We start from the raw sequence: 144,179 nt of genomic DNA on the forward strand, positions 1-144,179 counted from the left end.
GAGAGAGAGAGAGAGAGAGAGAGAGAGGAGACTTTAATCATTACTGAGTAGGTATAAGCAAGAGTCTAAGACCTGGGAAAAGGCTTGTCCATTGTCCCCCATGGATTGGCATATGCTTGAGGATCAGGTGGAGCAGAAGAAGACTTGGGGGGTCATATCACTATCGAGGGAGCTGTGAACAAAATGCTTCAGCAGTTTTATGGAACTTGACATGGGGGAGCGAGCTGTAGACTGCAGATGGAGAGTGGTACATTGGAGGAGGGCTAGGAATGCAAAATACAGCATACGATGTCAGAGTGAGGAAAAATATCTTCAGTGTCTCCCCTTGTTCCCCTTTTGGATGGCTCAGCATAGGTACCTGATGAAGACTTCTGTCCTACACCTCAGATAAAGAAAGGTTCTGGGGCTATCACTGTAAATGTGTGAAACAGAATGGCCAGCCTGAGGGTGAGGTCTGAGTGCTGCTCCCTCCAGAGGCTGCAGTGCATTAAGCTGTGCTCCAAGATTGTGGTGGTGCGGGAAGAGACAGCTTTCCCCACGAGGCCTGGCAAGTAGAGGCTTTGTAATTGTCTGAGGTCAGGCCTGAAAAATCACACAGGTGTTTAACCAGGAGACAGACTCCTCCATACTGAGCGACTTTATGCCAATATATTATTGGAAGATATAGGCAAATTTCTAGAAAACATAATTTATAAAATTGATACAAATACAAATAATATATTTATTCAGTTCTATATCTATAAAGGTTACTGCATCCATGTTTTAAAATATTCGCCCAAAGAAATGGTTAGGCCCAGGTTGGGCTTTACTAGCCACTTCTTCCAAATAGTTAAAGAAATACATATGATAAGAAATGATAAGAAATGCAGAAAAAAACATTTGATAAGTTACAACATCCATTTGTGACTAAAACACACACTAAAATGGGTATAGAAGCAAAGTACCTCAACATAATAAAGGCCGTATAGGACAAACCCTCAGCCAATATCATACTGAATGGTGAAAAACTGAAAGCTTTTCCTCTAGAATCAGGAACAAGACAAGGATGCCCATTCTCACCACTCTTATTCAACATAGTTCTGGAAGTCATAGCCAGAATTATCAGGTAAGAGAAAGAAATAAAAGGCATCCAAATTAGTAATGAAGAAGTAAAAATGTCACTTTTTGCAGATGACATGATTCTATATATAAAAAACCCCAATGACTCTACTCAAAACTATTAGAAACAATAAAAAAATACAGTAAAGTTGCAGGATACAAAAAATCAATGTACAAAAATATACTGCTTTCCTATATACTTACAATGAAACTTCAGAAAAATACCTTAAAAATGATTCATTTGGCACACTCTTTTTAAATCTTTTTAAATTATTTTGAGTGTCATTTTTTCTTAATTGGCTACATATTGCACGGCCTTCTTGAAAATTATACTGTATAAATTTCAACCCTTACTTCATATTAAAGTTTCTACATCTCTAGGATATAGAGGTAGCAAACAAAATCTGGCTATTTTGTAGCAAGTTATGCTATAATTTAAAACTATTGTCTTTATCCCTTTTATGTTTATTCAATAGTAGAATCCTATGATGAGGATTTTTTTTTGTTTTGTTAACAGATAAATTGGGACACAGTATTTCTTAGAGTTTGAGAAGACATTGATTCTCATCAGGCAGAGCCAAACCAATAATGGTTAGGAGCACTCCCTGGCAGACACTAAGGAAGAGTATCCTATCTAATAAAAGAGTAATATGCAAATTGACCATCACTCCAACACACAATATAGCTGCCCCCATGTGGTCAAAGATGGCTGCCCCCATGTGGACACAAGATGGCCGCAACAAGATCGCCATCAGGGGAGGGCAGTCGGGAGGGACCAGGTCTGCAAGGGGGGGCAGTTGTGGGTGATTAGGCCAGCAGGGGAGAGTTGTTAGGGGTGACCAGGCCGGCAGAGGAGGGAAGTTGGGGTGACCAGGCCTGCAGGGAAGGGCAGTTGTGGGGGACCCAGGCCTGCAGGGGAGAGCAGTTGGGGGAGACCAGGCCTTCAGGGGAGGGCAGTTAGGGGTGACCAGGCCTGCAATCAGGCTGGCAGGGGAGCAGTTAGGCATCAGTCAGGCTGTCAGGGGAGTGGTTAGGGGGTGATCAGGCTGGCAGGCAGAAGCAGTTAGGGGCAATCTGGAAGGCAAGCAGGCAAGCAGTTGGGAGCCAGCAGTCCTGGATTGTGAGAGGGATGTCCGATTCCCCTTTTAGGCCCGATCCTACCTGGATTGGGCCTAAACGGGCAGTCGGACATTCCTTGAGGGGTCCAAGATTGGAGAGGGTGCAGGTTGGGCTGAGGGACACACACCCCTGTGCATGAATTTCGTGCACCGGGCCTCTAGTCTATACTATAAAATGCCAGTGACCGTAACACCATAACGCCGGAACGACCAAACGACCAGTCACCAGATGGTGCATTGATGGGTCCCGCGGCAGCAATGGGAGGGACTCTGAGTCTTGCACAATTTCAGGTGCTGGGCCTCTGATATTATAGAAAAGACTATAAGGCAAAGCAAGGAAATTATTTGATTGGATATAGTTTAAGCAGTTGTATTGTTTGGGGAAGCCTAGTTGGTTGTTTGTGATTGGTTGTTCTTAAGTTTCATTTTCTCAGATTTGGGTTAATTGAATTTGGCCTAGGTATAGGTTTGCTTATGCAAGCTGCCAAGGCAATAGGGCCACCCTAGTCTAATGGCTTCCTCCTTTAATTATTTTAGCTACATCAATATAGCTTGTCCCCACCTCCCAGGTATTACTATACAGAAAATCTATTCCAAATGGATTATATTATTAAATGTAAAAGAAAAATCCTGACTATTTCTAGAAAATGATAAGAGAATACATTCCTTGTGATATAGAAAGTTTCATTAAAAGGATGCATAAAAAACACTACCCATAAAGGAAAGGGATTTATATATTGAATTGCCTTTAAGGTAAAAACTTATCCTCCAAATAAAGCATTAAAAAGGAGTATACATGAAAGCTATAAATTGGGAAAAGGTATTTGCAATGTATGGAAACAAAAATAACTTAATCAAATAAATAAAACCATTCTGGTTCTAAAACATATTTATACCTGAGTTCAAACTGTATACATTTTCAAAGTTTTGGAAGAACTCTTACTTAACTTAGCTACTTCAGTTTCCTAAAAGTAGATCAGAAGCAAGAGTGCAGATTAAATTGTATAATGAGCTAGCTGTTAATAACTTTTAATGACCCCAAAAAGAACGAATATATCCAGGACTGAAGCACTTTCTCATCTGGGGTCATAAAAGTCTATTTTATGTGCTATAAATCTCATGAGAGCTGTGAAGTATGTGTCCCCTCTCTCAGTCTAAAGCCTTGTGGCTTGTTTGATTGCCCTTTACGATGAGTGAGGTTAATATATCTTGCCTATAAAGTCCCTTGCCTATTTTATAAGAAATGCAGATAAAGATTGTGACCCAAATAATCACATTTGCTAATATACAGATATTTACTCAATTCCTTTTACTTAAAAATATCATTTAATTAAAAATGATCTTTTTGAAATTCTTTCTCTTCTTACAAAACAATCAACTTTAGGTTTCATGGTACATTTCACATCAAAAATTCAAGTTTAATCTCATGTGTAGTTAGTATAATTAAATGTTACTCACATTGGGGAATGACAAATTCACATAACTGTCTGGAAATTATTTTTAAAAAGCATTAACACTTCTGTACATAAACAATCTAGTCAATTAAGGGAGAAAAAACAGGATTTGTTTTGCTCTAGGTAACATCTTTGTTTCTTTATCTCTGTTTACTTGTGTGGGCACTGCTTATGAAATTAAGCTAGCAAAAATACATGAACATCTGACACCAAAATCATACTGACAATTCTTTTTCATTTTGTTTGTTAAGTACAAACATTCCATTAACTATAGGAGAAGGACAACTCTCTAACAGTTTTAAAGTACATATCCTAGATGGTGAGAGAAAGCTCTTTTTTGGCTATTATGTCCCATAAAATCTTTTTAACTGTTGTTTATTATAGCTACCATTTATGATAATGCTGTGGTATGCATTATTACAACCCTGTATTTTTAGTAAAATGTCCAATAAATGTATTTTTAAAATTTATTCTTTTCTAACTGCGTGAGATAAAATGGTGCTGTCATTTTACTGAACTGCACAAGCACATAAACATGGCAATAATAAATGTTTTAAAGTTTCTGGAGCACTCAGTGGTAGAAAATTAATCTGCATCATCACAGCCTCTTTCATAACAACATTTTTTTTAATGAGTCAGATTCATCTACTCCATTTTGATGGCAAAAGTGGATCATTCCTTGAAGAGATATGTCAGCACAAGGAGCAATATGAATTTTCCCTGTACTTAAAAGGTCTGGAAATATAAAACTTTTCAATTTAGTACAGAATATAACTCTTTATCTACCTTGGTTGCTTCCAAGATCACAGATTCATCATTTAACCTAGAGCTAGATGTTCTAAATGAGAAAAGGGAAGCATTCTAAAATTAATGTTATAAAATGGTATTCGTTCCAGTGAATTTAAAACAATTCCCTTAATCAGCATATGTCCTGATTTTGCTGCTGCAAAGATGAAATGGAACAACCAAGGTCCTAAGAAATAATACTATTTATCACATTACACAGAGATTTCAAGTCCAGAAATATAGTCCTGACTAAAACCTTCCAATATACTTCAAATATAATCACGTTATATAAGTGCTACATAGTATTTTTTTGTACTTTGCCTATTTGAAAATATTCCTTTATTTTCCTGGTACATGCTTTTATGATGAAAGAATTCCTATTTACATAGCATATAAAACCTGAAGTCGTTTATCACAGGGGATATAGGCAGCATTTTAATGAACAATATATTTACTAATGACATTTAGGTATTTGTATGTAATTATGTATTGAAAATAAAATCTATATAGCAAAGCTGGAATGTTAATTTGAATGGGAATAAAAGCTGATATACCTTGTACATAAGTGAAATTCAGCTTGGGCATTTTATTTGGTTTTGACAAATTCAGAGTTTCTATATGTAGTATTTATGGAGGATGCATTATATAGCAAGAAATAGTCTGTGTATTTTAAGTACCAAGTAATTTAATTCTAATAACAAAATATTGCTGCATATTACTTTTATCTTCATTTTGCACCCTGAGAAAAATGAATTACAGATAAATTAAGTAATATGCCCAAGGTAAAAGAGGAGTAAATAGTAGAGGTAGGATTGAAACTCAGAAATAATAATACCATATTCCGTACTCTTAGCCAGTAGGCTGTACAGCCTTGAAATATATTTGTGTGTGCGTGTGCATGTCTCTGTGTGTATCTGTATGTGTCTGTGTTTAATATATGAATTACAAGGTTTTTTTTTTGTATAGTTCTTGCTACTAAAACATAACTGCAATACAGTAGTAAAAACAGTAGTTATGGTAACAGAGATATGTGATGGACAGAGAGATATAATAGTGTGTGTACTGCAAAATGTATCTTTAAAAATAGGAGATATCTTCAAATATACTAACACAAAATAATTATCTAAACAAGTGTTATTTTATGTTGTGAGCTAATTCTACCATCTACATCTCTTAATCTACCTTCAGAAGATCAAAGAGGAAGTAAGTCCAAAATTAATCTAAGGTCTATCGATCTATTGTGTAAATCTTTATGACTGTGGAAAGTGGGATAGATATTAAGTGAGTTGCCAAGCATCTCCTCATGAGTATAGACAAAGGTTATTCAGTGCTAAACAGATAGCAATGAGCACGCTGCTTGTGACAGAGCACTTATATCCCAGTAACTAGAGAGACCGCAGTCATGTATCTGTAGAGATCACACTCCACTAGCACTCCTGTTGAGTAGGTTTTAGTGAAAAGAATAAAGATGTTGGCAATTTGAATTGATCATGCAAAGTAATATGTTGAGAGATTGTTGTGCTCAACTAAAGTGCTTTTTTGGCCTGAGGAGAACATATAAGTAGAGAATCAGGCATATAGTAGCTAGTGAAGATGAGAAGTCGTTAAGTTCTTTCTACAGTATCTTAGGTTACATATAAGAAACCAAGTTGACAGGAAGCTCCAGGCTTTTATTTCCAAACAGAAACATTGCAAACACAACCACAGACTGACTAAAATAACTTTACAGGAGCTCTGGAAGCAAGTCAGAAATCCACAGCAACTCAGCAAATGCCCAAACAAGAAAAAGTCACATTCAAAATGGTAGGAAATTTCATGGCATTTTTTATCATACTTGCTTCCCCACTTCCCCAGCACTGCACAATTGGGAAGTGGCTCAATTCTGCATTCCCTCAGACCAGAAAAAGTAGAGTAAAAAATGTTTATAATATTCTGTTTGTAATATTCTGTCTGTGGGCTGCCCGAGAGCCTGTTACCTATCTCACCTGACTTGGAAATTAGATAGGAATAGCAGCATTGTTAGGATCTCTGACTGGAAGCCCTAGAGGCATGGCAGGTGGTGCAGTGCATGAAAATTGAAGGAGGCATGCAGTCCAACAGATCCTGGTGCAAGAGAAGATGAACAGAAGAATACAACAGCTCATTCGAAATCCCGAGAAGTTTTTGGTGTTACTCTTTGAGAAATTAATTCCTTTAAAAGCAACCGGGAAAAATTGGGAAAAAAGGCCCATGTGCGTGCACAAGTGCACACACTCACAGATCCAGATAATACATATACCCAAAATATACAGTAAACCCTCAATTTTGTGAACATTGATTTAATGGACTTTGGATTTAATGGACAAAATTGCTAGGCTGTATGTCACATATGAAAATTAATACCCTGTTAATTTTAAAATGATTTAAACCAAGATATGCCTACATTAAATTAACAGGTTTTTTTTATTAATTTACTGTTATTTTTAATAAATTTTAGTGAATATATCATATAATGGAAAAAAACAATGTAGCAATTTTACTGACATAAATATTACATATCTACAACTGTAGTCTACATATTTAAATCTAAGAGCCACCACACATAAACAATGTAAGGTAAATGATTAGCACATGATCACACTGCATTGTTCATGGTAATTGGTTTTGTTGTCACATTTCATGACTTTATACAGCAATTTTAATGACTGCTGGCTGAAGTTCTGACCTCCACTAAGCCATACCCCTCCACTAAGCCACATCCCAGCCATTTGCATTTGTTTACTCATGGTGACTGATGAATGCATACATTTATTAGATCTATTTAGTATAAATTTAAAATTATAGTAATACATGTAGAAAACTTTTCTGTGAAAGTAAACTTTTTATACAAAATTAATTTTAATTATACAATGTGTCCACAGGTATTTACAATGTGTCCATAAGTAAAAACAGGTAAACTGACTAATTTGTGGATTTTTAACATGCATTTGGAAAACCTAATTTATTACATAATGGACTTTTGGCTTTAACAGACACCCGCTCACCCAAATTAGTCTGTTACATCAAAGTTTTACTGTATCTGAGAAGACTTAAACCTTTACAACAGGATAATTTCAAGGCTTAGGAGCCTCCTAATTATTAAATGTCTTCCACACCAGACTGCAAAGACTGAGATAGTTTTTTCTTTTACTTCAAATGCCTAATTTTCAACAAAAGATTATAAGGCATAACAAACAAATAAAACAGGGAGACATTGTCCATTTAAATGAACAAAGCAAATCTTCAGAAACAGTCTCTAAGGAAACATACACTGGACATACCAGACAATGACTTTAAAACAATTGCCTTAAGTATGCTTAAAAAGCTTAAGGAAAACATGGGCAAATAACTAAAGGAAATAAAACTATGAACAAAATGAGGTTATAAAAGAAGAGACACTATAAACATAAACAAAAAAGAGAAAAATTGAAAAATGTAATAACTGAATTAAAAAATTTACAATCCAACAGAAGACTCAAACATGAAGAATCAGCAAATTTTAAAATACGTCATTTGGAAAAAAAAAAAAAAAGAAAAGTAAACAGTCTAGGAACTTATGCAACATCCTAAGGTCAATAAACACATTATGGGAGTACCAGAAGGTGAAGCAAGAGAGAAAGAGACAAAGATTTTGAAGAAATAATAACTAACAACTTCACAATTTGATAAAATACATGAATAAAAACATCCAAGAAGCTTTACATACTCCACATTGACTAAATCTACAGACATATATTGAGACACATTATAAAACAATTATCTGAGAGTCATATCTTTTGCAAAACTGTCCAAAAATGAGGAATAATTTGACATTCCCAGTCAAAAACTGAAGAAGTTTACTACCACTAGGTCTTTTCTATAAGAAATGCTAATGTGAGTCCATCAAATTGAAATAAAGGGGCACTAGACAGTAATTTTAAACAAAGGGTAAGTACATGGATATAAATAAAAACAGTATTATTATAATTTTGGTTTGCAACGCCACATTTTATTTTCTACAGCATTTGAAAGTCAAATATATAAAGAAAACTACAAATGTATGTAAATAATTGCACAGTATATAAAGTTGTATTTGGTGAAATCAATACCATAAAATGAGGTAATGAGGCTGTAGTATTTCTGCATGCAATTGAAGTTATATGTATATCAATTCAGCACATTATATGAATTTCCCCTGGCAACCACAAAGATAATGTATGGGATATACACAAAAATAAATTATAAGGGCATCAAAACATGTCCCCCACCCCCCAAAAATCAACTAAATACAAAAGAAAACAATAATGAGAAAAAAGAGTGAACAAAAATGTATAAGGCATATAGAAAATAACAACATCATAAAAGTAAGTGCTTACCCATCAGTTATTACTTTAAATGTAATTGAATTTAACTCTCCTATCAAAGGTTATAGTTTGGCAAAATGTACTAATTTAAGAATGCTGGATTCAAAATTATGTTATCACAAGACAAACTGTAGGTCTAAGGTCACACATAGGTGAAGGTGAAATAATGAAAAAATATTCCATGTAAATAGTAACCAAAATTGAATGGGGGTGGCATTACTATTATCAAGCAAAATATGCTTTGGGTCAAAAATTTTAAGGGACAAAAAATAATAGTATATAATGATAAAAGAGTCAATTTACAAAGAAGAGTTTAATCATCTATTCACTAAAAATTGTAATCATTTTTGGAGTGTTTGACAGACCTGTCATAAATTGATAAGAGTCCTAAACTAAATAATAATGTATATTAAATAAATAATACTTTTTTTAGGCTCATAAAGATAGTATTTCACTGAATTTGCAATTAACTTAAAATTATGAACAAATTTCTCATTGCATATTTACCTTTATGCATTTTTCATGATATCTTTTAATAGGTGTTAATTAAAAGAAATGTGATACATGCATTTATACAAAAGTAAATCAAAGAAAAGCTATAGACTATATAAAAAGAAAAAAGCTAAAAATGAAATCAAATAGCACTATTAAAATTATTTATGCTTGTCTAATTAGGATAGAAATAAATCAGGACACATCAAATAGCATGCACAAAATGAATATCAAAAGGTATTTTTTATATCAATAAGTGCCTGCAGAACATTGAAAATAATTCTATGAATCCAAAAAGGAACAATAAGCAGAATACCATTTGTTCCTTTTTGGATTCATGAAATTATTGAATACTGTCTTATAGTTGTTTAGCATCTCTTTTTAAAGCAATTTATCTACATTAAAAAATCATATTCACCAATAAATGATACAAGCTCCATAAATAAAATATTAAAAATAACATTAAAATCGATGTCTTGGATATTTGTTCATCTAATGTTGTTTTCTCCTCTAATATAAACACCCCCCCCCAAAAAAAAAAAAATCACACATTAAAGAGCACCTGAAATAAGTGTAAATATCTTTGGGGGGAGAGTTGTTCTATGATTCATAACATGCAGATATTTGAGCTGCTTGAAATTTAGATTAAAATTTCCAAGATATTTTCTTCAGTGCTAAGAAAACCCCCTCACATTGCTTGTCAGCTAAATTTAAGTGAAAAGTGATTTTTTTTAAGCTTCCATTTTGTGTCATCTGACCCTGCTAGAATATCTGTATTTCGTGCTGTGAAATAGGACCTTTTTTGTACTATTTTCCTCAACATTTTCTACATTAGCCCTAACTGGAATCCTAGCAACAGGCCACTTTGCTATGTGCTATTTCTCTTTTTGAGCAAATAGCTTTTAATTGTCAGATAGCAGAGATTCAGAAATGAATGTTACTGAAGGTTTGACACCAAAACATTTAGCGACCAGGATCATCTTTTTCTCTCTCCAGAACCTTAATGGAAACCTTCTTATTAAGTCATTGAAACATATATTTAAACAATTCAATATAATTTCTATATTTAAAAAATGTATGCAACTAATATGTAAATTTATTCTGGAAAAAAATCAAGCAATACTAAGCAAAACTATGTGAATGCCCAACCTCAGCTGATACATTCCCTGTTTCCATATTCGACCACAGATCATTAGCAATCAGTTTTTGTTAACTTGGTCCTTTCCCTATGGACTTAATAAATGTAATTATGCACATATATCTCTTCAAATACACATTTTTATCTATAAAATATTTTATCATTCTATATTCTAATTTGACATATTTTCTTTTAATATTCCTTTGAGATATTTTCATATCAGTAGGACTTGACATAAATACATATTTAATAATTGTTACCTATAATTTTGTTACTATGTAATTTTAAAAATGGGGTACACTTACAAAATTATTTGTTTCTCTATCATAGGTTTTTCTAGAATATAATTGTGTGGATGAAAACTGCATTTGCAATAGTGATATGATATTTAAGATAATTATTAATGTGTTTACTCATTGTCATTTTTGACTACATAATATTTACTTTAGTTGGTCTGAGTATAATTTTTTTTTTTGAGGAGTAGGATATATTTTGTTCATAGAAGATTAGCAATTTCCTAGAAAATTTGTAGAAAAAGCCTAACCTTCAAAAGCAGAATTTAGCAGTAAGTACATTAATATTGCAAGCAGGGTATTTTCTTGAGAGAAGATTTTCCAAGTTATTTTAATACCCATGTAACAATCTCAGGGTAAAGGGAGTAGGACCACACTTGTACATTTCCCTTGTAAAATAGATAAGATGACCCAGTCATCTTCATCCATAATGCCTTGAAGGTGTGGTGTTCTACAATAAAAAGATGCAATTCAGAAGATGTACAAGGAAAACCAAACATCTTTCAAGATCTAGGAGTTGCAGAGCCATGGAGCTGACCAGATTACTGCAAGTCGGATTGGGAGTAGAGCTGCTGGGGGAGGATTATGTGATGCAAATAAATCAAAGAAAATTTGCCAGCAAATGTTCAGGCAATAGGAAGTACTAAATGTTAGTGTTTTGGTGTTTCTTACACCTTTAGTTCCATTGAGGAATGGAACTGAACCAGAAAGCTAAACATGGATCTTGGAACTTGTCAAAGGAGGGCACGCAGACAGGGTCTGGCTTGCTTTGCACCTCCCTGTCTGGGACCAAATGTCATAGCCAGATCTTGCTGAAGTGTACAGTACTGCAAGGGGCTGGGATGCCACTGAGTCATCTGGGAACTCCCCCACCAGGCTCTGACCAAAAAAGAGCATGTTACATCCTTTGCAGATTTCAGTGTTAAATGCAACAGTGCAAGTAGAGGGAATACAAGAGATTTTGCCCCTAGAACACAGGTAGAATTAGATAGTAAAAGACTGTTAGGTTTTGGGATATTCCCCCTAAATAGTATTTATTCATTTTTAATTTTAAGTGTTTCCTCAAAAACAAAGAAAAATAAGAAGAAACGGAGACTGAGCACGTTTTAATCTAAAAGTGACTACCAGGGTAGCAGGGCTGGGTGAAAAATGTTAAGCAATGAAGCAAAAACAACAACAAAAAAACCTCATAGACACAGACAACAGAATGGTGATTACCAGAGGGGAAGGGGGGAAGGGAAATAGAAGAGGGTAAAGAGAGGATGAATGGTGATGGAAGGAGACTTGACTTGGGGTGATGAACACAAATACAATATACAGATGATATATTATAGAATTGTACACCTGAAACCTATATAATTTTATCAACCAATGTCACCCCAATAAATTCCATAAAGAAGTAAAAAATAGCCCAGCTGGCGTGGCTCAGTGGTTGAGCATCAACCTAAGATTCCAGGAGGTCATGGTTTAATTCCCAGTCAGGGCACATGCATAGGTTGCAGGCTCAATCCCCATTGTGGGGCATGCAGGAAGCAGCCGATCAATGATTCTCTCTCATCATTGATGTTTCTATCTCTCTTCCTCTCCTTTCCTCTCTGAATTCAATAAAAAAATTAAAATATATACATATATACATATATATATACACATATATATTTATATATATTTTTAAGTAAAAAAACAAAAATAACTGTATAGGTTAAAAGTTTCCTTTTAATTGTTTAAAATAATATAATAGGAATATATATTATGTTAATTATAAAATCAGTTATTAATTCATTGTAATTATTATAATACTAGAGGCCTGGTGTAGGGATTCATGCACCCCTGGGGTTCCTCAGCCTGGCTTGCACCCTCTCACAATCCAGGACCCCTTGAAGGATGTCGGAGAGCTGGTTTTGGCCCAATTCCCACAGGCCATGCTGAGTCTCTAGGATGCATATAAGATCTTTGGTTAATCTCTTCCCACCCTCCCCCCTGTCCCTTTCCCTCTGAGATTTATCAGTCTGTTCCATGTTTCCATGCCTGTGTGTTGAGCATTTGCCCCTTGGTGGTCATTACACATCATAGCTACTGGCCTATTGGCCAGTTGCTTAGGCTTTTATATATATAGATAGTGCTATAATAATTATAATGAAATAAATATTAATGTTTTATTTTAATAATTGGTCTGAAGATAGTTTTAGCTGGATGGATATTTAGTTAACTTTTCCTATTAGCCAGTAAGGTGATGGGTAAAGAGAAATTATTGGAAGAAAAAATAGGATTTTAAATTTTCCTTGCACATCCTAATAGTAGCATGAGGGAGTCTAGGCAAGAATCTTTTTCCTTTTTTAAGCTTGCTGTTTCATTGTTGTTCTTCTTATTATTATTCCTGTTTATTGTTTTCTTTTTATTCAGGAAAGAGTTTAGGGTTTTGCAAATGCTTTTGTTTTAGAATTATTTGTGATATAATAGACTTTGTTTCTACTAACCACCTTATATTTGTTCAACATTTCTTTAAATGTGCTTCCCTAACTACAATTCAGGAATATATAAATTCAGTGCTCCATGGAGGAAAGGTTCCAGGGAGAGATACACTAGCTAAAAGGATGGTAAATAAGAAAGATACCTTTGAAGGATAATTGATTTTCCTTGATGATTCAGACTTCTTATGACTTTGGTTCATTCAGAACTTACTGTATGGAGTAGAAAAGTGTGACTATTCTATCAATAGGCATTGCTATTCTCTATCTTCTCAATCCTACCTCTGAGAGCTTTTAAAGTAGTCTTTGTTTAATGGAAATGTGTGGCTTAACAACAATCACAGTAATCCTTCCTACTCTATATACATTAGTAATAATACATTATAGGTTATAAGTATGTTGTGTGTGTGTGTGTGTGTGTGTGTGTGTGTGTACACAGGGTGTCCCAAAAGGTTTATAAACATTGAATAATTATCAATTCCAATGGGTGAAATATGAAAAGAAAGAAACAAGGAGCTATCAGCTATTAAGTGTGTATACATTTTTTGGGATGCCATATATATGTGTGTATATATAGAGGTAGGCAAAATAGGTTTACAGTTGTGAGTATGCAAAATAGTTTATTCTTTTTTAATTTAAATTCTTTATTGTTTAATGTATTACATAAGTCTCCTTTTTCCCCATTCACCTCTCCCCAGCCCCCCATAACCCCCAGCACATGTCAATCTGTGTCCATTGATTATGCTCATGTGCATGTATACAAGTCCTTTGGTTGATCTCTTACCCCCTCACCTCCCACCTTCCCTCATAGGTTCGACAGTCTATTCGATGTTTGTATGACTCTGGTTATATTTTTTTTCATCAGTTTATGATGTTCATTATATCCCACAAATGAGTGAGATCATGTGATAATTTTCTTTCTCTGACTGGCTTATTTCGCTTAGCATAATGCAGTTTATTCTTATACTAGTGGCCCAGTGCATGAAATTCGTGCACTCGGGAGTGTGGGGGGGTGTCCCCGAGCCTGGCCTGTGCCCTGTCACAGTGTGGGAGCCCTGTGATTCATTGCCCCAAAGAGCTAGGCCCTGCTCACCCATCCAGGGCTCCTTGATGGCTTGCCCCAAAGAGGTAGGCTGGAGCCGGGGGTCCCGCTTCTATGCCACATGGAGCCGAGGGACCCCCAGCCCCAGGCCTCCTAGTGAGGATTGTGACAGCATGATGCAAGTCCCTGATGCTACATGTCCCTGCCCACACACGCCTGCTGCACACACAGCCTGATGATTGGTCGTTACACATGAGGGCATCCCAACCATTTGCATATTACCCTTTTATTAGTTTAGATATTCCCCATGTATATAATACCAGTTTCATATTCTGTATTGTTTTATAAACATAGTCTCCCAAATTTTAAAAAATATGTAACCCTATAGTATTAAACTGAACAGGATGTTTCTAACTTTAACAAAGTCTATAATAATACTGTTATCAAAATTGAGTAAGAAAAACAACAGGGGAAATATTATTTCATTTCATTTGGGATTCTGGGTTTAATAAAATACTCTCTATAATTCTTTCTTGGCATATCAACCTGATTTTCTTAAAAAATATTTTAAAATAATAATTAAAGTTTATTGAGTCTACCAGGCTGGATATATTTTTACATGCATTATCTAATTTTTCCACAACCCTATAAGGCAAATATTATTATTAGCTCACTTTACAGGCATGGAGACACAAATGCCCTAAGCTTTAGTTCTTAGAAATAAATACTACATATTTAAATTAAGCAAACAATACAAACAAAAAAATTACAAATATTTTCTTTCAAAATTCTTTTAATTTCATATGGTTTATATTTTTAGAGAGGGGTTAATCTTCAAAATTGTTTTTTCTGTATTGATTTAGTTATTACATATGTGTCCTTATCCCCCCCATACCCCCCACCCCACCCCATTCATGCCCTCACACCCCTGTAGGCAGCACATTTATGGGTCTTGTTTTTTTTATTCATTCAGCCACATTATGTCTTTTGATTAGGGCATTTAGTCCATTTACAGTAAAGTTAAAGTAATTAGTGATCAGCATGTACTTATTACCACTTTATTCATTGTTTTCTGATTGTCTTTATAGTTCTCTGTTTCTTTCTAATATTCTTAATCTATTCTCTTGTATGTTGATGACTTTCTATAGAGTATATCTGGTTTCCCTTTTCTTTATATCTTGTATAACTCTTAGAGATTTTTGGTTTGTAGTTACCATGTACTTTATATATACCAAGCTATGTTTACAATAGTGTATTTTAAATTGATGTTCACGTAAGTTTGACCCCATTCTAAAATCACTACAATTTTACTCAGTTCCTCCACATTTATGTTTGTGTCATTCTTTTCTACTTCTTTTGTGTGTGTCTTTATGTGTATCCCTTATTTTATTGTAACTAACAGTATACATGATTTTCCTACTTTTGTCTTTTAGCTATTGTACTAGCTTTATAGTTGGTTGATCCACTGATTTTACTGTTTGCCTTTGTCAGTGAGAATTATTTACTTTCTTATATTTTCTTATTCTTATTTTTTACATTTTCTCTTTAAAGAAACCCCTGTAAATTTTTTTTTAATACTGGTCTGGTGGTGATGAACTCCTTTAGCTTCGTCTCTGGAAAGTTCTTTATCTGTCCTTTGATTCTAAATGATAGCTTTCCTGATAGAGTAATCTTAGTAATTGGCCCTTGCTTTTCATCACTTTGAAAATTTTGTGCCAATCCCTCTAGCCTGCAAAGTTTCTGTTGAGAAATCAGCTGACAGCCTCATGGGAGCTATCTGGTAGGTAATCAACTGCTTTTCTCTTGCTGCTTTTAAGATTCTCTTTTTGTCTTCAACCTTTTTCGTATGGCGTATCCTGGAGTGGACCTCTTTGGGTTCATTTTGTTTGGGCCTCTGCACTTCCTAAACGTGTATGCCTATTTCCTTTGCTCAGTTAGGGAAGTTTTCAGTCATTATTTCTTCAAATACATTTTCAAGTCCCTTTTCTCTCTCTTTTCCTTCTGATAGTCCTATGATGCAAATAAATGTTGGTACCCTTGATATTGTCCCAGAGGTCACTTAACCTATATTAATTTTTTAATCTTTTTGCTATTCTGATTGTGTTTTCTGCTATCTTGTCTTCCTAATTGCTCATTCTATTCTCTGCTTCATTCAATTGAAATTTACTCCCTCTAGTATAGTCTTTACTTCAGCTGTCATATTCTTCATTTCTGACTTGTTCTTTTCACTGTTTTCTATGTACTTTTTTATGTTTTCTATCTCTTGGTGAAATTATGACTGAGTTGATTTACTTTTCCTATAAGTTCATTGAGCATCAACCAGTGTTTTGTACTTTGTATCTGGTTGATAGCTTATCTCCATTTCATTTAGTTCTTTCTATGGAGTGTTGTCCTGTTCTTTCATTTGAGACATGTTTCTTTGTCTCCTCATTTTGTCTTAGTCCCTGTGTTTGTTTCTATGTTTTAGCATATGTGCTACATCTCCCAGTCTTGAGAGTGCCCTTATGTAGAAGGTGTCCTGTGGGGTCCATTGGAGCCATCTCCCTGGTCACCTGTGCCAGGTGCTCCAAGGATTATTTTCCATGTGCCGTGTGTGCACCCCCCTGTTGTAGTTGGGCCTTGATTACTATTGGCACATCGGTGGGTGGGGTTGACTGTCTGTGAGGGCTGACCTCACAGAGTGGCAGTCACGTTTAGCCGGGCTCAGGTGCCAGCTGAGGCCACTTTCTGTGTGTGTCAGTTGTGGAGCTGGTTAGTCAGTGCTCTGGTATTGTCTGATGCCAGTCCCTGGGTGTGTTATGTCTGGAACTTCCTGGGAGGGACTCCAGTGCAGGCCAATGTTAGCTGCTACTTGTGCTGGGCTTAGTGCCATTTGGTAGGGACTATAAACTTATCTGTGGTTGATTGCCACTTGCACTGAGTTGGAAGTATTTGGGAGTCGACACAGTGAAACGATGCCACCTGTCTCTTTTCTGGGCTTGGGGCTCTTTGCTGGGCACCACAATGCAAGTTGAGGACAACCACCACTTGTGCCAAGTTTGTAGCTGTTTATTTGAAACTGTGTTCCAGGCTGAGACTAGACACCACTTATGCCAGCCCTGGGGCCACCAGTTTCTACATGGATTTTTCTTTATATCCTCAGTCATAGTAATTCTGTTCAGCTAATTTTCAGTTGGTTCTAGATGATAGTTGTTCTATAATAAAGTAGTAATTTTGGTGTAATTGTGAGAGGAGGTGAGCACAGAGTTTACCTACTCTGCCATTTTGACCAAAAGTTCTAAGTGTGCTTTGTATATTTCACGAAGTCCTTTACTAGATGTGTTTTTACAAATATTTTCCCCATCTGTGGCTTCATCTTTTCATTCTTCAACAGTGTCTCTTACAGAGCAGAAGTGTTTTCCTTTTCTTTTTTTATTTCAATGAAGACCATCATATCAAATTTTTCTTTCATGGATAATGATTTTGGTATTGTATCTAAAATATCATGCCATGCTGAAGGTCATTATGATTTTCTTCTATGTTACCTTCTACGAGTTTTACTGTTTTTTATTTTACATGCAGGTCAATAGTACAGTTAGAGTTAATTTTTCTGAAGGATGTGATGTCTGTGTCTAGATTCATACTGAAAGGAGTTTTTCAGGGTAAAATAGGCAGGTTTAGGAGTTCTAGAAATAAAGAAGGTCCACGGGGGAGGGCTGTAAAGCTGGGGGGCTGGGAGCTGGCAAAACTCATACATTCACAAAGAAATAAAGGTGCCACACCCTAAAGGGAGATGAAGATAAGGGGAAAGTCACAGGAAGTAGAAAAACAAAAGGGAGAAAGAGGAAAACAGATTTCACAGGGAATAGAGGATTCCACCACAGGAGGGGGAGAACAAAAGGAGGACCCCACGTGGGGTTTGAGCTTTAAAGCTACTATAGTGACTAATCAGAGGAGAATATCAGGACACAAGGAACTGCAGCCTTTATAAACCTTAGAAAAGAGGGACTTAATGGGCTATCCCTTCGGAACCCCCTCCCCTATGTGAGAGTCTGTGCCTATTTCCCAATAAATGTCCACCTTTTCCTATACCACCTTTTGTCCGTGGCTTCATTCTTCGAATCCACCTGGACAAGGACCCAGGAAGGAAGCCACCTTTGCATCCTACTCAGAAGAGAACCATGCATTTCAGTTTAGTTTCTGCGGTTCAGTATTTTTGTGTGTGGATATCCAGTTGTTCTGGTACCTTTTATTGAAGACAGTCTTTTCTCCATTGCATTATCTTTGCTTCTTTGTCAAAGGTTAGTTGACTATATATATGTGGGTTGATTTCCAGTATCTCTATATTGTTTCACTGACAGATTTCCCCCAATGGGAGCTGCTTCTGTCCCGAGCACCGAATTCCCTAAGGGGGAGCGCGTCCCTGCGCAAAGCTCTGCAGCTTGGGCGAGGGGCGGGTCTATCAGTTACTATGGCGCTATCCACGCGCCTGCGGGGAGGGGGTAGGCTCTTTGACTCATGGAAATCTGCCGGGAAGTCTGGATTCTTGTTGTTTGTTGGTCTGAAGCTGTGATAGCAGTTCTCTGTCCCCAGTGGCTGCAGGGTCCTGGTTTGTGTCAGAAGCCAGGATCCGAGTCTCAGGCAGCTGTTTCTCAAGATGGCGTGGTTTCCGCGTCCGCACCAGCCGCCGAGATGTGTCCGCTTTGTGCGCGGGGCTCCGCCGTCTAGGACTGCCCGGTTAGGCAGCCCCTTGGAAGACCTGCAGAATCTAACTGACCCTAGCTCACACACACACACACCACACACGTCTACACTCTCCTCTATGGGTTCCTCACTCACACTCTCTCTCTCCCTACCTTCCTGCCGGTCGCCATCTTTTTTCCATCATCCCCATAAACACTTTAAATATTTCATTCTCTTCTTGTTCACATGGTTTCTGAGAAGTTGATGTAATTCTTTTCTTTGCTCTTCTAGAAGTAAGGTGCTCTCTTCCCCTCCTTCCAGCTTATTTCAAAATTATTTTCATTAACATATGTCTCTTGCACTTTGAATATAATATGCGTTGATGGGTGTATTTTTTTTGGGGGGGGGTGGTTTTATCCTTCTTGGTATTATCTGAGCTTCCTGTATCTATAGTTTACTGTCTAACATCAATTTGGGAAGTTCTCAGTCATTATTTCTTCTGTTTACTTCTCTCTTTCTTCTATTTCTAGTATCGCCATTATGCATATGTTTTACCTTTATTATTGGTCCCACAATTTTTGGATTTTCTGTTATGAATTTTCAGTCTTTTTTCTCTTTGCTTTTCAGTTTTGGATGTTTCTATAAAGATTTCGCAAGTTTGGTGATTCTTTCCTCAGGCATTTCTAGTCTAATGAACACATTAAAGGTATTCTTCATTTATGTTAAAGTGTTTTTGACATTTCTTTTTTATTCTTTGTTAGAATTTTTACCTCTCTGCTTTCATTGCCCATCCATTATTGCATGCTATCTATTTTAGCATATTAATCATAGCTGTTTTTTTTAAATTTATCTTTATTGTTGAAAGTATTATAGATATCCTTCCTTTACCTTCATTGACCCCCATCATCCCACACCCACATCCACCCTAGGCCTTCACTGCACTATTGTCTGTGTCCATGGGTTATGTATATATGCATATAAGTTCTTTGGCCAATCATAGCTGTTTTAAATTCCTGGTCTGATAATCCCCACATCCCTGCCATATCTGACCCTGGTTCTAATGTTTGATCTATCTCTTCAAATTGTGTTTTGTGCATTTTGTATGCCTTGTAATTTTTTCTTGATAGTCAGACATGGTATTCTTGGTAAAGATAGCTATGGTAAGTAGGCTTTTGGTAATGTGGTGGTAATATGTGGATGAAGAGGAAACATTCTATAGTCCTATGATTAGGTCTCAGTCTTTTAATGAGCCTGTGCCTCTGAATTGTGAACTTCATGGTTGTTTCTCAGTCTTTCCCCATTAGGTGTTACAGAATGTCTAGAGTAGACTAAAGTTGAGTGTTTCACACACACCCCCACCCTGGTTGACTTTGAAAAATCTCCAATAATTTAGACTCTGATAAAATTGTTTCTCTTGAGTGTAGGTCCTGATAAGGAAAAAAAATAATGCTCTTGCATATTTCAAAATGGTATCTTTTAGCCTTCCTCTGTCTGAAACACAAGGGAATTTTCTCCAATGTTGAACCTGGTCAAACTCATGGAGGTTAAACTCACAGTAGTATGGGGGCCTCTGATGACTGAGTTCCTCCCACTGGAATTTTTAACTTTCAGGCTTGTTCACAATCAACCTCCAGCAATTTGTCAATTATAGCTTCGGTTTTTCTATTCCAGCACTGGTCCCCATAGATGCTCTTTGCTTGTGGGTGTCTGCTCTGGTGAGGTTTAATTTCTTGTATTCACTTAAATGTCTCTCTATTTTGTCACAGCAGATTGCCTGTGAGATTGATTCTCTGAAGGATCTAAGAAGCATTGTTGATTTTTTTTTTTTAGTTTGTTCAGCTTTTTACTTCTTGTTAGAATAATATGCTTCTGTTGAGGTTTCTTTAGCTGATCCTAGTCACATTGGCAAATCTTGCTGCAAGGGAAAGTGGCAATAATATTTTTCATTAGATTCATTTCTTCCTGGGTAGGGAAATGACCTCTGTTAGTAAGGAAGAATAGAATGCATATAATGCAGACAGCTATACCTGCCAAACCAAAACTGTGTGATATCATTAAAACTATGATAAGAACATATTGTCTGAGCCAGTAATGGATTAATTGTATGGAATGATATATGCCATCTCCTAATGAATTTGATTAATTATGCATTGAATATCTTGTTTTTATTCCTCACCCAAGGAGAGAGGATATTTTTCTATTAAATTGATTGGGGTGAAATTGGTCAACATGAACGTATAGGTTTCAGGTGTGAGTTTCTATGTTACAAGATCTGTATATTGCACCAGGTGCCCACCACCCAAAGTCAAGTCTTCTCCTGTCACCAAATATTAGGACCCTCCTCTCCCCGCAACCCTCTTTCCTTTCTTTTTTCTTTTTTTTTTTTTTTTTTTTTAGAAGGAGTGGAAGGGAGGGAGGAAGGGGGAGAAAGGGAGAGAGAGGAGAGAGAAACATCTATGTGGCAGAGACACATTGATTGGTTGCCAAGGTGGGGCAGGGATCGGACCTACACTCCAAGTAGATGCTCCTGACTGGGAATAGAACCAATCAATAGCTTCTAGTGCTTAGACCAACACTCTAACCACTGAGCAATGCTGGCCAGGTCACATTTGAATGTCTTGAAATATCATTACCTTGAAACTTGTTTATGATTCAATTTTTAATCCTACCAATTGGTTGTTCCTCTGCTAGTTTGACAAGTGACATGTCGGTGTTAGTGACAGTTTTTTATTTATTTTATAGACTGTTGAGGGATAACCGTCAATGGCAAAAGCTAAGGTGATACATATATGGGCATTTAAGCACCAAATCATTTTTTCATGAAAAAGTTTTCTAACATGCACAGTGATCCTATAAATTCATATGGTTGAAGTACTTTACTTCATTTTAAAAATGCTTGGATTTTATTATTTGAATTAATGTACAGATATATAGACAGCATTCAAGGTTAAAATGGCAATGAAAGTGTCTCAAAACAGATAACATACAAGAATAGGTTTCAGATTTATTCTTCCATATCATCTGCCAGTCTGGCAGCATAATTCCCAATCCTCTCGACAGAAAATTTTTCATTTGGAGCCAGCTTCTGTTATGTGATCTTTTCCCACTGGCAGCCGATGTGTTAAAAATGTACTCTCTGGGAGATGGACCAGAGGCAGGTGCACAGGTTTTGATGTGGAAGGCTGGGCAGGTGTTACCCAGAATGGCATGTATTCTCCTCAGAGGGACCCATTGAAATTAGATGTTGATCAGAAAGACAATGCTCAAATTATTATAACATGCATATAATTATTTCTTATTGTGACCTTGCTGTAATTTGCATACCAGAAAATACATTTAAGCCATGCTAACCATCTGAACTATGATGTTTCTGGATCTGTAAAAACATGAAATTGTATTTCTAATCTTTTGCTGTACTTAGCAGTTAGTGAAAGAGTAAATTAGCTGCCTCGATTTAAAGGAAAACACAATAGTAGCTAAAGTCACTTGTAATTTTCTGCCGAATAAAATACCATTGTCTAGGCATTTTGCAACATGGGTTCAGCTCTTCCTTTCATCATTTTCACAATATGTGATTTCCTTTTCCAAGCACATGTCCTCTGTGCAGAACTCACTCAGCTTATCCCAGATTCATACTTCATCTTTCTTAAGGTGATAAAGTTTTTCAACTTTTGGCATTCAATTGGACTTCTACTAAGTCTGCTGCTAGCATGTCGCATAGATTATGTGGTACACATTTTAAAATCAATAAAGGAATATATAAATGAAGAAAGACATTTGCCTTACTGTGAGGTAAATTAGCCATTTTTTGGTTTGCTTTCCTTCTTATATTCTCCAGAATATATCAGGCTTTGTTTAGAATTCAAACTAGGTTAAACCCTTTTAGCAAAAATTATTATGATTTTACATATGTTTTCATTAACATTTGCAAAAATAATTATAACAAACCCCAAATTATTTGGTATGTCATAATTAAAATTGTAGTCAAATTATTGACAACAAGTTTCAGTAGCTCTTCATGAACAAGTTATTGACAAAAGTCCTGGTTAGAATGCAAAGCACTTTGTCATTTTGATTTGTACATAAATTTTTAAAGGTCAGCAAATATTTGCATAAGCTATCAAAAGAATATTAATACATACTTTTTGTGTCTTTTCATTGTATAACTAAGTTTCTATTTGTTTAACCAAAAGGAAAAAATGGTGCCTGGCCGGTGTGGCTCATTGGTTGAGTGTCAACCTATGAACCAGGAGGTAATAGTTCGACTCCTAGTTAGGGCACATGCCGAGATTGTGGGCTCGATCCTCAGTATGTGGACTTGCAGGAGGCATCCAATCAATGATTCTGTCTCATCGTTGATTTTCTCTCTCTCTCTCCCTCTCCCTTCCTCTCTGAAATCAATAAAAATATATTTTAAAAAATAAATAAATAATAAAACAGGCAAATGTTTTCTGAAGACATTGAATAGATGCTTTAACAGTTAACTTCCATTGTGTAGATGTACCACAGTTTTTTAATCCACTCATTTGCTGATGGGCACTTAGGCTGTTTCCAAATCTTAGCTATGGTGAATTGTGCTGCTATGAACATAGGGGTGCATATGTCCTTTCTAATTGGTGTTTCTAGTTTCTTGGGATATATTCCTAGAAGTGGGATCATCTACACACTGGAAAACTATGCTGCTGTAAAAAGGAAGGGACTCCTACCATTTGCAACAGCATGGATGGAACTGGAGAGCATTATGGTAAGTGAAATAAGCCAGTCAGAGAAAGATAAATATTACATGATCTCACTCATTTATGGAATATAATGAATAACATAAACTGATGAACAAAAACAGACCCAGAGACAGAGAAACATCGATCAGACCATCAAACCTCAGAGGGAAGGTAGGGGAGGGTGGGGGTATGGGGGAGAGATCAACCAAAGCAAAGGAAAAAAAATAACTTGTAAACCCAGACAACAGTATGGAGATTACCAGAGGGAAAAGATGTGGGGAAAGTTAGAAGAGGTAAAGGGAGGATAAATGATAATGAAAGAATACTTGACTTGGAGTGGTGAACACACAATACAATATACTACAGATGTATTGTAGAATTGTACACCTGAAACCTGTATAATTTTATTAACCAGTGTCATCCCAATAAATTGAATAAAAATAAAAAAGAAACATTTGTTATAATATTTATTTTGGAAAATTGTGTTTATTTACTTAAATTTGTATAACATGGTTTTTTGTCATTAGAAGTTGAATTTTCTTACTTATTTTGTGATAATTAAATCACTCAGCTAATCATAACTTATTTAGTCAGTATATTAAAAACTGTGCATCCTCTTCTAAATTAAGGATGTTCTTGCTCAGCTGGTGTGGCTCAGTGGTTGAGTATCAACCCATGAATCAGGTCACTGTTTGATTCCTGGTAAGGGCACATGCTGGGTTGCAGGCTTGACCCCAGTAGGGGATGTGCAAGAGGCAGCTGATCAGTGATTCTCTCTCACCATTGATGTGTCTATCTTTCCCTCTCTCTTCCTCTCTGAAATCAATAAAAAAAATAAAATAAAATACATATTAAAAAAAGAATGTTCTCATAGAAAACTGTTTTTCATAAAGTTTATTCCAAGTCAAAATATAGCACCTGACTCTTAAAGATTAATTTTAAAAACACCAAAACTTTCACTTTTCCAAAGTATGGCATTTCTGGGGTTTTGTTGTAGTTGTCATTAACAAAATATTTTAATGTATTCAAAAAGGCAAATAAACATGTTCTTTTGGGAGGGACTTAAAATTTCATAAGGAAATGGATGGCTTGCATATTCAGCACTAGTCCTTAGCAGTTCTTCCTTTGGAAGCTTGTAGCCTCCTTTCCCATTTATAATCAATTTTAAAATATTATGCTATTCTCTTTTCCATATCATTTCCAGCACTTGCCAATTTGTCTCTTTTCTGAAGCCCAGAGTAGTGATTGAGGAGAAAGAACATTATCACTTATTTTTTTTCCATGTTTATTTCTGTTTTATTTGTTTTATATTTCCTTTGATCCTCATGTTTGTATCTCATATGTGTGGGTCTGATTAGATGTGCTTATTAATTATAGACTATGAGGAAAATATGACTTTCTTCATTAGTGTATTCTGATTGGTCAACAAAACTAGAAAACTTACAACTCTTTCAAATGGAATGTGTTTTAAAGGCCAGCAAGTGGCCAGTAGTGAGCATTGCTATGAATTGAAATTCATAATATTACTAATTTAAAAATAGGTGATCTATTACTTCATAGAACCCCCATGGTTTTACTTTCTGAGATTTCAGTTACCTGTGGTCAACTGTTGTCCAAAAATATTAATTGGAAATGGCCACATTAAACAATTCTTAAGTTGTAAATTGCATGCTGTTCTGAGTTGCATAATGAAATTGTATGCCATCTGCTCCATCCCACTGGGGACATGAATCATCCCTTTGTCCAGCGTATCCACGTTGTATATACTACCCACTTGTTAGTCACTTAATAGGCAACTTGGTTAGCAGATTGACTGTTGTGATATCACAGTATTGTGTTCAAGTAAACTTTATTTTACTTATTGGTGGCCCAAAACCATTTACATAACTTTTATTACAGTATATTGCTATAATTGTCCTATTGTATTATTAGTCACTAGAGGCCCAGTGCATGAAATTCTGCACAGGGCAGGGGAGGGTCCTTCAGCTTGGCCTGTGCCCTCTCACAGTCCGGGACCCCTCCGGGGATGTAGCAGTGTGCCAAGTGGGAGACGGCCAGGTAGGAGCCTGAATCGGGGCCAGGAGCTGCTTGCACTTATTCTGGCCTGCTGCGCCTGCTGCTGCAGTGTCAGGAGAGGCTCCAACTGTCGCAGTTGCACTTGCCGGCTGTGAACCCAGCTTCTGGCTGAGCAGCGCTCCCCCTGTGGGAGCACACTGACCACCAGGGGGCAGCTCCTGCATTGAGCATCTTCCCCCTGGTGGTCAGCATGCATCATAACGACTGGTTGTTCCAGTCATTCTGCCGTAACAGTCGCTTAGGCTTTTATTACATAGGCTAGAGGCCTGGTGCACGAATTTGTGCATCAGTGGGGTCCCTTAGGCTGGCCTGCGGGATCAGGCCAAAATCAGCTCTCTGACATCCCCTGAGGAGTCCCAGATTGTGAGGGCACAGGCCAGGCCCAGGGACCCCACCGGTGCACGATCGGGGCCGGGGAGGGACATGGGAGGTTGGCCAGCCAAGGAGGGACCACGGGAGGGTTCTAGGTCATGTCTGGCTCATCTTGCTCAGTCCAGATCGGCCAGACCCCAGCAGCAAGCTAACCTACTGGTCAGAGCGTCTACTCCCTGGTAGTCAGTGCATGTCATGGCAAGTGGTTGAGCGGCCTTAGCATATCATTAGTATATTACGCTTTGATTGGTTGAACAGCCGACCGGTCGACCAGACACTTAGCATTTTAAGCTTTTATTATATAGGATTGTTGTTAATCTCCTACTGTACCTAACTTAAAAATTAATCTTTATCATTGGTATCTATGTATGCATAGGAACAAATATTGTATGTATGTAGGGTATTGTAGTATCCGTGGTTTCAGGCACCCACTGGGGATCTTGGAATGTATCCCCAATGAATAAGGACTACTACTGTATAAGAAATCAAATAATAATTGTATCAAAAAGAATTAAAACTGGAAGTGGATTATACTAGTCAGCTTCTAAAACAGCTCCCAAATATCCCCATCTCCAGTAGTCATGCTTTTATGTCATCTCCCATTGAGTGTGCACTAGACCTAATGATTTGCTTCTGGTAAATAGAATGTGATAAAAGTGATTGGGATGTCATTTCTAAGATTAGGTTATTAAGACTCTGTTTTCTCTCCTGCTTCCTCCCATCTCTTGCTCTCTTGCTCTCTCTGATGATAGGCAGTTACCATGTTGTGAGTGTTCCTATGGAGAGGTCCAAATGGCAAGTACCAAATGGTCCTCATGCTAATGGCAATGAGGAATGAAAGCTCTCAGCAAGAGAAACTAATGCAGGCACATAGGACCCAACTCCATTGTTTGTAGACAAGAAAATAGTTTATTTTGGATTTTGACTTATTTTGTTTAATTGCCTTAGTCAATGTATGCAATTAACTTGTGTTTATTTCAAGTTTATATCAGTCTTTTGGTATATTATAGTATTTTAATAGATTTTAAAATTATTCTATATTTGACAACTTTTTCTTATTTTTGACTAATAAACAACTATAATACTAACAGCAGCATCAAAACCCTTTTAAGAATACTTTTTTAGCCTTTAGGTTTAATTGTGCAGACTACCCTTTTTTTGTATTTTATTTTATCTATCAGACTGAGTCCTCCTTTGTCTAGACTCTGGGGAGTTCTGACTGACACAAGACAGGGCCCAGGGGGCCCTGAAATCTGGAGCAAGATTTGAGAGAATATGGGAGATAAGATAGTGAATTGCTGGTAAAACATAGTAATTCCAGGAAATTCACTCAAAAGCTTTATATTTTATGGGTCCTCATGCCTTTACATATTTAATGTATGTGCCTTTAGCAGTCTTGTGAAGCTCTGAAATATATTCCCAGTGGGTGTATGAGCAGAGGAGAAAATGGTGCCAAATAAATGAGATTCCTGGGTGGACACTGGACTAGGTACCAACACCTCCCCAAGGAAATTGAGGATACAGATGAAAGCCAACTGACTGCTTTGATGAAGGAGCCAGCAGAGTGCTGCTCCACAACATCCGGAGTTGGGGGACAAGGGGTATATGATGGCTTAACATGGAGTATATACGTGTCCTGTGGGAGAGAGAGCCAGTGTGAAATTGCCTTGAGTCACTTCTAATAGAGCTACCAGATGGCCAAAGACCTTGGCAGAAAGTAGTAGGATTTGAGATTCCTGAACTAAAGGAATTGCTAGATGAGTTCAATAGGGACCTACACAAAGGAGGAAACATTTCCATAAGAATAAAGAAGGCTGCCTGGCTGGTGTGACTCGGTGGGCCAGCATTGACCTATGAACCAGGAAGTTACAGTTCAATTCCTGGTCAGGGCACATGCCCAGGTTGCAGGCTTGATCCCCAGTGTGAGGCGGTCAGGAGGCAGCCAATCAATGATTCTCTATCATCATTGATGTTTCCATCTCCCTCTCCCTCTCTGAAATTATTAAAACATATATATTTTTTTAAAAAAAGAAGGCTGTCTTTAAATACCTACTGAAAGACATGGTTTCTTCTGAGCAGGATGCAAAGGTGATTTCTTTCCCGGGTTCTTCTCTAGATGGATTAGAAGAATGAAACCAACGAACAAAAGGTGGTATATGAAAAGGTGGACATTTATTGGAACAAGTACAGATTCCCACGTGGGGAGGGGGTCCCAAAGGGGGTAGCCCACTAAAGTCATTTTTCCTAAGGTTTATAAAGGCTGAAGTTCTTTGTCACTTGATGCTCCCTTGTAATTGGTCACTGTAGCAGCTTCAAAGCTCAAAGGCCATGTGGGGTCCCCCACTTTTTCTCTCCCTTCAGTGGTGGAATTCTCTATCTCCTATGAAAATCTGTTTTCCTCTTTGTCCCTTTGATAGCATTTCTCTAACCCCTGTGGCGCTTTTCCCTATCTTCTGTGAATGGGTGTCTTCCTCTCCCTTTATCCTGTGGCACCTTTGTTCTCTCTGAATGTATGCCTTTTGGCAGCTCCATAGCCCTCACCATTGTTACCCCCCCCCCCCACCACCACCATGGAGCTCTTTATTTCTAAAACTCCTTAAACCTGTCTATTTTGCCCCTAAAAACTCCTTTCAGTACCACCATTAGGAAGGGTAGAACCAGCTTAGAAAAATTTGGCACAAGTGAGACTTTAACATCCCCTTTCCTTTCCCTGCCCTCCAAATGCCAGCGCCAGAAAGAGTTACAAGCTGGGAGAAACAAACAAGAAACAGAAAAAGCAAATTATATACCCCTGTCTCACAGCAGGCTTTCAGCCTGAAGCAGGACCAAGCAGGGGAAAAGAGACAATATAATATTTGGTCAAGTTTTGTGTTTCAATTATTTCATGGGGCTAAACATTCTAATTTTTTAACAGATTATTTCTGACCTAATGTGATAGTAGAACTGTCTATTACCTAAAAGTGAACAGAAAACTTGTGGGCTTGACAGAGTTGAAATCTAATGGCAGGGTAAGATTATTGCCACTGAACAAAATTTAATGGGATAACAAAAGAAAATCATGCCGAAACCGGTTTGGCTCAGTGGATAGAGCGTCGGCCTTCGGACTGTAAGGTCCCAGGTTTGATTCCGGTCAAGGGCATGTACCTTGGTTGTGGGCACATCCCCAGTGGTGGGGGGGTGTGCAGGAGGCATCTGATCGATGTTTCTAACTCTCTATCCCTCTCCCTTCCTCTCTGTAAAAAATCAATAAAATATATTTTTAAAAAAAAGAAAATCAAATTGCATTTTGATGACAATCCATGTGTCAGGTTTATTCAACATAAAAGTTTCACATGCTTTTCTTTCTTTTTTTTTTAAAGATATATTTTATTGATTTTTTTTTTTACAGAGAGGAAGGGAGAGGGATAGAGAGTTAGAAACATCAATGAGAGAGAAACATCGATCAGCTGCTTCCTACACACCTCCTACTGGGAATGTGCCCGCAACCAAGGTAAATGCCCATGACCAGAATCGAACCTGGAACCCTTCATTCCACAGGCTGACGCTCTATCCACTGAGCCAAACCAGTTAGGGCCACATGCTTTTCTACTGTCTTTCTATACTACCCAGTAGGAAAATTCATCATAACACTTATTACTGATTAACTTGTCTACCCAACTTAGAAAATGAATGATAAGATAAAAAATAAACAACAATAAAAACCCCAAAACATTCTAAAGAAAAGCCAGTAATAAGAAAATAGTTACGCTTCATAGAAAGTTTTCTATCAGGAATCAAGCTTGCTTGAAAACAGGAAAGAAACTATGATCTGCAGACATTTGTAGTTGAAAAAAACATACAAAAGAACACACAACATTTCTTGTATTTGCAAGAATACAACACAAAAGGAATTTTGAAACCATTGGCTAAAATATTTTTGTTTTTGTATAAACACTTCCTAATACACAGCCTTAGCCTTAAGCATTCCTCTAGCAATTGTTCTATACCCTTGTTTATGATGCTCAATTCAGCATGCATTCATCATTTGATATTGTATTTAAGTTGTAGGGATAGATATATCAGAGTGATTTTCTTGGAAAGTTTTATGATCCATATCAAACTTACTTTGAGTTTCAATACTACTGACAACAACAAGTAGGAAAATGGAAAAAATCAATGATGCAAAATCTTCAACATTGTAAATAAGTTATTACATGTTTAAATCATTCTGAATACTTGGAAATAGCACAATGTGTTACAAACAAACAAAAATGACTCTTCAGTGCTTTTAACCTACCTTATTTTGAGATGAATTACTTCATGCATTTATTTGTTGGTATACTTACAATAATGTTCTATTAAAGGAAATGATGACCTCGAGAGAAGAGTAATCTGTTGTAGGTTGAATTCTTCAGAATTAGACAGGCTGAGATGGGGTGGGGGAAGGTAGGATGAGGATTAATGTAAGAACGTACAAACCTGTAGAGAGTTTTTATGAGTTCATTTGAGCCAAACTGATGACAATTCCTGGGAAGCAAGATCTCAAATGCTCTGGAAATGACAGTTTTGTAGTTTCTTTTATGCATTTGAAATCAAGGAGGGAATATAAGGAAGATCATATGGAGGTGGGAAAAGCAAGTTAGGAATTGTATTAGGGGATGACTAACAAGATTATATGTGCTCTCTTGAAGGTGATCACTATGTCTATTTTAAAGGCAAAGATAAACCTTTTACTACAAATGATATATGACTGGATTGTTACTACCCACCATGACCTACCCAGTTAGCAATGTATGATTAGATTAACCTGTAAGGTTACTTTCCATAGAACCCCTTTATTTAACCACAGAAGGGAAGGGAAAAAGCAGGGTTAGGCAGAGGCTGAAATCAAATTGCAATACTGTCCTGACAGAGTCAACCCTGGAGGAAACTCTGGAGCATGTATTGACCATCAGATTGCCTCAAATTAGGCCAAATGGCAAACAGCTTATCTCCATTTTGCTTATTCAGCAAATAAGGGCTGCCTCGGGAGGGGTGTGACCTTTGTAGGCAGTTCTCTGCAGTTGTAACTGACTGACCCTAAAATAGCTGACAGCTAACAGGTTATTTGCTGACCACCGTCTTTGCAGCTGGTCAGCAAGTCCTTTCTTGATGAGGAGTGGGCAGTGCATCTACTGTATTATCTGCTGTAAATTTGGTATGTAGGAAACTTCACTAGCATAGACATGTGTTTATTGAATATATTTCTGTGTATTCAGCACTCAATAATTAGCATGTTCTATGAGAATAAAGTCTTATTACTTAAAACTAGTAGCCCTGCACACAAATCTGTGTGCCAGTAGCTCTCTGCGGGGCCTGGCCACTCCGAGCCCCCAGTGGCTCTCCAAAGCCCAGAGGCCCATCCGTGGCTGGGCACGGAATGCTTGCCTCATTGCCATGGCAACAAAACAAGCATTCCGCCAGGCCGCTCATGCTGCCTGCTCTCAGCAGCCACGCGCCCAGGACTGGGGGACTCAGGCGGGGCTGAGAGGACTGGGCACCTCCATCTTGTGGCTATGGGTGCTGCATCTTTGTGATGGAGTGATGGTTAATTTGCATATTATCCTTTTATTAGATAGGATGTTCATTTCGGGATTTATTTTAAAAATGCGTAGTTTAATCGATCTCCTCTAACTCCCTAAGATTAAGGTTTTCATAATTTCATGATATATTTGCTCAATGAAAAACTATTGTAAAGTTAAGAACATTTTGAAAAACATTTAATATGTAAAATATGGATTGTCACCACAGGCCATCATTATCATACAACATGACATGTACATTCTAAAAATTATTGTGCTATGCAAAATAGCACAATAAGAACTACATGTGTCATGGAAAAAATGGGGTTAGGGACACAACACTCAAAAAAACTTCATCAGTGACACATTAATATGGTCTTGAGTGTTTGTGTTCCTCCAAAGTTCACGTGTTATAATCCCCATCCAAAGTGATGGTATGGGAGGGATTAGTGCCTTTTAAAAGAGGTCTGAGAAAGCTTCCTCATCCTGTATCTTCCTCAGTGCAGTCTGCACCTGGAAGAAGACCTTCACAAGAACCTGACCATGCTGGTCCCCTGGTCTTAGGCTGCCAGCCTCCAGAACTGTGAGCAATTTCTGCTTTTAATAAGCTATCCAGTCCATGGCATTTTGTTATAGCAGCCTGAATAAACTAAGACACATACATACACACATGAAGGTGAACCATAGTAAAAACATTAATGTTATATATGTCACATGATTAGGAAATGTAAAAATATACTACAATGAATATAGCACTTTGCCTCAAAAGAGACCTGGTTTGCTGTGAATGTGGTCATATAAAGAGTGGCAGTTTGTGAGTTACAGATCAGTAGTAGAAGAGGTAATCAGAGATCAGACAGAAAGTCATAACACCAGCTGTGCCACACACACACACACACACACACACACACACACACACATGGTGTGTTTGGGATGGAAGATGTTATTCCTGTGTGACTAGGTTTAGTTTAGTACACTTTTATGCATTCACCTACTACTTCTCCTGAACTAAATTATGTATAAGCTAGTTCAAAATTTGTTTTATGCTCAAATTTTTCCCAAGTATTGGAATACATTTGCATTTCCAAAGCATGCATTATAGCAGAACAGACTGTACTTTTAAGGCATGTCATTTCCTCTGTTCTGTAATGGAAAAACAGCAAATAATGTGCTAGGTGTCTTCATTTAACACTCATTTAATCATCTCATTTTATTTTCTGGACAGCCTTAAGTGGTAAATGTTATTGTCTTCACTTTCATAGATGGAAATAAATTGAGAGAGGTTAAAGAAATTTCTGAAAGTATTATAATCCATCAGTGTGGGGGCAGAAATAAACTCACATCTGTCAAATTACAAAACCCAGGTTCATTTGTACAGATTATACAAAGTCTCCATTATTTAAACAAAGAGAATCGTGGGGCAAAAGTGGTAAGATTTTTTATTTTCTATTTGTATAGACTTACATTTTAGTGCAATAGGTAACTGTATTTTTATACACTATAAACATTAGCATATTGTTATAATTTTATGTTCCTTTATGTTAATTTGACTATTTCCAAAGAGGCTGCTATTTGCCCAGATAACATTAAATATTTTTCTGCTGAAAATGCTTTTCCTTACATACTCAATTTACATAACTCTTGAAAGCAAATGAAATTATAGGCGATTTATAGGATTGTAAAAACAAGGAGAGTCTTGAATCATATATAGACATTTTCCTCAATTTTGAGACATTATAAATAAGTTTTATGTTATACTGAAAAAACACTGAAAGAGGGCACTTTAAAAATCATTAGTACAGTTCAAATGACTTGCAAATTTCTTATTTGTTACTTCTCATAATCTAGTCAATGAAATATATAACACCACTATTTTATAGCTAGCATCATTTCTTATGTGCCTTATGTGCATGATTTTAAGAAATCCTAAAGCACTACTTTATATTTCACTTGATTCCATAAGCGATTGTTGAGGCCATAGTTGTATGCACTGTTTTGCTGCAGTGCCAGGTCACAACCTCAGAAACATTCTTTTCCTCCATATGTCAAAGTGCTTACATATGCTGCTTCCACAAGTGCCCTGCTCCTTCCCCAAAGGGCAGGCATATAATTGGACAAAGTTTGGGGTCATTTAGAGTATATATTACCAAGAATACAACTGAGACTTCTTGTTTCAAAAGTAATTTAAAATAACTAACAACTATACTACCCTAATTGATATGTTCATCTGAACAAATAAATGTATGTTTGTTTCATTAAAAAATTCTCTGTATAGGATTAATCTAGTAAGTGGCTATAAGAAATTAATATATTTATGTGTAAACTAGAGGCCGGGTGCACAAAATTCGTGCGGGGGTGGGGGGGGTGTTTGTCCCTCAGCCAAGCCTGCATCCTCTCCAATCTGGGATCCCTCGAGGGATTTCCGACTGCGGATCGGGCCTAAATGGGCAGTCGGACATCCTCCTCACAATCCAGGACTGCTGGCTCCCAACCGCTCACCTGTCTGCCTGCCTGATTGCTCCTAACCTCTTCTGCCTACCAGCCTGATAACCCCCTAACCACTCCCCTGCCAGCCTGATTGCCCCTAACTGCCCTCCCCTTCTGGCTTGGCCACCCCTAACTGTCCTCCCCTGCAGGCCAGGTCACCCCCAACTGCCCTCCCCTGCTGTCCTGGTAACCCCTAACTGCCCTCCCTTGCCAGCCTGGTCACCTCTAACTGCCCTCCCCTGCCAGCCTAGTCGTCCCCAACTGCCCTCCCCTATAGGCCTGGTCATCCCCAGCTGCCCTCCCTGCAGGCCTGGTTGCCCCAACTGCCCTCCCCTGCAGGCCATCTTGTGGCGGCCATCTTGTGTCCACATGGGGGCAGTCATCTTTGACCACATGGGGGAGGCCATCTTGTGTGTTGGAGTGATGGTCAATTTGAATATTACTCTTTTATTAGATAGGATACTTCAGACATCTCTCTCTTTGCCTCTTTTACTGTCAGTTTGTTTTTGCATTAAAGTCCATATGTATAATACATAACCATTACACATATGCACACTGTTTTGAAACTGCTTTTCATCTGCAGTACATTATGATAATCTTTTATGCCAATATATTTTCATGTTTAACATTGTTTCTATTGTTATTATATTGCTGAATATTATTCTACTACAGTTGTCCCTTGAAAAACATGAATTTAAACTATGCAGGCAGGTCCACTTATACATAGATATTTTTCTATAAATATATAATAGTATTATAAATATACTAGAGGCCTGGTGCAAGAATTCGTGCACAGGTGGGGACCCTCTGGGTGGCCTACAGGGATCAGGCCAAAACCTGCAGTCCAATGCCACCTGCATCTCCTGCCTGCCACTCCCACTCATCCCATCCCCACTGTGCTTGCTTCGGACTTGCGCCCAATCAGTCCCAATCAGGAGAGGCTTGTGCTGCTGCAGCAGCGCTTGCCAGCCATGAGCCCTGCATCTGGCGCCCTCCCAAGGGAAGTGGCCTGTGAGATGGATCTGAAATTGGCTCTCCGCCATCCCCCGAGGGGTCCCGCATTGCGATAGGGTGCAGGCCAGGCTGAGGGACCTCACTGGTGCACGATCAGGCCAGGGAGAGACTGTGGGAGGGCTCCAAGGCATGTCTGGCCCATCTCTCTCAGTCCTGATTGGCTGGACCCCAGCAGCAAGCTAATCTACCGATTGGAGCATATTAACCCCTTATCATATGTATCATTGGCAAATATGTTCTCCCATAAATTGAGTTCCTTTTTCATTCTGATGATGGTTTCTTTTGCTGTGCAGAAGCTTTTTATTTTGATAAAAGTTATACTTTCAGTTCAGAAAAGGATAACTTACATAATAAATTCATACAAATAAATTGCTATCCTCCTGCAAGAGAAGGACACAGTCCTTGGAATTTTTTAAAGTGAGTGATAAAGCAAACTCAAAAGCCAATAAGAGAACACTGAGGAAGAATAGCCCAGGAATTAAAATTCATTCAAATCATAATTCTTTCTTTGAAAATTATTTAGTTACTTGGGTGGTGAGCACACAATGCCATATACAGATGATGGATTATGGAAACTTAATTTTTGTAACTAAAGTAATATATTTCCTATCTGCTCTTTAAGTTCCATTTAAAAAAAGAAAAATTCTGTAACTCGTTCTTCTTTGTCATACATAATAAAAGAAATAAGAATAGAGAGTATATGGAATTAGATCACCATTCAGTTGCTATAAGACAGGGGTCTGGCCCAGAATAATTTTGGAAAATATTCTCTATATTTATCTATTTAGTCATGTATAGGAAATAGAAGATTCCAAACAGAAAAGTTAATGTGGAAACATTCTGAACACAATCCTAAAAGCATAATACAAATTTTCATTTCATATAGTGAAATTAAATGAAAATATTTGTCTCAAATTAGCCCAGTATCTAGTTTTTGAACTTAGAATTTCAGGCTTTCTTATTTATTCCTAGATCTTTATGTATCTTTTAAGTGTTTGTGCCATCTTTCATAGCCATACCATGTCTGCAGCAAGCCCATCCTTTGGGACCGCAAGTGTGCATCCTGTTATGCATTTAAACAATGGTCAAAGCGCAGGAAGGTAAAGCATAAACAAGCTTATAAGGCTCATCTTATCAGGGCTCTTACATCAAAATAATTTTTGAATGGAAAGAGTTCTTTAAAATAATTCTATTTTTTAATCAATGGAAAAATTTTCATTTACTGTACATTTTATGGGTATGAATTTTCAATCTGACTTTCACATTAAGGCTGCAGTATACAGATTATCTGTAAAGATGAACTTCGGTAATTCATTTTTTTTTTTTTTTGAACAGTCATAAAAACTCTATCAAACTTGACTAAACTCAAACTAACAGTCACTTGTCTGGTAATCTGTAATCAAAGTTATATGATGTTTAGGATTTTTAAAAACCGATGGGGGCTCATTTAATTCAAGAATCTGGCTTTTTATTTTAAATTAGGCATTTAAATTTAAATTTCATCAATATTTTCTATTATAATAGTTGTTAGTGTATGAATAAGGTCCCTTCATTTTTTCCATCTAGGACAACTAAGCAAAATAAATTCTTTTAAAAGCATAAATAAAGTCTTCAATTTTCTTCAAAGTATTTCTGAGTATTTTTAATTAAAGAATCATGATTCATTTAGAACTATTCAGTGATTAAATTACTGTAATTGAAAATGTTAATTTTCAGCAACTAGAAAACTGCTAATTTCAGACATAGAATATGCTAGGCAAATGTAATAAACCTTCACCCCATAAGTTAATAATTAATGATAACATCTTTAGTAGTAGCCCATATCTTTCGTGGTCTGGTCAAATTAAGGTCATAACTAAACTATTTTACAGGTCCAAAGACTGTCATGCTATCTACGTCAGTGTTTTTGCATATTCAGATCTTTCTGTCTTGATTGCCCAAGCAATGCTTTTTATTTCAATTTATTATCTTTTTCCTGTCTGGATCATATCCATTTTAAAGAAAAACATTATCATTCACTAAATATTTTAAAAATTGAAAGGGTGACCAGACATCCTGGTATGCCTTGTACAATCCCTTGTTGTCCAGTTATTAATTATTAATACCTCCTTTTCCTTTCAAAAGTGTTTCATTTACATGACAAGCTATATGGCAACATAATCATCTATGATTATTGCAGAGCTAATAATTATATATTGTCGATGTTATATTTAAAGTGTATCTGGAATCCAGGCTCTTCTCGCCATCTCTACTGCCATCATTCTAGATCAGCTACCAGATTCCTGAAACAGTTTCTATCTGCTCTTTCACCCTTCAAATTTCTTGTCTACAAAACAGACACAGCAATCTTCTCAAAGCAAAGCAAATACTTGTTTGTAGTTGTTTCCATTATTCTTACTATAAAATCTAAACTTCTTGTCTTACTCCAAGTCCCTAACTATGTGAAAGTTTATTCTTGAATTATTATTTATTTGTGTTACAACTGTAAATCTACTTTTGCCCACTCCTGTATTTAAATATTGAACAGTATTTATATACTGTCAAGTAGATCTGTTGGCATTACCTTGCTTATAATAAATGTAATAATGGTGATAGTTGATGACAGCCACTGGTTATTATTATCTAAAATTTTCTGTTTTTAAAAATATTTCAAGTTTTAGTTATAAATAGTCCATTAAAATATATATTTTTAAATATTTTAATTGATTTTTAGAGAGAGGGGAAAGGAGGGGGAAAGAAAAAGAGAAACATTGATGTGAGAGCAGAACATCCATTGGCTGCCTCCTGCACGCTTCCTACCGGGAATCCAACCAGCAACCTTTCAGTGCACAGGACAACACCCAACCAACTAAGCCACACTGGCTAGGGCAGTAATTCATTAGAATATTTTAATGTAAAATGTGTGACAACTAGAATATAAAACTGACTATATAAATAGCCACCTTTGAAGTCTGTGCTCCTTGTAACTTCAAGTGTGGTTTTTTTAATTTACTTTTTATTGAGGTAACATCCTAATAAAAGAGTAACATGCTAATTGACCGTACCTTCGCTATGCCCAAAGCCAATCAGGGCGCTATGCAAATTAACCAAGATGGCGGCCCCCACGTGCTGCCCCGCCCCCATCGCTGAGCAGCTGACGGAACCGGGCTAGCAGGAGGCGCCCAGATCGCTGCTGGCGGCGCCGCCCGGGGCCAAGCCCCGACCCTGAAAGAAGGCGGAAGACAGTGGCCAGAGCCAAGGCCTGGGTCCCCCTGGTGCCGACGGAAAACTGGTGTAGGCAGCCAGGTGAATGAATGTCTTGCACGAATCTTCGTGCAAACGGGCTTCTAGTTGGTTAATAAAATTACATACGTTTCAGGTGTACAATTCTGCAATACATCATATGTACTACACTGAGTGGCCAGATTATGATCTCTGAATGCATAATAATCTGGCCACTCAGTGTATATATACTGTGTGTGTATATATACTACCTATAAAATAGCAATATGCAAATTGACCCTAACTCTGCTACACCACAAGCCACGCCCACAAGCCACACCCACCAGCCAATCAGGAGCAGATATGCAAATAAACCCAATAAAGATGGCTACAGCCACAGAGAGCAAGGTTTCCCAGGCAACAGAGGAAGCCAAGCTTTCCACCTGCCCTTGCAGGCCTAAGCCTCCACTCAAGCTACAGAGTTTCAATTATAGAAGGTAAACAAATCCAAACAGAAATGGCGGCAGCCACGGAGCTGGAGAGAGCAGGCCAGGGTTGCCCCTGGCAACAGAGGAAGCCAAGCTTTCCACCTGCCCTGGCTGGCCTAGGCCTCCACTCCAGGTTACAAAGTTTTAATTATAGAAGGTGAATTAACACCAACAGAAATGGCTGCCAGCCACAGAGTGAGCAGGAGGCTCGGCTCTGCTCCAGGCTACAAAGTTTCAATTGTAGAAGGTAAATAAATTCCAGATACCAGGGCCACTGCTTGGGTCGCCAGGGGGTGTGGCTGGCCTGAAAACCACCACAGGCCCCTTGTCCAGGCTGCCCCATGACCCAAGGGAACCCCCATCCTGATCCGGGACAGCCTTCAGGGCAAACCAGCTGGCCCCCATCCATTCACCAGGCCTCTATCCTATCTAATAAAAGAGTAATATGCAGATTGACCATCACTCCAACACACAAGATGGCTGCCCCCATGTGGTCAAAGATGCTGCCCCCATCTGGACACAAGATGGCCACCACAAGATGGCCAGCAGGGGAGGGCAGTTGGGAGGCACCAGGCCTGCAAGGGAGGGCAGTTGGGGGCAATCAAGCCTTCAGGGGAGGGCAGTTAGGGGTGACCAGGTTGACAGAGGAGGGAAGTTGGGGGAAAACAGGCTGGCAGGGGAGCAGTTAGGCATCAATCAGGCTGGCAGGGCAGTGGTTAGGGGGTGATCAGGCTGGCAGGCAGAAGCGGTTAGGGGCAATCAGGAAGGCAGGCAGGTGAGCAGTTGGGAGTCAGCAGTCCTGGATTTTGAGAGGGATGTCCGACTGCCCATTTAGGCTTAGTGGGATCAGGCCTAAATGGGCAGTCGGACATCCCTCAAGGAGTCCCAGATTGGAGAGGGTACAGGCTGGGCTGAGGTACACCCCTCCTCCATGCACGAATTTCGTGCACGGGCCTCTAGTATATATACTAGAGGGTGTGAGCGAGGCTGGCGCCGTTATTAAGTGCGAGTGGTGGTTGCCAGCCCCAATCGCCCCTCAGAAGCAGGGACAGATGGAGAAACCCTGAGGGGCGATCAGGGCTGGCAGCTGCCGCTTGCACCCACTGACAGTGCTGAGCCATCACGGCTGGCGCCGGGTGCTGGCAGTGGGTGCAAGCACCCAGCGGGACCATGGCATGTGGAAGCAAATAATTTTCAGTAACCACCAGAGGCTCGCCTCGATGACAGCAACTGGCACCCCACCTAGGTCTGGTGCCCCTGCTCACCTGCTCCACCATCCCACTGTGGGCGATGTCTGCCATGTTCTGTGCTCTGCCACCTGCTGCTGATGCCCACCATGTTCCGTGCACTGCCCCTGCTGGTTAGCGCACGTCAGAGCATCAGGTTGTTTGGTTGTTCAGCCATTCGGTCTATTTGCATATTAGGGTTTTATATATATATATATATAGATGAAGCAAAAAAATGTTGAGTTGCCCTAACTGGTTTGGCTCTGTGGATAGAGAGTTGGCCTCTGGACCGAAGGGTCCTGGGTTTGATCCCAGTCAAGGGCACATACCTTGGTATTGGGCTTCTCCCCAGCCCAGGCCCTGGTCAGGGTTCATGTAGGAGGCAACCAATCAATGTGTTTCTCTCACATCAATATTCCTCTCTGTCTTCCCCTCTCTCTTCCACTCTCTCTGAAAATCAATAGAAAAATATCCTCAGGTGAGGATTTAAAAAATTTTGAGTTTATATGTGAATAAAGCTTTAGTGAATATGGAAGAAAAAAAGTCTCTATCTGACTTGGCTTCTGCCTCACTGTAGGCCCTTGTATTCTTACAGTTTCTCAAATACTTGCTCTTTTCTGTGTTGAGCCTTAACACCTATGGTTCCTTCTTCCTGTAGAGATCTTCTCCCCAGTTTTAATATGCCTGCTATATCATCCTTATGGTTTTTGTTGGTATTGCCACCTGAGAGGTCTCTGCTGATTAAAAAAAAACAAACAAACAAAACAAATAGATGCCTTTATTATTCTCTATTATTTTACCATATTCATTTCTTTCATAATTTTATAATTTTGGGAAAATGTTTGTTGTCTTTTTGCTCATTTTCTTTCCAACTGTCGCTTCCATGAGAGCAAATTGATCAACAGAGCATGTTCAGCAGTGAGCAAAGGGTTAAGCACATTGTGGTCTTTCAAGCAACCAGCCAGTATGTTTTGAAAACCTAATTTTCCTAACACTCTTTCAAGTAATGGAGTATGGTAAGGAAGACAGCTGTAATCTTTACCCTCAATGCACATATCCCAGTGTAGTAAAGATAGATGCTAAAAGGGACACACAGTGGAGTGCTGTATGAGAGAGAGGCCAGAAGAGAAGATTTGGCTTCCACTTCAGTGCTCAGGAAAGCCTCAGTGAGAAAGTGTTGGATGTGAGACAGACACAGTGAGTAGGAGAGGGAAAAACTTGTGCAAAGCCCCTAAAACCAGAAGTAGCTTGGCATAATAAAAACAGAAACTAGGTGAGTATGACTTCAGTGTGATAACCTAACAAATAATTCATTCAATCTTTCATATAATTCAATAGATATTTATAAAACACCTACTGTGTGCCACTGATGGCTCAAGGCATTGGAGATACATCAGTGAACACAATCTCTACCTCTGTGAACTTTAAAGTATTGAGGAAAGAAGAGTAAATTATGATATCTAATAGCAAAATCACTTGCATTTAAGAATACATATTTCTAGTGTCACTTCTGATACTCAAAAGTGAACTAAAAGTTAAATTATAACACATTGAACAGCCATGCCACTTAATGACGGTAAGCCTAGAATATGGATTGACTTGGTTCATTAGATTATCACCTTATTCTAAAGGAAAGAACAGGTTTTTACTGTATGCATTATAAGCATTTTCTGAATAGTCAAATCTAATTTTATGTCCCCTGGTTTGCTGAATTAAATTCTTTTTACTAGTTTATATATCTGTCATTTAAAGAAATTTAATGTAGTATAGCATGCTGATTTCTGTTTGATTATTCAAGAGCTAAGAAACTAAAGACAATTCTAAGTTCATCCTTTTCCACAGGAGTATAAAAATAATGGTGTTATCCAAAGAACAGATACCATACTGAAGGGGCCTCCAAAGAGCAGTGAGAGAATTTACCTTAGATCTCTTCTATTTATAGTACTGTTATTCTTTTCACTCGTGCCTTGTAGCTTTAACCAAAGATTATTTGAACATAACTGAAAACTCTATTTTTTCTATGAGAAAAATAAAACCTATTTTTTTTGTTTGTTTTTTGAAATGGGAAAATATCTGTAGCCAGTCCTGAAAAACTTTAGAGCAGAAGTTATGACCTGATGGTCACAGCAATTTTTAGCCTGTACAATGTAAATAATGCTTTGTTTTCTGTTGTTATGCTTTTTATTGTAGCCATCTGTATTTTCTATTTCAGTCAAAACAATTATCTTGCAGCAGGAAAAGCGGATGTTGTCCTATATTTTCATACAAAATGATATCTAAAATCACCTTTTTGATAAAAATCTAATCTGGATTAAAATCAACAAGAAGAATGAATCTACTCACCATTCATAATATTCTGATTTAGCCCTTTCTTTCTAAAACTATGAGAATAAGATTGTGAGTGACATGCTTACCAAATATCTGAAATTTATGGCCCTGAAAAGACATAATGCAGTATTAATGTGACTTCCAAAATTATAATTTGGGAGGAACAAAGATGGCAGTATAGGTAAAGACCTGAACTTGCTGCCTCACACAATTAAAAGGCAAAATGAATATCATCCAGAACCACAGGAAGGCTGGCTGAGTGGAATTTATACAACTAGAAGGAAAGAGAAAAGCACACTGGGACTGGGAGGAGATGCGGAGGTGTGGAAGTGAAGTGCAGAAATACAGAGGAACGCAGGAAAAGGCCTGGCAACTGGGTACACTGTTGTCTTTTTTAATCAGGAGGGAGATACAAGCTCCTGACTGCTCTGAACTCTAGTTCTGGGCGAGACTCTGGGGACCCAGACTCATACAGGGAGAAACTGGACTGTCTGGCATCAGGCTGGAACATGAGGGTAGCTTTCTCGCAGAGGTGCTTGCAGCGATCATTGTTCCTGCACAGTGCCTCGGAACACAGAGACCCGGGGACCTCTTTGGGGCAGGGCTGATGGTCAGCCATTGCTGTTTGCTCTGCCCTGGTGATTCTCTGAGACCCCACCCCACCCAATTTACAACCCCACCCAAGCTGTGCACAGAGGCTTTTGCATCTGAATGTCCTGGCCTTTTGCAATCTAAAACCTAACAAACTGCAGCTGGGTCAGAGAGCCCCAGAGCCTCCAAAAGAAGGCCTAAGGCTGGACAGCAGCTTGCATTGCTTCACAGCTGGGCCTCATCTAGGCATCTTCAAACCCCAAACAAAGAGGAGGAATCTGCAGATCTCTCTGTAGCTCCTGCTGGGTGGCCTTAGGCAGTGGCTGACTTTGCACCTCCTTGGAGATCCAAGAGCCAGTATATCCAGTGGTCAGAGTGAGACCATCCAGTTTACAAATCTTCACATCCATAAGAGACACACTCATGGGGCAGACTCAGTGAGCACCAAAGCCCCAATGAAGCAAGTCTTGTCCCATAAGGGTGTCTCCAGCACAGAAGTTCTCCCGTTGTAGACACAATAGAGACTCACAGCCAATTGGCCTGGAGGTCAATTCCTCCCAGTGATACAAATAGCAATCAAGGCTTAACTACAACAAGACTGTGCACACAGCCTACAAAGGGGTGCACCAAGAGTGTCTACCTCAGGTAATTAGGGAGGCTGAGCCACTGGGCCGTATAGGACACCTAGCACACAAAGGCACTCTATCAACACAGGGAAGTAGCCAAAATGTGGAGACAAAGAAAAATGTCACAAATGAAAGAAATGGAGGAAAGCAAACTACTGGATATAGAGTTCAAAACCACGATTTTAAGGTTACTCAAGAATCTTCTAGAAACCTCCGAGAAATTTAGTAAGACCCTCAAGGATATAAAAAAGGACCAACAAGAAATTAAGCACACACTGACTGAAATAAAGAATAATATACAGAGATCCATCAGCAGACTAGAGGATCACAAGAATCAAGTCAAAGATTTGAAATACAAAAAAGCAAAAAACACCCAACCGGAAAAGCAAAAAGAAAGAAGAATCAAAAAATATGAAGATAGTTTAAGGAGCCTCTGGGACAACTTCAAGCATACCAACAACTTCTAGGGGTGCGAGAAGAAGAGAGAGAGCAAGATATTGAAAACTTATTTGAAGAAATAATGACAGAAAACTTCCCCTTCCTGTGGAAAGAAATAGACTTACAAGTCCAGGAAGCGCAGAGAACCCCAAACAAGAGGAATCCAAAGAGGACCACACCAAGACACATCATAATTAAAATGCCAAGGGCAAAAGATAAAGAGAGAATATTAAATGCAGCAAGAGAAAAACAGTTAGTTCCTAAAAAGGAGTACTCATATGACTGTCAGCTGATTTCTCAACAGAAACTATGCAGGCCAGAAGGAAGGGAGTGGCAAAAAATATTCAAAGTGATGAATAGCAAGAACCTACAACCAAGATTACTCTACCCAGCAAAGCTATCATTTAGAATTGAAGGTCAGATAAAGAGCTTCACAGACAAGAAATAGCTAAAGGAGTTCATCACTGCCAAACCAGTATTATATGAAATGCTGAAGGGTATTCTTTAAGAAGAGGAAGAAGAAGAAAAAGGTAAAGATAAAAATTATGAACAACAAAGTGGCAACAAATACATATCTATCAACAAGTGAATCTAAAAATCAAGTGAATAAAAAAATCTGAGGAACAGAATAAACTGGTGAATATTATAGAATCAGGGACATAGAAAGTGAGTGGACTGACAATTCTTTGGGGGAAGGGGGTGTGGGCGGTGCGGAAAGAGACTGGACAAAAATCGTACACCTATGGCCGAGACCGGTTTGGCTCAGTGGATAGAGCATCGGCCTGCAGACTCAAGGGTCCCAGGTTCGATTCCGGTCAAGGGCATGTACCTTGGTTGCGGGCACATCCCCAGTGAGGGTTGTGCAGGAGGCAGCTGATCGATGTTTCTCTCTCATCCATGTTTCTAGCTCTCTATCACTCTCTCTTCCTCTCTGTAAAAAATCAATAAAATATATTTAAAAAAAAGAAAAAGAAAAATCGTACACCTATGGATGAAGACAGTGGGCGGGGGGAAGGGCATGGTGTGGGTTGGGAACCAGGTGGAAGGGAGCTATGGGGGAAAAAAGAGGAACAACTGTAATAATCTGAACAATAAAGATTTATTAAAAATTATAATTTGGATTTATATTTATTAGCAAAAATGCAATCTTTAGAGTAAAGAACGTAATAATCCTGCTCTACTGTTCACTAGCCAGGTTACCATTCTAGTATTATGTTCAGTTTTGGAGAAAACTCACTGTTTAATTTTTTATGTGTCGACTGGTGCCCAGATATTTGATTAAACATCATTCTGGGTGTGTCTGTGAGAGGGTTTCTGCATGAGATTAACATTTGAACTTGCAGACTGAGTAAAGCAGACTGCCCTCCCCAGGATGAATGGGCTTCAACTAATCCATAGATTTTCAACCACTGTGTAGCAAGAACTTTTAAAACATGCAATACCTGACTATTAAGTCAGGGGCACTGACCTCTTTTCCCTTCGATTGTCACATTAAAAAATGACAACAGCTAACACAATAGCCATTTAGTGTGAATGAATAAAAAATATACCTTTTTCCTGTCATACTGGCAAAAAAATATATTTTTTGTTGTGCCACAGAATTTTAGTAATTAGTTTCTGTGTGCCATGAGATGGAAATGGTTGATAGTTGCTGATCTAATTCATTGAAGTCCCGAACAAGACAACAAAACAGAGTAAGGGAGGATTTGATCTCTCTGCCTGATTGTCTTTAAACTGAGATAGCCTTCTGCTGTTAGACTTAAATTGATAGTATATTATTGGCTTTCCTGAGTCTCCAGCTTGATGACTGCTGATGACAGGACTTCTTTGAATTGCATGAACCAATTTCATGTAGTAAGTCTCTAGCTAGGTAGCAATTCTATTGACTTTTTTTTTTTCTGGAGGACACAAACTAATATACTCTCTAAGAATGGCATTGGTAAAGTGTAAGTTATGTATAGGCTATGTTGAATATGGTTATGAGATATACTTATTATGGGAGTCTAGGCTACAATAACATAGATCTAAATTGTGTAATTATTTTAACATGATATTTTATTTATAGCTCTCATAAGAATTCAAGTTGATTGTAGAGATTGGGTTTAGTCCTACACATTCATTTAGAGACCCAGTTTGACAGAGGCTGCTGTTCTCAGTTTGAGGGATTCCACAGTTAACCTGGGTATTGCCAGCTCAGGCAGCCAGAGGTGTAAAGTACGAAGGTGCAAACATAGATTCTCATGACCGTAGCAGTAGAGACATTTCAACTCCTATGAAATCTGAGCAGTGAGAGATTTCTCTATTTTGCAGTTGGAATAGCTCTAGGGATGAGATGATGTAGAAGTTGAGCCTGATAATGAAGTAAAATTTTGCTTGATTGAAAAGAGAAAAGTATTCACAAAAAGAGACAGATACAAGGCAGGAAATCTGAACTTTAAAATTTTGAAATTAAATTATGGTGGAATTAAAATAATATTGCTTTCCCTTATGGGACCCACTCAGGGCTATTTCATAACATTTAATATCAAAAACCATGTGAATCTTATGGATACTGATTTTCATCTCAACAATAATCTCTCTTTCTCTCTCTCTCTCTCTCTCTCTCTCTCTCTCACTTTTTCATTCTCTGATTCATTAAGATGCCAAATCATTGGGCATAGAACTTTTCATATTTTACATTCTGTTAAGTCTTCTGTTGCTAGTGCAATGCCTCTAACATAGATGTTGTGAAAAAAATATTTATCGAGAGTGTCCTGATGTCTCATTATCCCCCAACACATACACACAAAATTCTGTTCCAGTTGATGCCTGCTACTTGAAATATATTAATAGATAGATAGTACCTCAAATCCTTCTACTCATAGATGAAAAATTTTTAGCATAAATTAATGAAAGTCTAAATGATTTTTATCAACTCTTCCTTTAAGAAGGTTTTGATAAGGAGCTTATTTGGAGGGTTTTTGTATGAGGAGAAAGATGCAAAAGAATTAAATAATGGAAGTTGGGTCTTAGAAGCCTTTGCCTGCCTCTGTTCAAACTCTAAGTCTTGGCTTAAAGACTTTATGATATTAAATTGAATCAGTTCTTTGCCAGAATATAGAACTTAGCTCCCTCATTAGTAAATATGGAATAGAACTATCCAGCCATGTGTATGTTATAGTATCATATATCCTGCTAATCGTATGTCCTGTAGTATGTTATATTTATTAAGGGATGGCACTGGGATATATTATAAGTTTCCAATGGGATTTAGAAATATGCAATGAAACTCAGAGCACAGAGGAAATAGACAGTAGTAGCAAATAAAAAAAGTTCCCTTTATTAGGAAACATGCTACATGAGAGAATATCTTATTAGATAACTATCTGTTGATTCTGAGTTCAAAAAATTGCAAAGGCATACTAGGGCTATCAAGCTTCTATTTGACTAATTTTTAAAGAAAGGGACTGTGAGTTGATTCCAATTCACTTTTGAATAATGTTTGTAATTCCTTTTCTATTGGAAAATTTAGAGCTATGTTTTTCCAGAAGAAAACAACAGGTTATTAGTGAATTTTCTTGTACTATTGGCCTCAAGTTGTTCTCTGTCGGCTGCCTCAGAGACATGCTGTCCTTCATTTATGCAGATGGCACAGATGACCCACTATCGGTAGGATTTTGCATCAATTAATGGTACATAATTGAGGAATAACAGATTGGGGTTAGGGGTGCAGTCTGTGATAGAGAACAGAGTTTTCCCAGTCAGAAGTATACTGCCCATATGGAAATTAAATTTGTGACCTTGACTTCAAAACCACCAGGATTTATTTGAGTTAACTATCTCTGTCACACAATGTCCTATTAATAACTAATTTCTTGTCATTATCACCCCATGATATCTGTTAATGTCATAAATCTCTAAGTTTTACTACTCAAATAATACTGATTCTAGGATGACATTTCTGATGATACTTTTTTTTTTTTTCATGTGGTACAGATTTAGTATTTTCCTGGAATCACTTTAAACTTTTTAATGTTATAATTATTAAATGCTAGATGCCGGTGCACAGATTCATGCACCAGTGGGGTACCTCGGCTTGGCCTGCCGGGATCGGGCCAAAACCGGTTCTCTGACATCCCCCAAGGGGTCCCAGATTGTGAGAGGGCAGTTCTTGGGTGATGCACCCCGGAATCAGGCTCCCTTCTCTCTGGATCCGGGTGTGTCATTCAAGAACCTCAGCTGCCAAGTCACCACAGTTCGCCAGCTCCTGCATTGAGTGTCTGCCCCCTGGTGGTCAGTGCGCATCATAGCTACCAGTAGGATGGTCGAACAGTTGGACTGTTGCTTAGGCTTTTATAGATAGATAGATAGATAGATAGATAGATAGATAGATAGATAGATGATAGATAATTTTAAATTTATAATTTACACATATTCTTAAAAGACGATTACAGGAAGTATTTCTAAATTCTAATTCATAAGGGGTAATGCAAAATTGTTGTTTGTTATTAATAAAATAATAGCTATCACATTGTTGGGTTTTAAGGAGATATAACACACCCTCACTTTCCTCATTGAAGTTCAGGAACCAATTGAGAAATAAGACACAGGAGTCAATATTAATCTTTCCATATAGGGGTGATTAGGGCAGAATGCCATTTTATTCTATAGGGTAATACAAAAGAGAAAATCTAGGAAAGGCTAAGAAGCTGAGTTTCTTCATTCACCCATACTAAGTAGAGTGAGGGATGAGGAAAGAATTCAAATTTTCTCTAACTGAATTCCCTTCACAAAGAAACTCAGAAAATGGAGGGTCTCTGTCTCCAAACACCATAGTTACATTCTCATAGCAGACGTGCAGCATGTTTAATAATATGCTGCGCAGTTAACCCAGGTGGCCTCAATTCATCTTCCAGGTGTGTCATGAGTCAGGGCTTATTATCTCCAAGAACAGCACAGGGATCGAAGGCCTGAAGAAGTTAGTTAACTTTCTCAAATAGTAAGTGACACATCATGATTCTGAATTCAAGGCTCTCTGATTCCAAAAACTATATTCTTTGTTTCTATAATATTATGTAAATAAGTTATTTTTATAAGTAATAGCAGTAGCCAAATGCCAGGGAGATAGGGGGAAATCATCCTTTTTGAATGGTTGTGTAACTTCAGATGTGCAGAAATACGTTTTAAGCTGCTAATAAGTTATATAAATAAAATCTCCAGCTCCCTTTTCTTACCACCACTTCCTTTCAACCTATCTCATGTAAAAGATCCAGAGTCAGGTCTAGGAAGCTCATGTTAGAGAAAATAGGCTCTATTTCTTTCACCACTCAGTACTACTTATTCTACATGCATTGTACAGTCATGCACTGATTAACAACTGACACTATAAATGGTGGTAGCCCCTTAAAAGTATAATGGAGCTGAAAAATTCCTATTGCCTAGTATGTGGTAGCTGTTCTAAAGAAATAGTGCAATGCAATACTCACATGTTTGTGCTGATGCTGGTGTAAACAAAACTACTGCACTGTCAGTAATATAATAGTACTAGAGGCCCGGTGCATGAAATTCGTGCATGGGGGTCCCTCAGCCCAACTTGCACCCTCTACAATCCAGGAGCTCTCAGGGGATGTCCTACTGATGGCTTAGGCCCACTCCCTGTGGTTCTCTGCTCTCTGCGGGCCTGGAGGTTTCGCTGCAGCCATGGAGATGAAGCCCCCATGCCCTGCTCTCCGCTTTCTGCCAGCCTCCCCATGCGCCATGTGAAGGAAGCCCCAATGCCCTGAAGTGTGCTCTGTCTGCCAGGCCTGGGGGCTTTGAGGACACCGACACACTAAGGAAGCCCTATGCCCTGCTGTCCAGGCTCTGTTTTCAGGGCCTGGGGCTTCCCCGCTGCCACGGAAGCCTCCATGCCCTGCTGTCCAGGCACTGTTTGTAGGACCTGGGGCTTCCCTGCTGCCACAGAAGCCTCCAGGCCCTGCTGTTTGGGCACTGTCTGCAGGGCCTGGGGCTTCCCCACTGCCATGGAAGCCTCCATGCCCTGCTGTCCCGGCCCGGCTCTGTTTGCAGGGCCTGGGGCTTCCCCGCTGCCAGGGAAGCCTCCATGCTTGCTGTCCCTGCCCACCTCTGTTTGCAGGGCCTGGGGCTTCCCCACTGCCAGGGAAGCCTCCATGCCCTGCTGTCCCTGCCCACCTCTGTTTGCAGGGCCTGGGGCTTCCCCGCTGCCGTGGAAGCTCCATGCCCTGCTGTCCAGGCTCTGTCTGCAGGGCCTGGGGCTTCCCCGCTGTCACGGAAGCCTCCATGCCCTGCTGTTCCAGCCCAGCTCTGTTTTCAGGGCCTGGGGTTTTCCCGCTGCCGCCAAAGCCTCCATGCCCTGCTGTCCTGGCTCTGACTGCCGTGTCTGGGGGCGGATCAAAAACCCCTCTGGAGGTGGACCCAGCTTCACTGCTCCTGCCAACAGGCTGGACACTCCAGCAGCGGAGCTGAGTGGACTGGGCGCCGCCATCTTGTGGCTATGGGGGCCACCATTTTTGTCATGGAGGTATGGTTAATTTGCATATTACTCTATTATTAGATAGGATAGCACATACAATTATAATAGTAGGCTATACTGTCTAGGGGTTTGTGTAAGTACACTCTATGATGTTCATGCAATGACAAAATCTCCTAATGTTGTATTTCTAAGACCATATTCCCTGCCTATCTATCATCTATCTATCATCTATCTATCTATCTATCATCTATCTATCTATCTATCTATCATCATCATCATCTTTGTCATTGTTTATTATCTAGATTTAGCATTGAAACACATCTTGAGAAGAGCTTAATTCTTTGTTATTGTTGTTATTCTTCACCTGAGGATATTTATTCCATTGATTTTTAGAGAGAGTTGAAGGAAGAGGGGTGTGTGTGTGAGAGAGGAAAGCACTGATGTGTGAGAGAGAAAGACACATTGATCGGTTGCCTCCCACATGTGCCCCAAAGGGGCCTGGGATTGAACCTGCAACCCAGGTACATGCTCTTGACCAGGAATCGAACCGTGACCCTTTGGTGCACAGGCCGATGCTCTATCCATGGAGAACACTGGCCAGGGTGAGCTAAGTGTTTTGATCAATTAAGTCTGGTCAATACTTGTGATGTTATTGGTACTCATTTTGACTAATAGGAGCAATCTGGAGTTTCTTAGATAGCTTTGGTCTAACAAGTCTGTCTTTAGGTAATCCTGACATTGGTTTTTCAATTAAAATTGTGTATTTTTATAAGAAGCCCCTTATGGTCACTGATCTTAAGTTTCCTCATGGTAAAAATTAACTTGAACATACCATGCAACTCATAATTCCATTCTGAAAATGATGTTCACTTCACATCTCTCTGAAATTTCCCAGCTGTTCTCCAGTCTTAAATATTCTTCCCTTTTTGTGGGTCCATAAAACTCCTACTCTTTATTGAAGTCTCAAATATTAAGCTACTCATTAAAAATGTTTAACTTCTTTTTCCATTTCATATTGTATTTCTTCCATCATCAGTACTTCTATGTACTTTTCACTTCTATTTTTTATTGTGTACTAAAATGAAAAGATTACATCTCAATTATTTCTCTATTCTCCACACATATTTCTTCTGGTATATTTCTTGACATAAAGTAGACATAAAACATATTTATAGAATTGATACTATAATAAACTTATTCAAATCTACCATTCCTATAAACATGATTGCACTATTTAATATACCAAATATAATATTTACAAATAAAAATGTTACACACAAAAAATCATCTGATTTTGCTATAATAATTCACACCAGATGAATATATTTCTTAAATTATAATTGCTTTTTATTCTGTCACAGACACAATAATTATGTGTTCGAAGAAAGCTTCTGATTTTTAATAATTGTGTGTACTCTCTAATTTCACATCAGCTAAGTAATATTTGGTCAAGATTATTCAGTAGATGTGTACTCCACATCTGTACTGTTTTATTGTCATCTTTTTAGTCCCTCAGCATTAGTATTTTCTTCCTATGGAAAATGAACTAAGTCATGTAGGTGTCTTTCTATCTCAAGATTTGAACTAACACTACTCAACAAGCCACCCCATATTTTACTGTTTCCTCAATACTTTATTTTCACCTGCATAGCCATTTATTATTTTTCTCTATTGATTTTAATCCTCTTATAACCTACTTATTTCTAGATTTGGCATTCATTGCCTAAATATAATTTGTTTTCTTTTATCATTATCCCTGTAAATAATATTTCAATACATTTTATTATGCGTTATTTAAATATAGCCTATTAATCTTACATGCTATCAGAATCTGATAATCTAATTAGGAAAAATGCAGTACAATGTAGATACGATTAACTCATGTATTGTTATTGACTTCTAGGAAAACCTTGCAAAACATTGATCAGTATTTGAAAGGTGTAGTTTAGAGCAAATTATGGCTTACATTTCATTATTTAGAAAAATTCTTGCTGTATCTTAGTAGTTGATTTTACCCCAAAACAAGATGTTGTAAGTTTCTGTTGTCTAGTCAGAAACCATTCATGTTAAAAAGTTATTGTGAATTGAGTTCTTTCTATTCTTCATGTATAACCACATGGTAATTCTGTATAATCACAAACTCCAGAGGATTAAAATATATATCTGGGTTATTAAGGTGGAATTGTATTTTCCAAGACTCTTCAAAAGGTAATAGACCATTAAATAGGTAACAACTTGAAATATTTATTTGCCACTTGCAAGATATATTTGCATGCATGTGTGCCTATATGTGTGTATACATGTATATAATTTTACTACATATAACATATATGTGTACAGTACTACATCAGTAGTGCATAGTAGTTTTGAGTGGATTCTCTCATATCAGACTCCTTATATTTCTCTTTGTTCCATCACATATAAAATTTGTAAACTTGAGCAAATGATTTCATATTTCTCTATGCCATTTTCTTGATCCTTAAAATGCAGAAAATGTCTTCCATTTTTATAAATATTTTATGAGGTAATACAAGTAAAGCAAGTCTTCATACACTATTAGATAATGCTATAGGCAAAGGGGACATGAAGATTAAAGCATAAAATTTGTCTTTCATCACTTAAATCTATATCTCTTCGTATAAACTGAAAAGGAAGTGAGAGACAGATGTTGGAGAAAAAATAAATTGTATAATTGATATATGACAATATTTAAACCGCTTTTTATGTACTAGCTGCTATAATCTTCCTCCCAAAAACTTAATACTTTATTTCTTTCAAACATGCATTTTAACAAAGCAATATAAATTACTCAAGTACTCAAAAGTTAAAAGTTTGAAGACTATCAGCATCACTGGCTGAAGTGTAAGAAATGTTCACATCAAAGTTTTGTGTTGTTTACATGTTAGGTATTTTAGCTTTTAATATGTTATCATGCTTTATTTTAATATGGCACTTAATAAAGAAATTAGTTAATGTCAGTGGATTAAGGACCAAATCCCTGGCAAACTCCTCAAAGACAGAACTTGATAGAGAATGAGAGAGGCACAAGAATATGTGTTTTTTTTCTGTTGACTATCTCATTAAGCCAGATGTGGAAAGAGGAGGGGAAAAAATGAGAACATGATATTGTGCCCAAGTCTGGCCCACCCTGTCAGTGTCAAAATCTAGAAGAAGGAAAAAAATAATGAAATTAAGGTTGTTTTGAAAGAAGAGGATTGGTAATTCCCAGTACATTTTTCTGACAATTTCAACAAATACTGCTCTCCTCAGTATTTTTCAAAATATATTTTTATTGATTTCAGAGAGGAAGCGAGAAGGGAAAATAGAAAAATCAATGATGAGAGAAAGTAATTGATTGGCTGCCTCCTGCATGATCCCTATCCAGTCTGAAAAACAAGCAGGTGTCTTGACCAGGAATCGAACTGTGACCTCCTGGTTCATAGGTCGATGCTCAACCACTGAGCATCACCGGACAGGCAAGCTACTCAGTATTGAATGAATCCTTTACTAATAGGGTTAGGAAATTTGTATGCAGTTACCACTATTTTACTGCTAAAGAAATATAAAGAAAGCATGGCAACTTTCTGCCATTTTAACTCCCTATAAATTTTGTGCTTTTGAGCATGGATTTCTTCTCCTCAGAGGAATATGACATAGGACAGTTTCACAGTATTTCTCATTGGCTTCTGGCCTTTACTGCATGTCCCTTGTATGAAATTCGAAGGCCTCTGTGTTAAGGAGGTATTTATTGTTTAGTGGAACTTTGGTTAGTTGTAGAAAGTACTTTACCTATGGGTTTGTTTGTTTTTACCTACCATTCAAGATTTAGGTCTGTGCTTCTAATTATTTTGTTCAATGATAGTTAAAATTATTTGCTACTGACAAATTTAGGGTGAATAAGAAAGTCCAATTTTATTATATACTAGAGGCCCAGAGCACAAAATTTGTGCACTTGGGAGGGGGTCCCTCAACCCAGCCTGTGCGCTCTCGCAGTCCGGGAACCTCTCACAGTCCGGGACCCCTCACTCCTTACTGCCCACCTGCAGTGGAGTTAGAAGAGGCTCCCGCCACCTCTGCTGCGCTCGCCAGCCTTGAGCTGGGTTTCTGGCTGAGCAGTGCTCCCCCTGGGGGAGCACACTGGCCACCAGAGGGCAGCTCCTGCATTGAGCATCTGTCCCCTGGTGGTCAGTGTGTGTCATAGCAACCGGGTGTTCCACCAGTCGTTCGGCTATTCGATCAATTTGCATATTAGGGTTTTATTATATAGGATTTTATAATATATCACAGTGGAAAAGAACTCTTAGGTACCTAGAATAGTACACTAGAAGAGATGATTCTTTTCTTCTCAGTCCCATTGCTTGGTGATGGCAGTGAATTCCTTTGAGTTTAAGAATTTGAGCATCCTACCATCTTCTGCTTTCAAGTAAAGAGTTCTGATTATTTTTTAAGTAATGGTCTGATGATGTTAATATATAACTTCATGGATTCTGCAATGTATCTTGAGAAGTTAGTAATCTAGAGCCATTGTCAAATGAGCAATGAGAAGTCAGACACAAGACGACAATTTCCTAGATCATTGGGAGAAGATTTAATGATCAGCTGAAGATGTAAGCTCAAGGCATATTTCCAGGAAGCTCAATACAGAGTGTCCAAAAGGTATTCCATGTAAGCTTAGTTCAGGACCTTTCCAGTAAAGTTACATCCCTCTATTTAATAATCACAGACTCTCTATGGTCTCATGGTAACAGAAAGAAAATAAATCATGTCTTAAAAAATGCAGGAGTGTTGACATTAAAAGAAAAGTTGATGTCATATCTCAAATATTTTACAAAATATAATGTCTATGTCCTATAAAAAGGAAGCCAAAAAATAGATTTTCATTTTAAAGCAAAACAACTGCAAATATAAAAACTATATCAGTATGTGACAAAATGGTAGAGTTCTATTTCTTGTTCTAAAAGACAAATGTAAATGTGTTACTTATGTATCCCTCTTTTTAGGTCATACTAAGATGGATGATACTTAGTCTGAGGTACAAAGAATGCTGCTATAAAACATCTCTGTGGAATTATAAGGAGGACTTTAAGTGGATGGTATTATAAGAGGCAGATATGGAGAATATTGTGATGATTGTTCTCTAGTTTGTGCATATGCAAGTCATTGATATGGCCCCAATTCTAGGATAATGCTGGAGTAGTGAGCATATTAACAGAAATATAAAAGGGGTTGGGGGTTAGATAACAGACTTAATTGAAATATTGCAGAAGGCATGTGGGCACCAAACAGTTGTGACTGAGCAGCCTGGTCTTATTTTTAATGAGTATAATTCATTCTAAATTTGTGTAGATGCTGAGTAGAAACTGATGAACTTCTTCTGTGTTGGGTGCAGAAATTATTTTTGTAGGAAATTCTAAACTCCTGAGTTGGTTTCCTATTAGATTTGTTTGAGGGGAAATGACAAAATTCAAGATATTTGATTGAAACTAACATAATGAAAAGGTCATTTATAGATAGATTGTACAAATGTGACAAGTTCCAAATTATAATAAGCATTTCTACCTTTTCTCAGTGCTCACTCATTCAGTGTTATCTTTCTATTCATCATATGTTACCTCAGTTGCCAAGGGGAAGAGACGTTACTAATTGGCCTTGCTCTGCACATAATACAATATTACATTGTAGAAATACTTATTCTACCCTAGTTGAGAACTTTTAGCATGAACTAGCTATTAAATATGGTAGAAGATTAACTCTCTTTTGGTTTGCTTACTGGTACAAGTTTTAAGTTGGTTCCTGCTTGTTTATGTCAACTTTTCCACATCTTTTTGCAGAATCAAAACACAAAAACCTTTAGGTCAAAATCTCAAAGTTACAATTCCCTATTTTCAATAACTTGTTATATAAATTTGACAATTCATTTATTTCTGGCTCCCTTTCTCATCTTAGAAGAGGAAATAACTGTGACTCACCTCTATTCTTACTGACATTTTAAAGAATTAATGACTATAAAACACTTCCCAAATATAAAGCAATAGATGTTCTTTAGAAGTTTTAAAAATGTCTTTTTCATAATACAATTTACACTGCCTATTTGTATTTGTTAAGAATGTTTACTTATTTGTAATATATTTTAAAGAAAATGAAATTGTTTACAGGGCAAAAATAAATATCATCGTCAAAGAAATAGTTAAAAGCTTCCAGCTACAGTTTTAATTTTTATCCCTTTGTGTATAGACTGTATGCAATACTCCATACTTTTATTTATTAATTTTCATAACATTGACACATAAATGAAAGAAGTTAGAACTCATATTGTGTGCATATTTGACAAGGTCTAACAGAATTGTTTGCAAAATTTTATTGAAATCCCTGCTTTCATTTATCTTTGTTAGCACAAGCCTCAGAAATCAGTGGTATGGAATTCTTGTATAATTTAACTCAAAGAGAATTAAGTGTGCAGGTGTTCAGAGAATAGCCTATTTTTCTAAGTAAATAAAATCTTTTGGCAGAAAATATGTTATTTTTATTACCTTATGAAAGAATATTAAATTGGGTTGATTTATTTCTAAAAGAAAAAGCAAAAAACATATTGCAAAGAAGGAAATGAGAAACCAAGAAACAAAAAAATGCAATTATTTGCTAGTAATCTAATGAACTTGAATTAGTAAACAAGCTAAAATTGCTTGAACAGTTACAATAGGCGTTTTATAGCTTTCCAAGGTTGCTGTCTTAAACAATGGCAATTGCACCCTGAAGTTGATTTCAAAGATTTTAATCTCTGGTCATTCTTCTTGCTGTGCACAACAAATCCATAACACAACATTCACAATTTGGAGTGTGGAGGGAAACTTAGAAAAGATAGCCCTTGTAAAAACTTGAAGTTTTCCTTTGTCTCCACTTGTTAGGCTGGGCCTCATGTAAACTTTCCTAGACAAATGAGTTTCAAGTGCATTTTGAAAGGTCTATACAGAAAGAAATTTAGTACTTTCCATTTTCATGGCTTGCAGTCCTGATGGAATTTTTTTTTTTTTTTAGCCAACCTAAATGCCTTATACAACATTTCAAGCTCACTTATTCTTGTTCTGCCCTCTGTGGCATTAGAGTACCGATCAGCACCTTCTATGTAATAATCCTTCATGTAATTGAAAACCAACTTGTTTCCCCAGCCTATTTTCCAACTTAAATAATATTAGTTCCCTTAACCTTTCCTCTGAGATTCTATTTTCCAAGCTATTAATCATGTTTATTGCTTGTCCTTAAACCTTCTTTGAGTTTTCCAAGGTCTTTTTAACTTAGTGAGTCCAGGCCTGTGCATAGCACTGTTATTATGCTAGAATTACTTCTCACATTGTATGCATTGTTCTTCTGCTTCTATGTCCAGATAATTTGAATTTCTAATTCACTTTTAAAATGAGACTCTTACACTGTTGTAGTCATTATTGTTGTTGCCTTATTCCCCCAAATCCATTCTCTCCCATACAATGATCAAAGAGTTTACTTCTAAATAAACTACATTTGTTTAATCCTGAAACTTCCTGGTTTCGGAAAAAAAAACAAAAAAAAAAAAACACCTCACCTAACTTAGTATTTATTTTTCAAATTATAATGTGTTTGAGAGTTTAAAATATATATATGATTTTATATAAAAAGTACACTGGTATCAGATTCCCAGATGGCTGCAGAGTAGGTAGAAGTTATACTCTCCTGCTCCCAGTGCCAAACTGCATTTACAGCTAAATTATAGAGCAATCAACCTGAATAACCAACTGAAGGCTAGCTGAACTGAAATATAACCAAGGACTCACAGAAGAAGCCACATAGAGAATAGTTAAAAGTGAGGAGATGGGAAAATGGCTGGTGTCCCCACCCACCTGCAATGACTGAGAAGCCAGAGGGATATCTTTGCTGCAAAACTCCCTTTCCCCAGGAGCTTGGGGTCTCAACCCCATGCAGGTATTCCCTACTTCACAGCAATAGAGATGGGAAGAGGAGCTCACATAGCATCTGGTGGTGAAAATCAGTGGGGATTCAGTCCTCCTGGGAGAGAAGTGAGTCTGCTAGAGACGCAGAGGCCACCTTCCTAAGGTTGAGCATTTCTATTCTTATAGCATCAGCCTGGGGAGTGCACTGCCTAGTCCTCCAACTACTGGCAACACCACTCTGCTGTGCTCAGATCCTGCAGAAGGGTCTGCTGGCTGCACCCAGCAAGAACCTTGAAGCTCTTGGCGGAGACTCAGTCATTGAACTATAGCTTTGGAAAAGGGGTCATTATTCCCCACCTTGAGCTCACAGTCAGCTCCTCCCCCCTCCACCTGTCTAATCAGTTGTCCTCTCCTTCAACTCCCTGTGGTCCTACCCTGATGAGTTCAGTACTGCAGGGGGCTCAGAGTGCCCCTCAGAGCTGGGACTTTTGGAATGCTCCTCCTAGGGAGGCTTTTGTCCAGAAATCAGATAGAATGGGTGGGAGCTGGGTTGTATGGCTACATTTCAGGAGGCCACTCCTATTTCCCATTGCAAGCTCAGACTGACTATTCTCCCAATGGGAGACTCATTTGACCTGGCTTTCTGGCAGCTGGGAGCCCCACCTTGCTGAGCCTAATCCCATGGGGGAATTTGAGAGCTGTTCAGAGATGCAACCTTTCGTGCATGTCTGAGGCTTTTGCCTAGGAAGGGGAAGAGGTGCCTGCTCCCCTCCAACAGGCTTACTGGCTCCACTGCCAACAGGAGATTGTTTGGATCTGCCTCCCCAAGTTCGGGTGGCCCTGTCCTGCTGAGCTCAGCTCAGCTTGGCAGGGGGAAGGGAGTGCTGCTCAGAGATGGAAAACGTGGAAGGTGTCTACCTCAGAGGCCATTGTCTAGGGCCAGGATGAAGCTCTTATCCTCCTCCTGCAGGCTCAGCTGACACCACACAATGAGAAACTCTTTTGATCTGTCCTCCCAAGTCCTGTTGGTTTTTCCCTTCTGAGCTTACTCCTGCAGAGGGGATAGCTGGCTGCACCCAATCTCAACCAGCTGCACGTGCTTCTTGAGGGACCTAGGGTTGGAGACTCTAGCAGAGACTAAGTGGCATGGCTTGGAAGTAGGGGCCACATTCCCCTCATTGAGTGCCTGACCATGTGGCCTTCAAGTAGGGAACACATTAGCCCTGTCCTCCTGACCACAGTCATCCTGTCCTTCCCTACTGTGCTCATGATCTATGGACAGGTCTGGGGTGGCAGTCAGTCTGTGTACACCCTACAGTCTTTCTTTGGAAGGCTCTAAAGAAGATTAGGCAACCTCATGGGGAGCTGGAGTAGCTGACAGGTGTAGGTAAACATCAAGGAGTTTCAGACCTTGTACAGATCTTCCCCCAGCTCTAATCTGGAGGAAGTCAAATCTTGTACACAGATTGGCCCTTATATGCGCACCCAGTAGATGCAGCTACAAACAGTAAATAGTGTGGTAGCTCCAGCCCTTGCTGGTTTTGCTCAATGGATAAACCATAGGCCCACGGACTGAAGGGTCATAGGTTTGATTCTGGTCAAAAACCTGCAGGAGGCAACCAATCAATATGTCTCTCTCACATCAATGTTTCTCTCTCTGTCTCTCCCCATCCCTTCCATTCTCTCTAAAAAAATATAAATGGAAAAATATCCTTGGGTGAGGATTAACAACAACAATAATTAGTGTGGTAGCTCCAGACAGGTAGCTCATGACCTGTTACACAAGTCTGATATCAACATAACCCACAAGAAAAATTCCTGGAGCACTGAGCTTGGGTGATCTGGAAAATTGCATCACTAAGCCCAACATGACACCTACATCATAAAGTTGTCATAACAAGTTTGGGAGTCATAGAAAATCTATTGAATACACAGAGACAAAATGGGAAGACAAAGAAATATGTCCCAAGTGAAAGAACAAGATAGATCCCCAGAAAAAAATGAAATGAAATGGAAGCAAACAGGATACTAGATGCAGAGTTTAAAACAATGGTTATAAGGATGCTCAAGGTCCTTAAGGGAAGAATGAATGATCTCAGTGAGTACTTAAACAAAGAGATAATAAACATTAAAAAGGGCACAGAAACCATAAAAAAAACAGTCAGAAATAAAGACAACATTATCTGAAATGAATAATATACTAGAAGGAATCAACAATAAGATAAATGAAGCAGAGGACTGAATCAGTGAATTAGAGGACAAGATAACAGTGAGAACCCAAGCAGAGCATTAAAAAGAAAAGAGAACTTTAAAACATGAGAAAAGTCTCTGTGATAACAACAAGTCATAGGGGTACTAGAAGGAAGAGAAAGTAGGCAAAGGATTGAGAACCTGTTTGAAGAAATAATGGCTGAAAATTTTCCTGACCAGATGAAGGAAAAAAATTACACAAGTCCCGAAAGCCCAGAGAGTCCCAAAGAAGAAGAACCCAAAGAGACCCACACCAAGACACATCATAATTAAAATGGCAAAGCTTAAAGGCAGAGAGAATCTTATAAGTGGCAAGAGAGAGAAAGTTAGTTACATAAAGAGGAGGTCCCATATGACTATTAGCTGATTTCTCAATAGAAACAGTTTAGGCCCGGAAGGGTTGGCATGAAATATTCAAAGTGATGAAAAGAAAGGACATACAACCAAGACTACTCTATCCAGACTTTCATTTAAAATTAAAGGTGAAATCAATAGCTTCCCATATGGAAAAAAAGCTAAAGGAGTCTGTTACCACCAAACCAGTATTGCAAGAAATGTTAAAGGGCCTTCTTTTAGAAGAGAAAGGGGTGGGGGAAGGCATGGGTATAAAGAATAAAGTGGCAATAAAATAAGTAACTATCAATAATAACCTTACATGTAAATGGATTAAATGCTCCAATCAAAAACATAGGAGAGCTATATGGGTAAGGAAACAAGAGCCATATATATGTGTCTACCAGAGACCAACCTCAGAACAAAAGATACACACAGGATGATAGTGAAGGATTGGAAAAAAAAAATTCCATGCAAATGGAAATGAAAAAGGTAGGGGTAGCAATACTTATATAAGACAAAATGGACTTCAAAATAAAGGCCATAACAAGTGAAAACAATGTAACTATATAATCCTAAAGGGATTGATCCAAAAAGAAGATACAATCCTTGTTAAAATATTTGCAATCAACATAGGAGCACCTAAATATGTAAAGAAAATCTTGATGGACATTAAGGGAGAGATTGACAGCTATCCATACAGACCTTAGGGGATTTTAATACCCTACTGACATCAATGGATAGATCTTCCAGACAAAAATTCAGAAAGGCAACAGTGACTTTAAAAGACACTGGATCTGATGGTTTTAATTGATATTTATAGAATATTTTATTCCAAAGGAGCAGAACATACACTTTTCTCAAGTGCACATGGAACATTGTCAGGAAGGACCACATTTTAGACCACAAAACAATTCTCAATAACTTCAAGAATATTGAAATCATATCAAGCATTTGCTCTGACTGCAAGGTATGCAAATAGAAATCAATTACCAAAAAACAAACAAACAAACAAACAAACAAACAAAAAATGCAAAAACATTCAAACCTGTGGAGGCGAAATAACATGTTATTAACAATGAATGGGTTTCCAGATGATATTTGTCTTTCTCTGACTGGCTGACCTATTTTACTTAGGATAATCATCTCCAGGTCCCTCCATGTTGTGTCAAAGAGTAATAGATCCTTCCTTTTTACAGCTGCATAGGATTGCATTGTGTAACTGTACCACATCTTTTTTATCCATTTATCTACTATTGGTCATTTGGGCTGTTTCCAGATCTTAGGTAATATAAATAACACTGCTATGAACATTGGGATCCATATGTTCTTTCTGATTGGTGTTTTGGGGTTCTTAGGATATATTCCTACAAGTTCTTAGGATATATTCCTACTTTATAGGAGTTCCAATTTTAATTTTTTGAGGAAACGCCATACTGTTTTCCACAGTGGCTGCACCAGTCTGCATTCCCACCAGCAGTGTACAAGGGTTTCTTTTTCTCCACATCCTCGCCAACACTTGTCGTTTGTTGATTTATTGATGGTGGCCATTCTGACAGTTGTGAGGTTGTACTTCATTGTCATTTTAATTTTCATCTCTCTGGTGATTAGTGATGTTGAGCATTTTTTCATGTCTATTGGCCATTTGTATGTTCTCTTTGGAAAAATGTCTATTCAACTACTCTGCCCATTTTTTAATTGGGTTGTTTGTCTTTTGTTGAGTTGTATGAGTACTTTATATATTTTGGAAATTAACCTCTTATCAGGTATATCATTGGCAAATATGTTCTCCCATACAATGGGATTTCTTTCCATTTTGATGTTGGTTTCTTTAACTGCAATGAAGCTTTTTAGTTTAATATAGTCCCATTTGTTTATTGTTTCCTTTATTTCTCTTTCCTAGGCGATGTATCTGTGAAAATTCTGCTATGTGATATGTCTGATACTTTGCTGCCTACTTTTTTTCTAGGACTTTTATGGTTTCACAGCTAATATTTAAGTCTTTTATCCATTTAAGTTTATTCTTGTGTATTGAGTAATTTGGTGGTCTAGTTTCATTTTTTTTGCATGTACCTGTCCAATTTTTCCAACACCATTTATTGAAGAAACTATCTTTACTCTATTTTATGTTCTTGCCTCCTTTGTAAAATATTAGTTGAGCATAATGGTGTGGGTCCATTTCTGGGACAGACTGACAAACCTCAGAGGGAAGGGGGAAAGGGGAAGCAAGAAGAGATGAAACAAAGAGGTCATATGCACATATGCATTGCCCATGAACAAAAACCATAGGGTGATGAAGGGCGGACATCAGTAATACTCTCAACAGTAAAGATTAAAAAGCAACAACAACAAATATCTGACTATTTTAAGAAATTTGTGTGTTCTTATGAGCCAAAGTGCTCAAACAATGGAAATGCTTAGTTTCATGCAAGACGTGTGATTCACTATTATTTGCTTTTGGTTTATTTCTATAGTTTGCAAAATAAAATTTAATGGAAGTATACTTTAAAAATACAAAAAAAAATCCACTTGTTAACATATCTGGGAATTCAACCTTGAACAGGAAATAGGAGGAAAATAGCATTCTTCTTGAACTCTGTGTTCCCAGCCTGAGAGATGTCCCTGAGATTAAGCCATAGATGGTACCTGAGATCCAGGCTTAATGCTTGCAGAATGAACATGTGGTCTCTTTCAGATGACTATAGCATCATAAATAAAGCCTTTTAGAACTTGGGGAGAAAAAAGTATATTGATGTATTTTGAGAGACAGCAATTAAACAAATGTGGCAAAATGCTAATAATTTATGAAACTATGTTAAGATTATATTGAAATGCTGCAACTTTCCTGAAACATTTACTTTGAAAAACTTAAAAACTTTTATTAAAAATTAATCAGGGGAAAAACAATAATAAGATCAAAGAAGAAATCAAAAGTTACCTAGAGACAATTGAAAATGAAAACATACCCATAATCTATTAGACATGGCAAAAGCAGTCCTGACAGGGAAGTTCATAGCATTATAGGGCTACTTCAAGAAGCAAGAAAAATCTCACAAAATCTAACCCTGCACCTAAAAGAACTAGAAAAAAAAAGAACAAACTATAAAACCCAGAGTAAGTAGAAGGGAGGAAATAATAAAGATTAGAGAGGAAATAAATAATAGAGAGATGAAAAAGAACAATACAAAAGATCAGTGAAACCAGGAGCTGGTTCTTTTAAAAGATCAACAAGATTGATGAACCTTTAATCAGACTAATAAAGAAAAAATGATGACACAAGTAAGTAAAATCAGAAATGAAAGAGGAGAAGCAACAACTGACACCACAGAAATACAAAGTATTTAAAGAAAATACTATGAACAACTATATGCTAACAAATTGGTCAACCTGGGTGAAATGGATAAATTTCTAGAAACATACAATCTTCTATAACTGAATCAGGAAGAATCAGAGAATCTGAATAGTCCAATTACAGCTAATGAAATCAAAGCAGTAATAAACAAACAAAACAAAACAAACAAACAAAAAAACCTCCCAGCACACAAAAGTCTTGGACCAAATGGCTTCACAGGAGATTTTACCAAACATTCAAAGAACTAACACCTGTCCTTCCCAAACTATTCTAAAAAATTCAAGAGTAGGAAAGACTCCCAAGTTTTTAAGAGGACAGCATTACCTTAATTCCAAAACCAGATAAAGATACTACAAAGAATGTAAATTATAGGTCAATATCCCTAATAAATATAGATGTCATGATAATCCTCAACAAAACATTAGCTAACAGGATCCAGCAATATATTAAAAGGATCATACACCATGATTACATAGAATTTATTCCAGGGATGCAAGGTTAGTACAATATTCACAATTAATAAATGCGATACATCAAATAAATAAAACGAAGGATAAAAACTATACAATCATCTATCAATAGATGCTGAAAAAGCATTTGATAAAATCCAGCACCCATTTATAATAAAAACTCTGAGAACATTGGGAATAGAGAAATCATACTTCAACATAATAAAGGCCATATATGACAAACCCACACCCAACATCATATTCAATGGGCAAAAACTAAAAGCATTTCCTTTAGGATCAAGAACAAGAAAGGGATGTCTGCTTTCACCACTCTTATTCTACATAGTAGTGGAAGTACTAGCCACAGAAATCAGACAATTAGAAGAAATAAATGGCATCCAAATTGAAAAAGAGGAAGTAAAACTGGCATTCACAGCAGATGACATGATATTGTACATAGAATATCTAAAGACTCCACCAAAATCTACCAGATCTAATAAACTCAGCAACATAGCAGGATACAAAATTAATATTCAGAAATTGGTAGCATTTTTATACACCAATAATTAACTATCAGAAAAATAAACTAAGAAAATAATCCAATTTACTATTTAAACAATAAAAAATAAAGTAGCTAGGAGTAAATTTAACCAAGGAGATAAAAGACCTATACTCAGAAAATTATAAAATACTTTAAAAAAACATTGAGGAAGATACAAATAAGTGGAAGCATATACTATGTTTGTGGCTAGGAAAACATAGCATCATTAAAATGTTCATAGTACCCAAAGCAATCTACAGATTCAACATAATTCCTACTAAAATATAAATGACATATTTCACAGCTCTAGAAAAAAATTCCAAAATATTTGGAACTGCAAAGACCCTGAATATTTTCAGCAATCTTAAGAAAGAAGAAGTAAGTTAGATGTACTGGAAGTGCTAGCTATAGTGATCAGACAAGAAGAAGAAATAAAAGGCATCTAAATTGGAAAAGAAGTAAAATTGTCATTATTTGCAGATGACATGATATTATACATAGAAAACCCTAAAGATTCCATCAAAAAATAATAGACTTGATAAATAAAAGCCCACTGCATGGGAGTACATATTTGCCAATGTTACATCCTATAAGGGCCTAATCTCCAAAATTTACAGAGAACTCATATAACTTAGCAAAAGGAAGGTAAATAATCCAATCAAAAAATGGGCAAAAGACCTAAATAGACAGTTTTTGAAAGAGGCCATAAAGAAGGTTAAGAGGCATATGAAAAAATGCTCTGAGTCACTGATCATCTAAGAGATGCAAATCAAAACAACAATGAGATTCCATCTCACACTTGTCAGAATGGTTATCATCAACAAATCAACAAACAACAAGTGCTAGAGAGGATGTGGAGAAAAAGGAACACTTATGCACTGCTGGTGGGAATGCAGACTGGTGCAGCCACTGTAGAGAACAGTATGGAGATCCTTGAAAAAAATTAAAAATGGAACTCTCATTTGATCCAGTAATTCCACTTCTGGTAATATATCCCAGGAAACCAGAAATACCAATCAGAAAGGACATATGCTCCCCTATGTTCATAGCAGCACAATTTACTAGGTGTACCGATTAATAATGTGTATTTTTTTTCAATAGATGGAGTTACAAATATGTTGATATATATGTGATTTGATATTTTATTGTATTGACATCAAGCTTCAAAACTTCATGTGTCAAATTTGCTGAAGGTGTTAACATCATAGATATTTTTACACTTATAAATGTCGAATTTTGTGCCAAAAAAAAGAGCATTTGCGGGAAATTATAAGTCATTTATTTTGAAGAAAAGTGCTGCTGAATCCTTTGGGAAGCTTATGGTGAACATGCTCCATCTCAAGATGCTTGTGCACGCTGGTTTAAACACTTTAAAAGTGATGATTTTGATGTGAAAGACAACGTCCAGGTCAACCGAAAAGTTTGAAGACCAACAATTACAAGCATTATTGGATGAAGATGTGTGTCAAACTCAAAAACAACTTGCAGAAAGATTAAACGTTGCTCAGCAAACAATTTCCAATCATTTACAAGCAATGGGAAAGACTTTAAAGGAAAAAAAAATGGGTGCCACATCAACAAAAAACAAATGGAAAACCAAAAAGTCATCAGTAAAATGTTGCTTCAACGGCATGAAAGAAAGTCTTTTTGCATCGAATTGTGACTGGCAATGAAAAGTGGATTTATTTTGAGATTCCCAAATGCACAAAATCATGGGTTGATCCAGGTCAACCATCAACATTAACTGCAAGGCCAAATCGCTTCGGAAAGAAGACAGTGCTCTGCATTTGGTGGGATCAGGAAGGTGTGGTGTATTTATGAACTTCTAAACCCAGGTGAAACCATTAATACTGATCAACCCGACAATAAATAATCAATTTGAACCATACTTTGATCGTGAAATGACCAGAATGTTCCAGAAGACATGGCAAAGTAATTTTGCTTCATGATGACATACCATGACACACTTTAAAACCAGTTAAAGACACATTAAAAGATCTTGCCTGGGAAGTATTAACTCACCCACTGTATTCACCAGACCTTGCTCCTTCAGCTTACCACTTGTTCAGATCAATGGCACATGCACTTTCTGAGCAGCACTTCCAAACATATGAAGAAGTGGGAAATTGGGTCTCTGAATGGTTTACCTCAAAACAAGAAAAGTTCTATTGGGATGGTATCCACAAATTACCTGAAGGATGGGGGAAATATGTAGCTAGCAATGGACATTACTTTGAATAAGGCACTTTTGATGTTTCTCTTGAAATTATTGTGTTTTCTTTGATTACAAAATCTGCTATTATTAACCAGTACACCTAGTATAATAGCTAATATTTGGAAACAGCTTAAGTGCCCATCAACAGATGAGTGGATTAAAAAAAATGGTGGTACATCTACACAATGGAATACTACGCTGCTACAAAAAAGAAGGAACTTTTACCATTTGCAACAGCATGGATGGACCTGGAGAGCATTATGCTAAGTGAAATAAGCCAGTTGGAGAAAGATAAATATAACACGATCTCACTCATATGTGGGATATAATGAATAACATAAACTGATGAACAAAAATAGATCCAGAGACTAAGAAACACTGATCAGACCGTCTAACCTCAAGCAGAAGGCATGGGGGGGGGGGGTGAGACGGGTGGTGGGTAGGGGGGTAGGAGATCAACTAAAGGACTTGTATGCATGCATATTAGCATAACCAACAGACACTGGGGTGGTGGGAGCTTATCCTGGGGGGGGGCAGTCAGGGGTGGCAGGGGAGTCAATTAGGGAAAAAGGAGACATATGTAAAACTTTAATCAATTAAAAAGAGGAACAAAAAAAAGCTGTGGTACATTAACCCAGTGGAATACCACTCAGCCATTAAAAAGGGAAGGACATCTTACCTTTTGCAACAGCATGGATAGACCTAGAGATTATTATTCTAAGTGAAGTAAGACATTCAGAGAAAGGAAAATATATGATCTCACTTTAATATGGAAACTAATGAAAAAATAAGCTGATGAAATAGAAACAGGATGGGGAAAATGGGGGCCTGGATGAATGAAAGTGAAGGGATTAAGCAAACACATTATAACATAGACGCAGACAACAGTGTGGTATTATTCATAGGGAAAGGGGGTGGGGTAGGAGGTGGACAAAGTGGGGGGAATGTGGACAGAACGAAACTTTTCTTGGGGTGCTGGGTGCACAATGTGGTGTGCAGATGGTGTTTTGTTGAGTTGTACACTTGAGGCCTATATGATTTTGTGAACCAATGTCACCTTAATAAATTCAAGTAGAAAAAAAAAGGAACAGAACTTGCCACCTCTAATTATTTCAATGAACACAAGAGGATACAAAACACACCTACACATACACAAACACACACACAAACTGATTTTCTTGGAGGAAAAATAAATTATCAACTGGTAAAAACAGGTGTTAAAATGATGAGGTATAGCTCCTTCCTTATCTTGGACAAAAATATACTGAGACTCTGATTCCTTAATTTAAGATCTATTTTCCTAGAGAAAAATGTAGATTAATCAAAGGCCTGATTATGTATTCCTCACTTGTTTTACTTATTCTGAACAGTAAAAACATTTGGAATTCCTCTGAGTCTCTTTCCAATTCTGCTGAATCTTACAATTCTTGCTCTGGCTTTAGATTACAAATTGATCCCATCGTTATGTGCCTCTTGTTTAGAGTCTTTTGTCTTAACTTGCTTTCCAAGAATCCATAAGGTATATGAAATTCTTAAAGCCTAAATACAAATTTGTGAAATTGTATGCTAACTAATTCATGGCATAATTCTTATGTTTATTTAATCTTCACAATATTTTTATATGAAGCCCTTAGGTATAAAGTTCAAATATATAACCTCATGAATACTCACAACAAGCCACAATTAGTTACTGTTATTATCATGTCTGTTTTACTAAGCCATGAAGTGGTCTTGACTGTTTATAAAGGTAACAAACAAGTGGTGAAGCTGGAATTTCATTCCATGTACTAAGCCACCCAGCAGGACAGAAATGGTATTTAAAATGCAATTGATGTTAGAAGGCAAACCTAACTGATGCAAGATCAGCCATTCAATGCATTGCTTGTTAATTCTCTTTGGGAAAAAATAAATGAAAGTCTTCACCAGTGTTTTTCTGCTACAATAATTTGTTCATTTTTTAAAAAATTATATTTTATTGATTTTTTTTACAGAGAGGAAGGGAGAGGGAGAGAGAGCCAGAAACATCGATGAGAGAGAAACATCCATCAGCTGCCTCCTGCACGCCCCCACCTGGGGATATGCCCGCAACCAAGGTACATGCCCTTGATCGGGAATCGAACCCGGGACCCTTCAGTCCGCAGGCCAAGGCTCTAATCCACGGAGCCAACCCAGCCGGCTATTCATTTTTTTTTTTTAACAATTTATTGTATTATTAGTTTACAAAATGTGGTCACATTAAGTGTTTATACTCCTTTTTAATTCCTCTAAAATAATGATGTATTAGGTAGGTTTAACCTCTATTTAAAAATAATACGAATTGACACATTACATTTCTCAACTATATATCATAAATAAAATTGTAAAACAAATACTCATGATGCATTATAATTTTAGTCATTTGTCAAAAACTTTAAAATGAATTCTCTTAAGCTGAATTTTTAATAAAATAATTCTCTTATGCTGAATTTTTAATAAACCATTTTATAATTAAGAACTCCTGAGAATATTCTAATACTTAGTTATAGTCCCCAAACTGTCTACCTTGCTTTTATCAAAGATTGCATTTCTCTACTTTCCATTCCAAATCTAAGACCAGGCTATATCAGTTCTGGCACCAATATTTATGATCATACTCTTCATGGCCAGATAAATTGGAAGTATGTATATAAGGGAAATGCATGACCTTTTACTTAATCTTTTAATTTAGACTGTTAATACAGGAATTGCTTCAGGATTTGATGTGCATTGGCAGACCTATAGTGAAGGTTTAGTAAATAATGTGGTCGAAGCAGCAGCTGGGTTTTGGGTCTGCCAACAATCAACCTAGAGCTTCGTAGGCAGCTGGGGCAGGTGTTAGTGATGGAAAGCCTTTTATTATATTGCAATAGTTCTAGCAACCAGACCTATGTTCCTGCCATTCCAGTCCTGGTTCCCACTTTGTTTTCTCCAGTTTTCCAGCAGGTTTTTAAAAGTTTTATATCACCCCCAACAGCTTTACTACCATCTCTCTCTCCAGGCCAGATGAAGAAGTAATGCACAAAACTATAGTAGTTCATTTTGTGGTATACATTAGAAGCATAACCATAATTTAAACATCCTGCCAGTAGTTCTTTTAATAACAAAGTGACCCCAGCCATAACTGCAAACTCTACTCTGTTTTGTAATAAAAGGGATGTATTATCTTTTTCTCAAACACTAAATCAATAAAATTGATGGAGAGCCTGCATATAAGACATTTTTATAATAACCATTTAGAAGTAGTTTTCCTGTCTTTAAGGAGCTTAAAGACATTTGGGGAAGCGGGCTATAAACTATGAAATAAAACTAACAATGAATGCTAGCACTTGACCAGTGTAAATTAATGGTTATAGATACCAAGCGCTATAGAAGTTTCAAGGTGAGAGAAAGTATACAGAAAATTCACATAAATAGACTGTGGAGTTGGTAAGGCATAAAGATAATTAGAATTCAGATAAAACATAGTGTAGAATTTACATCTCTTCCAGTTTATACAGCACATGGCCTGTGTATGACAACAGCAGGAGATAATATGAGGAAAGTAATGAAGCAGTGGTGATGATAGGGTAACAATAATTATAGTAACAATAAAAGCGATATTAATAGTTAAAATGTGGGAACTAACTTTGAGTTAAGCACTATGTTCTAAACAGCGTCTAGTTTAATCCTCAGAACACTCATATAGCAGGCAGTATGATTTTCTAAATCTTCAGTAGAAGGAAATGGAGGTGTAGAAAGAGTCAATATTTGCATAAGGACAGGTTTCCTTAGTGGTGAAGCCAGGGCTTGGCTGTAGAGCTCTCTGATGTTAAAGCCTTTGCATTTAGTAAGGGTTCACTTGATCCCCTGAGGAGCAACTTAAGCCATGGGGCCTGAGGACACAGCTGGGACAAAAGGAAATTCTTTAAGAGGATTAATTTGTCAGATAGATATATAGGGATACAGATATATGTCTCAGATGGATATATCTATACCAGATAGAGGTACATCCGAGTGGGGAGAGACAAAAGTCATTTGGAGAACCATGGACTCCCACCTCCTCTTCTGCCACTTGAGCTTTAGAGCTCATTCTGGCCAACTTGTTGTTCCCAAATACGGCAGGCACCTTAGGGCCACTCTAGCGGTTGTTCCAGCTGCCTGAGATGTACATGTTATTCTTTCTTCCCCTGGATGTACACATGGTTCTCTTTCATCTCTTTCAAAGTTTTATTCAAATGGCACTTCTGACAGGGGAGCCTCCGACACTTCTATTAAATTGTAACCAGTGGCGAAGCTGAGATTTCATCCTAGGTACTGAAACACCAGAGCTCATGTATTCTAACTAAACCACCCAGTAGGGCAGCATTGATATTTAAAATGCAAGTGAAGGCACACCTAAGTGGTCCTCCATCAGTTACCCAGTACATTGCTCGTTAATTCTCTTTGCACTTCTTATTAATTCCCTAGGCACTTCCGATCTCACATGTTATTCCAATCTTCCCTTTTGTCCATAGCATTTTCACCTTTTAACATCTATATATGTAAAAGCCTAAGCAATCGTTATGACCAGATGACTGGGCGGTAGCTATGATGCACACTGACCACCGGGGCAGTGGTCCCTCTTCCTGGCCGGCCAACCTCCCATGGGTTCCTCCCCCCGGACTGGGTGAGATGGGCCCATTCGCACCAATCACTGGCCAGGCTGAGGGACCCCACCCGTGCACAAATTCATGCACTGGGCCTCTAGTATTCTATAATTTAGTTACTTATTATGTGTATTTCTCATTGTCTCTCTCTCATCTCTAAAATATACACTCCATGAGGGCAAAGGATCTTTTCTGTTTTATTCACTGATATATCCAAAAACCTGGAAGACACTCAAAGGTATAAAGTTGCTCAATATTTTTCAGTGAATGATTATAAATCTAAAATTTATTATACAAATAGCAAATACTCATTCTTTAAAATTAGAAAACATACAAAGCATAGTGAAACATTCACAATAACCATAATCTCACCAACAATACATATTATTAACATTTATATTATAACTAGCTTTCCCGTTGCAGGAAAATTCCTGCAATGGGATTTCCTGCTGCACTCTACCCCGCCTCCGTTCCTCCCTTGCCGCCCGCCTCGCCTTCTCCTCCGGCCCGCCCGCCTCGCCTTCTCCTCCGGCCCGCCCGCGTTTCCCTTTGCCCCCGGCCCCGCCTCCGCTCCGCCTTTATCACCCGCCTCGCCTTCTCCTCCAGCCCACCTGCGTTTCCCTTCGCCCCCGGCCCCGCCTCCGCCCCCGGCCCCGCCTCCGCCCCGCCCTTGTCACCGGCCCCGCCTTCTCCTCCAGCCCGCCTTCGTTTCCCTTCGCCCACGGCCCTGACTTCGCTCCTCCCTTCTCCTCCCCCCGCCCCCCTGGCTTGCTTGCTTCTTCGAAGCTTTACTCCCCTTTGCAGCTCTTGGCTTCTTTCGACACTGTCTTGATATGCAAATTAGCCGCCATCTTTGTTGGGGCAATTTGCATACTCGTCCTGATTGGTTGGTGGGCGTGGCTTGGCTGGTGGGCATGGCTTAGGTGTAGCGAAGGTGCGGTCAATTTGCATATTTGTCTATTATTAGATTAGATTGTATGCATTACTATATATATTTTTATTTTAATTGATCTTAGAGAGAGGAAGGGGGAAAGAGAGAGATGCATTGATGTGAGAGAGAAACATCAATCAGTGGCCTACTGCACATACCCCAACTGCAATCAGTGGCCTACTGCACATACCCCAACTGGGGATCAAATTGGCAACCTGGGTATTTGCCCTGACTGGGAATCTATCCTGCAAGCTTTTTGTATACAGGATGATGCTCCAACCAACCGAGCCACAGTAGCCAGGATCCCATTACTATATTTTTAGCATTAAAATTTTTTTCCGAATTTATTCATTTCAAAAACACAAAAGACCAAAAATAACTTATTGTTACCAAGATTATTTTGAGACTCTTTCATTTGGAAGAAGTATTTATTAATGTGCCTTTTAATTATTCAAAGGTCAACATGACTTGATTTTTTACAATTTAAATGTATTTAAAAATATTTATAAGTCTTTAATTTTGAATGCAGAGTACAATTAGAGATATGATGATCAGTAAGCTTTTGCATTGAACATGAAAGCAGTGTTTAAAAATATTATCCAAATGTTTATAATCCCAATGTGATTTCAAAGTAAAAGCTTTCATTAAGATGAGTCAGAAAAAAGAGAATGTAAAAATGATACCACTACTGAAAAACTCTAAATGTCCAGATAGGTTAACTACTCAAACAAAAGCTTTTTGATATTTCCTTGTAACATTTATTTACCTTTAATATACATTCATCACCTAATCATTTATTATTTCTACATCTCTATCTTGTATATCACTTCTCTAAATTATTCTCTGTATTGAAGGGAGTGATATATCTGATATAGCTTAAAATTGAATATGTGACTTCCAAATATATGTGAGCATTTACAATTTAAACTAAAAGAGTAATAAAACATAATAAATGCAATTTTATTAAAGAAAACAGAAATATTACAAACATTGGTGCTATGATTAAATGAAAAGGATGCTTCTAGATATGAAACATTAAATATTGTCTTAGATTATGTGATCAGGTAAAGAAAGCCTTTCTAAGCAGGCAAAATTTGATCAGAGAACTGAAAGATGAGAAAAAATGTTCAGTCTATAGAAGAGACTTCTAAATCAACAAGTCTTTAAACGAAGAGCCTGAAGTGGAAAACCCAGTCTGAAAATATGCAACTGGAGCTCGTTGAACAAAAGAGAGAGCAATGTGAGTTGAAGTTGGTGAAGTAGATGAGTGCAAGATTCATAATCTGTAGTAATGAGTGTTAATTTAACTCTGTGAAATTAGAAGTCCTTTTATGATTTTAATCTGAGGTGTTATATTATCTAATTTAGGATTTCAAAATTTTAATTTAACTGTTGCATATTATCAGATTGGGGAATGGCTGGGGCTGGTTAAACAAAGGTAGAGGTTGTATATTATAATTAACAATACTGTATTATATACTTGAAAGTTACAAAGAGAGTAGATCTTACATGTTCTCACTACACACACAAAAATGATAATTATGTGGTTATGTGAGATGATGGATGCATTGACTAACCTTATTGTAGTAATCACTTTGCAATTTATACATGTATCAAATCGTCATGTTAATACCTTAAACTTATACAATTTAATATTATATATTATCCTATATAATAAAGAGCTGATATGCAAATGGTCATCATGCCCTTGTGCCAGGGTCGGGGGACCTGAGGCTGCGCCCCCACACCCCAGCGCTGGGGCCTGGGGACCTGAGGCCAGGCTGGGGGACCTGAGGCTGCTCCCCCCACCCAGCACTGGGCCAGGGGACCTGAGGTTGTGCCCCCTGCACTGCGGGGCTTGACAGGGGTGGGGCCGGCTGGGTCTGGATCTCTAGCAATTTCAAGGTGCGCGCGAGTGGGTGGGGACTTGACTCTGGGTCCCACAGCACACCCCAGACTCTGACAGGAGGGAGATTTTCATATACATACATTTTACTAGTTTTCTTTCATCTCTAACACTTCTGTTATAGAGAAAGGGCAAATAGCAATATTAACATATTTCCTCTAATTAATTCCCTTTTTATTGTGCTCGAATTTTGTGCACCGGGCCACTAGTGTCTTAATAAAGCTGGGGGAAAAAAAGAGTAATTAGAAGCAGTAACCAGTGGGACTTGAATGATACAATCAGATGGTCTAACCAAGATTATTAATATTGAGGCCAAAGTTGAAAGAATTAGCATAGTTTAAATGATTTGGAAATCAGTATATTTTCATACTTATTATTTTTACATCATGTGAAAACATAATGTTGACAATTGTGTATAACAATTAGTTGCAGTCTTTTAGCATTCTTTTAGATCAACTCTATGTTTTTATTTTTATTTTTAAAATATATTTTTATTGATTTTAGAGAGGAAGGGGGAGGGAGAGAGAGATAGAAACATCAGTGATGAGAGAAAATCATGGATCGGCTGCCTCCTGCTCAAGACTGCAACCCTGGCATGTGCCCTGACCAGGAATGGAACTGTGACTTCCTGGTTCATAGGTCAACATTCAACCACTGAGCCAACCCAGCCAGGCAAATCAACTCTGTTTTCAGATAATCAAATATTAAATTTTTTTAAATGACTTCATTTGTGCATAAATTAGTTCATCTTTTATTGTGCAAAATATTGTCTTCAAATAAATTCTTCCATAAAAGTTTATAATGTTGAATTATTAAATAGTTTAAATATATTTTCAATTTCCTCAGCACATAATCAACTTAATCAGGTAAAGAATCATTGGCATGTGTCTTTTCCCAGTTGACCTATTCGATTCTGTTTCTGAAGTTGTTGAGTTGATGTTGAAAAATAACTCAAATTATTTTTCTTTGTGGGTGACTTAGTTTCTTCCTAGACCTGTGTAGGTTTTCTTTTTTTTTTTTTGACCCTTGAAGTTTAGTAACTTCACAAAGAGAAGTCTTAATGCGCTCTTACATATTAAAATTTTATTGGTCAATGAGCTGTTTTCTTTGGTAGGCCAGAGAAGAGTTTTGCTGTAGTTCAAACTTGACTAAACTGAATAATGGCAGCTATTTAAACAAATAATTTAAGTGTTTTGTATGCATGCTGGACATTTTTACCAGGAGGAAAAGAACACTTCTAATTGTATATATTTCTAATTTAAAATTTAAATTTATAAATAAGTATAAAACTAAATATCTTACAACCTATTAAAAGCAAACAATAACATTGTTCAAATTATTCTATGAGTAAATACTTTCAAATGAGTGAGAGAAAATTGTAAACTGGCATTTAGCTTTTAAGAAGTTAAAAGTGATTGTGTGTGTAACTATTCAAATGATTTTTGATGGTGGTTTTATAATATTTTGCATTTTTTAAAAATTTAAAATAAATATGCATTTTATTTCTAACTAGAGGCCCAGTGTACAAATTCATACATGGTGGGGGTCCCTCACCCTGGCTGGCGATCAGGGCTGATCAGGGCCACAGGAGCTTGGCCAGTGTGGGGAGGGGCCATGGGAGGTTGGCTAGTCAGGGGGAGGGGCCACAGCCAGCCAGGGGAGAAGGGCTGTGGGAGGTTGGCTGTAAGAGCACACTGACCACCAGGGGGCAGCTTCTGTGTTGAGCATCTGCCCTCTGATGGTCAGTGCATGTCATAGCGAGTGGTCAACTGGTTGTTCTGTCATTCAGTCATTGGGTTGCTTAGGCTTTTATATATATAGATTAGAAACTATAAAGCTCATGTTCAGGAATATCACAAAATTGTCTTAGAGATAGTATAGTTATTTATAATTTTTGGCAACAGTTTGCCTGTTCAAATAAGTTTTGTGACTTCTATGAAGTTAAGCACTGGCTCACTAAACCCTAAGTCATAGTCATAAAAATTAAGCAATTAGTCAAAATGAAATGAAATAAACTAGTGCTTTCCAATTCCCCTTTTTTAATGTTTCCATGGAAATCAGTGGTTTAATCTATTTGAATATTTAAAAATAAATTAGAATCAGTGATCTGATGCTTAAAACATTTACTGGATATCAATTCTATGCTAATTATAGAAAAAAAACAGTACATTTTCCCTTGTTTTAACGTTTTTGAGAAGAAAAATCTAATTAGCTAGTTGCTAGAATTGATTGGAAGGTAGGACATTAAAAATCCTTTTGTCTGGTCTTAATTGGAACTTTGGTCGTAAATTCACTTGACCAACGATTATTAAGAAATGGAAATTCTTTTCAAAATATCCATTTGTAGTTATGAATTCACTATTGCTATTATGACTGCTTACAAAATGTTTGACCAAAATATCAGTAATATTAGCTCCATATGTACTTTGCTCATTTGTACAGGGAGAAATTTTCTCCTGCTAAGGTTTCAGGTATATGCTTTTATTTATTTGCTAAATTATACCAGTTGGGATTTTTATTCAGCTATGGTGAGAGAAACACAAAATACCTGTGATTAAGAGAAGATAAAAGGCCAGAGGTAGATTCCATTCCAGATCTGGAGTAGTTTTCTTTTTCTTTTTTTTTTTCTTTTTTAAATATATTTTATTGATTTTTTTACAGAGAGGAAGAGAGAGGGATAGAGAGCTAGAAACATCGATGAGAGAGAAACATCGATCAGCTGCCTCCTGCACACCCTCTACTGGGGATGTGCCCGCAACCAAGGTACATGCCCTTGACCGGAATCGAACCTGGGACCCTTGAGTCCGTAGGCCAATGCTCTATCCACTGAGCCAAACTGGTTTCAGCAAGGAGTAGTTTTCTGTGGTGGTAGTTTATGAGACTTGTTTTTTGTATGCTCTGCTGTGCATATATTTAATTTCTAGAGCCCATTCATGGTCCAGGGTGGTGGCTCCAGCTCTGACACTATATATGAATTTCATGAGCAAGAAACATAATACTTATGTTTACCTCCCACTGGCCTGAGTATAGTCACATTTCCATATCCTATCTAATAAAAGAGTAATATGCAAATTTATCATCACTCCAATACACAAGATGGCTGCCCCCATGTGATCAAAGATGGCTGCCCCCATGTGGACACAAGATGGCCGCCACAAGATGGCCAGCAGGGGAGGGCAGTTGGGAGGGACCAGGTCTGCAAGGGAGGGCAGTTGGGGGTGATCAAGACTGCAGGGAAGGGCAGTTGAAGGTGGGGGGACCCAGGCCTGCAGGGGAAAGCAATTGAGGTGGACTAGGCCTGCAGGGGAGGGCATTTGTGGGGGACCAGGCCTGCAGGGGAGGGCAGTTAAGGGCAATCAGGCTGGCAGGGGAGCAGTTGTTAGACATCAATCAGGCTGGCAGGGGGGTGGTTAGGGGGTGATCAGGCTGGCAATCAGGAAGGCAGGCAGGCGAGCAGTTGGGAGCCAGCAGTCCTGGATTGTGAGAGGGATGTTCGATTGCCTGTGGGCCTAATCGGGCATTCGGACATCCCTTGAAGGTCCCAGATTGGAGAGGGTGCAGGCTGGGCTGAGGGACACACACGCCCCGTGCATGAATTTTGTGCAACAGGCCTCTAGTCTAGTTATAAAGTACAGGAATAAATGCAATCTTTAGGCTGAATGAAATGTATTCTACCAAAAATATAGAGTCATATTTCTATGGAATCTGAGAAATTGATATGGGGAGCAAATTATTTGGCAAAGACCTTTTTTAGATACATGTGGAATATGCTACTACGTTATTTCTATACATAGAACACTTATCCAATTAAATATATATATATATATATATATATATATATATATATATATATACACACACACACATACACACATACATGGATGGGGATATAAAGTATAGCATAGGAAAATAGTCAATATTATTGTAATAACCATGTATGGTGCCAGTTGAGTACTGAAATATCAGGGGAAACACTCCATAAAATATATTATTATCTAACTAGTATAATGTATACCTGGAATTAAAACAAAATAACATTGAATGTAAACAGTAATTTTAAAAATCTATAAGGGAGTTCATCCTGGTTTTTCCCTATGCTCCTATATCTTTTTTCTTTTAGCTTTTTCTTTTTTACAACTGCATAGTATTCCACTGTGTAAATGTACCATAGTTTTTTGTTTTTTTTTTTTTATTTAAAGTATCACATATCTCTCCTTTTTCCCCAGTGGATCCCCCTGGCCACTCCCACCCCTGAGGGAAAGCCACCACCACCCCAGTGTCTATGTCCATTGGTTATGCTAATATGCATGCATACAAGTACTTTGTTTGATCTCTAACCCCACTCCCTCCCTGCCTTCTCTCTGAGGTTGGATGGTCTGTTCAGTCCTACCTTGTCTCTGGATCTATTTTTGTTCATCAATTTATGGTTTTCATCATATCACACATATGAGTGAGATCATGTGCTATTTATCTTTCTCCAATTGACTTATTTCAATTCAGATAATGCTCTCCAGTTTGATCCATGCTGTTGAAAATGGTAAAAGTTGCTTATTTTTTATAACAGTGTAGTATTCAATTGTGTAGTTGTACAACTGTTTTGTAATCCACTCATCTGCTGATGGGCAATTAGACTATTTCCAAATCTTAGATATTATAAATTATGCTTCTATGAACATAGGGGTGCATATGTCCTTTCTGATTGGTATTTCTGGTTTCTATGGATATATTCCCAAAAGTGGGATTACTGAGTCAAATGGGAGTTCCATTTTTAACTTTTTAAGGAAATTCCATAGTTCTCCACAGTGGCTGCACCAGTCTGCATTCCCATCAGCAGTGCACAAGGGTTCCTTTTTATCCATATCCACGCCAGCACTTGTTTCTTGATTTGTTGATGATAGCCAATCTGACAGGTATGAGATGGTACCTCATTGTTGTTTTGATTTGCATCTCTCGGATAATTAGTGACTTCAAGCATGTTTTCAAATGTCTCTCAACCTTCTTTATGTCCTCTTTCAAAAAGGTCTACTTAGGTCCTTTGCCCATTTTTTGATTGGATTGTTTATCTTCCTTTTGTTAGGTTGTATGAGTTCCCTGTAAATTTTAGAGATTAAACCATTATCTGAAATATCATTGGCAAATATGTACTCCCATGCAGTGGGCTTTCTTCTTGTTTTGTTGATGGTTTCTTTTGCTGTGCAGAAGCTTTTTATTTTGATGTAGTCCCTATTTGTTTATTTTCTCCTTAGTTTCCATTGCCTTAGGAGCGGTATCGGTAAAGATATTGCTATGACATATGTCAGAAATTTTGCTGCCTATGGAGTCTGCTAAGATTTTTATGGTTTCCCATCTTCTCCATTTAAGTCCTTTAACCATTTTGAGTTTTTTTTTTTGTTTTGTTTATGGTGTAAGTTGGTGATCTAGTTGCATTTTTTTTCATGTATCTGACCAATTTTCCCAGCTCCAATTTTCCCAGTCCAAGAAACTGTCTTGACTCCATTGTATTAGTATGCTCTTGCCTCCTTTGTCAAATATTAATTGAGCATAATGGCTTGGTTCTATTTCTGGGTTCTCTTGCTCTGTTCCATTGATCTATATGTCTGTTCTTATGCAAGTACCAGGCAGTTTTGAGAACCATGGCTTTGTAATATAGCTTGATATCTGGTATTCTGATCCCCTTACCTTTGTTCTTCTTTCTCGGTATTTCTGTGACTATTTGGGGTCTTTTTTAATTTCAGATGAATTTTTGGAGAGTTTGTTCTAGGTCTGTGAAATATGCCATTGGTATTTTAATGGGGATTGCATTGAATATGTAGATTGCTTTGGGTAGTAAGGACATTTTAATGATGTTTATTCTACCAATCTATGAACATGGTATGTCCTTCCATTGGTTTATGACTTCTTTTATCTCTTTTTACAATACCCTGTAGTTTTCTGAGTAGAAATCTTTTATCTCTTTAGTTAAGTATATTCCTAGATATCTTAATTTATTTGGTGCAGTGGTAAATTGGATTGGTTTTTTAGTTTCTATTTCAGTGAGTTCATTATCCTAATATGTAAAGATCCAGGGTCCGTCATGACCTAAATGACCAAATGGACAACCAAACAGGAGTCTGCGTGGGTTGCCCAGGCTGGCAGGGGCGGGGCAATGAGGGATGACCAAACAACTGAGCCCTGGGCCCCAGCCGGGGCATGGCAGAATTCTGGGTCTCCTGTGATCGGGGCCGTGGCTGGCCTTCAAACCCAGGGCCCAGAGCTCCCTGTCACCACTGCCCCCAGCCAGAGCCCAGCAGCAGAAAGGAGTTCTGGGCCCTGGCAGGGGCATGGTGGAATACTGGGTCTCCCACAATCAGAGCCATGGCTGGCCTTCAAACTCAGGGCCCAGAGCTTCCTGTCACCACCTGGGTGGGCACTCGGTGGGAGGCAGGAGGCAGGCTGCGGGAGGAGGGAGACAGGGTGTCAGTCTGGGTTCTGCCTCCTGCCGGCAGAGTTAGTCTGGGGAAACTTTCTCAGACTTGCTTGGTGCTGGGACTGGATGCATCTGAGCTCATGACAGGCTCTGCAGAGGTTCCTGCTGGCCAAGGCTGCAAAGCCGGAGTGCAGGTGTGTGGGTGTATGCATGAGCATGGACCCGAGTGACATACACACACTCACACACCCATGCCCACACAGGGTGCATGGCCGTGCCACCCACACCTCCCTGAACTTCACCCTCCGGCCCGGATCCCCCTAGTCCCACGCCCAGTGGCCTGTCTCCACCTAAGGTTTCTCAGTAACACAGCAAGCAGGATTCGGGAGTCAGGACTGGGAGCAATGGTGTGGTCTCCCCACCACCCGCTGTCCCTGCCCGCCCATCCAGGGAAAGGGACAGGGAAGGACACCAGGGGCTCGGGGATGCAGACAGAGGTGATATGGCCAAGCTACCCCACCCTGCCCTGTAGCCCGCCCAGGGCTGGCCCTGCCCTAAGTGCCCCACCCCAGCTCCGGAGCACAGGGAGCATCTGGTGCACTCCCCACCCCCAACCCCTACTGGGAGGGTCCCCACTACACTTCCACCTCCTTGGGAAACTTTGCTTTTCCAGCTCTTCCCCGCAGGAGAGCCGTAGGGGCACCGGATCCCTTTCCTTCCTTCAAAAGTGCCCTGGAAAGCTCACAGACAGCTATGCAGTAAAGGGGTCACACAAGTTCATCAAGAGTTTGAGATTTGCCGAAGGCACGTTGAACAGTTTTCTCTTACCCCATTTATGGGAGTGTAATCTGATTGAAAACCTATGGACTAAACAAACAGAAGCACTTTCTAGAAAGTCAGTTTGGAAATGTGGATCAAAATTCAAGTGAATTAGCTTTGGGCCAGGAGTACCATGACTGTGAATGTGTCCTAAGTAAACAGTCAAATAAACAATTATGTTTACTGTAGTTGTTGATGCCATGGGAAACCGGAAGCAACCTGCTCCACAATAAAGGGTTAGTGAAGTAAACCATAGTAATGTCAAACAGTGAGGGATAACACTGTAGCCATTAAAAATTATGTCTGTACATCCTTCTTCTGAAAAGAAGGCTATAGCCAAATATTAAGTGGAGGGCAGGGGAAGCTCAGAAAAGGGCATGTATATTTATATGTATGTATATTTTATATGTCAGGGAAATAATCGTTTTAAAAATAGTGATTCTTCCTGAGCACTGCAATTGTGAGTGTTAGCAAATTGTGTTTCAGGTGTGACTTGTGTCCTCTGGTGTCCCATACACACAGACATTCTTGCCTGTGGGACAGCCTGAACCTTTGCTGCACCTGCCCCTCTCTGCTGTGGCAATGGCCCAATCAGACATTCCCTTTTATAGGGCTGGTTTCCTTTTCTCCTTTGCCCAAACCACGCCTTTCCAACAAAATAATATTAACCAAGCAATCCTAACAACAAGTTTTGTTGCCGACTTCAACTTATGACCTTTTATGCAAATGTTGTTGCTTTTAAGCCTGCCAGGTTGTATTTCAAAACTTTTATTTTTCTGCATCTTAACCATTTTTTATTCTCTTAAAATATTCTGGAGTATTTTCAATACACATATAAAAGTAGAGAATAATATGACAAATACTTATCTATACTAATAAAAGGGTAATATGCTAATTAGACTAGACATCTTCCAGACATTCTTCCAGAAAAAGCCACAGTGGTGGGGGCTGAGGCAGAGGCGGTTAGGGGCGACCAGGTCGGCAAGGGAGAGCAGTTAGGGGCAACCAGGCTGGCAGGGGACAGCATTTAGGGGCGACCAGGCTGGCAGGGGAGGGCAGTTAGGGCAAACATCCTGACAGGCAGGGCAGTTAGGGGTGACCAGGCAGGGAGATAGGTGAGTGGTTAGGAGCCAGCAGTCCTGGATTACGAGAGCGATGTCCTGGAATGGAGAGGGTGCAGGCTGGGCTGAAGGACCCCTTCCCCCATGCACAAATTTTGTGCACCAGGCCACTAGTTGATGGATAAAAAAGCCATAGATTTCTGGGTGTTAACTTTGTATCACACTGCCGAATTCACTTACTAATTCTAGTAGTTTTTTTTTTTTTTTTTTTTTTTTTTTTTTTAATCTTTAGGGTTTTCTATGTACAATATCATGTCATCTGTGAATAATGACAGTTTTACTTATTTTCCAATTTGGGTGCCTTTTATTTCTTCTTCTTATCTGATCACTATGGCTAGCACTTCCAGTACTATATTGAACAGGAGTGGTGAAAGTGGACATCCCTGTCTATTTCCTGTTCTTAGGGGAAATGGTTTTAGTTTTTGCCCATTGAGTATGATGTTGGCTATAGGTTTGTCATGTAAGGCTTTTATTATGTTGAGGTATGTTCCCTCTATTCCCACTTTGCTGAGAGTTTTTATCAGAAAAGGGTTTTGGATTTTGTCAAATGCTTTTTCTGCATCGATTGATATGATTATGTGATTTTTGTCTCTCAATTTGTTTGTGTGATGTATCACATTTATTGATTTGCAGATATTGTACCATCCTTGCATCCCCAGAATAAATCCCACTTGGTCATGGTGTATGATCTTTATGATGTAACTAGAGGCCCGGTGCACAAATTCATGCACCTTGTGGAGTCCCTCGGCCTGGCCTGTGGGATCGGGCCATGACCGACTCCCCAAAATCCCCCAAGAAGTCCCAGATTGCGTGAGGTCACAGACCAGGCTGAGGGACCCCACTGGTGCACGATCAGGGACAGAGAGGGACGCGGGAGATTCACTAGCCAGGGAGGGACCATGGGAAGGCGCTGGGGTTGCCGGCCTATCTTGCTCAGGCCTGATTGGCCGGAACCCAGCAGCAAGCTAACCTAAAGGTTGGAATGTCTGCACCCTGCAGTCAGTGAACATCATAGAAACTGGTCAACCAGTCTACTGTCTGGCCCCTGGTGGTTAGTGCATGTCACTGTGAGCGGTTCAGTGGCCTTAGCATATCATTAGCATGTTAGGCTTTGATTGGTTGAACAGATGACCAGATGACTGGACACTTAGCATATTAGGCTTTTATTATATGGGATGCTGGATCTGATGTGCTAGAATTTTGTTGAGGATTTTATCATCTGTGTTCATCAGGGATATTGGCCTGTAGTTTTCTTTCTTTGTGATGTTTTTATCTGGTTTGGGGATTATGATAATGCTGGCTTCATAGAAAGAGCTTGGAAGTGTGCCTTCATCTTGAATTTTTTGGAATAGTCTGAGGAGGATAAGTTTTAGTTCTTTGAATGTTTGGTAGAATTCCCCTGTAAAGCCATTGGGACCAGGGCTTTTGTTTGCTGGAGGATTTTTAATTACTGTTTCAACTTCTTCAGCAGTTATCCACCTATTTAGGGTTTTTAATTCTTCCTGATTGAGTTTTGGAAGCTTTTATTTTTCTAAGAATATGTCCATTTTGTCTAGGTTGTCCAGTTTGTTGGAGTAGAGTTATTCATAATATTTTTTACAATCTTTCATATTTCTGTGGGGTCTGTTGTTACTTCACCTCATTCATTTCTGATTTTGTTTATTTGGGTCTTCTCTCTTTGCTTCTTGGTGAGCCTGGCTAGAGGTTCATCAATCTTGCTTATCCTTTCAAAAACCAGTTCTTGGTTTTGTTGATCTTTTGTATTGTTGTGTTTTTGTTTTTTTGTCTTGTTTTGTTTGTCTCTATGTTGTTTATTTCCCTCTCAAGACTGCTTTCACTGTGTCCCATAGATTTTGGATTGTTGTGTTTTTATTGTCATTTGTTACCAGGATGCTTTTTATTGCTTCTTTGATCTCTTTGGTAACCCAGTCATTGTTTAATAGCATGCTATTTAGCCTCCATGTGTTTGATTTTTTAATTGTTTTTATTGTAGTTGATTTCTTATTTTATGCCATTGTGATCTGAGAAGATGCTTGATATGATTTCTATCTTCTTGAATTGGAAGAGACTTTGCCTGTGACCTAAAATGTGGTCTGTCTTTGAAAATGTCCTGTGTGCACTTGAGAAGAATGTATATTCTGTAGCTTTTGTAGTTCTGAATATGTCAATTAATTCCACCTGATCTAGTGAGTCATTTAGGATTAATGTTTCTTTGCTGATTTTTTGATTACAGGATTTATACAGTGTTGTCAGTGGGGTATTAAAGACCCCTACTATGACTGTATTGTTGTCAATTTCTCCCTTGATATCTTCCAGAAGTTTTTTTATGTATTTGGGTGCTTCTCTATTGGGTGCATATATGTTTATCAGAGTTATACCCTCTTGTTGAATTGCTCTCTTTAGTATTATGATGTGACCTTCCTTATCTCTTGTTATAGCCTTCACTTTGAGGTCTATTTTGTCAGATATAAGTATTGGTACCCCAGCTTTTTGTTTCATTTCCATTCACCTGAAAATTTTTTCCATCCCTTCACTATCAGTCTGTGTGTGTCCTTTGTTCTGAGGTGGTTCTCTTCTAGACAGCAGATATATGGCTCATGTTTTCTTATCCATTCAGCTACATTTGTTTTTTTATTGGAGCATTTAATTAATTTACTTTTAAGGTTATTATTGATAGGTACTTGTTTGTTGCCATTTTTATTCTTTATGCCTGTGTTCCTTCTTCCCTACCTATTTCTTCTTTTTACAGCAGTCCCTTTAGCATTTCTTGCATTGCTGGTTTGGTGCTAATAAAATCCCTTAGTCTTTTTTTTTGTCTGTGAAGCTCCTGATTTCACATTCAATTTTGAATGATAGCCTTGCTGGTTATAGTATTGTTGGATTCAGTCCCTTGCTTCGCATCACTTTGTATATTTCATTCCATTCCCTCTGGCCTGATGTGTCTCTGTTGAGAAATCAGTTGATAGTCTAATGTGAGATCCCTTATAGGTAACTTTCTGTCTCTCTCTGGCAGCCTTTAAGATTCTTACTTTGTCATTGGTATTTGCCAATTATGATGTGTCTTGGTGTTGGTCTTTTTGGATTCATTTTGTTTGAGATTCCTTGAGCTTCTTGGACTTGTGTAAATTTCCTCTTCCCAATATCAGGGAATTTTTCTGTCATTATTTCTTCAGACAGGTTTTATATTCCTTCCTGAGTTTCCTCTCCTTCTGGCAACCCTATTATGTATATATTGTTTTGTTTCATGTTGTCCCAAAGGTCCCTTAGGTTCTCCTCTTATATTTTAAGGTTTGTTTTTTTTCCAGTCCCTGCTCTGGTTGGGTGTTTTTTCCTATCTTGTCTTCTAGCTCACTGATGTGGTCCTTAATTTATTCTAGTCTACTCTTGATGCTTTCTATTGTGTTCTTTATTATAGCTATGTCATTCTTTGGTTCTTCTTTAATTTCCTCTTGATTCTTACACATGTTGTTGAATTTTTCTTCCATCCTTTTCAGTGTCCTTATGACCATTGTTCTGAATTCTTTCTCTGACAAATTGCTTGCCTCCATTTCACTTACTTCCTTTTCTGGTGATTCCACCTTTACCTTTGTGTTGGGGCTGTTTCTTTGTCTCCCCCTTTTCCCTCCTCTTAGGGTATCTGGTTATGTGGCTTTCTCTCTACCACATTGACCAAAAAGCACAAAATAGAGCTCAAGAACACGTGACACAGAGGGAACAAAACACAAATGTATTCACGACACCAATAACCCCAAATAAAGGTGACTGACAGAGAAAAGCAAATTAGGGGAGAGAAAAGAGCACAAGAATAATATTGAGAAAAGGTATGGGAGGAAAAAAAAGAAGAAAAAAGAAGGGGAAAAATACACATATAGGGGGAGAAAATTCCACAAAACCAACAACTAAAACAAAATATGCAAACAACAAACAACAACAAAAAAGGGGGGAGTTGATTCTGATGAGGCAGAGTTTATTTCCAAAAGGTAAGTTAAAGGAATTGAATGAATGGGGGAATGACCACAATTTAGTATAGAGGAGGTAGAAAGAGAATGAGTGTATAAGATGAAAAGCAAAAAACAAAATACTCAACAACAACAGTGATAATAATAATAAATAATAATAATAAAATATATATTAAAGATATATATATATATATATATATATATAAATATATAAATTTTAAAAATTCCCCTTTCATATTTACCTATTTTTGGAAAAGGAGAATAGAGTAGAGAGCAGATAGGCCTGAGTTTGGTGAGTGAAACTAATTAAGCTATTAGTAGAAGAAGTAAGCAAGCATGGAGATGAAAAATAAATGAAATTAAATTTAAAAAATGAAAAAACAATCAAACAAAAAACAACAAGAAAAAAAATTGCCTAGCAAAGAAAGAGAAAAGAGAAGTGTTCATGGACTTGGAGCAGGGGAGAGGAAATTAGATATGTGAATAAGCCAACAGAATCTACTATAATAGTAATGCATCAATAAATCAGATAAAGAAGATCAATTTCTAACAAAGAGTAAAAAGAAAGTAGGGAGAAAAACTAAAGCAGGAACAGGAGAAGAGAAACAGGATGAAAAAGGGAAAAGTGAGGAAGAAAGGGTTGGCATAAAGGAAAAAATGAGATAGAATAAAATATTAATAAAAATAATAATACAAATAGAATGTAGAACACTAATCCAAAAAAAATGAAAGGTTAAAAATAATCCTATACAATAAAATCCTAATATGCTAAGTGTCCAGTCTTCTGGTCAGCTGTTCAACCAATTAAAGTGTAATATGCTAATGATATGCTAAGGCTGCTCAAATGCTCGCTATGACATGCACTGACCACCAGAGGGCAGACAGTCGACCAGACAACCATTTGCTATGACATGCACTGACCACCAGGGGGAAGACACTCAATGCAGGAGCTGCCCCCTGGTGGTCAGTGGGCACCCACAGGGGGAGTGCCGCTCAGCCAGAAGCTGGGCTCATGGCTGGGGAGCACAGGAGCAGGAGCCTCTCCCACCTCTACAGCAGGCAGACATCCCCGAGGGCTCCTGCACTGCGAGAGGGCACAGGCCAGACTGAGAGACATCCCCCCCCAAGTGCATGAATTTTGTGCACCGGGCCTCTAGTTATAATAATAATAATAATTAAAAAAATAAAGAAAAGAGAGAAAAAATTTAGTTTCTTAAGTAAAAAGTAAAAAATAAAAAAGTGAAGTAGTGACATTCATTCACTTCAGCTGAGTTTTAATGTCCCGTGGGGGCTGGTTTAAGATCCCTTTCTACTATTCTGTCTACCACATCTCAGTTTCCTGTTAGCTAGTCAGTACTGTGTTGAATTTCCCAGTGACCCACTGCTCCTCTGTGTCAGATGCCACAGTCTTGGTTTCAGTCGTATTTACACAAGCAGCTATTTCTGACACGGTGTCTAGGTGGCTGCCACCATTCTCCTACATCTTATTTTCAACACAGCTGTCTTAGTTTTGGGGACCAAATGGCCCCTCAACCCAGTCCCTGAGGGTTTCCTGCGGGTATTCAGAATCTTTGTTTCCCTGCTGACAAAGAAGGATGTGGCTGCCTTGCTAGGAGGGGCCTGGTCTTCAGGAGGAATCAGGCTGTCCGAGAGCTGGCTTCCTCATCACCTCTCCCTATTTTGCACCCCAGCTTCCACAAAACCACCTTTCCCTGCACTGCAGCCTCAGTGGATGTTTATAATTGAAAGATCCTGTGCATTGGGTTTAGCAAGTAAAAACAAGAAAATCATAAAGACAGTACAACCATGCTGCTGTGCATCTTTCTCCCCCTGGCACTGCATAGTCAGTGCAGAACTTCATGCTGCCTTTCTGGGCGTAGCTCCCATGGCTGTGGGCTTAGATCTAGATTCACCCACTGACAGCAGCCCTGTGGACCCCCTTCCACAGTTGAGTGCTACATGTTTCCCCAAGGGACAGGGACTTGGTGCAGTGCAATCTTCCTCTGACACTCTAGTCCCAGCTGCACAAGTATCTCCCTCCAGCCCAGCTCCCCATCCCACCGCTCTCCAGGCAACCTCTGACCTTTCTGTCCATGGATTATCTCACCAGCTGTGTTTAACCTTTTGCACTCAGATGTCAAGTGTGGCTCGACACAGTTAGCATTGGTAGCAGCTCTTTTTATACTCTTTGAATGTATCAATAATTTGAAATATAAAAAAATACAAATAAATAAGTTTGTATGAAAAGAAACTCCAGTTTTTTATTCTGTAAAATCTGGGGAATTTAAAAAATTAAATCCCGAGTAGAATAAAGGAATGAAGAAAAAAGCAAGCGAGTGAAAAGGGTTAATTCACTAATTCTGGATGGATGTATTCGATTCAGCTGTTTCTTCTATCTGTGCCATGAGAAGGTGCAGGACCCATCTGCCTATTCGGCCACCATTCTCCTACATCTTATTTTCAACACAGCTGAGTAATCATATTAAAACATAAGGTGAATTATATCATTTCTCTTCAGTAAACTTCCAGTGGCTCCCATCTCACTCAGAATAAAATCTATTCTTTACTATGACCCTTAAGACTCTCCATGGTATTGGCCCTCACTATTTCACTGACCTCTTAACAATGAATCCCTGCTCAGCATTTTGTTTAACTACCTTGAATCCTTTCTATCTCCCAAATAAAACAAGAATGTTTCCAAATTAGGGAATTTTCATACCTTGAGAGACACTGTCCTTGACTCCCAAGTCATTCTCAATCACTTACTGTTTCATTTATCCTAACAGAAATATCACCTACTAAAACATTAAGTATTTTTACCTACTCCCACTAAAATGTAAACTTTGCAAGAGCATGGAGTTTTGTTTCCTCTTATTTTGTGTCTACTATAATTATTCTGTTCCTTTAAATAATTGCCATCCTTCTATCTATCCTCCTAATCAGATATGAATAATATTATTTTTCAAAAATAACATTTTAAATACTGAGATGTATTTTTCTTCAACCATGGCACTTTAATTTACTTCCCTCTCAAAAGAGAGATATGATCTTTATAATAATTTTACCTTTCTCCAATCCACTAGTTTTCCTCTCCTTATTCCATGATACCTTTAGAATAAATTTACTTAACTTCCTCTCTCTCTCAACCATCATTTTCTAGTGTTCTTGTTCTTTTTCTTCCCTGATTATTAGTATCTAATAGAAATCTTCCTAATCTATGACTCCTCTAATTGAGGAAACTTTTTTTAATATTGTATATTTCTACAGAGGTTATCATTATAAATTAAAAACCTATATATCAAGATTAACTTCCTACTACTATTTCCTCTGCTGTTTATGATTCCCTATATTGAGGTCTCTGCTTCAGTTTCTTCATTATTTTTGGTGAATTTTTTTCTCAAGTAGGAGAGAAATAAGGTTTTTCAATTAAAAAAAAAAGCCATATATATATTTTCCCCCATGACAGGTATTGTTGAAGTGAAGTCTTTTTCTCTCATTTGTCTGGAGATCCTAATTCATTTTTTCTCTCTATGTTTTCAAATTAGTTTAATTCTAGTTTATTTGGTTTTTAAATATTTTTTTAAATAACATCTTGAGTTTAACACCTATGTTTTAAATATCAGTAAGTTTATACTGAAAATCTATACTCAAGAGGGAAATGGATGGCAGATACCTTTGAAGAAGACTTCATGAGGAAAAATCTGTAATTCTAGAAAGCAAAATGAAAGAATCTATGAAAATATTGTGAAGAAATAAATCACTAGGGGTAGTTGGAATATTAATATAATTATTTCAAGTGACAGACAGAATCTGTCAAAATCATAACAAGAATATGTCAAGCCCTAGCTGGTTTGGCTCAGTGGATAGAGCGTCGGTTTGTGGGCTGAAAGGTCCTGGGTTTAATTCCAGCCAAGGGCACATGCCTGGGTTGTGGGCTCGATCCCTAGTATGGGGTGTTACAGGAGGCAGCCAATCAATGATTCTCTCTCATCATTGATGTTGCTATCTCTCTCTCCCTCTCCCTTCCTCTCTGAAATCAAAAATATATTTAAAAAAAGAATATGTCAACAAATATGGAAAACAAAACAATGGCCTACAGATTGAAATATTCAATATTTATATCCTAATATTCAAGAAAGGAGATGCTAAAGAGTGCAGTAATAATAGTACTAAATTCCCACCCAAGGAAGTTATTCTTGCCCTAGCTGGTTTGGCTCAGTGGAGAGAGCATTGGCCTGCGGACTGAAGTGTCCCAGGTTCGATTCTGGCCAAGGGCACATGCCTGGGTTGTGGGCTCGATCCCCAGTAGGGGACTTGTTGGAGGCAGCCAATCAATTATTCTCATCATTGATGTTTCTCTCTCTCTCTCTCTCTCTCTCTCTCTCTCTCTCTCTCTCTCCCTCTCCCTTCCTCTCTGAAATCAATAAAGAAATATATATATATATTTTTTTAAAAAGAAATTTATTCTTAAGATGATGCAACAAAAGCTTCTTCCTTATGTGGAGCAAGAAGTGCTGGATGTCCAAACCGGATTCATAAAAGGAAGAGGCACTCAAGGTCTAATTGTGAGCATTAGTTGGATCCTGGAGCACTTCAGAGAATTTCAGAAGAAAGTTTGTCTTTGTCTTATAGACTACAGAAAGGTCTTGGAGTATGTGGATCGTGAAAAGCTATAGTTTGCTCTGAAAGAAATGGGCTGCCTCAGCACTTGATTGTTCTGATATATAACCTCTATTGTGGATAGGAAGCCAATATCAAGACAGGATATGGAGAGACAAAATGGTTTTATATAAACAAATTGTTCAACAAGGGTGCATTCTACCTCCCTATTTGCTTAATTTGTATACAGAACATATTACATAAATAACTGGGCTAGAGTCAGAGGAAGGAGGGGCAAAAGTTGGTGGAAGAAATTGCAATAACTTAACATATGCATATGACATTATCTTTTTGGCATAAAGTAGCAATGCTTTGAAATGACTTCTGATGAAAGTGACAGAAGGAAGTGCCAAAGCAATACTGTATTTGAGCATCATGAAGACAAAAATTCATGATTACAGAAGAAATACACAACTTCAACATAGACAATGAAGACATTGAAATTAATGATTTTGTTAACAATTCAAATGGGGACTGTAGCCAAGAAATCAAGAAAAAAACCTGAGACTCAGAAGGGCAGCAATGGAAGAATTAGGATAGATCACTGAGAGCAAAAATGTGTCATTAAAGACCTAAAGTTAAGATCATCTACAACCTTGTAATCCCAGTTACTATGTATGGATGTAAAAGTTGCACACTGAAGAGGCTGATAGGAAAAAAGTGATTAGTTTGAAATATGGTATTGGAGGAGAATTCGACAGCTACCCTGGATCACCAAAAAAATTTACAAGTGGGTCCTAGAGCATATTAAGCCTGAAAACATCCCTCGAGGCAAAAATGACAAAACTGAAGCTGTCCCAGTTCGGGCACATCATGAGAAGGCAGGGTTCTTTAGGAAAGACAATAATGCTAGGCAAAATGAAGGGCAGCAGGAAAGAGAAAGACAAAATATGAGATGGATTGACTCCATAATAGAAGCCATAGGCCTGAGTCTACAGGAGCTGAGCAGGGCTGGTGAAGACAGGACATTGTGGACATCACCCATTCACCTGGTCTCCAAGAGTCAGAGCCAACTCAATGGCATGGAACACATACAAAGATGAAATCTTCCATTTGGTGAAAGACAAAAAAGATAATGGATCCAATCTAGGCAGTTAAAAAAACTGTTCATTGTGATGTCTCTTGACCTTTTTAAATGTCAAGGACATGAACATAACCATTCATGTGGAAGTTCTCTTTAGACTCAGACCTTTGACTGCTAAACTGAACCTGGAATCTTCCTCCCTTCCCTAAACCCCCACCCCATTTTGCTCCTGCTTTCTATTTTTATTTTTCCAAGGCTACTGAGGAGGGAGTCCTTTGAAGTAGCAGAGTATTGCCACTTCAAGTTGTTTTCCAGTTTAAGCAGAATCCCGGGTAAGCAGAGAGAAGTAGATTGTAGGTGGGATCGGAGGGGAAGGAAGGTGTACTCAGGTTGCTATAGTCCCAGAATCCCCAACAAAAAAGGATCTCTTGTTATCAGCACGATATTGGGATTAAATAAACTGTGGCTTTTCTCTTCACATGGATTTGTAAACAAAACAATAAATGATAATGTGTTTATATAGATAATGTTTCATTTCAAGGGATTAAATTATTATATGTGGAAATAAGTTCTATAAAATAAACATTTCCTTGGAATAATGAAAATGATTAAAATTTAGTTCAAAGTGAAGATAAGAACAAAAATAGATTTAATTGTTAAACCTGGAGAGGGTACACTAATGTTATAAATCACAATGACTTACAACTGAACTCTTGAGCAAAGAAAGGTTAACTTAATTATTATATTCTGGCAAGGTGTTTTTTGTTGTTGTTGTTGTTTTTACATCTGAAACAAAGGAGCTTGCTAGGAAATCTAATGAAATAAAATTCATGGACTTCAGAAAAAAAAAAAAGGTAGCATAAGAATAGACTTATAAAGATACTTTTAAAATCAGACCTAACTGATCAAAGAAAAAAATGCCTAAAATTATTTTAGCATCACTGAAACTAAAAATTCTTTTTATGATATTGAATCTCATGAAATTGCTTATAGTTAACCATTTTAGACTTTAAAAATTGGCAGTTTTATTCTATATAGTAAAAGGCTAATATGCAAATTGTCCCCTCTACCAGGAGTTCAACTGGGAGTTCAACCAGGGGTGGGGCTGGCTGGCTAATCACCCACAGCCCCTCCTCCAGGCCGGTCCACCCCCAATTGGCCCCCCACACCCTGATCAGGGGCAGGGTTTGCCAGACCCCACCTGTGCACGAATTCATGCACGAATTCCTGCACAGGGCCTCTAGTATGGTTACTAAACATAAACATCCTGAGGGGAAATTCTGCAGACACACTATAGTTTCACATATTATGGAAGAAGCACAAAACTCATAAAGAGAATTATGTATTGTAGGAAGTCAAAAAAGGTGAGTAAGTGCTATCAGTTTTTATAGCACAATTAACTTATGATTTCTTAATTTTGATAAACAATCAGTTGGCTAGATTATTTGTTCAAAATACTTTGTTTCAGAAAGGGTATATAAGTGCTATCTTTTCATAATTCCTGAATATCAGAGGATATATTTCTTATATTTTAGTCATAAATATGAGAAATATTGTTTTCCTTCAAAAATATGTACGGTAGATAACCTTTTTTTATTTTATTTAGTAAGCGAGAATCAGAGTTTATGAACTAATTGAGTACTAGGAAAATTGTGACAAAGTGCTAATATCAGTAGTCTAGTAGAGTTTCCAAATGTGTTTGGGCAATCTAATATTTGTTTCTTTAGGTGGAGGAATGAAAAATGAAATAATAGTTCTTACATTTACTATTTCATATAATAAACATTGAACAAATACTAGACACTACATTAACTTAAGACCTATGTATTCACCAGACATGAGAGATCTATATTAAACTCTGTTTAATATCTGTTGGATATTTTTATTTGTATGACAAGACTCAAACCTACTACAATCTTATCTCCGAAATTGATATCTTCCTCTGCAATCCCTTTATTTTTTTGTTCAAAGAATTGTATATCCTGATACTTTTACTTATCATTATATGTTGAGAATTTTACATGTTATTATAGTCCTCCAAAAAATATTTAATGGCAGTTTGATAATCTACTGTTCAAATAATGTACAATTTTTTACTTAACCACCCTCTTATCTATAAAGTTATGTTAAGATTTTGGATGTACTAGTAAGTAATTGAAGGCCACTCAAGTTAGCTTAAGGGGATGATATAAGCTGCTATAAGAATATTGAAATGTTTCACAGAATGAAGAGAAAGCAATGCAGAAAGTGAGTAGGATGTGCAATGGAATGCTCCCAATAATATTTTGTCTCTGTCTCTTATTTCTGCTTCTCTTCACATCTCTGATTCTTTCTCCTCTCTCTGCAGACTGGCATTCTCTGCTCTTCAGTTCACCTGGAGGATAATAACCTGGCATGGTTTCTGAATTTTTTCACTTCTTGCATTCAAAGTATCAACCCCAAAACTAAAACAGAATTCCTAGGTGAGAAAGGCAATATAATTGACCTAGTTTGGTCAAATGTCTACCCTATTCCAATTAATAGTAGCCAATGGATCAAGGTCCCACTTTTTTTATTCCCATTCCCATCCGCTTACCCTCTCCTCTTTGGCAACCATCTCTATACCTATGGGTATGTTTCTATTTTGTTTTGTTTATTTTTTTAAGATTCCATTCATAAGCTTCTTTCTCTGTGTGACATTTCAGTTAGTTTAATACCCTCTAGGTCCATCCATGTTGTCGCAAATGGCAAAAGATTTCATTATTTTTTATTGTTGAAAGATATTTTCATTGCATGTATACATCTCACATCTTTATCATCCATTCATCTATTGATGGAAATCTAGGTTGCCTCCATATCTTGTCTCTTACTAAAAATGCTGCAATGAATATTGTGTTTTTGTTTTATTTGAATAAAAACCCATAAGTGGAATTGCTGTACTATTTTTCATAGTGGTTGCACTAATTTACAATAGTGTATGAGGTTTTCTTTTTTTTTTTAATGAGAAAATTTTTTTCCTTTATTGATTAAGGTATTATATATGTGTCCTTACCCCCCCCATTGTCCACCCCCCTGATCATGCCCTCACCCCCCTGGTGTCTGTGTCCATTGGTTAGGCATATATGTATGCATACACGTCCTATGGTTGATCTCTCCCCCTTTCCCCTGCTCTCCTCTACCTTCCCTCTGAGGTTTGACGGTCTGATCGATGCTTCTCTGTCTCTGGATCTATTTTTGTTCATCAGTTTATGTTTTTCATTATATCCCACAAATGAGTGAGATCATGTGATATGAGGGTTTTCTTTTCTCTACATCACCAGAATTTGTTATTTGTTGATTTATTGATGCTAGCCATTCTGACAGATGTGAGGTGATAATATCTCATTGTCGTTTTAATTTGTATTTCCCTGATGATTAGTGATGTTGAGTATCTTTTCAAATCTCTTTTGGCTATCTGGATAAATGCCTATTCAGGTTCTTCACCCATTTTGAATGTTTGTTTTTATGTTAAGTTGTATGAGTTCCTTATACATTTTAGATGTTAGCTCCTTAAGGGACGTATCACTTGTGAGTATCTTCTTCCAATCAGTAGGTTATCTTTTTATTCTGTTGGTTTCCTTCATTGAGCAAAAACCTTTTAGTTTGACAAGTCACATTTGTTTAATCCCCACCCCCATTGCTCATGGAGATATACAAAAATGTATTGTTAGGACTGATGTAAAAATTTTTACTGGATATATTTTCTCTTAGGAGTTTAATGGTTTCAGATGTTACATTTAAGTTTATTTTGTATATGGTGTAAAAAAATGGTTCAATAATTTTTGCATGGATCTGTTCAGATTTCTGAACAGCACTTATTGAAGAGGTTGTCTTTGCTCAATTGCATATTATTGCCTCCTTTGTCATGGATTAAATGACCATATAAGTGAAGATTTATTTCTAAGCTCTCTGTTATATTCCATTGATCTTTATATTTGTTTCTATGCTAGTATCACACTGCTTTAATTGCTATACCTTTATAGTGTAATTTGATATTGGGGAATATGATACCTCCCACTTTGCTCTTTCTCATGATTTATTTGGCTATTTGGGGATTTTGTGTTCCATATAAATTTTAGTTATTCTAATTCTGAGAAGAATGCCATTGTTATTTTATTTTGGATTGCTTGAATCTGTATATTGTTTTAGGTAGCAAGGATATTTTAACAACATTTATTCTTCCACTCCATGAGTAATGTATATTTTTCTATTTATTTTTATCTTCTTCAGTTTCTTCTTTAATAGCTTAAGTTTTTCAGTATTTAGGTCTTATACCTCTTTGGTTAAATTTATTCCTAAGGATTTTATGCTTTTTTATGAAATTGCAAATGAAGTTGTTTTCTTACTTTATCCTATTGTTGTCCATTATTGGTGTATAGCAGGCGTCCTCAAACTACGGCCCATGGGCCACATGCGGGTGTTTTTGCTGTTTTGTTTTTTTTACTTCAAAATAAGATATGTGCAGTGTGCATAGGAATTTGTTCATAGTTTTTTTTAAACTATAGTCCGGCCCTCCAAAGGTCTGAGGGACAGTGAACTGGACCCCTGTTTAAAAAGTTTGAGGACCCCTGGTGTATAGGAACGTCATAATTTCTCTATATCAATTCTATATCCTGCAACTTTACTGAATTAATTTATTTGTCCTAATAGTTTTTTGGTGGAGTCTGTAGGGTTTTCTATATATAGTATCATGTCAACTGCAAATAATGAGTATTTTCCTTTTCAAGTTGGATGCCTTTTATTTCTTTTTTTATCTGATTGCTCTGGATAGTCTTACACTTTAAAAATTATTTGCATTTTATCATATAAGTTATAGTTTTCAGTTGTAATATTATATATTTTTTCATTTCTTTTTTTTTATTTTTATCCTACTCAGTTTTCAAATATTTTAGGTTTCTGTCTAATCTGGATTTTCTTCCTCCAAGTTCATGTATTCTCCTTTTTTTTAAAAAAAAAAATTCCTATCAAATCTCCTTCCTTCCCACTTGGAATATTAATTCATTTTTCCTCCTTATAATTGTTTGTAATACCATTTTATAATTTCACATTTTACTCTTTTAGTTCATTTGTCCTATATTTTATTTTCCTAAATAAATGTTCATCTTCCTGAATCAATTATTGAAATTATCAGATATGATCCACTTATTTTAAACTTCACCCAAATACATATTAAATGTAACAATAAGCTATTTGCATCTGTTTTATCTGGTCTTTATTGCATTCTGTTCTCCAAATTATATAATTCCGTCCTAGATGCTTACAATAATATTCGAGTTTTATTTAACTTTGAATCATATGATTTTCACTCATTATCTATATTTTTCTCTGCTTTCTTTTTGTGGTACCTCATTTTAATTATTAAAAATTCACTTAATTTATTCTTGGTAATTGAACTTCTTCCAATCTGATAATATGAGCTGGCTCAAAATTATGAGTTTTTCTTTTTCAAATATTTTCCTTCCAATCTTCTAGTAATATGCAATCAAAGATTTTATTAAATTTACTTTATCTTTTAGTTCTCTTATTTCAATAAAGAATAATTTTAGATACATGTATTTATTTTAAAATTTACTTCTAATACTGATACTAATACACTGTTATCTTATTTACATGTGCACAACTCAGTCTCTTAGTACACAATTTCAGAAGTGTGATATAGTAAAAAAAAAAAAAAAAGGAAATAACATCCATGAATGCGTTCTAGTAAATTTTTAAAAGAGGTAACTTATAATTGGGTTATCAATAGTACATGGATGAACCCCCAGTAATAATTAGATGACATATGTAGAACTCCATGAAAAGAGGTTTGACTTTAAAATAATCTAATTGGGTAGCTAGACAATAATAGAAGGTGATTTAAGAACTATTATAATGATATCATCTAGATTGAAATACATTAACAAAATAGACCCAAAGACATGGAATCAGGCAACAGATTGAGGATTCTCAGAGGGAAGGGGAGCAGAGGGAAGAGATCAACCAAAGAACTTATATGCATACTAGAAGCCCGGTGCACGAAATTTGTGCACTTGGTGGGGGGCAGTCCCTCAGCCTGGCCTGTGCCCTCTTTCAGTCTGGGAGCCCTGGGGGGATGTCTGACTGATGGCTTAGGCTCACTAAGCCATCAGTCAGACATCCTTAGCATTGCCATGGAGGCAGAAAAGGCTCCCACCACTGTTGCTGTGCTAACTAGCCATAAGCCCAGCTTCTGGCTGAGTGGCACTCCCCCTGTGGGAGCACACTGACTACCAGGCAGCAGCTCCTGCATTGAGTGTCTGCCCCCTGGTGGTCAGTGCACATCATAGTTACTGGTCATTCCACCATTTGGTTGTTTGCATATTAGCCTTTTATTATATAGGATATACATAACCCATGGACACAGAAAATAGCGGAGTGAAGGCCTGGGGAGGGCATGGGAATAGGGAGGGGAGGTCAATGGGGTAAAAAAGAGGACATCTAATACTTTAACCAGTAAAGATAAAATTAAAAAAAGAAAAATAAATAAATAAACCTTGAGAGTAAAAAAAAAAAAAGACTTAGGAAAAAAAGTATTCACCAGTATGACAATAGATCCAAATTACCGTTCTTGATCAGAAATATTCAATAAACTAGAAAATAATTATTATTGTACAACATTTTAATATGTTCTTTAGTATTTATTTGCTATTGCCAACATTCATTGAAATCTTTTCTGTCTTCTGTGACATTACAGTCTTCCAATTTTGTTTTGTCAAAACTGTCACTATGGCCCAGCTGGTGTGACTCAGTGGTTGAGCATCAACCTATGAAGTAGGAGGTCACAGTTCAATTCCTGGTTGGGGTACAAGCCCAGGTTGTGGCCTTGATAACCAGTGTGGGGCATGCAGGAGGAAGTCAATCAATGATTCTCTCTCATCACTGATGTTTCTATCTCTCTCTCCCCCTCTCCCTACCTCTCTGAAATCAATAAAAAACAAAACAAAAAACTGTCATTATGCCAGAGGCCTTAATTTAGGAATTGGGATAGCTTGTAGGAGGAACTCTTACACCTTAAATCCTCCTGAGAGCCTTGCAGGAAGAACTCTATGTTTACAACAAAGCAATATGGTTGTAACAAGCTCTTCCTTTAACTTCTTTTTCCCCTCTGTGAAGTACTTTATTCATCTCTGTCTTGGCAGAACTTACTTGTGACTTGGCCACTTCATATCTGATTGCAATTCTTCCTTTTTCCTAAATGAAATTGTTTGGACATTTGTTTACTGTGGACAGTTTATCTTTTTTGAACTTTTTATTATGTTCAATTCACTGGCTCATTTTATTTCTCTAATTTGTGTCCAAGTGACATTCTCTAAGGCTTGGTTTTTCCATGTCCACTGTAAATTTATTTCACCCACCCAAATCCATCTTTTCTTCACTTTTCCATTATAATAAATGCTAAACTCTTTAGTTTAGAAATCCACTGTCAAATTTAAGATTACATCCATATTCTCTTAATTTATTTTTGTTTGTTTGCTTATTTTTTTAATTGTTAACACTATTACAGGTGCCTCTCATTTCCATGATCAATGACTATATTGTAAAAAATAAGTATTGCATTGATAAGCATCATGCTTATCTATATTTCTATAGCCAGTTTTTTACAGACCTCATTTAATTCCTGAATTGCAAAAATCTAGTCTGCTCTTTAGTCTTTTGTTCACTACTCACTAAGGCAAGGTAAATATAACTGAAAGAAATCAACTATCAATATTGACTTTAAAAAAATTTAACCTAGTTTGGAGAAATGATGAAAGATAGATATAATTATTAAATACTAGTGGCCTGGTGCACAAAATTTGTGCATGGGGGGGGGGGTTCCCTCAGCCCAGCCTGCACCCTCTCCAATCGGGGACCGATCTGGCCTAAACCGGCAGTCGGCCATCCCTCTTGCAATCTGGGGTCACTGGCTCCTAACCGCTCACCTGCTTGCCTGCCTGATTGCCCCTAACCCCTCTTCTTGCCTTCCTGATTGCCCCTAACATCTCTGCCTGCCTGCCTGATCGCCCCTAACTGCCTCTGTCTGCCTAATCACCCCTATCTGCCCTCCCCTGCTGGCCTGATCTCGCCCCCAACTGCCCTCCCCTGCTGGCCCGATCTTGCCACCAACTGCCCTCCCCTTCCAGCCTGATCTTGCCCCCAACGACCCTCCCCTGCTGGCCTGATCACACCCGCAACTGCCCTCTCTGCCTCGGCCCCCACCACCATGGCTTTGTCTGAAAAAAAATCAGATGTCTGGAAGATGGCCGGTCGACCCAGTCTAATTAGCATATTACCCTTTTATTAGTATAGATAGATTATATAGGATAGGATTGCTTAAATGGACGGGGGGTGGCTTTTTCAGCAAGAGGAGATGCTCTTGGCAGACAAAATTACATAATCCCTATATCTGGACTGATAGCCAGCTATATGCACTATACTGCCAAACCAGTCATTAAAATATTGAACTGCTTTCTTATACCTTACACCAAACAGCTGTTCCCTTTAAAACCCCTCCTCAGCCCCCACCTTAGGTTCTGCCATTACAGTTTACTCAGATTAGGTTCTGATTAGTCGATTTCTATGCCAGGCAGCGTCAAAAGTTCCGCCTCCTAGGCAGCCATTGGCTCCTGATAGTTTACCCAGATTTGGTTCTGATTGTTCAGTTTCTATGCCAGTCAATCTTTGTGGAGGCCCGGAAAGAAAGAGAGGCGCAACTGCTGGCGAAGCCCGGAGAGAAAGAGAGAGGCAATGGCTGATCAACAGCTGCCACGGAGGCTATGGATCAGACCCTTCCTCTCTTTCACCAAGCCTCTCTCCGGGGCTGATCTGCAGCCCCCTCCGCAGTCAGTGCTGTATCGCCACGCCTGCAGCACTGACTGCAGGACTGACTTCTGGTTGGTCGAGCCTTCAGTTGTTTTGGACGTTACAGATCCTGGGTTTTTATACATTAGGATATTAGCTTGATCGATGTCATTTAGCACTTTACTAGTAGAAACAGGTAAATTTTAAAACCTGAGAGGGAAAATAGGCTTGCACAAACAAAAAAAACAATACAAAAACAAAACAAAAGCATTAAGGGCTACTATACAGAGATGACAGAAAAGAAGAGCAGTCAAATTTAAATCCACCTGACATTTATCAGAAATTGTACATCTAAACTCTGCAGAATTTAAAAGAAAGAAAATTAATGCTTAGCTCCAGTTATTTTGGCTAAAGGACATCTCTGAATTATTTAAATACCTTGAAATATATTCAGACTTGCCATATGGCCAGCATATGGGCATTTTATTTTTTAAAACATCCTGTGTCCTCTTGAAAAGAATGTTCCTTTTGTAATAAAGTAAATTAGGTAAAGTCACAACAAAGTTCTAAAACAAAGGAACAAGAGCCAGATCACACAGAGAGAACTGAAAATTAGCTTTATATCAAGTTTTAATACTGCAACTTAGCTGCAAGGAGATAATGAGATATTATTAAAGTATTGAAGAAAAACAACTCTGATGTAGAATTATATATCAAACTAAAATGCTATTGAACATTGAAGTTATTTTTAAAAATATTAACAGGCACATTCAGCCTCAGTTAGCTTGGTATACCAATCCAGAAAATATACTGAAAATTATATAATACTAGAGGCCCGATGCAAAAAATTCCTGCAAGGGGCTCTGCCCTCGCAGCCCCAGCTTGGTCCGAAATGTCGTCTGGAAGGACGTCTGGAAGGACATCTGGAAGGTCATTCAGCTGTCTGGTCTAATTAGCATATTATGCTTTTATTATTATAGATATATAAGGATGCAGAAAGTCTAAAAAATAAAATATATCCTATTATGCTAACAACCCCCCAAAAGCTGGTAGAGCTATACAGTATGAGATAAATACATTTTATGGCAGGAATAAGTATTAGGGATAAAGAAATACTTTTTAAAATAAGAAAGGAGCAGTATACCAGGAATATATGGCACATCTAAATTTGTATGAATGTAATAGGGAGAAATATTGAGAGAAATACATGAATCCTTACCTACTTCTCTTAGTAACTATTGAAAGAAATACAAAAAATTGTCAGTAAGAATTTAGAAGATTTAAATATCTCTATTAAAAAATTTGAACCTAATTAACATATATAGAACACTGCAAAATGCATTCTTTTGATGTGGAAATTTAATATTTATTTAAATGCTATCCCATAAAACAAGTCTTCAAAAAGTTAAAGAATTGAAATAATACATTTCTGACATGAGGTGAATTAAGCAATAAATCAATTAGAAATGACAACTTAAAAATCCCTCAATGTTTTAGTCAGGCAATGTAAAAAATAAAGTTTAGTGAAAATTAGAATGAAATGACATATTGAAAATCAAGAAAATTTGTAACCTTAATGGTATCCTATTAATAAAAGCCTATGTGGCCATGACGCCCTCATGCCACAATGAGCAATCATTAGGAGGCTGCTTGTGCAGCAGGCACGCACAGGTGGGCAGGGGCTTGACGCTGTGTGTGGGGCACGGAGGCGGGACCCGTGGCTCTGTGCAGTGAGGCCTGGGGGCCCTGCGGCTCCACATGGCAATGCCAGGGGTCCAACGGCTCCGCGTGGCACGGAGGCAGGACCCCGGCTCCGGCCTACCTCTTTGGGGAAATCCATCAAGGAGCCCCAGATGGGTGGGCAGAGCCTACCTCTTTGGAGCAATCGATCGCGGGGCTCCCGCACTGTGAGAGGGCACAGGTCAGGCTGGGGAACTACCCACCCCCCACCCCCCGAGTGCATGAATTTTTGTTCTCTTTTTATAGGAACATTTTTATTTTATAGCTTTGAAATAATCTGTGTTATTCATAGGATATACTCACTATGATTTATTACATGATTTTATAGATTACACATTTAAAAAGCAGTAAAATCAAATAATTTGCCACTAAGGTGACCTTCACATCCACAATGTTGCTGAGCAAGCTGTTTTTGTACCTTATTTATACCAATAGAATCACTTATATTTGTATAGTAAATTTGATAACAACTCAAATATTTTTCTAATATACTATAATCTATATTTTTATTTTTTAATGTATTTTTATTTATTTCAGAGAGGAAGGGATAGAAATATCAATGATGAGAGAGAATCATCACTAGGCTGCCTACTGGGGATCAAGCCCACAACCTGGCATGTGCCCTGACTGAGAATTAAACCTTACCTCCTGGTTCATGGGTCAACGCTCAACCACTGAGCCACATTGACCAGGCTATAATCTATATTTTTAAAATTGAACTTTTAAATTGAACTATTAAAAGTAGGCTATCCTCTCTTCCAGCTATCTATCATCTATCTATCTATCTATCTATCTATCTATCATCTATCATCTACCTATTTTTAGCAAGCTGTTTTTTTTATTTACTAGAGGCCTGATGCATGAAGATTCATGAAAGAATGGGTCTTCCTTCCCCTGGCTGTCGGCACTACCTTTGATCTGGCCTGGAGCCACCTTTCCGCCTTGCCACGCTGCCCAGAGGCCCGGAGCGACTGGTGGGGTGCAGAATGCCTGCTTCGGCACCTGTGTATGCAAATTAACTCGCCATCTTTGTTGGGTTAATTTGCATACTCACTCCTGATTGGCTGGTGGGCGTCATGAAGGCATGGTCAATTTGCCTCTTGCTCTTTTATTATGTAGATTATTATTTTTAAAAAATTAATGTTGACATAAATGCAGGTGTTCCCCTTTTCCCCACCCTTTGTCCACCTCCACTCACTCCTGCCTCCCCCTCCCTTGGCCTTCACCAAACTATTGTCTGTGTCCATAGGCTATGCATATATGTCCTTCAGATAACCCCTTCATCTTTATTCATTTTCCCCCACCCCCTTCTCTTGAGCACTAGCCAGTCTATTCCATGTATCCATTCTTCTGGTTACATTTTGTTCATCAGTTTGTTTTGTTTATTAGATTCCATATATTAATGAGATCATATGGTATTTCTCTTTTTCTGACTGGCTTATTTTGCTTAGCATAATACTCTCCAGGTCCATCCATGCTGTCACAAAGGGTAAGGGATCTTTTTTTTACAGCTGCATAGTATTCCATTGTGTAGTACCAGCCTTTTTATCCACTCATCTGCTGATAGGCACTTGGGCTATTTCCCAATCTTGGCTATTGTAAATAATGCTGCTATAAACATAGTGGTGCATATATTCTTTCTGATTGAATTTCCAGGATTCCTTGGATATATTCCCAGAGTGGCTTTTGTTCATTTTATCTCTTACCTCATGGAATTCTATTCACTAGTTAATTCTGTTTAATTCTAAACATATGTCACTCCATATAAATGGTAATAGGCCTAACTGTTCATTTCTTACTTTAGATTATTTTATGTTTGGAGTTTCCATATGTTTTTCTTTTTTATCAAAATCACAAGTATTTATAGTCTAAGTCTGATGACCCCAGTATTTGGATCTGGGCTTGTTTCTATTGTCAATTTATTTTTTTCTTAGCTTTTAGTCATACCAGTCTTTTATTATTTTATTATATACATACTAGAGGCCCGTTGCAGGAAGATTCCTGCAATAGGGCTTCCTTCAACGATCTCCGCTGCCCCGCCTGCTTCCCTCCCCTCTCCCCTGCCCCACCTGCTTCCCTCCCTTCTCCCCTGCCCCGCCTGCTTCCCTCCCGTCTCAGCCACCCCACTTGCTTCTCTGCAGCTTCGCTTGGCTTCCTTCTACACTGTCTTCAGTCTTCACTCTGCACCTGGATATGCAAATTAACCATCATCTTGGTTGGGTTAATTTGCATACCCACTCCTGATTGGCTGGTGGTCATGGCTTGTGGGCGTAGAGGAGGTATGGTCAATTTGCATGTTTCTCTTTTATTAGATAGGATTTGCATACACATATACACATGCATTTAAATGATGCTCATTGCTTATAAAAATATTTTTGATAAGGTAAAAGAAAGTCTCATTTACATTATCTTTTGACTAATTCATTTCTTTTGGGTGGATGGCCTAAGAGTCAGTGTAAGTCACTTTCAAGCAGCAGCAGTTAAACTGGTTTATTGTTGAGCTGCAATCCTTGTGAATGCTAATCTATTTCATTTCCACCCCTGTTCTTAGGCCTTTGGGGTTTCAGATAAAAGCCTTGTTTTTTGTTGGTTTTCTCCTTATCAGTAATTTTATTATTATTATTATTTTATTATTCATCTTTATTATTGAAAGTATTACAGATGTCCCTCTTCTCCCTCTCCCCCGCATTGAAAGCCTTGGGTTTTTAAAGGAGGCCTTCCTCCTTGTGAGTTCTGAACCATATTTTTTATCTCCCTAAGCACTAGAAGACTATTACCATTTTTTTCTTAGTTCTCATCCTAATAATAGACATTTACAGATGGGAAAATCCTTCAATGGACAAGAATAATAAACAGTGCTCTCTCCTTCCTGAAGTGCTCTTTGTTTTTCCTTTATCTTTTTGTTCACACTATTATAGATGTCTTGATTTTGCCCCACCTCCACCAAGCCTCCGCTCCACCCCTTATCTCTAGCCATCACCACACTGTTGTCTGTGTCTATGGGTTATGCATGTATGTACTTTGGCTAATCTTCTCACATTCTTTTATCTAGTCCTGCCTCCCTTCTCCCCTCTGACAGCTATTAGTCTTTGCCATGTATCCATGCTTCTGTTTCTATTTTGTTTGTCAGCTTATTTTGTTCATTAGATTCCACATATAATGGAGATCATATGGCATTTGTCTTTCTCTGACTGGCTTATTTCACTTAGCATAATAATATGCAGATCCATCCATATTGTTTCAAAGGGTAAGAGATCCTTCTTTTTCACAACTGCATAGAACCACAGCATTTTTATCCACTCATCTACTAATGGGCATTTGAGTTGATTCCAGATTTCTGGCTATTGTAAATAACGCTGCTATGAACATAGAGGTGCATATATTCTTTTGAATTGGTGTTTTGGAAATCTTAGGATATATTCCCAGCAAATGGCAGTTCCATTTTTAATTTTTTGAGGAAACTCCATACTGTTTTCCACAGTGGCTGTACCAGTCTGTATTCCCACCAGTAGTGTACTAGGGTCCCCTTTTCTTCACATTCTCACCAGCACTTGTTTATTGTAGATTTATTGATGGTAGCCATTCTGGCATGTGTGAGGTGATAACTCCTTGTGGTTTCAATTTTAATCACTCTGATGATTGGTAATGCTGAGCATTTTCAATGGAACAGACCCAGAAATCAACCCATACCTATATGGTCAATTAATATTTGACAAAGAAGGGAAGAGTATACAATGGAATAAAAATAGTCCCTTTAATAAATGGTGCTGGGAAAATTGGGCAGGTACATGCAAAAAAAAAAAAGGAATTAGACCACCAACTTACACCATACACAAGAATAAACTCAAAATAGATAAAAGATTTAAATGTAAATCATGAAACCATAACAATCTTAGAAGAAAGCTGGCAGTAAAATCTCAGACATCTAGTAGCAATATTTTTGCTAATATGTCTCCCAGAGCTTGAGAAACAAAGGAAAAAATAAACAAATGGTACTAAATCAAACTGAAAAGCTTTGCCCAGCAAAAGACTATCAAAAAATGGAAAAGGAATCCACTGTATGGGAGAACATATTTGCCAATGATACATCTGATAAGCAGTTAATTTCCAAAATACATAAAAAAACTTATACAACTCAACACCAGAAAGACAAACAATCCAATTTTAAAAATAGGCAAAGGACTTGAATAGACACTTCTCCAAAGAGACATACAGATGGCCAACAGACTTATGAAGTGCTCTTTTCTTTAGTATTTGAGCCAATCTTTGTACAATATTTAATGTCTTGGCATCTTTTTGACAACTCCATACATATATCTTATAGTTTTTCTCTAAAGGAGAGTTGAATTTGGAGTTTGTTTATGATTTTTTTAGAGAAATAAAAAATAAGGGCAACAAAAATAGAGAGACTATAAATTAAAAAAACAACATACCCAAAGGCCAGAATTTATATGATAGAACTGGATTTTCATCTATTAGATAATGGAACCTTTCCTGATGAAATTATATAGAACCAACAAAAATGAAGTTTCATTGAATGACATCACAAAGCCTGGTTTGTTCATTCAAAAAATTTGGATTATTGCTATATTATTTTCACCAATTTTAATTTCCTCAATTCTTTCTGCACCAGTGGGCTCCTTCAGCCTGGCCTGTGCCCTCTCACAATCTGGGACCCCTCAGGGTACATTGGAGGCCTAGTGCATGGATTTGGCTTGATCCCCCAGGCCAGGCCAAGGGTCCCCACCAGTGCACGAATCCGTGCATCGGGCTGGTTTTGGCCTGATCCATGCAGGCCAGGCTGAGAGACCCTGCCGGTGCACGAATCCATACACTGGGTCGGTTTCAGCCCTATCTCTGCAGGCCAGGCCGAGGGACCCCACTGGTGCATGAATCTGTGCACCGAGCCTCTAGTATGCATTTAAGATCTTTGGTTAATCTCTTTCTGCCGTCCCCACTTCCCTCTGAGATTCATCCGTCTGTTCCATGTTTCCATGCCTGTGTGTTGCGTGTCTGACCCCTGGTGGTCAGGGCAGGTCATAGCTACTGGTTGAACAGTCAAATGGTCACTTAGGCTTTTATATATATAGATAATTTTAATATGGATTGTAACCAACCTGTGTTATAATTCAGTTGTACTTCTGTCTTTTAAAATTGGTTATAGTTGATCTTCAATTTGTCATTAAGTAGAAGCTAAATAAATGGAAATCTTAAAGTTATATTATATGGTAAAATTCTTTGGGAAAGTGTGGTATTCATTTATTTTTATTTTCGTCACTACTGTGGGTTTGAGTAGTAACTGAGGTCATGCAACAGAGAAGTATTATTTATGTATATATCACAGACCCCTGAGCATTTGGAGTTCAGCACTAAAATTACAATATGAGGAAATGATACTAGAGATGATAAACCCAAATGGTGGTGCTTAAATGGATAAAGCTAAAAGAGGATTATATACAAAACTTTGAAAATTTGTGTTTACCTTTTATTATAGTATTTCATTACAAATAAAGAAATTCCATTTAAATATTGAGTGTATTGGACTTTCAGGTTGAAAATTTGGAATTTCTTTTTTTGTTTTCTTATTTTAATAGGTTGCTATTCATGCCTTACTGATTAAGATAATCATCAGAAACTTTTTATTCTCTGTTAATTTCAAGATGGCTGGGAAATGGTTAAAAAAAACCTTATATAATTAACAATTTCCTTATTTTTTCATAAGCACTTATTAAGATTACTATTAGCATATATATATAATCACAAACCACATATATGTTCGATTTTTCAAATATAAAGAAGTACATTAGAAAAATGCTTACAATAATTTAAATGCTGCTTGTTTAATCTTGCTGCTGAGTGCAGACTGTGCTGTTTCACCTTTTATTATAAAACTCAGTGAATAAAACATATTTGATAGCTTGGCAATAGAAGAAAAATTTGTATTTAAATGAGGACAGAAGACATTGGGCAGGAATTGATATGATTATGCCACAACTGATGAGTCATAACTAATGACACAGTCTAGTGCTAGTGAAGCAAATTTGCTGATGGGAGTGAGAAAAATGCAATCAGTAAGCCAGAGATATGTGCAAGGAAGACAGGAGCACATCCACACGCGAGGTAGGAGATTCTTTAGCAGAAAGCTTGTTCCTAGTGGTGTTTCTGTGGAAAACAATTTGGTTTCTCAGCAAAGGTCATTGGGGTTAAAAGATCATAGATATTATGAAACAAAACAAAGCAAAAATGATGTCCTGGCTGGTTTTTCTCAGTGGATAAAGTGTTGGCCCACACACCGAAGGGTTTGGGTTTTATTCCCAGTCAAGGTCATGTACCAGGTTAGATCCTCAACCCTGGTGGGGGAGTCTTTTTCACATTGATGTCTCCCTCTCTCTCTCTTTCTTCCTTCCACGCTCTATAAAACAATGGAAAAAAATATCCTTGGGGATTAACAAAAATAAATCAAACAAACAAATAAAAAATGAGCCTATAGGCACTTGAAAATATACTGGTCTTTACATACAGTTAAAGACAAAGAAATGGATAGCCAACAGACAGTTTAGGAAAATTAAAACTCAGATTAATGGTATGTTCCCTTATATATACTGGTGAGGTAATGGATAAAAAATCATGAATCTTTCAGAAATAACCACTCTGCTTTACCATATATTTTGAATGATTTAACATTGATGTTATATTATTACTGTTTTTCTTTTTCTTTATTAGAGTTCATCTTCTATCTTGTCTAATATTTTCATATTGTTTGCCTGATAATTTAGAAATGATTATAACAAAACACTATCAGTCCCATATTATTTTGTTTCCTCTGTCCTACAAAACTGGTTGAGGAAATATATTGTTTCTTTTATGTCTTTGTATCTTGGACAGAGCAGGGTACCTTGCTCATTGTAGTTGAAACATAACAAATGTGGAATGACTGAAAAATATATATGAAAACTGCTTGAACATGAGAAGAGGCTTAGGATATTTATCATCTAGACATTGGCTTCATTTTTTTCCTAAAGCAAAACTATCGCTATTAGAGATTGTCTTAAATTCCTTTCTAGGAAGCAAAATAAAACTAGTGGATTAAAAAAAAAATTAGCCCTTCCCCCCTTTCACCATTCTTTTCCCAACAAGATGTCTGGAATAGCTAGTCCAGGGCTGATGCAAGGATGGGCAAGGGCATGATCAAGGACCAAGACTCTTGAAATCTTCTCACTCTAATATTCTTAGTCTTGCTTAGTTCTCCTGGCTTACATTAATCACTTCACACTGAATCTGTAGCCTAGGCACCAAGAAGGACAAAGGATGCTGGATAATGTATTTCTTTTTAAAGAGCTTTCCTGGATGCATCACCTAGTGCCTTCTACTTGCTTTCATTTGCCACAGCTGGATCAAGTAGCTTCTCCTAACTGACTAGGACAGTGGTTCTCAACCTTTCTAATGCCACGACCCTTTAATACAGTTCCTCATGTTGTGGTGACCCCCAACCATAAAATTATTTTCGTTGCTACTTCATAACTGTAATTTTGCTACTGTTAATGAATCGTAATGTAAATATCTGTGTTTTCCGATGGTCTTAGGCTCTACAGCAAAAGGTTCTCAACCTGTGGGTCGCGACCCAAAGGTTGAGAACCGCTAGCAGGTCACCTAAGACCATCGGAAAACACAGATATTTACATTACGATTCATTAACAGTAGCAAAATTACAGTTATGAAGTAGCAACGAAAATAATTTTATGGTTGGGGGTCACCACAACATGAGGAACTGTATTAAAAGGTTTCGGCATTAGAAAGGTTGAGAACCACTGGACTAGGAGATTGGACAGTGAGTTTTCAACATTTTCATATAACAACAAACACAATAAGGCTTTTCTTAATAGATTGAAAAAACAGCATGGCTGGCGTGGCTCAGTGGTTGAGTGTTGATATATGAACCAGGAGGTCATGGTTCAATCCCCAGTCAGGACACATGCCCAGGTTGCAAGCTCGATCCCTGGGGTATGCAAGAAGTGGCCAATCAATGATTCTCTCTCATCACTAATGTTTCTCTCTCTCTCACCCTTTCCCTTTTCTTTTCTGAAATCAATAAAAAATATATTTTAAAAAGAAAAAGAATTGGTTGGAGAGGCAACAAATGATGTCTGTCTGGGCCATTAGCAACCTTATGGGAATTTCCTTGATGGTGGAAATTCTTTTCACATGCATGTGGGGAAGAATCTCTTTTGATTACCCTGTCAGGGACATTTGGCAGTATCTGGAGAAATGTTTGGTGGGCACAAATGTGTCAGAAGAGGCCAGACTTGCTGCTAAACATACCATAATACACAGGACATTCTCCAACAACAAGTAGTTTGGGGCCTGGTGTGTCAATAGTGAGGTTGAGAAAACCTGGTCTATCCTACTTGTTTGGGATATGATCTCGAAGGGCAATGTTAAAAGAATGCAAGATAAAGAAGCAAGTAGCATAGCAAAACTATAGCTATGATGATCAACCACAAAACTTGTCTTCAGATATCTGAAAGATTGCTTAACTTGTCCAAAATAGAAGCAAATTCCTCGATATTGCTTTAGAAGGCAAACCTGAAACCATGTTTAAAATATGAAATGTATGTATTAAAATTATCCAGTATTTGAGCTGTTCAACAATAAAACTTTAGGCACCTTACAATACTGAATACAATTGGAGAATATTACGGCGTCATTTGGTGAAGAATCTATCTATATAAAACCCTAATATGCAAATAGACTGAATGGCGGAACAACTGAACAACCAGTCGCTATGACATGCGCTGACCACCAGGGGGTGAGCGCGGAACATGGCAGGCATCAGCACCAGGCAACAGAGCGTGGAACATGACGGACGTCGTCCGTGGTGGGATAGTGGAGCAGTGAGCAGGGCGCCAGACCAAGGCGGGGAGCCAATCGCTGTCATAGGGCGAGCCTCTGGTGGTTACTGAAAATTCTTTGCTCCCACACACCATGGTCCTGCCCGGCACTTGCACCTGCTGCCAGCACCAGAGCTGCCCCTCGCACCTGGCGTAGGCCCTGATTGCTCGGCGCCGTCAGCGGGTGTGAGCAGTGGGTGCAAGCAGTGGTTGCCGGCCCTGATCGCCCCTCAGGGCTTCTCCACCTCCCTCTGCTACTGAGAGGTGATCAGGGCAGCAGCCCAGGCTTGCACCCGTTGCCAGCACCAGCCCCAATTGCTCTGTGCTGTCAGCGGGTGCGAGTTCCGGCACCATTAGTGCATGGGAGCAGGGGTAGTGGAAATGGGGCTGTGGCAGACAAGGGACCAGGGGCTGTGGCAGGAGGGGCTGGGCGGGGGCACAGAGGATGGGCCGAGACTCGCCCCTGTGCCCACTGCAGCCTCGCAGCCCACAGTTCCTTTCAAGGTGCATGAATTCGTGCACTGGGCCCCTAGTTATTTATATTAGAAAAGCTTTGAAATGTCTGAGCATTTGAACCAAATCACCACAAAGGTCGTTTCTCTTTCATGTAAATCACTGTTAGACAGTGAAAGGCTATCAGTGTGAATCTATAGGGGCCTCTAGTCTATGCCCCTGATAATTTATGCACCAAGAGAAATGTGAATAACTGTCTTCTACCGGGCCCTCCTCTGCCTGCTGGAAAGTAGAAGAGGACTGATTATTCTTAAACCCCCTGGAGAACCATAATCAGCTAATTCTGAACCACCCATCCATACTGTGCTTAATTAACACTGTATTTCAATTAATAATGAAAATTATATATTGAAAACAATGCTGTAAAACTATGGCCCAATGAGAAACATTCTTTTGCCAGAAAATAATTTTTCTGTCCTTGCCTTTTTTAATCCAATCTAAGACAGAATGACTCTGAACTCAGACTGAAGATGATGGACTCCCATTGTTTAAAATGAGCAGTAAGAGCAGAATTTAAAATTTAATACAGAAACTAGGAATATTTATTTTATTGTCTCTCATCTCTGGAATTTTTCCTTAATAACTGTTTACTATTTCTCATTTATTTTAGGCAGAATGGGTAATTTTTATTTACAATAAAATATTGTTGAAAATACAAACATATCTGTCCTTATAATAATAATGGGAAAATGCAATTTTAATATATTTATGTAAACATTGTGATTCCTATGAGGCATTCTTTTATAAACATATATTAAAATGAAATTTTTATACTTCAGTGACTCAGCTTAATAAGGGTTATGTAATTAACAAAATAAATACAGTTTTTAAGTTATTGTAATTTAATATGCTTTTTAAAAACTACTTCTCCTAAAAGGAACAAGTCATATCCACTGAATATATATAAATATTACTTTCATAATTTTTACTCTTAACCAATAATATTTACATCAGAGTTTTAACTTTTATAGCATGCCATTTTTTTCTTTGCTGTTGAAATGCAGAATTTTAGTTTGTTTCTTTATGAGATAGAGAAACACCTAGTTATTTTACCTGCATCCTTTCCCATTGGTTGGCCATGATAGCCTTTATATTAAACCTCTTTCCAGTGAAACACTGGGCTAAGTTTGAGAAAGATGGTAATACAGACTCAATTTGAGAAAAGATACTTGAATGAACAGAGGACTTTTTATTAAGATATAAGATAGTCACATTATTGGGTGATCTATGACACTCACCTCTGAAGTACATCATGTTATAACACAGAGCCATTTACTCTGGACAAAGTCACTTTCAGAAATGGTTTTATTACCATGAAAATGAATAGATGTACTGGCTCTAAAGTGCCACCATTGCCCTTTATGAGAATAGTGAACTAGATTAGCTGGCATGCTCACTGCCCTCACTCTTTATGAGCCTTATGCGTTTTGGGATATATTCAACGTTTTTATCTGGATGATCTTATTTTCAGAAAAATTCTATAACAGTTTTCATCCAAGCAAGGAAAAGGTAAACACAAAACTAGCTTAATAAAGATTTAGTCATGAAAATGCATTTGAATACATTTGGCTTAGAAATCCTAACACAGTGATCTTTAGACTTTGCCCTGAGAAATCTTTTGAGCTTTCACATTATGGTAACTTATAAAATCTTGAATGCATAAAAGAAAGATAGGAAAATAAAGAGGTTTAAAAAGATGGGGAATATTTGTTCATTTGGTTGCCTGATTAAAATTAAGTTTTAAGACTTCACACAATATAAATATACTTGAATAGTCAGATAAAAGCAAATATAAGGTATAAGAGATTGGTAGATCTAGCTAGAGAAAGGTCAGTATTTTTTTTTCCTGTTTTTGCTGTTGGTGTTAATATATGTATATTGGATGAGTATCTTATTCTCAAAGCAATTCAACAGTAATTTACATACACCTGATACCCTATCTAATAAAGAGGATTATGCAAATTGACTGTCACACCATCTCAAATGTGGTGGCGCCCATAGCCACAAGATGGAGGCGCCCAGTTCCCTCAGCCCCGCCGGAGTCCCCCAGTCCTTTCAGCCCAGCCAGGGAGCAGCAGGTGCACGGTGCGGCCAGATCTGCCCTCAGTCCCCCAGCCGCCCAGGGCCACCCGAGGCTCAGGTAACCAGGGCCGGCCAAGGCTTTTGCTGCTGGCAGTGGCAGCAGCAGAGGTGTGATGGGGGCATTGCCTTCCCCTGATCACCAGGTCACCTCCTGCCCTGAGGGCTCCCAGACTGTGAGAGGGATCAGGCCTGGCTGAGGGACCCCCCTCCAGTGCATGAATTTTCATGCACCGGGCCTCTAGTTTTATATAATGTACTAAAGAAAATGTTCACATAAAAAAGAGCATAGCAGAGGGAAATTGATAAATGTAATTAGTGAAATTTAATTTTGTGAGATATTTTTCAAATATTATTGTGGAAATTGGTTAGACTAAAATTTTGAGTGGATTAGCTTCCCTTATATGATTTTTACTTAAACTTTTGAAAAACCTACGGTAGTAGTTAGTTCTATAGCTTTCTGAGGTTATTTTTACTCTTCATATAAAGCTATATACATACTTCACTGATTGTATGTGTGAAAGTTTTCTATTAGGAAAGTGTTGATATGAAAGCCTCTCCCACTGAGATATCTCTCCATTACTGAAGGTCAGCTGGCAGAGGTTATTATGTCCCCAGGAATAACAATTTGATCCTTTGTTAGATTTTTGTTCACTCCATTATTAAATGAATTTCTGCTGAAAATTACAAAACTATAGTACTTTAATACAGTTAAAGAATGTCATGAGGCAATTTCTCATCATCGAAGCATAAGGGGTATATGTTTTCAAAGTGTGAAATATAGTTCTTCAAGACGACAAAAAGGGAGCAGGGAGTCAGCAAAGTGGTGGTTCTAAAGCAGGTCCCAAAGTTTCAATTTCTATGCTAGAAGATAAAATATATATCGAGTCTGCATTTACAAAATGCTATTATCACAGGATTCAACATACTATATCAAAGAGAGGCCAGTCCTTATCCCAAGTAGAGGGATTTCCTTTTTTTATATCATTTTGCACTTGCAGACTTCCTAACCAGTGTGGGGAAAAATAGGGGAATAAACGTTCAAGGTAAGCCTTGAAGGATGAGAAGAGTGAGTGAAAATAAATGGCATGATAGAAAAGCTTAAAAGCATGCTCATCTTCTTCCTAGTAAAGTTGTTTCCCATTTCAACCTCAGCCTTGTTGATTTGTGTAACCTTCTCTTCCTGGCAAATCTGTTGAAGTCATGGGTGGATTTCTTGAATGTCTTCTTCCAGATGCCATTTATACACTCCTTGGTAACATCATCCTAAGCCCAAACTAGGTTCTCAATAAGCCATAGATGTTGTAATCCTTCCAGAATTGCATGAGGGTCTTCTCAATGTCTTATAGGCTAGGCAAAGTTCTGCCTCAGGGAATAGTCCTTAAGAGCTATGATAAATCCTTGGTCCATTGGTCCATTGGTTGAATCAAAGAGATGGTGCTTGAGAGAAGAAACACTACTTTAATATTGGATTGAAGATCAATATTAAAAGGGGGGTGTCTTGGAACATTATCAACAATAAGCAAACTATTGAAAGGCATGTTATTCTCCAGTATTTCTCCATTTCACTGGCCCAGCAATTCAGGAGGGCATCATGGGACAGGACCTGGGTCATCCATGACTCCTTATTGCTTCTATAGTGCACTGGAACTGTGTGCTTATTGATATGCATAAAGGCCCTGGGGTTCTTACTCTACTGGATCACAAACATTTTTATTTATAGCCTGCAGCATTATGAAGTTCTTTTAGGTATACAGAATAGGGAGTTTTCATCCATATTGACTATTTGCTCTGGCAATTAACTTTTTTCTCCAAAATTAGCTTATCTAGAGTTTCCAGAAGTTATTCACCTGCCTTCATATCAGCACTTGCATGCTCATCACTCACTTTCACGTTATGTAATGAATAATGATTCTTGATTGGTTTAAACTACCCAGAGCGAGCAGTAAATTCAACATCATAGTTGGGTCCAGGTATTTCTTTCAACATGAAATAAACCTTTGCTTTTGCCATGATTATGGTGCTGAGAGGGATACACTACTGTGTCTTGTCTTCAATCCTGGTAATTAGAGGTTTCTCATGTCTGACATAGGCCCTTATCAATTTTTATTAGTCTCATTGCCTTCAATGAAGCAGACCCTTTAACAGCTTCTATTACTTTGTTCTTGTTCTCCAGGATCATAGTAGCTATGGTGGAATGGAACATGCCTGGCTGGTGAGCAGTTACCATCATTAATTTTCCAGTCCTTAATCATTTTAATTTTGTTTCCAGGTTACTCACTAGATGTGGCCTCCTCCTGGAAACATTAGCAGTTGATTTTGTACTCTTCGGGGCCATAGCTAGCAAAACAACATGAAATTAAATCAAATACTAGAGAAAATCATACTGTTAAGAAATGTGAACATAAGATACATGAGACTGCTGCTGGCATAATATGGCATATTGTTTTATAGTAAATTTTCCTTTTTTACAAATAGAAACAGTATACTCTAAAATGATTAAAATATAGTTTAGTAAATGCATAGACCAGTAACATAGTTGTTTATTAGTATTATCAGTATTACGTGTTGTACATAATTGCACGTGCTATACTTTGATATGACTAGCAGCACCGTAGGTTTGTTTTCCACAAACACACATTATTCATTGCACTACAACCTTATGGTGGATATGACATCACGCACTAGGCAATAAGAATTTTTTAGTTCCATTATAGTTCCAAGGGGAAACCATCAGATATGTGATCTGTTGTTGATTGAAATGTCATTAGGCATTGCCTGACCTTATTTAGGTCACACATTTTCAGGAGAGAGGGAAGTTTAATATCTTACCATCTCATTTCAAGGCCAGGCATAAAAGGTGATGTCTCGAAGTGAAGGTTTAGCTTATGTTTGGTTACTTCTTTATTTTACTTCTTTTTATTTTTTAGATTACTTTTTTCTCTTTCAAAAAAGTTAAATTTACCAAGGTAACATAGGTTAATAAAATTATATAGGCTTAATAGGTACAATTCTATAATACATCATCTCTAAATTGTATTGTGTGTTCACTACCCCAAGTCAAGCTTTATTCCATCACCATGTATCCCTCCTTTACACTCTCATACCTCCCCTAACACCTCTTTCTTTCTTTCTCCCTTTCTTTCTTTCTTTCTTTCTTTCTTTCTTTCTTTCTTTCTTTCTTTCTTTCTTTCTTTCTTTCTTTCTTTCCTTCTTTCTTTCTTTCCTTCCTTCCTTCCTTCCTTCCTTCCTTCCTTCCTTCCTTCCTTCCTTCCTTCCTTCCTTCCTTCCTTCCTCTCTTTCTCTCTCTCTCTCTCTCTCTCTCTCTCTCTCTCTCTCTTTTTTGGATTCTCTAATCGGTGGGCTTCTGATGTTTTTGTGAAGTCAGTATAGAAACTGATTAAAGGGAATTTATACGAGTTTATATGAGTTATGCAGATATACAATTCACAAACTAGATTTCTTATTATAGTTACTAGTGGCCTGGTGCACAAAGTTCATGCACAGGGGCGGGGGTTCCCTCAGCCCAACCTGCACCCTCTCCAATCGGGAACATTCCTCTCACAATCTGGGACTGCTGGCTCCTAACCGCTCACCTGCCTGCCTGCCTGCCTGCCTGATCACCCCTAACTGCCTCTGCCTGCCTGCCTGATTGCCCCTAACCCTTCTGCCTTCCTGCCTGATCACCTCTAACCTCTCTGCCTGCTGGCCAGATATTGCCCCCAACTGCTCTCCCCTGCCAGCCTGATCTCACCCAGTCTCTGTCTCTCTTTGTCCTCCAGGCCTCCTTGCCTCCCTGTGTCCCTCTTCCTCTTTCCCGGCTGGCGGGGGCAGGGCCAGTGGGGGCCACTCCACCCTCTGCTGGCCCTCCCGTCCATCCAGGCCTCTTCAGGCCCAGTCTGTTTTGTTTCCATCTCTCCATCCCAGTCTCTCCCAGGCTCTGTCTATCTTTGTTTTTCTCAGCAGCCCTCCAGGACTCCCTGCCTCCCTGTGTTCCTCTTCCTCTTCCCCGGCTTGGAGGGGCCGAGCCAGTGGGGGCCGCTCCACCCTCTGCCTGCCCTCCCGTCCATCCAGACCTCTTCAGGCCCAGTCTTTTTGTTTCCTCATTCTGAGAGAGGCTCCGACAGTGAGCTGGGAGGGAGGGAAAGAAAGGGAGAAAAGGCTGTGAGCTGGTGGGCACTGTGTGTGTCTGTGTGTGTGTGTGGCTGTGAGTGAGTGTGAGTGCTGACCCTGCCTCCCCCGTCCCCATCTCCACTGCCACAAGTCCCCACCCACCAGAGACTGCTGCGCATGCAGCCTGGGCATTAGGTTGAGTCTCCAGTAGTTGCGGATGTGATGGACCCAGGGTTTTTATATATTAGGATATTTTAAGAAAAATATTATGAAAGTAATGCAAATTCAATTGAAATTTCAAGCAATAAAAAGCTGTGTAGCCAAAACCGGTTTGGCTCAATGGATAGAGCGTCGGTCTGCGGACTGAAAGGTCCCAGGTTCGATTCTGGTCAAGGGCATGTACATTGGCTGCGGACACATCCCTGGTAGGGGGTGTGCAGGAGGCAGCTGGTCGATGATTCTCTCTCATCGATGTTTCTAGCTCTCTATCCCTCTCCTTTCCTCTCTGTAAAACTCTGTAAAAAATCAATAAAATACATATAAAAAAAAAAAAAAAAAAAAAAAAGCTGTGTAAAGCACAATGAAAAGCAAAATTAACCTCACCTCTACCCTTCTTAACATCCTACCTGTTAATGGTTTCCACTGTTGATAATTTTATTTACTCTAATAACATTTTCTATATAAATATAAACATATATACAGTGTTAAAATGCTCATTATTTCTCTTTATATTATTTCTCTGTGTATTTTTATGCAGAAATATCTATAATGCATACATAATAGCACTACTGAATTATATACCTGCTAGAGTTGCATAATGCAGGTACATAATTTTACTTATACAAATAAAATGGTTTTCATTAAAAAAAAACACAATTTATCAATTTATCAAGATACCCCTTTCATGTTAGTAAACATAGGTCTATATTATGATTTTTAATCTTTGTAGGGTATTTAATAACATGGATGTATTATCATTTAACTATTCTCATTGTCTCAATGTTGTACAACATTTAGGTTGTTTAAAAAGTGTTTATATATATATTACAAATAACGATAAGACCTTGATATCCTTAAGAATGTTTTCCTCATTGAAAAACAAAAGCATTAATTTAATATAAGCCCTACAGAGAAATATATAAATTAAGTGACATTCAAATATTATTGTGCAAATAAAAATTCTAGAACTGTTATTTACTTATAGTTATTAGAAACTCAAAAACAGAGATAACAGTAGAAATTATCAAATATGAAATTTTTAAAATAAAGATATAAAATTTGCTTTTTATTATTTTCTACTGAAGTCACAATCACATTTTTAATTATTTGAAAATCATATTGTATATGCATATGATTTTCTGTTTATCTGTTCAGTCATAGTTCCATGCAACATTGACACTTACCACACACACACACAACACACATGTGTGCACACACAAATGGGTGGGGAGAGATTAACCAAAGAACTTACATACATACTAATAGCCTGATGCACGTATTCCTGCACTTTGAAAGGAAATTAATTAGAAGAAATATTTTAATATCGCTATTTGTCCTTTCTGTATAATAGTGTCATAGATGAAAGAAAATTAGTAAAATGTATATGAAAATAATATATAAATTGATAAATAAATAAACAATAACAACATGACATAACAACAAAAACATGACATAAAAACAACAAAAACATGATATAAAAACAACATTAATAAAAACAATGACTGATAAATTGATTAAACTTATTCTAATATCTCCCTGTATACCACATTAAGAGTAAAAACACTCCTAATACATTCTGTCGACGATGCTGGCTTCTTTTGGCTTCAGAGATACGTTGTACCAATAGTTGGTCTTCAGATATATTCTGTCGACACCGTCACTTTTTTTCAGTTTCAAGATGTCAACAAAAACAACCAAATTCACAATCAACAATGACAGATTGAAACACATGCATGTGATTGGCACCAGTGAGAGCTTTATATGTATCATGCATGCATGAGTCAACGTTTATTTTTAAATTGCCAGTGCGTGTCATATGTACCGTCCAGTGGGTCGGTCAGATGGACATATGGTCAGTCACTTAGGCTTTTATATATATAGACTAGAGGCCCGGTGCATGAAATAAAATCATGGGTGGGGGGTTTCCTCAGCCCGACCTGCACTCTGTCACAATCTGGGAACCCTCAGATTGGAACTAATATCCCACTTCCAATTTAGGCCTGATCCCGCAGGGTTTCCTGCTGTGGGATCAGGTCTATACCAGCAGTCAGCCATCCCTCTCGCAATCTGTGACCACTGGCTCCTAACCACTCACCTGCCAGCCTGATTACCCCTAACCACTCTGCCTACCTGCCTGATGCCCCTAACTACTCACCTGCCTGCCTGATCGCCCCTAACAACTCTGCCTGCCTGCCTGATCTCCCCTAACCACTCTGCCTACCTGCCTGATGCCCCTAACTACTCACCTGCCTGCCTGATCGCCCCTAACAACTCTGCCTGCCTGCCTGATCACCCCTAACTGCTCGCCTGCGTGCCTGACCTCCCCTAACTACTCTGCCTGCTTGCCTGATTGTCCCTAACTGCTCACCTGCCTGCCTGATCACCCCTAACCACCTCTGCCTGCCTGCCTGATTGCCCTTAACCACTCACCTGCTTGCCTGATTGCCCCTAACCACTCTGCATGCCTGATCGCCCCTAACTGCTTGCCTGCCTGCCTGATTGCCCCTAACTGCACATCTGCCTGCATGGTTGCCCTTTCACTGCCTCGGCCTCGGCACTCGCCATGGTGGCTTCATCCGGAAGGACATTCGGAATGACATCTGGAAGGTTGTTTGGCTGTCTGGTCTAATTAGCATATTATGCTTTTATACACACACACACACACACACACACACACACACACACACACACACATACTAGGGGCCCAGTGCAAGAATTTGTGCACCTTGAAAGGAACTGTGAGCTGTGAGGCTGCGGTGGGCACAGGGGCGGGTCTCGACCCATTCTTCGTGCCCCTGCACAACCCCTCCTGCTGCGGCCCCTGGTCCCCTGTCTGCTGGCAGCCCCACTCCCACTGCTGCCGCTTCCATGTGCTGATGGTGCAGGCCCCACTTGCACCTGCTGATGGTGTGAAGGGTTTGGGGCCGATGCTGTCAGTGGTTGCTAGTGGCAGCTGCTGCCTCTATCACCCCTCAGGAGCAGGGGGAGGTGGAGAAGCCCTGATGGGTGATCGGGGCCAGGAGCTGCTGCTCGCACCCACTGATGGCACCAAGTGATCAAGGCTGGCACTGGGCACCAGCAACAGGTGTGAGCGGGGCTGACAATGGCAGCAGGTGCGAGCAGTGGGCGGGACCATGGCAAGTGGGAGCAAAGAATTTTTAGTAACCAACAGAGGCTTGCCCTGATGACAGTGACCAGCACCCCGCTTTGTTCTGGCACCCCCGCTCACCTGCTCCACCAACCCACTGCACCCAATGCCCACCTTGTTCCGCGCTCTGTCACCTGCTGCCAATGCCTGCCATGTTCTGCATGTGCCCCCTGGTGGTCAGTGCATGTCATAGCGACCAGTTGTTCAGTTGTTCCAGTTGTTTGGTCTATTTGCATATTAGCCTTTTATATATATAGATAGATATGCACAACCCGTGGACACAGACAACAGTGAGGTGAAGACATGGCAGGAGGGAGGTGGTTCAAAGGGGAAAAAAAAAACGGGACATCTGTAATACTTTCAACAATAAAGACTGATTTTTAAAAATACAGTGTATTATTTAATAGTGATATGTCTTTGATATGCCTTATCTGATATATCACTTATTGGGGTGGCATCCTATATAATATCTTATGTAATAAATGGCTAATATGCAAATAGACTGAATAGCAGAACAACTGGACAACTGAACAACTGGTTGCTATGACGTGCACAGACAACCAGGGGGGCGCATGTGCAACATAGTGGGCATAGGCCGTGGTGGGATGGTACAGCAGGTGAGCTGGAGCACCAGACCAAGGCAGGGTGCCGGTCACTATCATCTGGTGGTTACTGAAAATTTTTTGCTCCCATGTGCCACGGTTCTCCCCCCCCCCCCCCGCCTCCCCCGGGCGCTCACACCCACTGCTGGTGCCTGGCACAGGCCCCAATCACTTGGCTCTGTCAGCAGGTGCAAGTGGCAGCTGCGAGCCCCAATTACCCCTCAGGGCTTCTCCACCTCCCCCTGCTCCTGAGGGGCAATCAGGGCAGCAGCCACTGCTCACACCCCCTGCTGGCAATGGCCCCACTTGCACCTGCTGCTGGTACCAGCCCCAATCGCTCCATGCCATCAGTGGGTGTGAGCTGGGCTGGTGGGAGCGGGTCTTTCAGCAGACAGGGGACCAGGGGCCATGGTGGGAGGGGCCAGGCAAGGGCATGGAGGATGGGTCGAGACCTACCCCTGTGCCCTCTCCAGCTTCACAGCCCACAGTTCCTTTCAAGGTGCATGAATTCATGCACTGGGCCCCTAGTTGGATAATAAAATTATATAGGCTTAATGGGTACAATTCTATAATATCTGAGGTCTGAGGTTTAGTCTATGATGTAGCTGTGCAAATGCAGTTCAGAGAATCTCCATTTGGTTAAAAAAGTAAACACAATCCTTACCTTGTAAATATTCAGAAATTGCATCTCATAAAGAAATTCACTCCCAGTAAACATTGTTTTTATATGAAAAATGAGGACATAGGAAGTGGCTATTTTCAGAATAATGCAAATCTATGAATGCAATTAGAAATAAATTTCAGCTTACTGAGAATTGAAAAGACTTTCTACCTATGCAAATATAACTCGTCTCTGGCAGTGGTTTCTCTTTAACCTCATTCATCTTAATTCTCATTTGTAACAACCACTTCTGTTTTTCTAAAGGTGGAAATATGAGACTACAATCAAGTAATTATCAATATTTTGCCAGCTATATGTATAAAATATGAAAATCCAAATCATTCTCTGCCAAACCTGTGATCCTGAATGTCTCAAATTGAAAAGTACAAAGGATCATGGAATTATTTTTCTCATATTTGAGATCCCCAAAAGTATAGGTCATAATTAAAGGAATTTAAGTGATGTTTATTTAGTCTACTTCTTCAACACACTTGTTATTTGGAAACTTCTCATACATTTCTGGGAAAAGGTACTCTAATAAACCTGGTGCCAATTTATTCTAACCTTGCATTTTAAAAATATTTTTTATTTTAAATTACAGGTGATATACAATATTATATTAGTTTCAGATGCACAACCCTGTGATTAGACATTTATATAACTTATGAAGTAATGATCTTGATAAATGAGTACCATCTGAGACCATATATAGTAATTACAATACTATTAACTATATTCCTCATGCTGTAATTTACATGCCCATGACTCTTCTGTAACTACCAATTTGTTACTTCTTAATCCCTTCACCTTTTCCCCCCATTCCTCCAACCCTGCTCCCGTCTGGCAACTGTCAAAACAACCCTAGTGCCCATCAGTAGATATTGATAAAAAAGCTGTGGAACATTTATAAAACAGAATACTATGCAGCTGTACAAAAGGAGGATCTACTATCCTTTGAGACAGCATGGAAGGACCTGGAAATTATTATGCTAAGCAAAATAATCCAGTAAGAGAATGACAAATGTCACATTATCTCACTTACATGTGGAATCTAATGAACAAAATAAACTGATTAACAAAATAGGTCTAGAGACATGGAAGCATGGAACAGACAGATATCAGAGGGAAGGGGGGAAGAGATTAACCAAATAAATTATATACATAGCCCATGGGCAAAGATAATAGTACAGTGAAGGACTGGTGTGGGGTGGGAGCCAGGTGGAGTGGGGTAGAAGGAGGGAAATGAGGGACATCTGCAATATTTTCAAAAACAAAAAATAAATTTTAATAAAATTTTTCTGACCCTAACCAGTTTGGCTCAGTTGATAGAGCATTGGCCCTTGTACTAAAGTGTTCTGGGTTTGATTCATGTCAAGGGGATGTACCGCCGAAACTGGTTTGGCTCAGTGGATAGAGCGTTGGCCTGAGGACTGAAAGGTCCCAGGCTCGATTGTGGTCAAGGGCATGTACTTTGGTTGCGGGCACATCCCCACTGGGGGGTGTGCAGGAGGCAGCTGATCGATGTTTCTCTCTCATCGGTGTTTCTGGCTCTCTATCCCTCTCCCTTCCTCTCTGTAAAAAATCAATAAAATATATTAAAAAAAAGAAAAAGAAAAGGGGATGTACCTCAGTTGCAGGCTCAATCCCTAGCTCTGGTCAGGGTGCCTGTAGGAGGCAACCAATTGCTGTCTCTCTCACATAGATGTTTTTCTCTCTCCATCTCTCCCCCTCCCTTTCACAGTCTCTAAAAATCAATGGAAAATATCCTCACGTGAGGATTAACAACCAAAAAAAAAAAAATGTTTTCTGTATCTATGAGTCTGTTTCTGTTCTGCTTATTTCTTTACTAGAGGCCCAGTGCACGAAATCGTGCGAGACCCAGACCTGCCATGCTGGCGGGACCCAGAAACCTGCTGCGTTGCGAGACCTGCCATGCTGCGAGACCCATCAATGCACCTCCTGGTGACCGGTTGTTTGATCGTTACAGCCACTGGCCTTTTATAATATAGATTTTGTTTTTTAGATTTTACTTATAAGTGAAATCATATGGCATTTGTCTCTGTCGGACTTATTTCACTTGGCACAATACACTGTAGGTCCATCCATGTTGTTGCAGATTTCATTTTTTATGGCTGAATCATAGTCCATTATATATATGTACCACTTCTTTTAAAAATATGTATATATTTTATTGATTTTTTACAGAGAGGAAGAGAGAGGGATAGAGAGTTAGAAATATCAATGAGAGAGAAACATCAATCAGCTGCCTCCTGCACATCTCCCACTGGGGATGCGCCCGCAACCCAGGTATATGCCCTTGACCAGAATTGAACGTGGGACCTTTCAGTCCACAGGCCGATGCTCTATCCACTGAGCCAAACCGGTTAGGGCTATATGTACCACTTCTTTATCCACTTATCTATTGGTGGACACTTAGGTTGCTTCCATATCTTGGTTATTGTAAATAATGCTATAATGAACATATGGATGTATATTTCTTTTTGATTTAGTGTTTTGGGTTTCTTTGGATAAATATCCAGAAATGGAATTGCTCTTTGTCTCTTTTATATCCTTTGTTTTAAAGTATAATTTGTCTGGTATATGTATTTCTACTTCAGCTTTTTAAAATTTTATTTCCACCTTCATGGAATACCTTTTTCCATCTCTTTACTTTCAATCTGTGTATGTCTTTCAATCTGAAGTGAGTCTCTTGTAGACAGCATATATAAGGATTTTGTTTTGTTATCAATTCAGCCACTGTATGTATTTTGATTGGAGCATTTAATTAATTTTCATTTAAATAACTATTGTTAGATATGTATTTATTGTCATTTTACTATTAATAATTTTCTATTTCTTTTTCTTCTTCTTATAGATGATACTTTAACATTTTTTGTAATACTAGTTTGGTAATGGTGAATTCTTTTAACTTATTCTTGTCTCTGAAGATCTTTATATGTCCTTTGATTCTAAATGATAGTTTTACTGGGTAAAGTAATCTTGGTTGTAGAGTTCTTGCTTTTCACCACTATAAATATTTCATTCCAATCCCTCCTGGCCTGCAAAAGTTTCTATTGAGAAATCAGCTGACTGTCTTATGGTAACTCCCTTGTAAGTAACTAATTGTTTTTCTATTGCCACTTTTAAGATTCTCTCTTTGTCTTTAATTGTTGGCATCTTAATTATGATGTTTTCTGGTGTGAGCCTCTTTGGATTCATCTTGTTTGGGACTCTCTGTACTTCTTAGACTTGTATGTCTATTTCCTTCATCAGGTTAGGGAAGTGTTTTGTCATTATTTTTTTCCAATAAGCTTTCATTTTCTTGCTTCCTCTCTTCTTCCAGCTCCCCCATGATGCAAATGTTGGTACATCTGAAGTTGTCCCATAGGCTCCTGCACTATCTTCATATTTTCTAAATTCTTTTTTCTGTTCTGATTGGGTGTTTTTTGCTTCCTCATATTCCAAATCACTGATTTGATTCTCAGCATCCTCTACTATATTGTTGATTCTGTGTAAATTAGTCTTCATTTCAGTTATTGTATTTTTCATATCTAACTGGTTTTTTATGTTTTCTAGATCTGTTTTTATGTTTCCGATCTTTTTCTTGAAGTTCTCACTAACTTTCTCAACTCTTCCCCTAAGTTCATTGAGCATACTTACAACTAGTTATTTGAACTCTGCATGAGGTCAATTGCTTGTCTCCATTTTATTTAGTCCTTTTTCTGGAGTTTTATTTTATTCTTTTATTTGGGACATATTTATTTTTCTACTTATTTTGGCTGCCTCTCTGTGTTTGTCTCTATTAGGTAAAACTGCTACAACCCCCTGCTTTGATAGAGTAGCCTTATGTCATAAGTGTCCTGTAGGGTCCAGGTGCACCCCCATGTGAGCTGTGTTCACCCTCCTGTGTATGTGGATATTTATTGCTGTTGGCATGTCAATGGGAGGGATATACCCACAGGTCATTCAGCTGCAAGGACTGGCCATGATAACTGTGGAAGATCTGTGTGTGGGGCCTGATTCCACAGAGCAAAATTCACTTCAGTGGTGCTCAAGAACCTGCTAATTATGCCTCTGGAGTGTGTCACCCATGGAGGTGGTTGAGTCTGAAGCTCTCCATAGGGTGCCCTGGCTCGTGGACCTCCTGGGCCAAGGTCAGCCTCAGCCTGTGCTCTACTTAAGGTGACCTGGTGTAATCTACAAAGGGATCTGCATATGGTTGCTACATATGATGGACTTGGAGGTGCCTGGGAGAGGCCTCACTGTGAACCATGGCCAGCTGCTGATAGTGCTAGATTTGGGTACACTTACTGAAAGATGTGTCCACACAGAGGTCAGAGGCTGCTTGCTTGAGAAATGTTAGGAAAGTCCACATCATGAGCCAAGAGAGGCCTTTTATATGGAAAAGCCACTGGAAACAGCTTGGGTGGGCCAGAAAGTTTGGTGGGGCAGGGTCTCAGGGAATCACCAGGGTAGGACAAATGGTGTTATCCAGGTTGAAGGAGATTACAACATGTCACCTACCTTCCAGTTCTGTGGGGGAGGGCTCAGCAAAGGAACAATGGCTTCTGCCAGAGTGACTGTCATGGAGAAAGCTATCCTTCAGCCCTCATTTTGAAACCAGATAATTCAATTGCACCTTTTGATCTGCTGCCCCAGAGCTGGAGCTCAGAGCAAGTGAGCCTGAGTAAGTCTGTCAGGACCCTATAGGAAGAATGCCTGGGACTCTAGCACCCTCCATCTCACTCAGCCATAGTCCTCACTGGTTTTTACAGTCCAAAGTTATGAGGACTTTTTTCCTAGCCTGGGAGCCCCGGTGTGGAACTGGAACCCCTGGATTTTCAGGGGGTACCTCTGTAGCCAAGGTATCTTACCCAAGTTTTAACCACTATACACGAGTATGGGATTAGCTGGTCCAGAGCCTCTGACCCTACTACCAGTCTTTTAAAAACAAAACAAAACATGTTTTTATTGATTTTAGAGAGAGAAAAGAAGGAAGAGGTTGAAACAGTGATGATAGAGAAACATCTATCAACTGCCTCCCACACGCCCCCTACTGGGGATTTAGCTGCAACCCAGGAATGTGCCCTGACCAGGAATCAAACCAGCACCTTTTGGTGCCTGGGAAAATGACCAGTTGAGCTATACCAGCCAGGGCCTACCCATCTTGATATGTGCTCTTCTTCATATCCTTAGTAATAGGATGACTTCTGTTCAGTTACTTTTCAAGCGGCTCTGAATGATGATTGTTCTAAGTTTAGTTGAAAGTTTGTTGTGGTTACGGTAGTTCTTAATATTGCCTGTACCTATGCTGTCATCTTAACTGAAAGCTCTGTATCTACTTTTTGCACAGGGACTATAACTTAAAATAAAAAGCCATGAGGCTCTTCCTGGGATCCCATGGGAATCAATTGGGGAAATTTAAAATTCAGAGCTCACTTTCACAGATGCTGATTTAATAATCTGGGACACTACCTGTGTAGTGGGATTCTTAACATGTTCCATGTGCCTCTAATGCTCAGGCAAGTTTAAAAAACATCATAACGAGTTCTAGTACCAAGATTCTCAAGTCTGGCTTCACATTAGAATTACCAGGGGAGCAATTTATTTTTTTAATCCTTACCCGAGGATATGTTTTTATTGATTTTAGAGAGAGGGAGGGAGAGAAAGAGAGAAAGAAACATCAACATCGATCGGTTGCCTCCCATATACATTCTGAGCAGGGATTAAACCTGCAACCTAGGTATGTGCCCTGAGCAGGAACCTAAATCACAACCTTTTGGTGTTTTGATGTATGGGACGACATTCCAACCAACTGAGTCACCTCGCCAGGAAGCAATTTTTAAATACCATTCTAGACCCAACTCCTTATCAATTGAATACAAATATCTGAGGTTGAGTTTCAGGCATTAATTTTTACAAAGCTCCCAGATGATGCTCATGTGTAACCAATATTGGTAGATATTGCTCTAGTAATTCCAATCTCAATGAATAATATAAAGTTAATGACTCTTACTCATTCAGGCCTGGGAGTCATGATGAAACCCAAATTTACCTTCACTTTCTTCTTATTCCACACTCAATTAAAAACCAAGTTTTGTGCATTCTACCTTTGTAAACGATTCCTTAATAACCTCTCTTCTTGAATGTCTAATAGCCAATTTAAGCTTAACATATAAAAAAGCAAAATTTTTTTATTGCCAATCACAACTAGGCTTTCAAAGTCCACAAGATCATTTTTACATGCTATAGGTTAAAAAAAAAAAGCACCAATATTTTCAATTTGATTACACCTAGCCTATTTGAATAATATTGATTTAAAACAACCTTGTATGGTAATTTTTTCTTTAGATTTTGTACACATTTTCCCCTTCAGAATAACCATTAGACAATCACATTTAAGGTTCTGATACCTTGAGTATCTATAATAATAAAAGCATAATATTCAAATCTACCAAATGACTGAACAGCAGAACAACCATCCAGATGACCTTCCAGACTACCACTCTATGACTCGCAGTGGCGCCAGGCCAGCCAAGGCAGTGTGATGCGATTGGTTGGGGGACCCGCCATTGTCCCACGATCGCCCCGCAGAGGGAGGCCCAGGCCACCGACCAGCAGGGCGATTAATTGGGGGGCTCCAAGATCACCCCAAAGAGGGAGGCCCAGGCCACAGGCCGGGGGGCAATCGATAGGGGGGGCTCTGTGGGGCGATCGATCAGAGGGCTCCTCAGAACTGGGAAATGAGGGGTGTGTGGCAGCAGACACAGGCAGTGCCAGGCCAAGGCAGGTGTGGGTGGGGTGCAGGGCTGCGAGGTAGCCGAAACCATGAGGCAATGGGGACTGCGAGGGCACTGGCTTCTGGGGCTGGGAGGCAGCAGGGGCTGCAAAGGCCTACCTTTGTACTAATTTTGTGCATTGGGCCTCTAGTCCTATATAATAAAAGGCTAATATGCAAATTGACTGAATGGTGGCATGACCAGCAGAATGACTGGTCACTGGGACATGCACTGGCCACCAGGGGGCAGACATAATGCAGGAGCTTCCTCTGATGGTCAGTGCACTCCCACAGGGGGAGCACCGCTTAGCCAGAAGCCGGGCTCATGCTGGTGAGTGCAGCGGTGGTGGCGGGAGCCTCTCCCTCCTCTGCAGCAATACTAAGGATGTCCAACTGATGGCTTAGGCCTAAGCTGTTAGTCAGACATCCCCTGAGGGCTCTCAGACTACAAGAAGGCGCAGGCCAGGCTGAGGGATACCCCCCCCCCCCCACCGAGTGCATGAATTTCGTGCACTGGGCCTCTAGTACTTATATAGAATGACAGGAGTATACTTATATAGAAACTATTCATGAAAAAAAGAACTTATAAACCTACTGCTTCATCTTTTTGTCATGAGTCAAGAAGAGAAATTTTAAATGCCAATGAATTGCCAAAGGCAATTTGACTCATAGGAAAAAGCAGGAACACATAGTATTACATTGTGAATTGTTCGGAGCTTCCTTGAACTTGAGATGGTTTTATGCCTGTTACTATTTTTTTAAGTTTAGAGCAATAATAAAAGTTGTATTGCCCTCTTTGTTGTTAGTATTGGCTCATATAATTTCTGAGTATGCCACTTCTTTGTTCTTCCAACAGAAATGAAAACTTCCCTAACATGAGGTTTTAACACAAGTTTGCAATACTTTTTATGCCCTGAGTTACTGAATTCAGTCTGCTCTGATAATATGGTAGCAGTGACATAGGCCACAGTGACTGAGGAAAAGTAAATTGTTAATAAAAGAAATATGTGTGTATTTGTGCAAATGTTAGGATCTATCACATCCAATGTTTATTTGGTGGTACTAATACTATATAATATTGCATTTTCTTACCTTTCCATAAATATGTAAATAGGCACAGGGAAAGAAAAACATTAAAATATTCTTCCTGTCACAAGTGGCCAAAAATGCCTAATCAATATTATCTTTACAGTTTCATTTTATATGTTTAGCTTTTAGAAATCTGTCTTTTAAATACACTGTTTTTCTTAATGTGGAGTTAATCAACAAGAATGGGTTCATCCCTTTCATTTCCTCAGCAACGCAAGGTCTGGGAGCCTGAGTTCTAATGAGGCAGCCATTCCAAACACGTACAGACAAAGCAGTGGTTTCCCTGGCAACGCGCACCATGAAAAAGCTCTTAGAATAGTTATTCCCACCCTTACACAGGAGTCCTTTTCATTTCAGCAAAGCTTCCTGTCAGAATGCATTCATCAATGTAATTTACCAACGAAGTCTGAGAGATTAAATCCCTCTCCCACAAGAATTAAAAATATAAAAACTACAACTGAAAATCAACAGCTATGCTGGAATTGTACTTGTATTGTCAAATGATGCTTCAAAGGGTATCATAAGATTCCTAAATTCCATTAACATCACTTGGAACCTGAGATTAATTTTCATTTGATGTGTGTCCAAGGACATAGGAGGTAGATGGTCAGGAGGAGGGGCAGGTGTATTTAATTACTATCTTTAAAAGTATTCTTTATGATCCCAAATTTTTATTAAATAGTAAAAGTTCATAAAAAATGAAATTGCTATATGTATCCAATTAAGATTTCTGATATCTTTCAGAAACTTTAAACTTGTGTTAGTGATGTTTACCAAAAAAAAAAATTCTGAAAATGTGATACCTTTTCAACTGATGGAATTAAGTAAAAGATTTTTGAATGAGGTACTTGAACCTACTTTCCATCCATGTACACAATATAAAAAGGCACAAAGAACAGGAAGCATCGTGTGTTATGTAGTATCCCAAAGCAAGAGAAAAAACACACATCTGGAAACAAAGGTTGTTTCGTTGAAAGACTGGCCCTTGCCCTTCTTTCAGTTGAAAGAATAAAACAATTGCAACACTTTGATTTCTTGCTGGGGAAAAAACTCCTTAGTTTAAAATACATTATATATAATACAAAATGAGAACAACACACGTTCAGCATTTTTCAGAATGTTTCCCACCCAGCAGATACAGTTTATAATGCTAGTGATTCAGTCTGGACTCTTCACTGAGCATATATCTAAGTCTGTTTTCTCAGCCAGCATGCTGCAGCAATGGAACATTCATGTTGCCCAGGGCTATGTCTTTAAAAACAGTATCAAAATTACTTTATGGTAGATTAGGTTGTGTTTTAATCCTGAGAAAAGTCTATCTCGCCTTCATTTTTGAACCCCACCACACTTAGCCTCATACTAGCATTACAAGGTCAAAGCTACCATTGTAAAATAACACACACACACACACACACACACACACACACACACACACAGTTTTTTTAAGAGGCAAGAAAAAGAAATTTACATTGATAGAGAAAGCAGTGCATTCTCACTACTTTTTTCACCTGAAGATTGAAAAGGAAATTCATTTCAGTTTATAACATTGCAAGGATTGCTGCAGACATAAAATGAATCAAGTCTCCCTTCAGATTATGTGGGTGGTATTTCTTCTCTTCCCTAGTGGAATAATTCTTTGCTTACAGCTGTGGCGTCCAAACTCAAATATTGTCTTTTTCAGAATGGTTTTGAAAAGCGGGTCCCCATTTTACTGTTGTTTGTGGATAATAAAATCACAAATTTCATTAAGTATCAAAAAGAATGTTGAATAAAATATCAGTGTGAAAGAAGTGACAATTTAGGATACAATAGATGAGAATTATTCAATGAATATTCATCAATTACTTATACTTTGCATATTATGTATAGGCTTCAGGGAAAGAATGTACTGTAGTCTGTGTGTTGAAATCTCAAACTATTGCTTCCTACTGCTTTATTTTTTCAAGATAGGAAGAGATTCACATTACCAAATACAGAGAACTTATTTTTAAATATTAAATCGGTGTTGCAGTCTAACCAATCTGTATTTGTAATTTATATTATCAAACCATTTAAGAAAAGATAAAACACAAGGCTTTAGTTCATTTGTTTATTCCATTCCTTTTTAAAAAATAGACATTTGCAATTTTATGTTTACAAGAGGACATATAATTCATGTACTTCCATGAAATAAAGTTCTCTACAATTAAACCTACAGTGCAAAACGTCAGCTGAAAATTACTTTTAAAACTTCCAATTACAGTTTTACTACTTTAGGTATTCTTTTCGCAGTTGAGAAATATAATGCAAGTAAAAGTTGAGTGTGCTTCTTTGCCTCCAACTACAACATAAAGTTGATCTTCCATGTCATGTTTCTTAAAAGAATTCTGAAATAAGTTTCATCCAGAGCCTCTGAATTATTCTCTTTCTCTAATGGTTTGTATTTTTCTCCAGCAGAATGGCTGGGAATGCCCTACTGCACTTAATCTAATTAGGGGTTTTTTTAGAGAGGTTACCTAGTTCTCACTAATTGACTAAAAAATGGTACCATCTCCAGAGGTATAGAGACAAACAAAAACCAAAACAAAAAAAGAAAAAAAAAAAGAAAAAGGATGATCCCTTTTAAAGTTCCAGAAATGAACTTAAATGTTCATATTCTGGTACATTAACAGTTTGTTCCAGTACATTGATATTTTATGTGGAAGCCCTACTCTGCAATTAATATGCCTGATGCAAATTGAAAAACCCATAATCTATCCTTCTCTGTTGGAATGTAAGAGTATATTATTATTGAGAAGCTACAGGATACCAGAGCCATTTTTTAAACTTGAGTGCTCATTACCTTAAATCTGCATATAAAACAGTTTTGCATTCAGACGAGGTAATACATAACGGAATATATTGTGGCACACATAAAAAAAGTGCTCCAAATAAAAACGACCTGTGGGCTTCCTTTGTAGGAGAATTTATGCCTTTCTAGGCTTTCGGGATTAATGATAGCTAGCAGCGATGGAGGAGGGATGAGCATTAAAATACTGTGCCTAACTTTCCTGACTGCCCCAAGGCTACAGGACAAACTGAATTGTCTAAATCTCTTTAAAGATGAGAACTAGGTATTTATCATTAAGCAAATAGGTATTTGGGGATTGCGTCTGATTTTGTCACATTAGTATTCAAAATATTTCTTATAATTTTAAAGGAGAAAAGACAACCTGAATGGAATTAGGAGAGAAGAAAGAAATCCTTTGTTTCCAACAGCTCAGAGAGTCTCTTTCTGGCACCTTGTTTCCAAAATTATGCATACAGTTCCACAGGACTTATAATTCTGCTACAGTCTAATATAATTGACAGAGTCCAAGAAATTAATGAAAGTTTTGTTGTCACTATGTTAAAGGGAATATTAACCACATGTCACTAAAGAGATTCAAGTATGATATGTTCTCAAAAATTGTAAGAACCCATGGATACAGGTGTTTTTTTTTCCTTCATGGATCTCTCCTAAATCTGTTCAATTCACTTGATTCCTGTTTATTTTAATTCACTTGAAACCTGTTCAATTCATTTAGTTGCATCACCACCATCTGAGATCAGGGCCGGTAGGATTTTGGCATTTGCTTGGACCCCTCTTCTTAATTCTCTTTTCTCCATCACTAAGGACATTCAATGCTTTCTACTGGCAGTTACTGTATAACTGTTTTCTTTCACTTACCAAGTGATAACATTCTTAGAGCAAGAATCTATGTGATATGGCCTGTATCTTCCAAAACAAGTAGTCACATTGATTATCACATGATTCACTCACAATACATTTCAGTTGAAAAAAATAGCTTTATATTTATCCATTTTGGAGCTCGCATTTTATCTCCAGAACAACAACAAAAAAAGGAATACATTACGACCCTTAGGACTATCATATGATAATCTTCATGGGCAAGAATAGTTTTCACCTGCAGCTATTCTCATGTAGTAGACTAGGACAAAAAATCAGCTCAAGCCTCCGAGAATATCAGAAAAAAAAGAGACATTTTGGGAACTATGTAAAATCAAATAACTTTATTTTACTGATACAGAAATTTACATCTGTAAAGACCATCAATGTGGTCAGATCACATGAACCAAATTTCTTTATTCTCATTGCAATGTTTTGTGTGTTTTTTAAAAAACGTATTTCTATTGATTTTAGAGAGGAAGGGAGAGGAAGAGAGAGATAGAAACATCAATGATGAGAATTATTGATGGGCTGCCCCCTGTACACCCCCTACTCGGAATCAAGCCTGTAACTCAGGCATATGCCCTGACAGGGAATCGGACCCTAACCTCCTGGTTCATAGGTCGAGGCTCACCCCACTGAGCCACCATCAGATGCAATGCATTTTTTTATTCTATAATGATGCTACTACCAGAAAAAAAATATATGTATACTAGATAATATTAGTGCAATTTGACATTCATTCAAAAGTAATCATATATGTCAGGCAAATACTTACACACACACACACACACACTCACACACACTGTGGCTTAATAAAATAGGTCTGGGTGGTTAACATATTTTCCACTAGTGCAAATGTCTCAAGAAGGCTAAAGAGATCATTTATGTGAAAGCTCCTTTGATAAAGTCCATGTTCCTCAAACTGACTAATACATAATCATTACTCAAAATATATGTTAGGAAGAAAGTGAAAATGAGAAGGCAAAAATTAAGAGGAAAAAAATAAGAGAGGGGAAGGATTTTTCCACAGATCAAATTAATTGCATATGTATTTGTAATCAGAGAATAAAATTGACTGTCATGTGATTTAACTCATGCTAGAATGACTTTCACAATGAGAACTGTCTTTTAATGAACTTCCACAATGTTTGACATTTTCCCTATTTAAAAAAAACCCACAAAACCTTTGGCTTAAGATACTGCATCTTATGACATCTTTGTTTAAAATAAATTAAAATTAAAGGAGGAAGGTAGATAATATACTAACTCTGCAGGGAATTGCAGAGAATTGGGGTGGGAGAAAGGAAACTGGAAATAGTTGTCTTGAAGTACAGATAAATCATTTCATTTAGACATGAAGAGAGTATTCTGATGTAAATGACATTACCTATAACACCAGGGGGAGTTGTGAAATTGCTTTCCCATGACAATTTTAAGAATAGTACAGCTTTGCAGCTGGCTAGGGTGGTAGAGATAAAGATGTTGGCAAGATAAATCCTTAATGACAAATCCAAACATTAAATTGTTCTTTCCATTGGGATGATTCATTTTTTTTTATATAGGTAATTATTTTGTATATTTCATGAAATTGTTTTCAAAATGTCTGTGAATATCATGAGTATAGTTTTAAAGACAAGTAATGTTTTCCATAGCATTATAAAAGTTATTTGCAACAACCAAGCTAGACTGGTGCCATAATGGAAAAACTTGTACTCTTTTATTATTAAACTAGAGGCCTGGTGCATGAAATTCGTGCATGGGGCGGGGGGGCGTGTCTTTCAGCCCAACCTGCACCCTCTCCAATCTGGGATCCCTTTCACAATTTAGGACTGCTGGTTCCCAACTACTCGCCTGCTTGCCTTCCTGATTGCTCCTAACCGCTCTGCCTGCCAGCCTGATCACCCCCTAACCACTCCCCTGCCAGCCCGATCGATGCCTAACTGCCCTCCCCTGACACCCCAGTCACCCCCAAATGCCCTCCCTTGCATATTCCCTCTTTATTAGATAGGGTTTTTTCTTTAGCATATTGGACAGTCCTAACTGGTTTGGCTCAGTGGATGGAGCATTGGCCTGCAGATTCAAGGGTCCTAGGTTCGATTCTGGTCAAGGGCATATACCTTGGTTGGGGGCACATACCCAGTTGAGAGTTTGCAGGAGGCAGTTGGTCGATGTTTCTTTCTCATAGATGTTTCTAGCTCTCTATCCCTTTCCCTTCCTCTCTGTAAAAAATCAATAAAATATATATTATAAAAAAAGAAACATTTAAGATTCCTCCATATCTGCCTGGCTGGTGTGACTCAATGGTTGAGACCCCAGGCTGCCACTGCTGGAGGGGTTCTGGCCCTGCCCAGGCTGAGACCCCAGCCCAAGGCTGCCACCTCAGCCCACCCAGATGACACCCCATCTCAGCCTGGCTGCGGATAGCCGGGTGGGTGCCTTCCCTGGCCTGAAGATCGCACATTGGGGGTGCACTGCGCTGCTGGCCTGACACCCCAGCCCCAAGCCCCACGGCCCACTTCGCCCTGGATGGTGCCGGCTCGGGGGGCGGGGCGCTGCCAGCCTGACACACCAGCCAAAAGCCCTGCAGCCCACTTCGCCCCGGAGGGCGCGTGGCTTGGGGGGCTGGTCGCTGCCGGCCTGACACCCCGGCCCCAGGCCCCGTGGCCCGCTTTGCCCTGGATCCCGCATGGCTCGGGGGGTGGGTCGCTGTTGACCTGACACCCCGGCCAAAAGCCCTGAGGCCCCCTTCACCCCCTATGGCACGTGGCTCGGGGGGCGGGTCGCTGCCGGCCTGACACCCCGGCCAAAAGCCCCTTGGCCCGCTACGCCCCAGATCGCGCTCATCTCAGGGGCGGGTCGCTGCCGGCCTGACACCCCGGCCAAAAGCCCCGCGGCTTGGAGGCGACCAGCCGGACACCCTGGACTGCCGCCACTGGGCAGGAATTGCTGTGTGTGGGGTGGGCGCCTCCCAGCTAGACACCCTGGACTGCCACTGCTGGGCAGACTTAGGGACTCCGCTGGGGCTCGGGGATAAGAGGACTGGGCGCCGCCATCTTGTGGCCATGGGCACAGCCATTTTTGTTGCGGAGTGATGGTTAATTTGCATATTACCCTTTTATTAGATAGGACTAGAGGCCTAGTGCACGAAATTCGTGCACTGGGGCGGGGGGTGTCCCTCAACCTAGCCTGCACCCTCTCCAATCTGGGACCCCTCGAGGGATGTCCGACTGCCCGTTTAGGCCCGATGTCTGACGGGCAGTCAGACATCCCTCTCACAATCCAGGACTGCTGGCTCCCAACTGCTCGCCTGCCTGCCAGCCTGATCACACCCTAACCACTCCCATGCCAGCCTGATTGATGTCTAACTGCTTCCCTGCCAGTCTGTTTGCCCCCAACTTCCCTCCTCTGCCGGCCTAGTCACCCCTAACTGCCCTCCCCTGCAGGGTTGATCGCCTCCAACTGCCCTCCCCTGCTGGCCATCTTCTGTCCAAATGGGGCAGGATCTTTGACCACATGGGGGCAGCTATATTGTGTGTTGGAGTGATGGTCAATCTGCATATTACTCTTTTATTAGATAGGATAGAGGCCTGGTTCATGGGTGGGGGCCAGCTTTTTTGCCCTGGTGTCCCGGCTCAGGGTGGAGGTTCCCTTGGGGTGTGGGGCAGCCTAAGCGAGGGGCCTGTGGTGGTTTGCAGGCCGGCCACGCACCCTGGTGACCCAAGAGGAGGCCCTGGTATCTGGAATTTATTTTCCTTCTACAATTGAAACTTTGTAGCCTGGAGCAAAGCCAAGCCTCCTGTTTGCTCCATAGCTGCAGCCATTTCTGTTGGAGTTAATTCACCTTCTATAATTGAAACTTTGTAGCCTTGAGTGGAGGCTTAGGCCGGCCAGTGCAGGGGAAAGCTTGGCTTCTTTTGTTACCAGGGAAACCCAAGCCTCCCTCCTACTTTCTCCATGGCTGTAGCCATCTTGATTGAGTTAATTTGCATACTCCCTCTGATTGGCTTGTGGGCGTGGCTTGTGGGCGTGGCTTGTGGGTATAGTGGAGTTAGGGTCAATTTTACTATTTTATTAAGTAGGAAGTTTATATAAATTAGCATATGAATATATATGCATAATTCACTAACACAGAATGCAAATAAATAAGGGAGGAAGCTTGAAATGATGAACAGCTGTTCTTTTTTTTAATTTGTTGGGATAACATTGGTTAATAATATTTTTTAAGTTTCAAGTGTACAATTCTATAATACATCATCTGTACATCACTTCGTGCTTACTATCCAAAGTCTAGTTCCTGTTGCCATATATTTGACCCCCTTTACCTTCTTTATTATCCCTGAAATGAAATCCCCTTTCTCCCTGATAATCACTGTACCGTTGACTATGTCTATGAGTGAAACAAGAGAAATATAAAATACAGTACATAAAGAGAAAGATTGGTGAATAAAAAAGAATAGGAAATCCAGAAACAGATAAATAGTAAATCTCAAATCAGTGAGAGAAAATGAGTTATCATTGTGTGGAAAAATAATGTAAATGGACCCATACCTTTTATTGCTTATAATAAGATTATTTCCAATGTTTTTTAACATTAAATATAGAAAAATAAAACCATAAAGACTCTAGAAGAAAACATCAGAAATTTCCTTTTCAACCTGAAAGTGGTTAGGGTCCATCATTATGACTAGAAGTCTAGAAGCCATTGAGCAAAAATAGAAATATGTAAATACATTAAAAGTAAACTTATTCATAGGAGAACAATGCTGTAAACACGAAGGACTACAATATTAAGAAACATTTTCTCCTAATATAGTATAATTTCTATAATATTTCAAGTGTTTGAAGAAATTTATGAGCAAAAGATTCATGACTCAAAATAAAAATAGGCAAGTGTAACAAACAATTCATAAAAAAGTAAATGCAAGTGATCTTTAACCATGTGAAAAATATTTAAGTTCAGTCATAATAAGAAAACCGTAATAAAAACTATACTTTGATAATATTCTTTCACCAATCAGAATGATATATCATTTGATAACACCAACTTCTACAACATATAGAGAAACAGGTGCTCCCTTACATACAAACCATGGTTGGAGTATAAATTGGTATATATCTTTGAGGGCAATATCTACCAAAATGAAAAGTTCATGTATGCATTTCCAATTAATTGCACCTTAGGTAAATTATCCTAAATAACTACTTATATGTGAAATGACTTATTTATAAATGTTTTCATTGGAGAAAAATAAGTATTAGCTAAATTCTCAAAATAATAAGATCACCAATACAGTTTTACTTAGGTAAATGACACTTCCCTTTGATGAAATATTCTGTAGCTATAAAAAGTAATGAGAAGTCTCTCTAGATATATTAACATGGAAAGTCCTTCAAGAAATATTTTAATGAAAAAAGGCAAGGTACAAAAAGGACATATACCATGCTGACAAAGAAGGGAAATTGTTTATGTTATTATTTCTTGTATGTGCACAGAGCACTTAAGACACCAAGAACAGCATTCAGTCATGATAACAGATAAGAACTGGACAGATAAGATAGGATAGAATGGAGAGTTTTTATAGTTTTGAATCATCTATAATAATAAAAGCTTAATCTGCAAATTGACCGAATGGCCTAACAGTGGAATGACCATCTAGACGACCATGCTATTATACCCACTGGCACCAGGCCAGCCAAGGAGGGTGCAATGTGATTGATCTGGGGCCTGGCCATCACCCCATGTTCACCCCAAAGAGGGAGCCCCAGGCCACCCTCTGCAGGGTAATCGTTGGTGGCGGGGGTTGGGGGGGAAGCTCCTCAATCAATCTCCCCTCAGAAGGAGGCCCAGGCCCCGGGCAGGGGTGATTGATAGGGGGCTCCACGGAACCAGGGAACTGGGGGTGTGTGGCAGCAGACACAAGCAGCGCCAGGCCAAGGTGGGTGCAGGCAGGGGGCGGGGCTGAGGGGCTGTGAGGCAGCAGGGTCAGCGAAGGCCTACCCTTGCACGAATTTCATGCATTGGGCCTCTAGTGTAAATATATTACCTACTCAGAAATTAAAATAATGAAAAAAACAAAAAGAAATTAAAATAATGTTCACTTGTTCCCCTGTACCTAATAATATCCAATTTTTTAAAATTTCTTTATTGATTAAGGTATTATATATGTGTCCTTATCCCCCCATTACTCCTCCAAACCCCCCCCCCACTCATGCCCTCACCCCCCTGTTGTCTGTGTCCATTGGTTAGGCTTTTATGCATGCATACAAGTTCTTTGGTTGATCTCTCCCCCATACCCCCACCCTCCCCTACCTTCCCTCTGAGGTTTGAAGGTCTAATCGATGTTTCTCTGTCTCTGAATCTGTTTTTGTTCATCAGTTTGTGTTGTTCATTATATTCCATAAATGAGTGAGATCATGTGATACTTATCTTTCTCTGACTGGCTTATTTTACTTAGCAGATAAGTGGATTAAAAAACTTTGGTACATCTACACAATGGAATACTATGCTTGGTAAAAAAAGAAGGAATTCTTATCATTTGCAACAGCATGGATGGAACTGGAAAGCATTATCCAATTTCTTTAGCATAATAAATAATATCCAAATTATTTATAGCCCTTCACAATTGTTCCAGCACTATTTCTTCTTTCTTACCCATGCTAAACCACCTAGTCTTCAGACTCTTCAGTACCTTAAATTTGCCTAGCATTTTTCTACCTAAGTGACTTTGCGCAAATATTCCTTTCAATATCTTCTCCTTCTATTATTACCTGTAGAAACCCTACATATCTTTCATGACACATCTAAAATGATAGCTCTTTCAAAAAGCTTTCTCTGATCACCCAAGTAGAAATGATATTTTTGCCTCATAAAAATCCCTAGTGCATTGTACACTCTTCTACACATAAGACATATTCTTCTTATCCATGAGATCTGTCTTTGAAAGTCCTTAGGACCCAGGATGCTTTCATCTATCTTTTTTAAATTACTAGGTGCAGGATATTATGCTAGACACCATATTTTCTTAAAAGTTTTAGCTTAATGAGTAAAAAACAATTTTAAATGGAATGGTAAATTGTTCCAAATTATACATTAAGAAATAGCATCAGTGGTATTTTCCACCAATAAAACAGTTGAGCACTGAATAGATGATTAAAAAGATGACTTTCAATGAAATTGTTAATGGACTCTGGAGAGAGAAGTCTATTAAGGAAAAAAAAAAAAACACAGTAAAGAATCAAGTACTTAATTTGTCATCAATTTTTAAATTTTTGAAATCCAGGGACATCACTGAAGACCTAAGTGTGACGTTGCTTATCTGGTGGCTGTAGCTCATATTAAATGATGAAATTTCAAGACATTCCTAGAGTTTGATATTTTCTTCTTGAAAATTTGACATTAATTCCCACACAGAAAGAGTAGTGCTGGTTATGTTCGCTTAGTTCCAAATCTATGTTTAATTCATTAACAAATACCTGATACCTAATATATTATAAAGTTAAATAGAACTCTATGATATACTCTAAAATTTCCTGATTCTGCTAACTGTATCTTAGTTATATAATATGTGATTTCATAGAAAATGTCCTTGTTTAAGGAAATACTCAATTAAGTATTTGGGTTAAAGGGGCATGGAATCTCCAATTTACTCACAAATAGTTTGGAAGGGAGAGAGAATACAATACATCAAACGCATTGATGACAATACATCAACATGTAATCAAGCATGAATCTGGAAAAAAAGATGAATGGGAGTTCCTTATATTTTTTCAACTTTTTGTAAGTTTAAAATTATACCAAAATAAGAATTACACAAGCATATGTGTATATGCACACGTGCATAGATAGCCAGGAAAATTGAATCTATAATGTTAAAATTCAGGCTATTGTTATCTTTGGTGGCAGACGTAGTATTGGGAGTAAATGGTAACAAGATGGGAGTGTTAAAATTTTCTTTTCTTTTTTTTTTTTTTGATGGACACCAAGGTTGCTTCCATATCTTGGCTATTGTAAACAATGCTGTAATGAACATAGGGTGCAGATATTTTTTTGAATTCTTGTTTTCATTTTATCAGTTAATCCTAGAAGTGGAATCACTGGGTTATACATTAGTTCTATTTTTAATTTTTTTGAGGAATTTTTATACTGTTTTCCATAGTGGCCACATTAATTTATAATCCCACCAATAGTGCAAGAGGTTTCCTTTTTCTCCACATCTTCATGAGCACTTGTTATTTGTTGTCCTTTTTATAATAGCCATTCTGACAGGTGTAAGGTGATAGCTCATTATGGTTTTGATTTCTATTTCCTCGATGATTAGTGATGTGGAGCATCTTTTCATGTGTTGGTTGGCTATCTGTGTGTCTTCTTTGAAGAAATGTCTATTCAGATCCTCTGGACATGTTTTAATTGAATTGTTTGTTGTTTTGATGTTGAAGTTTATGAGTTCTTTTTATATTTTTATTATTAACCCATTATCAGATATGCCATTAGAAGAGACTGTCTTTTCTCCATTATATATTTTTGTCTCTTTTTTCATAGATTAATTGACCATATAAGCATGGACTTATTTCTAGGCTCTCTGTTCTGTTCCATTGATCACTATGTCTGTTTTAGTGTCAGTACATATTATTTTGATTACTATAGCTTTGTATTGTACTTTGAAACCAGGGAGTATGGTATCTCCAACTTTGTTCTTCTTTCTCAAGATTGCTTTGGCCTTAGGAAGTTTTAATGCAACTGTATATAACAGTATATTATCACATATAAACCATTAAATAAATAGAAAACATTTTTAGAAATGTGTCTATCATTATGAACTCACACTATG

Source organism: Eptesicus fuscus, chromosome 5 (assembly GCF_027574615.1).
Source record: "Eptesicus fuscus isolate TK198812 chromosome 5, DD_ASM_mEF_20220401, whole genome shotgun sequence".
Taxonomy (NCBI): Eukaryota; Metazoa; Chordata; class Mammalia; order Chiroptera; family Vespertilionidae; genus Eptesicus; species Eptesicus fuscus.